The sequence below is a fragment of the Crocodylus siamensis genome, chromosome 8 (assembly GCF_052110815.1).
Source record: "Crocodylus siamensis isolate JL-2025a chromosome 8, ASM5211081v1, whole genome shotgun sequence".
In the NCBI taxonomy this organism is placed as follows: domain Eukaryota; kingdom Metazoa; phylum Chordata; order Crocodylia; family Crocodylidae; genus Crocodylus; species Crocodylus siamensis.
Window position 1 is genome coordinate 25,115,737 of NC_143402.1, and position 137,679 is coordinate 25,253,415.

Sequence of the window (137,679 nt, forward strand, 5' to 3'; positions counted from 1 at the left end):
TGATTTTTAGCTAAATAGCTGTCAAATATTAAGCAGATTCCAGTTTGGCAGCTTTCCTTGTCAAAATTTGACACAATTTTCATTGTACTGTTGCATCAAACACCTGTTCCCTCTAGATGGTGCTCCACAACCAAGAATTGTGTTTAATGCCGTCTCTTTCGAAAGACTAGTGAGAAATAGTCAAGAAGACACTCTCCTTTGTCTCTGAATTCTGTCTTATATTTGTTAATCTGTGCAGCAGTTTATAGACTGCTTGTTCTGTACAATGTAAATACATTATTTCCTACTCTTGCAAATTTTAAAACCTGTGCACAAGAGCATAAAATGCAACCTGCATGGAATAATATCATCTGTTACTCTGAGGACTGATCCATATCTCATATCTCTTATGGCAGCCATTAACTGGTGTTAGCTGTTGATCTGCTAGACGGTATGTACATCATCACTACAATTTGATAACTTTTCTTTACAAAGGTCTATAATTTTCAATATTTTTATACACATGGTATATAGACACAAGCAGTAGAATATATATAGATGCAAATTTTCAAATATGGATAACGTATAAGAAAGCAAGCAACATTAATGACTATGCTAAGTATGTACATATATTTATATCTAATTAGATTAAATTAGAGATTGAGTAAATACATTTATTTAAATGGTAAAATTGTACCATAACATTTCTGACAACCAACATTGATACAGGAAAACAGGCAAGCTATAAGGTTCCTTCCAAAGGAGGTGCTGAGTGACAGTCTAGTTTTCATTATTCTGTATATCAATACATCCATATTTAATTGCCTGGCCCAGACCCTGCTGAAGTCATAAGGGGTCTTCTTTTTTCACTGGGTTTTGGATCAGGCCCTAAATCTCCACCTATCCTTCAGTTATGATAAAATATTCCTTCTCAGGCAAGCAGCTACCAGTGTAGGTGGTGCTCTCATTCCAGGGCATAAACAATACACAAAAGGGCTCTGACCCCTAGAAAAGTGCATAATATCACTAAGCTATTTCAGCAACTTACATCTAAAAATGGAGTTCCTTTAAGTCCTGATTCTGCATGCCGTCAACTTCAGTAGTTAGGAAATGAAGGCAGAATTAGTCCTGTAGTTTTTGTATACATGACTCAGGATTTATCAAGCATCTCTGTAGCTAAGTCACTGGATATACAAATATTACTGTTATTTTAATATAATTATGGATCTAGTTAATAGTTATCTTTTGTGCTAAATATTTCATGTACATTTTTCTTTTCCTTTTAAAAATGGGGTTTTTCTGTATCAACTCTACCAGAATGGTATAATTAGCTACTATTGTTTCAACCTTCATGTCTAAATGTGTTATATTGGACAACTACAAATGATGCTAGTTTTATTTATTGAAGTAAATTCAAGTACCAAGTCAGATTATAGGCATTTCTGATATTTACTGCCACCCATATCGTGAGATTGTCTTGTGAAACGTGTACTAGTTTTGAAAGATGCTTTACCCATATTTATAATTAGTTTGCTTACTAAATCATAGTTTGTTTCATTGTTATGTATGGAACATAATGTCCTCTGAGTTGCACAATGATGCTAAAACATAAGAACAAATGTATAATATATTTTTTGGTTTCCTGACATTCCTGAAGTTTTTTGGTCCTTAAATACCAAAAGAGTGGGGCTTTTTAAATCTAGATTTTCCTAAAACACCCTCAGTGTCAAATGTGAATATAATGATGGATCTGTGCCCTAATCTTGTAATATTAGCACCACATTCTTGGCTCCTTCATACTTTTTGCAAATCATTGGGTTATGTCAAGAAGTAGGCCCGCTGCCTTCTTAAATATTTGTTTTAAAATTATGGGATTATTAGAATGAGACCGATATTTATGTTACACACATAATGATCTCTGTCTTAGTTCCTGTGAAGTCTGTGGATTCTACCCAGTGGGATCATCTACACATGGAATTAATGTGACGCAATAAACCTGGTGCATATCGCTTTGGAGTTTATTGGTCCCAGGCACCACATTTACACATGTGCCTGGGACCGCAGCATGTTGAGCCAGGTTAGAACAGCCCTGGCTGGCAGGGGACCCTGGGTGGGGGTCAGTCCCTCACCGCGCCCCCGCCAGCTCAACAAGCTGCAGAAGAGGGTGACTTGGGCACGAGGATGTTCCAGTGCAGGGCTAGCTAACAGGCAGCGCCCACACTGGAGCACTGTCATGGCTCAGCCAGCCCCATCAGTGACTAAATGTTCACTGCAGCATACTAAATACCACCACCGCAGTGTAGTTCTTGTGTTTACAAGTACTAACCTGCGGCGGAATTGGTTAGTTACAGTCTGGCTCTTGTACCATTTCCTCTCTAGACCACTCAGCAAAATTTCCAACACCCTCTTAGTCAGATCTTCATATCTGTTCCACCTCCTCTTTCTCTTGGACTTCTCTTCTGCTTTCAGCACCACCAATAACTTTTCCTTCTTTCCTCATGTTGTCCTACCTTTCTGGCAGTTCTTTCAGGGTCCTCTTGAAGGACTTTCCTTTCTCCCATTCTTGTGAGGACCCAAGGACAAAGTGTTGTGGGGCCCTTTCATTTTCCCTGTGCATTCCCTTGAGTGATTTCACCCATTCAGAGGATCAGCTATAAACCACTTTGCTCCTCAGTTATCTCCATCCATTCAGTCCTGCATCTCAGATCATCTCTCTGGCATTTGGATGCCCCACTGACAACTTAAGGGCATGTCCAAACGAGTGTGAAAATGTGGTTTGTGCCACAAACACCACACAAGCATGCATCTGCTACACTGCTAATTAGCACTGAGGTGGGGTTTTTTGACACCAAGGTTAAAAAAAAAATGCCAGAAAAACAAGAGGCAGCACATGTCACTACTGCATGTGTTACCTAAAATCAAATACACCCAGTTCTCTCAGCCTCTCTTCTTAAGTTATGTGTCCCAGCTCCCTAAACACTTTCATTGCCCTCTGCTGGACTCGCTCCAATTTGTCCACATCCTTTCTCTAGTGGGGACCCAAATCTCGACACAGTATTCAAGATGTGGCCTCAGCAGTGCCAAATACAGGGGAATAATTACTTCCCTCAATCTGCTGGCAACACTTTTACTAAGACAGCCCAGTATGCTGTTAGGTGCCTTCACAAGGCACTCTGTTGACTCATATTCAGTATATTGTCCACTATAACTTCCAAGTCCTTTTCTGCAGAGCTGCTGCCTAGCCAGTCAGCCCCCAGCCTGTACTGCTGCATGGGACTGTTCTGTCCTAAGTGCAGGACTTTGCACATGTCCTTGTTGAACCTCATGAGATTTATTTTAGTCCAATCTTCCAATATGTCTAGGCCTCTCTGAATCCTAGCCCTACCTTTCAGTGTATCTGCTACTCCCTCCAGCTTGGTGTCATCCGCAAACTTGCTGAGGGTTCACTCCATCCCATTTTCCAAGGCATCGATGAAGATATTGAACAAACCATCCCCAGGACCAACCCCTGGGGCATTCGAGGATGCACTGACCCCAGCCCCGAGAAGTGGAGTGGAGAATCGGAGGCCAGGTAAGGCTGAGGCCACCTGAGCCCTGCAGGGGGGTTTGGGAACCCTAGGAGGAGATTTGGAGCCAGGCACGGCTATGGCCGCCTGAGCCCCAAGGCAGTGGTAACCCTACAGAAAAGGGGCAGTGTAAGAAGCCCCAGAAAGGGGACAGAGATTGAGTGCCAGGGAGCACGGTTGCGAGGCAAACCAGAACTGGTGAGGCGTAGGAGAGTAAAGTAGACAAACAACGTCTGGTACATCTGTGAGGGTTGAGGCGTGGCACGGGTGGTTGCAGCCGCGCGTAGCCCATAAGGCTGGGGTGCCCAGAACCCCATTATAGAACCGAGCTGCAGGGGGAACCAGCAGAACCGTAGCCAAGGGAACGAAGGGCGGCCTCCCTACGTAACTACAGAACATCAAAGACCTGGCGGGTGAGATTGTGAGGGTGCTTTAACACTGACTTGGCATGGTAGGGGGCGCTAGAGGAGATCACGGCCACCCCTAGGACACAACTCCCTCAGTCCCCTCAGGTGCATCACATCTGGCACCATGGACTTGTACATGCCCATCTTTTCTAAATCCCTAACCTGTTGTTTTGCCACTGTTGGCTGCTTACCTTCTTCCCAAACTGTGCTGCCAGGTACAGTACTCTGGGAGCTGACCTTGCCTGCAAAGACTGAAATTAAAAAGGCATTGCGTACTTCAGCCTTTTCAACATTCTCTGTCACTAGGTTGCCTTCCCCATTCAGTAAAGGGCCAACGCTTCCCCGATCATCTTGATGCTTACATACTTGTAGAAACCCATCTTGTCACCCTTCACATCCCTTGCTAGCTGCAACTCCGACTGTACTTTGGCCTTCCCAATTCTATCCCTGCATATCCAAGCAATATTATAATACTCCTCCTTAGTCATTTGTCCAAGTTTCCACCTCTTGTAAGCTTCCATTTTTGTGTTTTAGCTCACTGAAGTATTTCGTTCTAAGCCAAGCTGGTCTTCTGCCATACTTCCTAGTTTTCTGCACATTGAGATGATTTGTTCCTCTGCTCTCAGTAAAGTTTCTTTAAAGTACATCCTGCTCTCCTGGACTCCCTTCCCTCTCAGACTGGTCTCATAGGGGATCTTGCCCATCAGTTCCCTGAACGAGTGTAAGTTGGCTTTCCTGAAGTCCGGGTCCTTACTATGCTACTTTCCTTCCTTTTCTCAGGATCCTGAATTCAGTCATCTCATGGTCGTTGCTGGCCATGTTGCCATTCACTTCTACATTCCCCACCAAGTCTTCCTGGTTTGTGAGCAGCTGGTCAAGAAGTGCATGGTCCCTAGTTGGACTCATCAACATGTGTACCAGGAAGTTGTCCCCAACACTCTCCAAAAATTTCCTGGATTGCCTGTGCAGCATGTGTCAGGGTCAGTGAAGTCCCCCATGAGAACCAGAGCCTGTCATCTGAAAACTTCTGCTAGCTATTTAAAGAAAGCCTCATCCTCCTGTTCTGGTGGTCTATAGCAGACAAGTACCATGACATCACCTTTGTTGCTGTCCCCTCTAACCCTAACCCAGAGACTTTCAACAGGCCTGTCTCCAGCTTCATACTGGAGCTCTGAGCAACCATATGGCTCTTACATAAAGTGCAACTCATCTCCCTTTTCTCTTCTGCCTGTTCTTTCTGAATAGTTTATACCCATCCATGACAGTGCTCCAGTCATGTGAGCTATCCCACCAAATTTCTGTTATTCCAATCACATAATAGTGCTGGAAATGTGCAGGAACTTCCTTTTTTTTTCTGGCTTGTTTCCCAGGCTCCATACGTTTGTCTACAGACACCTGAGGTAACTAGCCAATTACCCTACTTTCTCAGGAAGAATGAGAAGGCTTCCTCTGCCCCTTCCCACCTGTGCCTCCTCTAGGTCATCTGCTTCCCTGCTTACCTCAGAGTTTTGGTCTGGTGAACCTAATTTAAAGCCCTCCTCACTAAGTTAGTGAGCTTGTCTGCAAAGATGCTCTTACCTTTCTTTGTCAAGTGGATCCTGTCTCTTCCTAGCAATTCTTGCAACAACATCCCAAAGCCCTGCTAGCAACACCACCTGTGCAGCCATGCACTGATCTGCAGGATGCAGCCACTCTTGCCCAGGCCCTTCCCCTTGACTGAAAAGCCTATCCCCTTCACCCTTGCACCGAGAGCCCTGTAATCACTTGTGATCTGCTTAGGTCATCCCTGGCAGTATCATTATTGACCACGTGGATGAGTAGCATGGGATAGTACTCAGAAGGCTGGATGAGTCTTAGTAATCCTTCTGTGACATCTTGGATCCAGGCTTCAGGCAAGCAGCAGAGCTTCCAAGACAACAGGTCAGGCCAGAAGATGGATGCCTCCATCCCCCATGAAAGGGAGTTTCCAACTGCCACCACCCATCTTTTCCTTTTGGTGGCAGTGGTCTCGATCCTCCCAACCACGGGGATGCCTATCTATTCCACTGACTGAATGCCCTCCTCTGTTACTTAGGGCTCCATATCTGTTCTCCAAGAAAACCACTGCAGATGGGGATAGAAGACTTCTGTTTGCTGCCTGAAATCACAAGCTTCCAGCTTCCTGGGAGTCCATATCCTCTTCCTGCTGTGCTGCTGCCTCTGGCAGTCCTTCCTCCACAGTCCTAGAGGTCTTCTCCAGCATTGAAACAATGAAGCCCTCATAGCAGAGGATGCTTTGGAGCCTTACCACCCCCTGTAGCTCAGCCTGCTTCCTGAGGGCCACCACCAGGAGGCACTGTTCACATTGCAGGCACATACCCACCCCTTGTCACTAGAAGGAACCTGCAAGCCACAGTTTCCACAGCACCAAACCAAAACCTGAGTGGGAGCCTCAACAGTGAGTGGTTCTGCCTGGACAGACATCTCACAGGTGCAAGCAATGGAAAAGCTCTCTGTGGCAGTGACTCTGGCATTATGACATCCCAGCCACCTCTGGTCTCAAATCTGCCACCTCTCTTTTCCTGCCCCTCTCCAAGTAGACCTTCCCTAGCAAACTCCCCTATAAACTGGCCTGTTCACTGTTTTTTGTTTTGTGTTTTGTTGGTTTTTGTTTGTTTTTTTTCAGTCATATTTTATGACCTTAAAAGGTCCTCCCTGGCAAAGGCAGTTCAGCAACACTTGCAGATGCTGAACTCCACCAGGGACAGGGAATTCCCTCAATTGGGTAATTCTGTTTTAACAGTTTGCTCCCATCCTTCTCACTGCACAGCTACAATCGAAGATGTCTGTTCCCCACACGGAGACATTCTCCTGTCTAATCTATTATTGTTGTGATGACTTGCATGTAGAGTAGGAGCTTTTCATCCATAAACAGTTCCTGCAGTGAGAAGACCTAACCACAATTGTGGTGGGGGTGTTGTGTGGTTTGTTGATATGATTTTTATGAATAGGGTGCTTAGAACTGTAAACAGTTTGCCTTGAATGGCTACAAAAAAGATGATGGGACCTTTCCAGTAAAATGCTGCAACCCCCTGAGTGCCATTATGAAATTCACAGCACAAGACACAGTGACTGTATTAAGTCAGGCTGCAGAGGATTATGGAATTAAATTGGTTGCCCCTTCCACCTTTCCCCAAATCAAAGATATTAGAAATCTAAATACAAAGAGAGGTGTTAAAATAATACAAAGGGTTCAACTAAAACCTATAAAAGCAAAGAAACTCATTGTTCAGACACTAGCTGTTTTATTTTGGACTGCTGTTGTGCTCAGGCACAGCAATTTTACATTATATAATTTTCTATTTGGGAACCCAAGAACTGTGGGTAATTTTATGTACTATAAACACTGTGATGTTTGTAATGCTATTTTAATAGCTATGTGCATGTAATTCCTCTAGTTTTTTGTTTTTTTTTAATATTGCAAGGTAACTGTTTACGGTCTAGTACTGTTGCCTTGTTGCTTCAACCACCAAATTATTCTTTTTTCTGTATTAGTTTTCTGCTCGGTAGTACAACCCATTATTCATAACTATATAATTTCACACTGACAGCAACATTGCAAGCATCCTGTTTATTTCAGTGAGAGTTTGTGTAATGAAAGCTTTGCAGTCAGACTTGGTTAATCTATGCTGGATTTATCCAGATGTCTGAATATCTGAAAGGTTTAAATGGATATCATGTCTTCTGCTACATGCACATACCCTTTATTTGTTCATCTGAAAATGCTTTGCCTTGTATACTAACAAAAAGACTTTCCAAACTGCTTTACAACAACCAGGTTTGATTATGAAGAAAAACACTTTTACAGTGCACAGTGGTTTTGATCATATAACAAAACATATATGCAGTAGTATGAGAGACGTAATTGAGCTAGTATATTGCAATCAGTGATACAATACCATGGTCATCAAAATTAAATAGTACATAAAAGGTATTTAATTAAATTTGTTTGATCAAATATTTAGTTTAATTAAAATATTAAAAAATAATGATAACTTTTAATTAAACATTTAAACCTTTAATATTTACATATGTATTCTAATATTTAATTTAATTAACTTTTTAAATTATCACCTTTTATCTCAGTGTCTATAAAAATGTTTTTTAATCGGTAGGTTTTTTTTATGCATCTTTATTAACACTGTTACTATGTCCCTCTGCTGAAATTACAGGCAAAGTGTGGTAAACACTTTATTTTAGTACAGCTTTCTCAGTATGAAAGTATACTTATCACATTGCCTGGGGACAACCCAGGGACAGGGAACAAAAGGACAGCACTCCTTCAATAGGATTTGTTTGGTTTGTAAAGTCTTTGGGGCAGGAACTCCCTTTCTGTTTTATGTATGTGCCATGCCTTGCATAATGATGCACTGAGCAAGACTTCTTGGTTTAATTACAGTCCAAACATAGCAACATATTTATTGTGCTTTATTTGACCCTGATGCAATTTCACTGAAGTCAACCAGATTAATCTCCAACATAGAGAAACTTTGAGGAAAAGAACAATATACAAAATTAAAACTTGCAGAACTGTGAAAGGATAATCTGTCTGGAGAACATGGGCGACAGCAGGTAGGGGTCATGGCCTCACAACAGGTAGGCCTCAAGTATTTTAAATCGCCAGAGATGCAGGGAGCTCATAAGGCATGCAAAACAGATCAGGTCAGGGGAGGACTTCCTCCCCTTTTTCTCCCAGTCCCTACCAACCACCAAGAGTTCTGGTGTTTTGTATTTTTTGTAACTAGCACATTTTCCTCTGATTTGAGATTTAACAAAAGTATTTATGGCTCCACATACACACTGAAACCTCAACTTCAAGATACTTGCAACACTTAAACAGCCGTCCAGGAAGCGTCCTGGGATGCTGGCCATTTCTGACAGGTGCAAAGTAAAAGATAACTTGTAAGATAACATTTGAGGAAAGCATTACTATGGTAACAAAATAACTCACTGTAAAGTAAAACATATGTCATAAAGCAAGAAAAACTGCTCTGGACTTGCATGATAGAGGGAAAAGATACTACCAGTTCTTTAAATAAGTCCTGATTTTTTTTTGTTATGTTATAGTCAATAGGCTAAAAATTCTAATCTCCAGCACAAATGAACTGTAAACTAAATTCAACTGGAATATCACTGCTAGAAAAAAGACTTAAAATACTGCAATTGGTGTTCCAAAAAGGTTGGTTTCACCAATACATTAACTAGAACACATGATTTTAAAGAATTAAAGTATTTTCTTTCAGGAGTAGCAATGCAACAGGTAGTTCTTAATGTGCTTTTCTATATATATTCCACTGCCAGTGTGCATGCGCTGTCTGCGCTCGGGGAGAATTTTGTGCCCAGCAGTCTCCGCTGAGACCATACTTGCACCCTGAGTCTCTTAATTGCTGCTCATTACTCCCGGCTGTGAGTTGGAGTTTGAGGTGCCTGAGCTACTTATACTAACTTCTTGAGGTACGTGCACCAGATGTATGTGCCACTTGTAAATTGTACTCAAACAGATCAAAATCTAGAATAATTTTTTCTCTATGAAGGTGTATTGCAAGGCTCCCTCAGGATAGGGTTGCCATATTTCCAGTTCCAACAAAGGGGACACCTGTTGCATGTTGGTTAAGGGGTAGATGATTGTACGGGGCAGTGATATGTTGGGCCCCTGCCCATTTTTTTGGCCCTCACTCCCATACCACAGCCCCCATCCCCCCCAGCCCTGCTCCTTCCCCTCACTCCTGACCCACAGACTGCTGTCCCTGCCAGTGCCCCTCACTCCCAACCTGCAGTACCCTGCCCCCTGGGCCATGCTAGTGTCCCTCACTCCCAACCTGCAATCCTCTGGCCATGCTGGTGCCCCTTACTCATAACCTGCAGCCCCCTGGCACTGCCAATGCCCCACACTCCCAATCCGCAGCCCCCTGCTCCATCCAGCCCTGCAGTGTCTCCTGGCTGCCCTGCAAACACAGAAACTGGCTCCAGTGCTGCCAGCTGGCCACACAGCTCCTTGCTACCCCCGAAAGTCCCCCCCGCCCCTTTCCCCACTGGATGGGCAGGCGCATCCCCCTTGCCCTGCTACAGCCCCAGTGCCCAGACCACTTCCTCCAGTGCTGGCAGGCACCCACCCCACTCATACACCCTTCCTCTCCACACACCCTTGCCCCACACACACACATATGCACTCATGTGCCATCCCCCAAGTCCCGTCCCTGGCCCTCCAATTCACACCCTCCCCCCCACCCCCCCAGACTTACCTGTATCCAGCTGCAGGGACTGCTCCCACCACCCTGCTGGCCATGTGTGTGCGCCCTACTTCCAATCACCTTCCCCCTACTTCCCACAGCCCTAAGCAGCTCCTTGCTAGGGCAAGCCTGAAAGTGCCAGGAAAAATCGAAGCTGAGCTGGCCAAAATTCTGGACATCTGATCCTATTTAAAAAAACCAAACATCTGGACGGAGATCGGAGGATCCAAAAAAAGGACATGTCAGGGAAAAATAACATGGTAACCCTACCTGGGGGTGCTGCAGTGGTAGCAGACAAGTAAAACTACCCCATGCATCCTTCCTGCATTAGGGCTCGCTAATCAAACTAAAGCAGGCAGCAAAATCTGCCCTGTGCTGTGCAGCTGTTTCCCCTACACTTTTCCCAGAAGCAGTTATGGGTAGAATTGTCCTGTTTCTCTTTCAAGGAGGAAGGGTGGGGGTGCCAGATCAGAAAGAGTTGCACAGCATGAAACGGCTCCTGACTGCTTTAAGCTAATCAAAGCCCTAATGCAGGAGAAGTTCATGCATGTGGCACAGCCCTTCCTGGGTTGGCTTTGAATGTGGCAGTTTCACTACAGTTACACAGTCCTTGCCAGCAGCAGAACCCAACTGAGAAGCACTCAGGTAAGCCAAGGCAATATTCCTCAATCTTCCTACTGAAGGAAAATGGTCCCTGGAAAATGCTAACTCTTATCTTTCACTCATTTCCTGGCTACACTAAACTAAAAAAGCAATTCATCTGTTGCAAAGACCTCAGAAAGACCACAACAGGTCAGAATATTTTTGACACTTTGGATTCCTATTTGAAATCTGGGTTTATTTTGTGAGTGTTTGCATACAGATTAACAGAAGTTTAGGGCTGGAAGGTACCTTGTGAGATCATTGGGTCCAGCCCCCCCCCCTGCTCTGGGCAGGAAAGACTGCTCAGGTCAACTAATCCCAGCAAAGTGTGCGTCCAGTCTCCTTTTGAAGAGCTCCAGGGTATGTGCCTGCACTACCTCTACTGGGAGTCTGTTCCAGAGTCTGGTCACATGAACTGTGAAGAAGTTTTTCCTATATCCTGTCTGAAACTTTCTTCTAGAAATTTATGATCCTTGCTCCTGCTTTTCCCCTGGGGCGCTCTGGTGGATAGTTGTTTGCCTAGCTCCTGATGCTTTCCCCTGATACATTTGTAAGCTGCCACCAAATCCCCCTGAAGTCTTCTCTTTTCTAAGCTGAACAGTCACATATCTGTCAGCCTTTCCTTGTATGGCCTGCTCTTCAGCAGAGGTGAGCAAAGAATAGCCTGTGGGCTGGATTTGGCCCCACCAGGCCATTATATCCAGGCCACAGGGCCCCTAAAAATTTTAGAATATTAATACTAATCTGCCCTGGCAGCCTGTCAAAGCTGACAAGAGCCAGGGTCAGTAGGACTGAAAAGCAGGATTGAAAAGCCCAGCCCCACCCACTCCCAGTCATTTCACTCCCTTCCTGCCCCTCCTGCTCCAGCACCATGTGGATGCCAGCTGCATCGTCGGACCAGGGAGCACGGAGCCATGCCAGTATGGGTGCGTGTATGCAGGCATGGACAGTGTGTGCAGGGAGGGGGCAGGCAGAGACAGTGTGTGTACGCGTGTAGGCAGAGTGTGCATGTGTGTGTTCATAGGCTGAGTCCCACACCCCCCCATACACATGCACCCACACCCCCCTTGCACTGCCAAACATGCAGACTCCACACATCCCCTCACACAACCCTGGCACCCAGCCCCGCACAAACCCCGTACCCACCCACATATCCACACACCCACATATCCACAGCCCCCCACAAACCTATACCCACCCCCCACAACATACTTCATAAGATTTCATTTTAAGCTATCGTGCAATCACCTCTATATACACTACACAAACGCATGTAAATCAGGACAAAAGTATTTTTTTAAACCAAATAATGAATGCTGTAAGTGTTTACTTTTTAGAATATAATTTGGTATTTTTCTGGTTCTAAGATGGCAAAACCTCTTGCTGAAAGAAGTACTTCTGGAGGCAAGGGGAGGGACTTCTCATGGCAAAGGTCAGGGGTTAGGGGGTGGGATTTCCGGTCACAAAATGGTGACCATGAGCAGGGCATCTGTCAAGGGGCAGGGCTACCAATGCAGCCCTTGACAGCTTGCCGAAACTTGGTAAGTGGCCCTCCTCCTGAAATAATTGCCCACCCCTACTCTTCAGGTATCTAATCATATAAGTGGCTCTTCTCTGGACTCTCTCAAACTTCTTCACATCCTTCTTGAAGCATGGCACCCGGAACTAGACACAGTACTCCAGCTGTGGCCTCGCCAATGCAGAGTAGAGAGGGAAAATAACTTCCTTAGTTTTGCTTGAGAGGCATCAGTTTATGCATGCCAGTGTATTGTTTGCTCTACTAACTGTAGTCACACTGGTGCCTCATATTCATTTTATGGTCAATTATGACCCCCAGGTCCCTTTCGGATGTGGTGCTTGCTAGTGTAGCACTACCGAGTCTGTAAGTTCATTGTGGATTTTTCCTCCCCAGAAGGAGCACTTTACACTTCTCAGTGTTGAACAGCATCTGGTTCTGGTCCACTCATCTAACTAATCTGTCTAGGTCCATCTGAATCGTCAGCCTACCCTGAGGCGTGGCCACACTTCCCCACAGTTTAGTGTCATCGGTGAGCTTTGCCAATGTATGGGCAGTTATATGAGAGCCACTGTATCTACATTTCTAGTCAGATGCAAAAGTGTAAGGGAAAAATCACTAATTTCTCTCTTGAGGATACTTTAGACTTTTTTTTTCTTTAATATGAAATAAAGACATCCCTTTTTGTATGACAAATGTAAACTCCTTCTCTTTAGTATGAGTGACGGAATAAGGCCATGAAAAACCACCACACTTTTCACACTTAAGGTTCAAATAAAAGGCAGCACCTCACTGATGCATGGAAGAAGTTGTCATTCTCCAGCCAAGGAGATTTTCATGTTGAGTAGTATGCATGGCCTCAGGGTGTCTGTGTGGCCTCACAGTTCAGTTATATTGAGATACTGCTGTCTTTGCAATCAACAGGAAAGGCAACCACCAGCACTTTCCTCAGACCTCTCTATTCTAGAGTGGAACCCGGGGGTGCAGGCCACCTCAGATGCATCAAGCTGTATTCTCCTGTTGATAATCTCCAGGAAATATCTGGTTTAGAAGAGTTTCAGGTGGACAAAGCAAACTTAGACATTGCTATAAACTACTTCAATTAGAAAGTGGACAAAAATCAAGTAGTTGCCAGTGATTCATATTTATTTTGGATTAAACATAGCATATGGAAGTTCATGAGGCAACATTACTTCAAGGATATTTTTAATGACAGATGTATAGGGCACCTAGGCCCTGTTCTGTTTCAAGGTGACTAAACTGAACTGAAAACCTCTCCATGGAAGTCTCACAATCATATCCACCAATGTGTTGTCACCAAGCAACAAACAAGGTGGGTATGTGGTTGGGGGAAAAGAGAAGCAGATTTAACACAGATCCTCTCCTCTCATAGAATCATAGAAAATGAGGGTTGGAAGGGACCTCAGGGGGTCATCTAGTCCAACCCCCTGCTCAAAGCAGGACCAGCCCCAACTAGATCATCCCAGCCAAAGCTTTGTCTAGGCAGGCCTTAAAAACTTCCAAGTATAGAGATTCCACCACCTCTCTGGGTAACTTGTTCCAGTGCTTTACTACCCTTCTAGGGAGAATTTTTTTCTTAATATCTAACCTAAGCTTCCCTTGCTGCAACTTGAGACTGTTGCTCCTTGTTGTCACCTGTAACCACTGATAACAACCGAGCTCCATCCTCTTTTGAACCTTCTTTCAGGTAGCTAAAGGCTGCTATTAAATCCCCTCTCAGTCTCTTCTTCCCTAGACTAAAAAAGCCCAGTTCCCTCAGTCTTTCCTCATATATCATGTCCCCCAACCCCCTCCCCATTTTTGTCTCCCCCCGCTAGACCCTCTCCAATTTGTCCACATCTTTTCTGTAGTGGAGGGCCCAAAACTGAAACCAGTACTCCAGGTGTGGCCTCACCAGTGCTGAATAGAGGGAAATAATCACTTCCCTTGACCTACTGGCAACACTCCTACCAATGCAGCCCAGGATGCCGGTAGCCTTCTTGGCAACAAGGCCCCACTGCTGGCTCATATTCAGCTTATTGTCCACTGTAATCCCCAGGTCTTTTTCAGCAGAGCTGCTGCCCAGCCAGTTAGCCCCCATCCCGTACTGATGCATAGGATTATTCTGTCCTAAGGACTTTGTTTTTGTTGAACCTCAAGCGATTTCTTTTGCCCAATCCTCCAATTTGTCAAGGTCACTCTGAATCCTAGCCCTACCCTCCAGCATATCTACTAGCTTGGGGTCATCTGCAAACTTGCTGTGGGTATACTCTATGCCATTGTCCAGGTTGTTGATGAAGATATTGAACAAAACTGGCCCTAGGACAAACCCCTGAGGCACTCCACTTGATACTGGCTGTCAAGTAGACATTGAACCATTGATTACTACTCTCTGAGCATTATGATCCAACCAGTAAGGCTTCTTTCAAGTACAGGCAGCTCTCTTGGATGGACTCCTATCTCTCTCCCTCCCCTCCCTACCCCCGCTCTCAGAGTGGCTTCCAAGGGGATCCTGCCCATGAGTTCCCTGACTGAATTGAAGTCTTCTTTTCTGATGTTCAGGGTTCTTCTGCTCTCTCTTTCCTTTCCTCAGGATCTTGAACTCAATCATCTCATGGTCACCGCTGCCCAAGTTGCCATCCACTACTATCTTCCCCACCAATTCTTCCCTGTTTGTGAGCAGCAGGTCAAGAAGAACATGTTTCCTGGTTGGCTGCTCCAGCACTCGCACCAGATTATCCAAAGGTGTTTCAAGTCTAAAAAGATTGAGAATCACTGGCCTACATGAAAAACAAAATATGTGGCCCTCTAGTTTAGACCATTGTCTTTCGAATTTCATATCCCCAAGTGATGCTTCCCTATCTAGTCACTCTTAAGGCTTGTAGCACTGAGTAGTGCTAGCCACAAGATTGCTAAGTACAGACAGCCAAAAAGCCCAAGGCTGAATCAACTCCATCTTCTCAGGTTAGTTTAAGCCACATAGATTGAACCAATAAGAAAGTAAACAGACATTCACTTTTGATTCCAGAAATGCAGCCACATGCCTGAAGTTACCCAGGCCAGAAGCCAGTGGGCACTAAAGTACACCTCCCTGAACAGCTGGAACAGACAGTTTAGACCAAGGCTAGCCTGTCCACTCTGCAAAGGGTTTGCAGGGAAGGTGCAAGGCATCCTGGGATTCTGGGGGACTGTGAATCTGGAGGGGATCAGGGACAGACGTTTAATAAACTAATTTAACCTAAATCAGTTAAGTCTGATACTATATCCATACAAGTTTATCTTAAACCAGTTTAGGCAATTTTCAAAGCAGTCTCTGTGCACTGAACTTCTGGTGTGTTACAGATTTGAACCAGTTTCCTATCACTTATACCAGTTTATATGTAATTTCTGTCCATAGCCTAACTCCACAATCCATTTTTAGGCCAAGGGCAACCTCCTTTCAAACTTATTGAAATTTTTCCTTTTTTAAACAAAGCATGGGTTTAGTCACTGTTTGCCTTTGAGAGCTCCATTTTGGCCTCGGTTTCTTGAGCTAGTTGGCCACATTAGGCACACACAGAGAAATACACTAAAACAGCCTGGCTTTTTATTATAGACTGTGCCATGACAGGTGCTGCATAGAGGGAGTATATCTAAGTCAAGAAATACCTGGCCATCAGGTAAAAGGGCTGCATACGGGGAATAGAGAAGGCCAGCAGAAATAAGGGAAAGAGTATAGAAAGAAATTACAGTTCTAATGTTCCAGCTTCAGTTCCTGAAAACAGTACCTCAGAAACAGAAAGTATCGTAGGGTTGGCCTGTATCTGTATCACCCTAGCTGTGTACACATGCTGCTCCCAAACCAGAAGCAGCAAAGCCAGCTTAGCACAATTCTGGGTGGTGTATGGTCTTATTGGAGTACATTCAGTGCTACCATTTGTGCTAGGTGTACTAGGGGGACATTCAGTGCTGCTCTAAGATGGCTTCCCTACTTCTCATTTGGGTGGTGCTGAACAAAATCTCATTATAGCACCCTGTTCTGGCAAGGTGTAGACCTTTCTTTATGGTACTTGTTATAAATGGCATTTGGTTTAAATAAGTAGAGAAGAAGCTGTATACATAATTTTTAAAAAGCATAAGAATGAAAAATGGGAATCCAGCACAGAGGAAAAAGTTTTTCCTCCATTTAGGGGATACAATGCTAGTGAAGTGAGTACGGTGAGATCTCTGCTTATTCTACTGCCTCATAAAATTGCTTCAGACCTGAACTAGAAGGGGATGTTTCCAAAGATGAAGTAGTCTAATCTCTTTGTCTCCCTTGTTCTTGGTCTCTGCTGAGCAGTCCTACAGAGGTGAGAGAGATAGGTGCAGGCTGTGGAGACACTTGTCTACTGATAACTACTTTGAGGACGCCACAAAGACCACTAAGCAGCCATCATCTGACAATAAATGCAAACGCAAATGATAGGGGATGCTTGAAGTTGTTTTTTTCCTAAATAAAAACAATTTTGCATATATAGGGCCAGATATTCATTCAGCATAAACTGGCAGTGCACCAGTGAGGGCAATAGAGCAGTGTTATTATTGCCATCCCGAGGATCTGGTCCATAACTGAAATCTCTGAGTCCGCTCTAATCCCCTTCATTGTATTCAGAGCACTGGTGTTTTTCTTCTGCATTTTCTTTCCCCCAGCTTCAGCTTTACCTTCTCCACAAGGGATGATTTAACAAGTCAAGGATTATGTATTCTTACAGTACATCAGTTCCGACAGCTCTGCATATTTTATCATTAATTACATGCACATTGAGGGTCAGACTTACCAGTTTTGAGGCCCTGCTTGCTCTAGAGAGCAGGGCCCCTGAGCAGCATCTTGCTTGCTTGTTTCCAAAGACAAGCCTCCTTTAGTCACTGACATACCTTGTTGTCTTCACACGAGGAGACATCTTGCTTTCTGACATCAGACTGCAGATGCTCAACAAAATTTAAGGAGGAAGAAGCACGTTTTGCATTCTTGCATGTTACAGTCTCCAACACACGGTAATAATTCAGTTTCTTCATAATGTAAATAGCTTAGCACAGGCTGTTCCTTATGCTTTATGCAAGCAGAATCAAAGTCAAGGTGGCAAACGTATGTGATAAGCAAGAGAATACAGAAGAACTGTACCAAGTACACCACAAAGACTAAATCCTTTAGAGCCAGAATAAAACTTAAGGACCAATTTTTTCACTTGTATTGCTGTTCACACCAAGTTAGGATTTGACTAGACTCCAGAGTGAGATTACAAGCTGATTTCATGAAGAGAAAGCTGTATCATTGAATTCACCCCCTGCATGGAGACAAGACCCCCTTCCTGTTAGATATTTTTTCTTAAAAGCCTTCAGTGAAGGAGATATTACAGCCTCTCTAGGCAGCCTGGTCCAGTATTATGATTACTATCATAGTTAGAAATCATTTCTCAATATCCAATCAAAATCTTTCTCGTTGCAAATTTTTTTTGTCCAACCCTCAGAAAAAGAGAACAACTAATCACCTTCCTCTTTATAAAACCCCATTGCATATTGTAAGAACTTATGTGCCCCTTCTGTGTTCTTTTTTCTAAAGGAAAAGGAGCCCTATTCCTTCTCAATTTCTTCATCATTTATATAGTCCAATCCTCTTATTCTTGGTACTGTTCTCTGGGCTCTCCCAGTTTGTCTCCATCTTTCTTAACCTGTAAGGGCTCAGAACTGGACAGATGAGGCCTCATCAGAGCTGAGCAGAGCTAATAATTCCTTCCCTGTCTCATTGGACACTCCTTTCACTAGATCCCAGTGGGGATCCTCACTTCATCCCTTTTTTACAACAATATCACATTGGTGATACACCGACAGTCCCGATACTTTGTTGCAGCACTGCTTCATAGGCAATTATTCCACCATTTTGCATTTGATTTCTCCCCCCTCCCCAAGTACTACTTTGCATTTGTCTTTATTGACTTAAATAGTGTTGATTTTTAATGACTTCTCCAATTTACCTATTTCCCTTTGAATTCTTGTGCTCTCCTCCTAACAGTGCGAGTTCATCCACAAACCTTTATAAGTGTGCTCCCTAATTCACCAGTCATTAATGAAAATATTGGCAAGAATGAGGCCCATGTCCAACTGCAGGGATCCCATCTGAGGTGTCCAAGTTGGATATTGAGCCTTTGGTAACTATTCTTTGAATGCATTTTTAAAGTAGTTGCAAAACCACCACTTCATGGCAATTTCAGCAAATTTCCTAGTTTAAAGAGGCTATGATGAAGGACAGTGTCAAAAGCCTTCTTAGTGCTTTCTCTTTATCCACTAAACTGGTTGCCCTTTCAAAAGAAAAAAAAATTGGTTTGACATAGTTTCTCTTGACAAATCTGTGTTGTATGTTACTTATCCTTCAGGTTCTGATAAAACTGGTTGCTTAATAATTTAGTATTATAAGGCATTTATACACATACATTTTGGTCCCATGATGTGCCAGAGATCCGCTACTTTGGAGCAAACTCAATTAATCATGAGTGCTCCATGTGCAAGCTGATGTGCACTGCACCATGTCGCGTGCAAATGTATAAGTGGCAAAATGCGCATCAAAGCAGAGAAAATGGCAGCAGTGCACCTGTGGGTGGTCCACGATCCCTGCTGGCCGCTGCCAACACTGCAGGTCATTGCCGAACTTTGGTCAGCACTTGCCACCCCCGCAATGCCACCGATAGCACCGGCAGTGGATGCAGGAGCTCCACCACTTACCGGCACCACGCTCATGCTGCTCCCACCACCACCATGCTCCTGCTGCCACTGGGGGCACGCATCGTTCATGTGTAAAAATGCCTCAAAATACTAATAATTTAGTGGTATCTTTCTAGGAATCAATCAGTTTGGCAATGACTATTAATTATCAAAGCCCTTCTTTTTAGAAGACAGATGCTATATTTCTCCCTCTTCTATCCTTTAGGAACTCCTCAGCCTTCTACAAGTCTCAAACAGAGTAGTTCCTTGTTTCAGAGATGAATTTTTTGCACAGTCTGCCTATGTATCACACTTTGGGACTTTGTGGTATGTCCATAAGTAGTGTGTTTCTTAAACACAATGAGAGAACAAGAATAAGTAAATACAGTAGAGCAGGTGATGTCAACCAGGAGGTATCCCTGGGGGTACCTGGGAAGGTCCTAGGGGTACACATGGGTGGGTGGGAATGGAGCTCCGCCACCCACCACCCCATACCATCATCTCCCAGGAGCTCCCAGAAGCAGGGCCAGGGGGGAGTGGGGAGTCACTTATTAAAAAAGGTTGTAAACCCCTGCAACAGGGCACTGGGAACAAAGAGTCTTGGATTCTAATCCAGTTTGCCACTGACATATTGTTCTAGATTGAACTACTCGTCCTTTTACATGCTCAGGTGGGATGGGCGGGAGTGTGTGTAAACTATGCCTACACACTGCACAAACCCTAAGCAGAGTCAGATTGGATAGGTGACTCTGCTTAGATGCCTGTCTGATAAGTACATGAACTGCTTAACTGCAAAACCCCACTTGGACCCCAATTTTTTGGTTGTTTTACAATGATGGTAGTTCCAATTAGCTGCATACCAGTTAAGTGCATGAGAGCTCTTTGGCTACACAGTCTCCTTTGTAACTTACTAGTGCTCCATTTTATTTCGTAGCTCAAGAAACCAATTAGAAGCTATCAATTCCAGGCAACTAACTAGGTCCCCTGGATTTCTAGGTCAGTACTGGAGGCATAAAGTCTCTCTGAGAAAAAAGGTAACAACCTTTAATGAGACGCAAAAGCTTAGCAGAGGTTGTGGTTAATTAGCATTGTTTACAGTGAGCTGGTATAAGCTTTTTTCAGATCCGAAGCTCTGCACTTAAGTGATGCACACGGTACAAAATACAGAGTTTAACCTATGACACTGCTACCCCTTTTTTGACCCAGGCAATTCACTATTTGGGGTTCCTGCAAGTTGTTTCACTGGCGGGAAGACACTGAATATGGAATCAGGTGTTTATGCATTATTGTTTGTTTACAAAGCCTGCAAAGAGCAAACACAAATACCATTTCCCTGGACAGAGCAGGGATCAAAAGGAGACAGGTTTTTTTTTCCCTTCATAAGCACATGGAGCAGAGCAAGGTGGGGGCATGGTGTTGTGGTTGCGCCCTGCTTTGCCAATGTAGCACCCATGCAGTGTGCTGCCACTGTGTGTTCTGATCTCCACTGCTGGTCACACCTCCCGATGCTCTCTGCCACACTTCCCTTCACAACACCCTACGTCTGCTCCTGAACTTTTGCCTTTTTCTCAGGTTAGCAACTTGATGGTGTAAAGCTGAACCGACACAAATGTGCCTCCCAGGGAGCTTCTTTCTAACTAGACAATGGGCTTTTGAATTATTACAGCTGAGACAATCCTATCCATTCCCTTTTGGCCTTTGTGTGTTATTAACAGAGAAGACTGTTGTACGGTCTGGTCCTACCAAACTCCTCAAACATCCAAGTAGCTGGCTTCTTGTGCTTCCCATGGACCTTTGATTTACTTCTCAAGATGGAACCACAGCTCCATTTCTGTAGCCTGTTTCTGTTAGCAAGTTCCAAACTGGCCAAAGGTTTCCTGGCCACCCTTACTTCATGGAAAACCTTTAGTCTCTAGCATTTAGGGTCTCGGTTACCATATTGGACTGTTGCAGCTGGGCTTCCCAGTTGACCTTGATCCTTTGTAATTGCTTCTCTGAGAGGTTAGCTCTGCAGTTAGCTAATTTTCAGTGGTGTGAGGGTTGTTCATGTAGGAAAAAAATTGTTGATGGAATCAGACTTTTTCTTTGTAAGGAAAAGCACTGCATCAGAGTGCTATTCTCCTGAACTCAGTAGAACAGAGCCAGTCAAACCCCAGGAGACAGCTTCTTTGCTCACAATTCTAAGTCACTTTCTGGCCAGCACCTAGCCCAGATTCTCACTTTCTCTCAAGATCAAAATACCAGTGCTTCTCTGACTCTACTTTCTGACCTTCTAGTGTTTATTTCTACTTCTCTTACATAGATTCACTAAATACCACCTTCCTCCCTGTGTTTACTATATCACTCCTTAGGGAAATCTCACAGGCCACATAGTTCAGCTTCTACGTAAGCCTTACAACGTGGTTGCATTTTCCAATAACACTCCAATTACTTCAGTTCTCTGCTTCTAGAAAGAAGCCCAACTGCCTTTCATGTTTCTCATGACTGAAAGGCAGGTGTTACAGATCAGCTTCAAAGAGATTTAGCCCATCCCAGAAACATATTTATTGGGGATTTGAGGTTTCTTGTCTTTCTTTATTTAAAATTCATTATAAACACTAGGCCCAAGAAAAGGAAGAGTGAAATTGGCTATACAATATGACAAAATCAGAGAATTTTGCTTAAGTGGTGCAAGGTCAAAAAAGCGGGGAACGGTAGCAAGAAAGGTGCCATTAACAAATCAGCTCACCTGTCTGCGGGACTGTTGCACTCTTCGTTTTTTATTGATGGATGTCTCCTGTAATAGACTCTGCCCATGTCTGTCCTATAGTACACCTAATATTATCAGCTCATTACTCTGCATCTTGTAGGATAATACTGAACGTAAGATTCACATTGCCAACTGCAGCTGTATGTTAGTCTTCTGATTTTTCTTGTTTGGTTGTTATAAAATAATTAAAGCTTTTGAAATCCTCAACAGCCTGGATTTCTGATGTATCTTTCACCCATTCCTTCCTCAAATAACACTGGCACGATTTTTACGGTTTTATATTTTGCATTAGCCTCAAAATCCCTTTTGTACACTAAATGGGCTTATCACTGCACTGCCAATCAGCTTTTTTTCCCCTCCCCCCCATTTTTTTCATCCTATTTAACTGGAAAAGAAAGAGCCCACTCATCTGACATAATTTACTAAGATTTTCTACTTTACCAACTGAAATAAATCAGACTATTAAATCATTAGTAGCAGATGCAGGCTGCTTTATAGATCCAAAGATTTGCCTACACACTACCCTTCCATCTGCTGTATTAAATTAATTTCATACACTTATTACTAGTATAGTCTCCTTTTTATTTCATTTTCAATTTTCTCTTTATTCTCCTATAAGAAGACCTTAGAAACACTGTTCAAGGCAGAATTTAAAGTGCATTAATTATGGAATGATGTAACTACTATACAATAGACACATGTGACTTGCAACTAGAAATAAAATCATAACACTTCTGACCTAGAAGAGATCAAGAGCAACAATAACTGCAATTACATCCAATAATATATAAGAAATGAATAATTGTCGTTGACTCTTAAGTAGGGGGAGCTTGCAACTCCTTCAAGTGGCCCTGAAACACTTCTTCTATCTACTCTTTCCAACTAAGTTTACTCTCTATATTAGCCAGATTATTTAGCAACACTGAGGAAATAAATTAGAAGAGTGCATATAGACAAATCTGTGCTATAACTTGGGTGACCTGTAGTCCTGTGAGATGCTGAATGTCCTCCACTTCCAATCAGTTCAGTGAGGGGTGGGGGTGTGAAGGGCTGGGTTCTTACTGATGTAACCAAAGAATTGGCCACTAGGATCCCCTGCATTTTTAGCACAATCCAGATCCTCTTTAACTCAGGTGAAGTCTCTTTAGAGTGGACAATTCTGACTTTCCAACCACCTCTTAGCTCCTTTTGCAAGCCTGAAACACACCATTCAGTCACCTACAAAAACAACATTGCACAGGTTCTGCCATTTCATTCACAACCATTTGAATTATGCTACTTCCAACCAGGGCTGAAGATCAAGCAGCACTTGACTTAATCAGAACTCTTAATATTAATATTGATGATAATAATGGCCACATCCAGACATGTGTGGATGTTTGGTTCACCTTGTGCTGCTGCTAGTTGTCCCCAGGGGATGCCCATGCCATGCACACTCTGGCATGTGGCAAGTTACTGAGTTGTCCCCAGCAGCCTTACCTGGGATCCTAGGGGGTTAAAAAACCCCTCCGTTCAGCTCCCTTGCAGCACAGAGAACAACTGAATGTGCGGTATATGGTGCCACAGACGTGTCCGCCGCCCCACATAGCTCGCGGCCGCGCTTGTCTGGACATGGCCAATAAGGCTTTTCCGTATGTGCTTTTCTGGAACACTACAGAGGACTCAGCACCGCACAGGATCAACCTCTTGGAGGAGATAATTTTATCCCATATCCCTGTACTTACATTTTACAAAGGTAGAGTATAGCTGTGGGTAAAATGTGAAAATGGTATATGGCACATAAATAGAAAAGCCTTCTTATTTTGTTATTGGTACCTCTTCTAAATAAATCTGGAGTAATCCAGCCACTAAGGGAATCCATGCTTTAAATAAAATTTGCCAGATATTCCCATGGGGAAGCAGAGACATGGGCAGGTTTGATTTTGTGACCTTTCTGATATACCTTGGCATACACTGAAATATATCCTTAGAGGTTTTGTTATCCTCAGAGGTTTTGATAAAGATTAAGATAGAGACAGGGTAGTCTCACTATTATGCAAAAGCCAACCATTTTGTGTTTGGTGGGTACAAAATACTGAGTAATACAGGTATAAATATGTGTTGAAGGCTCGTCTCTCCAAAGAAGCAAGATTTTTTCAGTGTTATGAGAAAGTCCAGGCTGTTTATATCCTCATGAAAGTGCATAGTCATTCTAGCTAAACAGCTGTAAACCCCAGCAGGAATTTCCAGCACTGCAGAAGCAATTATGTAAGTCTAGACTTTATATATAAAAATACACTCACATCTGCAGCAATGTACTGGGAAAAACAAAAAGGCCTCAAGGGCCTTCCTCAAAATGTTACTGATTTGGTTTGCAATTCCCTAGGGAAAACAGATACATGCACTCCCCAAGACATTCCTCAATCCCATATTCTTTCCTCCCTCTTAAAAATTACTCTCTCTCTCTTGCATCCAGATCTATTGATCCGTTTAATCCAGCTCAACTATCTGCGTGCCTTCTTTACCCAGACCCATTGACATTTTGTCTGTGTGGCTCTTCTGCCTGGCAGTTACTCTGCACAGCTGCCGCAGTGCTAGGAGCAGAGGGTGGGTGAGGCATCTGCTGGTAATAGCTATGGCAGATGGGTTGTCCTGCAGTCCCTGGGCAGATGTGGTGTACAGTGCAGCAACACTCACTGATTAATCATGAGCAGGGATCCAGGTTTTTCATTCAACTTGGAAAAACGTGGCAAAATGTGGATTTTTTCATTTTCATAGTTTCATAGTAGCTAGGGTCAGGAGGGACCTGAACAGATCATCTAGCCTGACCCCTGCCATAGGCCGGAATGAATGCTGGGTTCACAAGACCCCAGGCAGGTGATCATCCAACCTCCTCTTGAATTTGCCCAAGGTAGGGCGAGGACCACTTCCCTGGGAAGTTGGTTCCAGATGTTGGCCACCCTAACTGTAAAATATTGCCTTCTGATCTCTAAGAAGATCTCTGATTTTAAGGAGAAAAACCTGGATTTTCTCTTTTTAAGGAGAAAAACATGGAAAACAGCAGGTTTCCCCTTGCAGAGTTCCAGCTTGCAAGGGTCTGGGAGGAGTGGGAGGAGGGCGATCAGGCAGGGGGTGCCATGTGCATGTGCAAACGCATACATTCCCATGGCAGCCAGGCAACACGAGAGCAGCTCCTGCAGCTCTCTGCAGGGAAGACGTGGGGTGAAGGAACTGAGGCCCCTATAGTGAGGGAGGGAGTTGCGCAGGGCTGGGGCTGCTGCCCAGTGAGGGTGTTGCATGAGGCGTAAGGCTGGAATGTGCACCTGCATGTCCCAGGCAGATCAACCAGGGGACGGCGTGGGGGCTGGCTCCCTACCACTGCACGCACTCCGAGGGAGAGTATGGGAAGCATGTGCCCCCCAGATTTGTGCACGGGGTGGGGGTGGATGTTAGCTGGTGGCTGCAGGCTCGCAGCTCCCTGACCAGCTGCCCTTCCTCCAGAGCCTCCACAGCCCAGCCGGCGCAACCCAGCATGTCAGGGCAGAGCAGGGTAGGGAGATTTGGTGCCGCCACCGGGAGCTCCATGCTGCCATGGTGAGGTTCCTCCTGCCCACCCAGCAGCAACAGAGGGCACAACCCCATGCAGCCACCCCAGGTGGGGTGTGGAGGCCCTGCAGGGAGGACAGCAGGGCAGGGAGTCCCAAGACCACATCCACCAGCCCACAGCTGTACCACCCATGGGGGAAAGGGACTCAGCTCTATGGTCCAATGCTCCACTCTACTGCAGCAACTGCCACCTCCCAGGGGTGGGAGCTGGGACTTGGGGGAACTGCTGGGGGGCAAGGGGCTGTGGACCCAGGTCCCTGGCCCTGTAGTCCTGGCAGCTGAGGGCCCCCTCCAGCAGGGCTGGGAGTATGGGGGGCTGTGGGTGGGGAGTGAGGGAGACTAGTGGGGCTGAGGAGTGAGGGGCAATGGCATGGGCAGGGCACTGGCATATCAGGGCTGCTCAGCACCACAAAATAGTGGCAAAGAGACAGCTACAGCTGGACCTGTGCCCTGGTGAACAAAGGGTCTGGGGGGAGCTCTGATTTTCCATGATAAAAAACCCAAAATCAAATGCCAAAATGTATAGGTATTTATAATTTATTTTATTGTATTAGGTTTCCAAATTGCTTTAATGTTGTAAATATATCAATAAAACATTGTGTTCAACTGATAACTTTATATATAGTGGTGTTTCATTTTAATCATGGAAAAATGTGGCTTTAGGGGTTTTAAATCAGAGAATTTGGGATTTTTTTAAACAGAGGAAACCAGGATACCTGATTATGAGTTGTGTGATACCTGGCACTATTCTTAAAGCCCCAGTTCCTGGAGTCAACATGAGATTCTGGAGATGTCCATCCCATGGTATTTATCCTGGCAAAAAAAATAACTTGTTGCATCAGGAGGTGGGTCAGTCAAATGACCAAGGCTTGTCTGCTTTACCTGTAGAAGAATGACCGCTCCTCTGTAGCAACAGTTCCCAAACTCTGACAGATTGCACACCACCAATTTAAAACAATACAACCTTAAGTATCACCAGCAAATTTTTGTCATATAAAGTAATTTTAATAAATCTTTTAACACGTAACACTGACAGGTTGTCTGCGTACCACTGGCAGTATGCATACCACAGACTGGGTACCGCTGCTCTATAATTATTCTAATGTAACTCCACCCTCTTCTACATGGGTCCTCTATTCCAGAATAAAATGACTTTATTCTACAATAATTATCCCACTGCCAAGTAATTCCTACATAAAGTCAAACTTTTTTTATACAGGCAGTCCGTGGACTTACAACACAAGTGGTTCCTAAAACCCACGTCTTAAGCAGAAATATTGTAACTCGGAACCAATTTTCCCATAGGAAACATTGTTATAAATAGGGGATAAATTGGTTCCTGAACTAAGGCCCGATACCCTATTTTCACCCCAAAATAACCCAGAATTTTGTACAGTACTCCATCCATTATATAAAATAAATAAATGTAGCTGTATTACTTGCTTATATGTGTTTGTTTATGTATTTATATTGTAAATAGCAATCATATTTATTTGGAAGGACTTCTTTGAGGTGACTGCTGGACTTTCTGAAGGACTCTTGGTTGGATTTTTTGAAGGGCTTTTGGCTGGAGTCTTCTCAGGAGTCTTGGCTGCAGGTTTTCCTGGAGACTTGTCTGCTTTCTTAAAGGAAGTGTCCAAGGAAGTTTGGACAGATGTTCTGTTCTTTTGGTTGTAAAGTTCTTTGTAGCAACTGTACATGTTGGATATGCCCCTATTCACTGATGCACTCCATTCAATGTCAGGGTCATGTTCCTCAAACAGGGACATGGCAGCTTCCAAATGTTGAAATGCCTCAGCCAACACTTTTGTTGTCAAGACTTTATGAGGAGGAGTCTCTTCAGTGGTGGGTGCATCTTCTTCCTCTGCCACTTTTTGCTGTTTAATTCAATGAGGTCCTCATTGGTTAATTCTTCAGAATGTGATGCCAGCAACTCATCAACATCTTCTGGTGTAATGTCTAAGTTGAGTTCTTTGCCCATTTCCACAACATTTTTGGTCACCTCTTCAACAGTGTCTGTAAAGCCTTGGAAGTCAGATACAAACTTAAGACAATTTTCTTCAAACGCCATTCAAATTTGATTGTTTGACTTCATTCCCTGCCTCACCTATGTTCTTAACTGCATGGGAAATGTTGAAGCCCTTCCAGAATTCCTTCAGAGTTGGTCAACCTTTCTTCTCAATTGCCCTGATGGCCTGGGCAAATGTGCGCCCAAGATAGTAGGCCTTGAAGGATGCAATTGCCCTCTGGTTCCTGGGTTGCAACAATGAGGTGGTGTTGGGGGGCAAAAACATGACTTTGATGTCAGGATGCATGTCATCAAGGATGGCTGGATGACCAGGGGCATTGTCAAAGATTAACAATGCTTTAAATGCAAGATTGTTTTTGCTGCAATAATTCCTGACACTTGGCACAAAATGACGATTAAACCAACCTTCAAAAATGTTCTTATTCACCCATGCCTTAGGATTGGCTTTCCATAACACTGGGAGAAATGCTTTGGAATGTCCTTTGAAAGCTCTGGGGTCTTTTGAATGGTACACAAGTAAAGGTTTAAGTTTAAAGTCACCTACAGCATTGGCACGGAGCAAAAGAGCGAACCTGTCTATAGCAGCTTTGTACCCTGGCATGGATTTCTTCTCTTTGGCAAAGTAGGCTCTCAACAGCATTTTTCCCAAAAGAGCCCAATTTTATCTGTGTTAAAAACTTGCTGGGCACAATAGCTACCCTTTTCAATGATTTCAGCCAATGTCTCAAGAAAAGCATAAGCTGCTTCCTCATCAGTACTGGCAGCTTCGTCTGAGAACTTGATGTTATGCAAATTGTCCTTGGCTTTAAAACACATAAACCACCCCTTACTTGCAGTAAAAGGCTCAGCATTAGAAATCTCCCCCTGTTGTTGCTTTAGATCATCATAAAGACTCCTAGCCTTTTCCTGAATGATGCCTAAACTCACAGGAGCACAGCATTTATTTTGATCCTCCAGCCAAATGATTAACAGTTTCTCAACCTGATCAGTAAGTCCAACATGCTGCTTAGTTATCACAGTTGAGTGCATAGGAGCTAAGTCCTTAACATATTCCTGAAGTCTTGCCATGTCTTTCAGGATGGTCAAAATAGTCGTTCAGGGGATACCCAAAGCTCTACCCATTTCAGTTGAGGTCTCACCTTTTTCAGACCTCTTAATTATTTTCATTTTTGTTTCCATAGTAATTGTTCTATGTTTCTTACAAGAAGAAACATCACTTTCACCAGATTTATGCTTTTCTTCCATTATTATGGGGCAGTTTAGAAAAAATTTGGAAAGAGAACAGCTCATGAGCAGCGCAGTGAACTTGTTGTAAAGTACTGTATCGTACAGTACTGGGACTTATTCTTTATTCAGTACAGGTACGGTACCGTAGTGCTGTAGTGGTAGCAGCAGCGAAGATTGAGCACCGCAGGAGCAGCCTGGCAAAAGACTCCCAGACAAGCGGCCTGCTGCTGCTCTGGCCACGTGTCCAGTATGGCATGGGGGAAGAGGGGGGGCCATGTGCCCCCAGATCTTCCCTGAGTGCAGTCCGCCCCGCCCAGATCTGGGGTCACATGCCCGCCCTCCCCTCCCTGCACCATGCCCTCCTGGACAAGCAGCGGGAGCCATTCAATGAGCTATGCTTTTTCTCCAGCTGCCAGGCTCCGCCCTGGTGCTGCCTGTCTCACCCTGGTGGGACCAGCTAGATGAGCTGTGGCTTCTCCTGTGATGACCCAGTGAAGCCCTGGCATTTCCTGCCTTGCCCCAGTGGGGGCAGCTGGGGAAGCAACTGGATGAGCTGCAGCTTCTCCCACCACCCATAGCCCCCACTCCCAGAGCCCGATGCAGCCCCAGCTGGCCAGCAGTTGCCCCAGCCCCTGTCCCAGCCCCTGACTCACTGTAGAGGCTCTGATCTGCCCCACCCAGAGCCCTTCCCTTCCTTCTTTCCTTCCACTTACAAACCTGTATCCAGCATCCAGCATCATAAAGTTGAAACCCAGGTCAGAACTTCAAAACCCAGGAGTCAGTTTACAAATGTTGTAACTGCGATTAGTCATAACTTGAACCATTGTAAGTTGAGAACTGCCTGTATTAAAGTGCCTACACAGATTAGTTATGTTGCACTACTGTAGACCAGGGTGTTGCACATAGAAAGTGTGTTTTTAAACCTAGTGCTCTGGGAATTGACACAACACTCAGTTGATGAATAGCAGAAAGGCTTGTTTTAATAACTACCAACAAGCTACAAAACGAAATAACAGAAAAAGACTCTTTCCTAATATAAAACAAGATATTAGTCCTTGTATTGTTTTAGCTGCAAGGAGATCTTTACCCAATGCAAGAAGGATCTCTGTACCCCCTGCAATTATAGGTCAATTACAGATGGTGAGTCTTGAGTGGTCAAACAGGATGCTTAGAGCCATTGTTTACCAGACCTGTCTTTAGGTATTTGTTTATCAATGGGGCAAATTTGCAATAGCTTATACCGGTGATGATCTATTTACAAAACTCCAACATTGATTGGTTGAGATATTTGTAGCATCTTAGACATTGGATGCCTGTTTTATGTGCAAGGCATCCTTCCTGTACCTTTTACAGATTTCTCTTGAGATAAATATTTAGGTTTTTGTTTTCTTTAGCTGCTAGGTCAAATGAAATGAATGTGTAGTTTCCTTGCCTTCACTGGCTGCGCTGACCCAGCCTTTTCTTTCGCTTTCTTAGCTTGGAAGTACACATGAGATGAGTGCATCAGGCCTCTGCCAACAATTTTAACCATCACTTTTATTATTTTATGGCAAGGGTCTGATATTGGGTACTGCAAGCACTCCACTGTCTCGACTCCTAATGGATTGCAAGCCATTAGTGGAGTTTGATTTTCTTGTGGCAGTCTTGGTACCACAATCCAGTCTTGCCCCAGCCATTGTCTTTGATTTTTATGCACTGTCCGAGCTTTCACAGTTTTCATATGCAGCACAGGGGTGCTGGGGTCTCCACAGGTCTGAAAAAATTGTGAGAAGGAAAGCAATGGCAACAATTTTTGACCCTCTGCTGCCAGTTTTCTGGATCCATGGCAAATTCTACCACCCAGGTAGCAAGCTAGATAAGGACACATAGGAGCCATCTGGGGTTGGTGTGTGGCCAGAACCTGCAGCATGGGGCTAAGCAAAGGCAGCACAGGGTCCCAATCTGACAGTGCATGGCCCAAGTTAGGCAGCTTCAGGCTCAGTTCAGTAGCACAGGGCTGAGAGAGGCAGCATGGGGCCCTAATCCCCACTGGCAGTAGCTTGGCCATTGACCCATCCCCAGTATACAGAACATCCCCTTGGTGATGGGCAGGCCCCCTCAGGCAAACAGCAGTGAGGGATGGAGCCACCACCTCTTCAGCCGATCAACACTGAGGGGTGGGGCCATCACAAAAAGGCCATCTTTTTACGGTATCTATGGTGCTAAAGGATCACTAAAGCATAATCAACCCAGAGTAAATCCAAAATATGCAACACACCCTGTCAACTTAATTAAAATCTACCAGTCTTTTTGGCTGTTGGTCAGCCCAGATGTTGTTGGACAATGACACACACTTAACTTTCTTGTTGCCTCCCTTTTATGCTTTTTCTTTAACTTTACTCCTCTGATGACACTTCATTTCCAGGTACTGTTGACTGGTTTCCCTGTGACCATCATACTGTTCAAGTTTTTATCCTGTCAGTATATTCCTTTGTTCCAACAAACCCATCACATGCACATATCTTAATTTGGTCTTTTACCAGTGGCTTAATTTAGGCATGCCCCAGACTCCTAATTTGGTCTGTCCATCAACTCCAGAAATTCCAAGGGCTCTGCAGTTGGGCACTGTCCAACTGGTCCCTTCTTATCACCTTTCATTAACATATCCAATCATTTCATTTCTCTGATTCAGTTGGTTAGTGCCAAGTTCAATTAATTTAGCTAGTAACAAGGCTTACATTTTGATTACACTAGGACATAAGCATCCTGTGAAAGCAAATTCAAGGCTACAGCTGACAGTACAGATACAAAATGCAAAAGAAAAGTTCAAATAATAATGAGGCTTTACAAAAACTTAAGCAATGGTTAAATTAGGCTGAATATAAAATAAAAGTTCACATAATACAATAATTCACCATTCAAGCAGGTGCAACTAAAGCTAAATGTGGCAAGCTACCCTAAAAACCTCCTTCCTTTATTCCAGCCCTCCCTGCCTGGGAACCATGCTCCTCCTGGCTATACATTGCCCTACCTCTAGGGAAAGCCAATGGAATCATGAGGACAAATGATTGATGTGTATTTCCACCAATACACTGAAAAACAGGACTTTTTGCAGTCCATTCCTCATTTAGAAACAGACAGGGGACAAAGGTTTTAAAAACAGGATGGTGCAGTATAAAACTGGATCCCAAGCTGGCAGTGTGGAGCCAAGGGAAGCAGCATGAGGCCCAATCCTGGCACACTGGGCCCAAACAGGCCTGTGAACCAGTTCCTGTATCACTCATCCTGCCCACAGCACCAGAAGGTTGAGAACCACTCCTGTAGTGAAACATTTTACCATTGTGGCACTGGTCAGTTTCCCCAGTAGACAAGCTAGAGGTGTACCACTTTGTGTCGCAGGGAAGAAGTAGCTTGTCTCTTCCTCCTCTATCCTGCCTTTTCCTGGCCTCACCCACATCAGGTAGCATTCTATAGTATTTTCTCCTACACAGGTACTAAGCCTTGCCCTGATGCCAGAAATCAATCCCCAGCAACATGCTGAGGAATATATAGAGTGAGACTTACTAGCCTTTCTTTCCCCACAAGGTTCACAAAGAAAGCAGAAGCAAGATAGTTCCTTATAGAAGACCACAAAGTGTAACTGACAGTTCTGGTCTTTATGGAGCCACCTGTGGGTAGTGCAGTATAAATAATATGTGGTATTGCCGTATCTTTCATGACAATATTACCTGTTTTGATTAGCAATGGGTGATGCTAGAAACTTCCTCAACTGGTACCTTTTAAGATAACCGTGGCAGATCTTGAAGCTGAGGCATATTCTCAGTATTACAACTTCTGCATAATCCAGCAACTTGGGCAACCTGCTTGGCACACACTGATATGGCTGTGATCAGAACTAGCCAGATACCAATATTTTTGAAGTATACATTGGTAGTGGGTAAGTCTTAAAGCCAGCTCAAGTGGTAGATGGCCACTCAAGTGACAAGGCTCTTTTTGCAATCAAACCTACATAGAACAAAATAGAATTAGATCAGTAGAGAATTGTTATTCTAAACCAACAAAATCTTTTATCTCTGTTTTTACCCATAAGCCCAGATGAGAACAAAACTAATGTGTTTACACTGAATGCTAAATAATTTAATAATGTTAGGATCATTAACCCTGTAAGCAGTGTACTGGTAAAAGTCAGGCCTCAAGAGGATCTACTCAGGAATAATTACATGTGGATAAAATACACCAGTATATCACTTTAACCCCATTATTTTGGCATCTGCTGTTATGTCTTGATGCAGTTGCACTGGTATAACAGAGAGAGCAGTTGCCTGAATACGTTTTTGAGTATGGCTGAAGAAAGTGACCCAATCATTTTTTTACTGAAGTATCCTATTACATCACTACAGTGCCTGAGACACAGTTCAGCAATTTAAAATAAACTAAGTGGAAACTGGAACATCCCAAAATATCAAATGAATCATTCAAATAAGAAACTAAACATGGATCTGGGTACACAGCATCAAGTAGAATGGGTCACGTAAGCAGGATAGGTGTACCTTCATCAGGGATCAAGCATCCATTGCATTAGCAAAATCTCATCATAGCATATAGAAATAAGTATGTACACACACAAAATGGGTCATATCAAACACAGGCAAAAGATGTCCTATTTCAGTTGTCCCAGTACAGATATACTAGATATATTTCCTCCAGAGTTTTTGCAGATAATACCTAAAATACTGATGTGTAATTAGTCATAATAGACTTAAGAGTAGACACTGATTTTTGTTTACATAATATATAATATATACATAATATGTGATGCATAATATATACCTGCATGTAGCAGAGGGGTAAAATAAAGTAAGAAGCCATCCAGCTAACCCCTCATCCCCTCAGAAAAAAACACTAATTACAGAAATGGGACTTGGCTGCCAAGCCAGGAAAAGGAGGGGGGTGGGTAGAAAAAACTAGTTTCTATCTATATCTCATACTAATGCTGGCATGAGAAGGATGACAGACAGAAATGATATTATATTATGATAGCAAGCGAGTAATATCTCCTAGAGCTAAGATTTCCTGATACTTCCCTTTGTAAGATTCTGTTTTCTTCTGGTTATAACTTAGTCCATCTTTAACCCTTTTGGGCTGCAATGCCCCATATTGGACATCTGTTGTGGGCTGAGTTTATATTTTGGTTTCCTTTGGGTTGGGGGGTTCTGTTTTGTTTTCTTTCCTTGAAAACTATAGCAAAATCATTTGCCATTTCCAAGAACAATATTAGGGAAAAAATTGCTGTTTGCTGCATGCAAAAAAAGGGAGCTTAGAACCACTTCCCTGAGAGGTGTAAGCACTGCCAGATTTTGGAAATTTGGTAAGGAGGCCGCCTTGGTGACATGGATGTGGTTTGTGCTTCTCAGGATACGAAGAAGGGGAAAGCCCAAGCAATCTTCTTAGACATCCTTCTGGACCCATGGGCAAGAGAAAGGTGAAAGCAGAAAATGCAGGAGGTAAATCATTGTTTATGCAACTTGAGTGATGCAAAAGGTTTTGGTTTTGTGGAATATTGGGCCATGTGCCAGTAGGAAAGAGAACTGTGAATGGGAGAGCCTGCATTGCACAGGTAGGAGCTAAACTTGGCTGGAGACAAACTGGAGCTGCCAAAAGGGAATTCAAGACCCACACAAAGGGAAGGTGCTAAGAAGACTGATGTGTTACAAACTCAGACATAGTATGTCACAAACAAATTGAACCAGTCTGATAAAGAGAAGGACCTTTTCAAATGCTTGTATGCTGGTGCTCAGGGTAAAATTTAAGAAAAATGGAAAACTCCCATTGAGAAGAATTTTGATATAACCAACATGACTGAAACCTTGCAGGATAATGCAGATGATTAGAATGTTACAAGCACTACTAGTTTCATTCTGAGGAAGGAGAGAAGGAGTAAAAGAGGTGTATGTGGGGGAAGGAGGGGCAGGGACTTGATATTAAAGAAACAATTATTTGTTTTTGAGTTATGAATGACTTATAAGCAGGAATCTGAGTTTTCCATTTCCCACGGAAAAACGGAGTAAATCACAGATTTTAACTTTTACCAGAGGTAACCGTGGACTTTTTGTTTTACAAGAGAAACCCATGGATTTTGCCATTTTGCAATGAGCTCCCTGCAGGCTGGCAGAGTTCCAGCCTGCAGGGACCTGGGAGGGAGCAGGAAGAAGGCAGAGAGACAGGGGGTGCCATGCATGGACATGCACATGGCCCCAGGCAGCCTGCAGAGCAGCTCCAGCAGATAAGTGGTGGGGAAAGACAGATGGGCAGTGTTGACTCTGTTGCCCAGCCAGACAGGGCTTGGGGCCTGGGGCTGCAATGTGCGGCTGCAGGGCCCCAGCGGGGAGCAGGACAGGGCCTCAGGTGACTCGTCCAGGGGAGGTGGGGGGAAGGCCAGCTCCCCACTGCCATGCACACTTCTGGGGGACAGGGGGGAACTGCACCCCCAAGATCTGTACCCAGGGCAGGTGCAGACACAGGCTGCGGGCTTGGGCTCCCACCCTGCTTCCCTCCCCCGGGACCTCCAGAGCCCAGCAGGCACAGCCCAGTGCATCTGGGAACAGTGGGGCTGTGCAGGGATCTCCTTGCTGGAGCCGGCCCACTCAAGCCTGCAACAGGGGGGAGAGAGGACAAGGGGCTGTGGGCCCAGGTCTGTAGCCCTGGCAGCTGGGGGTCCCCTCTGGCAGGGCTGGGGGAGCAAGGGCTGTGGGTGGGGAGCAAGCTGCACCAGCAAGGTTATGGGGGCTGTGGGCAGGGAGTGAGGGGCACCAGCAGAGCTGGGGCTGTGGGGAGGGCTTTAATTTTAATCACGGATTTTGATGTTTTGTGCAGAGAATTTGATTTTTTTAGCAGAGAATTCAGAATTTTTTTATCAGGGAAAACAAGGATCCCTGCTTATAAGTGCAAGATTTTAAACCACAGATGGATTGACATGGACTGGGTACAGACATTAAAAAAGCCCAAGGTGGAATCAGTCTAAATTACACACTTTTTCTGTAACCTGTGTAGTTTAGATTGGTAACAAACAAAATGTCCTTTGGCGGGTGGGAGAGGGGGAGCAAATCTTAGACCAGATTCCACCATTTTAAACCAGTCTATGTGTGTGGAATCCGTTCTGTTATAGGTAAGACCAGTTTCCGATCACCTATACTGGTAACCATGTAATGTCTGTACCTGTCCATGGTGAATTAACAAAGTTCAGTGAAGGAAGCAGGCAATTGCAGAAAGAGAAATGATGATCTGATAGTTAAGACCAGTAGTGCCCAACCTTTTTTGTCCCGTGGGCCAGATGGGCAGTGCCTGGTCCAGCTGAGGGCCAGATCCCACCAGTGAGCTCCATCTGGCCTCATGGGACAGGTGCAACAGAGCCCCAGTCTGGGCACATGAGGGGAGAAGGCATGGTTTGGCTTTGATCCAGTCATGTGGGGCTTGGGAATTTGGCAGCAGTGGAGGAGTGACCGTATTAATTGCTACTGCTTCCCTGCCACCAGATTTCCTAACCTGTGGCAAGCCCTGCAGACCAGATGCTATGGCTTGAGGGACTGGATTTGGCCCTCAGGCCAGAGACTAAGCATCCCTGGTTAAAACAATTGCATGCTCATCTAGAGAGCTGGATTCTATCCTTCCCTCTGCAGCAGAGTTCCTTCACAACCTGTGGTCAAGGATTGAAACTAAACTTTCCATAGGCATCTGTTATTGTGCCTTTCCTGTTACAGATTCCTAAACTAAGTGTCCTCAGCTGTGACAGAAGTCAACAGGAGCTGTTCTTTGAAGATTAAAAGTGCTATCTCATGTCAAGTGCTGTCTCTGAAAAATGAGATCTTAAGTATCTTAGATTGGGTATCCAAAATTCGTGGACCTTTTGACATTGATCTTTCTGTACCTCAGTTCCCCAGCTGCAAAATGGGGATAATATTATAGATGTGGTGTGAAGGTAAATTACTGTTTGTAAGCTCTCTGGTGCCGCAGCAATACATGATGTGGAAAATCCCATGAGGAACAAAGAGGAACACTAAACAATGAAAATAAAACAAAACAGTGAATAGTTGCTACTTATGTGAATACCGTCCCCCCTGTGCACCAAATGATGAGGGACTCCTGTGGAAAAAAATAGTAGATGCAAGGGAAATTAAAGACTTACCATATTGCATATGCACAAGGAATGACATTTAGGTTGTACAACCAACTTTAATTTGGCATTGCAAACTTCTTCTGAGTGTTTTACTTTGCAAATTTAATAATCATATAACATAGCCGATGTGAAGTATGATACGATATATTTAAATGCTGTGTTTTTCTGTTCATTGCAAATGTACATAGTGAACTCCTAGCATATGTGAATTATGGGAACATTTGGCTAAATTTTGCTTATTTTATAAAAGAGCTATTTTATTCAGGGCCAGATTAACCCTTTAGTGGGCAAACAAACTCATGGGTCCTGGGCTGGTCAGGACCTCCCTCCCCATCCTGGGGTTGCCACCCACGGGAAGCAGGGCTTAGAACTGCTGCTAGGGAGCAGCCATCGCTGTGGCAAGACCAGCGGAGGGAGGGAAGGGAAGAGAAGGGAAGAGAGGCAGATGGGGCCATTTGCACTGTTGCCCACGGAGGGAAGTACCAGGGCCCCATGCAGCTCAGGGCCCTAGGCAAATGCCTAGCTTGCCTATATGTTAATCCAGCCCTGATTTTATTTAAAAAGGAAAAGGCCAGATGGAGGCCCTTTTTCCAAGATACTGTGCCCTGACATGGGATATCCAGGTTCAGAAATGGAACTGAAATACTCTGACTTGTGAGAGATAAAAATCATTATCAAGAGGCTGACTGTATTGTCTCTGGGAGGATAGAAGCAGTATGTGCAGTTACAAGAACACCTCTACAGAAGAAAACAGCAATGATTTTCCCTAATTTCCTTCTGACAAAAATGAAGGAAGGTATTGCAGAGCTAGCCAAGCCAGGAGGAGAGGTCAAGGCAGGCTGAAAGCTGCAGTGGTTTCTAGTAGACAAGGTGAGATGAGATACGGCTATAACTTTCCCTTTACATACTATACAAGCTTGCTGTTTAGCACAGGTATATGAGCAGATAAATAATTTGACTTTACTACCTGGATCAGGTACTATTAAAATGTCTTCTTTTTAGAGGTTAAATATTAGATGTATGTAGACTTCAGGTATAAGAAGCTCTTAGGGGCAAATCCTCAGCTGGAATAAGTTGCCATAGATCCACAACGGAGCTAGGACAATTTATATCCCATGTCTTCCTGTACGCTTGTACCATGTTCAGCGTTGATTCTGAGTAGAGTCTGTGGGGTTTGCTGTTGTTGTAGTTGATGATGATGATGATGATACTACTGTGAACTCAAAACATTGGGGCATTATTTTTTTCTAAATATCAGAGTTTCAATTTACTTTCTCCCTATGAATTTAATGTTTGCTTCTGTGGTGTCTAACCCTTTTAGCAGTAATAAAAGCCATTTCAATTTCATACCCAAAACAGGGGAACTGTTTCTGAAAGATGAAACTTACTAATATGACTGAAAACCAAGGAAAGCTGATAGGGAGAAAACATGGTTAACACAGAAGGCTAAATTAAACATATCAATTAAGTGAGATACAGTAGCAATGTTCAATGATTTAAGCTTGTGAAAGATTTTAATATCACAACTGCAGAATCTGGATGCTGCCTGTTTTCATTTTACCACAACGTCCTTCTACAATTACATTTCATTTCATGATATGCAGGCTGTAGTCATTTATAGAACAGCAACAACTATCTGGCATAATTTTTTTTCCCTGAGAGTGTGGGAGTTCTTGACTGAAATTAAAATGATTTCTCAGAATTAAATGTGTGGCTGTATCACCCACGTGGTATTAAAAGCATTTAGTCTGCCTGACACATTAAAAACAGCCTCTGCTTTAAGTGCAGACCATTCATGTGCACAAAGCCATAGACTTTCAAGTGAAGGAAACAGGATTTGAGGCACTGGCACTTCAGTCTTCCGTGGCTTTTATCTGTAAAAATTGATAGTGCCTGTGCCTTTGCTCATCGAAGAAAAGTAATAATTTTCCTTACCTCCAAGTGTAATCACTCTGTGCTACTGAACCAATTAATATTGTGGTCCATTCTGAGGTCAGAAATTGAACAAATGTTTCTAAGCCTGACCCCTCCCCACTTTCTTTGTGCCATCTGCCATTGCCATGACACTGTGCTTTGCTTTTCATGCTTCACTAGATTCACTGGATATGCAGGGTAATGGGGCTATTTTTCCCCCTAGGTCTTTGGAAGGAAAATAAAAAAATGAATGACTAAAACTGCTGTGTGCTGCCCTTTTCCTTTTCACTTTTTAAGCCTTTTAGTGTGCAGTTTTTAGCAATTTAAAGGAAAATTGCCCTGAAAGAAAGAAACAAAAATCTGTCTTATTTTTTAAACAAAACCCATCACACTCCACAAGCAGCTGCAGAGAATTTCTGTTCCAAATGGGTGATGTAATGGGCTTTGTCAGCCAGTGCTATAATGAATAAAAATCTAGACCCTAAAATCATTCAAACTTTTGATGAATCTCATAAGGTTGCTGGTGCAAATAATCACTAAAATGAATATGAGCTGGAAGTGTAGTACTGCAGATCTTGGCTTAAGTGAAATTAAAATGCTCTAATTAGGTAACCATTTAAGCTGCTAGATCTTCCTCTGTTCAGCCAGTCTCAACCAAGAGAAGGAGAAACCATGCATATTATGCCAACTAACTGAAAAGCTGCTACTGTTAATGTTTGGCATTAATCATTTCTTCCCATCCCACATGTCTTCATATGGCAAAACTTAGTACTATGCTTTTTGCAGCATTGTCACATTACCAAGACGAAGGGGAACAGAGAGAGATTATGGTATGCAAATAAGAAGGGCAAGGAAATCCAGAATGAAAAAAGTAGCAAATGCATAACAGTAGAAGTGTCAAGGTTCAGGGTAAATGACATGGAGGGTACAAAGATAATAGATTTTTATGCATATTTATACAGAGTGGAGGCATGGTGCAAATAGCAAGTATGGATGATTTGTACATGAAGTTGCACTTCCAATACTATGAGTTAGTGTAATTTTCAAACATATTAAGCATAAGCATGTTATTCAGGCAGGGTAGCCACTTACTGCAAAGTAAGAAATGTGGGTTTATATATCTTTTATATGTATTTACTCATTTAAATGGTGTCTTTATACAAAAGTATTGTGAGCTTCAGCAGCATGATGATCCTGGGGTCTCCAGCAGATTGGTTAGGTGCCCAGGCATTTTTGCATTGAAAATAAGGTTGTGGCTGCTGTTTTTTTATAATCATTCAGGAATTAAAAGCAAAGTGCTGGACTAGCCCAGTAGCCAGGTGGAATTACACTGTTCCCATAGCCCCAGCATTTCATTTCCAAAGCCACCAGGGGTTAGTGTTACTTGGAGGCAGCTACTCATACTTGGAGATAAGAAAGGCATCAGACTGCTTAATGGTAAACTGTCCAGCTAATTAATGGAGTTTCAAAGGAAGTCTTCTACCATTGGAAAGATGGTGGCTGCGGGCTTGAAGAATGAGAGGTTGGGAAGAGGAACAATGGGGCCTTGAGATGAATGGCTCAAACAGGGAACAGTGAGGCTGTGTCCTCAGGGAAAGGGAAAGCTTCCTCATAGGAAAAGGATCCTTTTAAACATTCAAATGTATGTAAGGGGACATTACACACTGATCAGTGAACATCCAGGATTAGTGAGGGTGAGAGCTGGTCTCACTGTTTCATACAGTACGTTTAAATGCCTCAGGAAATCAATGCCTTTCAAAACAGTATTTCAAGGAGTTTGGGGTTGTCACGGAGTCACGTAGGCAGAGCTGCCAATCACCCAGGCAGCTCAGGTGCTGGTTACCAGGGCGACCAGGCGGGTCACATGGCCAGAAGGGGGCAGGGCCAGGCCTTTATAAACAGCTTAGGCCGGAGCCTGACTCACAATTCCCTTCTGGCTGCTGCAGGAACAGGAGCAGGAGCTCTGCGGCTCGAGCTGAGTGGCCTGAGTTGGTGGTCGCAGCCTTACCACACTAACCGGCTGCGATGATGCGGGGAACCAGATCACCCTGAAGGGAGGTAGGACTGAGAGCCCTGGCAGGGCTTGGAGTTATGGTTAGGTGTACGGAGCCTCTGTGTTTATGTTGCAGCCAGAGGGCTTGAGTTTACGTTATAGTTTGCACCGGAGGACCGGGTGAGGCTGTAGGGGAGCGAGGAGGCCTCATGGGGGCTCCCCAACAGGTTGGGGGGTTCCCAGTGCCCAGTAGGGGCACAGTGCCAGCTGGGCACTACTGTCGGTGTCAGGGAGGCACTGTATTGTGCCAGGGAGGCACGGTGTACAAGGTTGCGGACCCCAGCCCATAAGGGTGGGGTGTTGCCCGGTGGGGCAACTTGACCCTGAGAAGGGTCAAGGGGACAGGCACGGCGGCGAGCGCCTGTGCCCTAGCGCGAGGTGCGGGGTGTCAGCCCTAGAGAGGGCAAGGCCCCAGAGCGGGGCAGAGACAGGGTGCGAGGCGCGAGGTGTCAGCCCTAGAGAGGGCAAGGCCCCAGAGCGGGGCAGAGACAAGGCGCGGGGTGTCAGCCCTAGAGAGGGCAAGGCCCCAGAGCGGGGCAGAGACAGGGTGCGAGGTGCGAGGTGTCAGCCCTAGAGAGGGCAAGGCCCAGAGCGGGGCAGAGACAGGGTGCGAGGCGCGAGGTGTCAGCCCTAGAGAGGGCAAGGCCCAGAGCGGGGCAGAGACAGGGCGCAGAGAGCGCAGTACAGGCCCCAGAGTGGGCAAGGCCCCAGAGGGGGTGAAGCGCAGAAGGCGCGGTACAGGCCCCAAAGGGGGTGAGGACCCAGGGCAGGGCAGAATATCCCGTGGTAGCGAGCCGGCCCAAGGGCGCCGAGAGGAGGGCGGCGAGAGCGAGCCGGCCCAAGGGCGCCGAGAGGAGGGCGGCGAGAGCGCTCTAGGCCCAGTGAGACAGGCCCAGGGTGCAGGGAGCGAGCTGGAGATAAGAGCCCGACCCAAGGGGGCGCCAGGTGGGCGAGGAGCCCAGGGGCCCGAGAGAGAGAGCGAGGGCACCCGAGGGGCGAGGGACCATACAAACGTCCCCCAGAACAGCTGCAAGGCTTGGGGCATGCTGAGGGGGAGGTTTGGAGGCACGCATAGCCCTTAAGGCGGGACGCATACAGATACCCCATTCTGGATTAGGGACAGGAACACCAGTACCATCCACTAGGGAAACAGGCAGCCTCCACATTATATATTAGTCATCAAAGTTGTGGCGGGCGAGATTCTGAGGGTGCTACGTTCACCCCAACGTGACGGTAGGGGGTGCTAGGGAGTTCACGGCCGCCCCTAGGCTCCGCGCCCTCACAGGGGTGTTTATTGCAGAATTCCTGTTGTAAATAAAAAGCCCGCAAACATTTAAGCTATAAGGTCCATTTTTTTTTTTAATGCTTTGGGTGGAAGAGTTGATTAGTGTCTCTAGTTCTGGCGCACTTCTGAGTAGGAAGAAGTAGACACAGAATTGTGACCAGTGTCTTTATTATAATTATCCAAAAAAATCTCTCCTGCATGTATATCAGTAGTAGCATGGTCAAATTCCTCAACTCCAAGCCAATGACACAGTAGCTCTTGAGTTGTATTAATATAAATATTCCCCCTAACAGAAAAGTTTACCTCAGAGCCCAAGTATACCTTCCTCCACTGTAGGCAAATGGGTGAAAAGTGAGTGGCCTTGCCAAGACAGCCGTCATCGGATCCACAGAACTTCCACCAAGAGCTATCTATTGAAAATGATCTCCACAGTTTTAGAGCTGTGCCTGATCCCAATCCCTTATGCTAATCACAGAGAAGAGAAGAAAAATGGACCAGTGGTTAGAAACCTGCTAAGGACTTGGGAGACTTCTGTTCTGTTCCTTGATCTGCCACAAACTTCCTTTGTGATCTTGGGCAAATCCAACTGAATCCATGTGAATTAGATTCTTAAATACCTTTGGGAATGGGACTGTAGCCTCGTTGTGCCTCAGTATTCTCTGTAAAACAAGAATAATAGCAGTGCTATAACTCATAGGCATGATGCATAAATAAATGCATTATGAGATGTTCACATATGGTAATGGTGAAGGTAAGAGCAAGGAGACATAGTAATAAAGGCCATATAAATGGACAAATCTGCATCTTAGACCTTAGTCTAGTAATATGCTTAAGCTTGTGTCTACCTTTTAAGCACATATATGGCTCTATTGACTCCAGTACCTAAACCTTTGCATGCATTCCAATGTTTTGCTGAATTAAAGGCTGACTTTTCTGAAATTCTAGTAAAAGAGACGTCCAAGGGATAGCAGCTAGGGATTCCTCCATGCTACCAAGAGTCTCACCAGAATAGAGAGGTAGAAGATGCACAGGGAACAGAGGGCTGAAGAAGTTACACAACTGTTCTCAGACTGTACAGAACTTCAGAGTTCTGCTAGTTTTGAAGGCCAAAACTTCTACTATTACAGACAAATCAAAGGGGACGAACTATAGCATGGGCGACTGGTGCCGTCTTAGTCGGGGGGGCACGTGCCCCCCTGTGATCAGTCCCACTATTGGGAGGTCCTCCACAGCTGATCCTGCCAACTGGGGGGCCCCAATCTCGCTTCTCGGGGGGGAATCCCCCCATGGCTGATCTTGCAGCCGGGGGGGGAGTTCCCCCCGCAGCTGATTTTCCTGCCTGGGGGACCCCCACAGCCACTTCTCGGAGTGGCTGCAGCAATTGGCTGGCACTTCCTGAGGGGCACCAGCACTCCCACCTGCCCCCAGCCAATCACCTAAGTGGTGGGCACAGCCATTCAGGGGATGCATCAGTGCTCTCAGAGGGTGTACATGCACCCTGTGCACCCCTATACTTTGCCACTGAACTACAGCTCTCATGAAAGATTGTGAGGAAAGCAAAGTCATTGTGATTCTTGTCTCCTGCATGAAAGCAGGCCTCACAAAGAAGGTTATGGTTCTTAATAATTGTTAAAGTACGGTGTATAATTAGGTTCCCAAAGCTTGAGTCACACACAATGAAAATTAGTCAAAGGAAATTTTTAACACTTTATTACTATTAGTGCCCAAACCAGGTTCTAATTGTTCTCACAACTGATTATCTACACAGACTTATATAATTATTGCTTACTGGCATGGTAAAAGGCAGGTAATAATCACAGTGTTTTTCCCTGGATGAAGCTAGGAGACAGGCCTGGGCCTTATGTTTTTCAGAGTGCACCAAAGATCTGTAGTTTACATTTCCATATCTATGCTCTTAAATCGCAAGGGAACTAATTAATCAGCCCTTTGCTACTATTTTCCCTTCTGAGCAGGCCCAGAGGTCTCCAGATTGCTCTTATTTCAGTAAGTCTAAGCTTCAACCAAATACAAAGCAACAGTGAATTGAGTCCAGTGTCTCAATATTTCCTTAACTTTCTGCCACAGAAGAACAGCAGAGTGAACAGCTTCGAAGTAGTCATCAAAGCTAGGTTCCTGTGAATCTCTGCACCTTTTCCCTTAACAGTGTAATAAAGCAAAGCACATCCAGCTCATATTGCTTATTTAGTTCATAACTGTGGTGTACCATTTGCATACTCTGTTTAACCAATATACAAGCTGCCAAATGAACATTATCCCCATCTAGCGGTACCAAGCAGCAACAAACATGAATCTGAAGGAAGCAAAATACTGCTGCACTTTTCCTTTCCTTTCCTTTGCCCTGCCTTTTTGTTCTGCTCCCATCAAATATAAAGAGAGAGAGACCAGAGTGTGTGGACTTAGAGCAAAGAGCAGGTAAGATTACTGCAAAGGTGGTAGAAGACAGGCTTCTTGGATGCTCGCCTCACATGATCTCTGACATGACATCATATTTCCTCAGGGCCTGATTTTCCACCACCTTCAACAGACCATTGTAAATACTGTCAATCTATGAGAGAGTGATATAGGTTTGGGATGTGACATCATGGAAGAAGTAAGATTAAAGTGCTTAGAGGCAAGAAAGCTCAGAGATGTTTAGATTTTAGGTTGTGGCTAAGACCATTATAAAGAGAGAGGCTAGCTGTGAAGTACATCTCTGAACCTGAATTTCCATACAATTATAGATATTAGGTTCTGGGTTTTTGGCACAGATCTATATTTAGAGCTTATACCTGATATAAATTCTTTTACCGGCAATGCAAGTTTGTGGATTACGGTATGAAATTGTTTTCAGACTTTAATAAAATAACATTTATTATGCCATTTTTAAATGGGTTGGAGGTAAACTTCATTTCAGAAATAAAAAGGTATATTTATACCAATTGCTCCCAAGACCAAAAGCTGATGAAAGCTAAAAGGCTATTTTGAAATGTAAAAACAACATGAATATACTATGGGTCCATTCAATACAGAGATGTTATAAAATATTCTATGAAGATTGTGATTATTAGGCATCTCTAATTCAAAGCAAGTAATGTGTTCTTTTTATCCTGATAAAGTGTATTGTGATTGCTGTTCAGTGGATGCTTGCAGTGAATTTTCTTCATTATGTTAAGTGAAACTCGGGTATTATTCTTTTCATATTGCCTTCAAGCCTATTGTTACATGTGCAACATGCAGTTTTGTATGTAAAAATAAACCTTGCTCTTGATACTTGTATATTAAGTTCCCAATTGCCACTGCGGAAGCAGCAGTAGGTCATTTGAAGGTGTCTGTAATTTAGCTACAAATGTTATACCTAATGGCACTAGCCTAGTCAGAGAACTGAGTAAGACATGAAAATGTGAGACAGTATTTGCATGCCTTGATTTTTCTCTTCCAACACAGTGCAATGAAAGGCCATAGGCCATCCTACTACTTTGCTAGCTACAAGAGAATAAGTGACTGCTGTCAAAACTATAGGAGTAAATTAATTCTTCTGAATTGTTGAAAACTAACCTCCTTCAAGTGGAACTCAGCTACCTTGTCCAGAACGAGGTCTGACACATGCCGAGGTAGGTAGTAACCTTTAGGGGGTTTTTTAGATGTTGCTATTGACATTTATCATAAGGAAGATACATAGAGTGAAAATTTTACTACTCCTCTATAAGGCTGCAAGTAACTGTAGGGTGAATAGTCTTATTGCTCATACTCGCTTGCAAGGGGAAAGTACAGTGGCTGTCCTTGCAGTGTCCTGAGCCTAAGACTTGCTACAGGCTTGGACAACTACTGAGGCTAGCCCCCTTGCTGCGATAAACTCTATTGCCTTTCTCATTGAGGCACCATACTTAATGAGAGCTTTTTTATATTGGAAAAATGTATTTTATAGAAAGTAACAGAAACACCAGCACAGTGTGGGATTGGGATGCCTGCAGGCTGAAACAGGGAAAAAAAGTTAAAGAGAAGAAAAAGTGAACAATAAAGGAAATCTTGCACAAAATTATTGGTGGCCAACAAACATAGCAGCATCAAATGAAGGAGGCCTCTGCAAGGCAGAACTCTCAAACTAGTCGGGGGCAAGTTGCTAACAGAAATTACAGCGATTACTAAAGTAATGAACTGAATGTTCTACTTCAGTAGACACAGCGGCGATGGGGATCAGATGCTGAAAATGAACAGTTTCTGAAGGAAAGAGCAGGATAAAAAGACCCAGGAAATCAAAGAGATCAGCAATAACCAGGGATCCTGGTTTTCTCTGTTTAAAATTTCAAATTTCTCTGATTAACCCCCCCAAATCTGTGTTTTTCTGCGACTAAAATGAAACACTGAGATATATATCAGTTGAGCACGATGTTTCATTGATATATTTACAACATTAAAGCAATTTGGAAGCCTACCAGTGCTCAATCATTATAATAAATTCTACATGCCTATATATTTTGGTGTTTGATTTTGTATTTTCTACCACAGACAATCAGAGCTCCCCCATGTCTCATTGCTCACCAGGACACAGGTCCAGCTGCAGCTGTCCCCCACACTGCTTTGTGGTGCTGAGCATCCCTGGTATGCCATTGCCCCGCCTCTGACAATGCCATTGCCCCTCACTCCCAACCCACAGCTGCCCACCCCCCTAGCTCTGCTGGTGTCTCTCTCTCTTGACCCACAGCACCCTGGCCCTGCCAGTGTCCCTTGACCCACCCCCCCGTCCTGTTGGTACCCCTCATTCCCACTTACACCTCCTGGCTCTTCTAGTGCCCCTCACTCTCGACCCACAGTCCCCAACCCTCCCATCCCTCCTGGTGTCACTCCTGACTTGCTGTCCTTCACACCAAGCCACACACCCCTAGTATGTGAAGAAAGAGGTAGGTGTGTGGGGAACAAGGTAGCTGTGTAGGTAAGGGGAGGGCATGGGCATAGGCAATATGTGGAGGGGGTGAGGGACATAACCAATGCATTGGGGGGCATGTGCCCTCCCAGATTTCTGCACCCACAGTAGGATGCCAGGCTGCAGCTTGGCAGAACCAGCTCTGGGAAGAAGCCATCTCCACGGCCTAGTGGGTGGGACTTGGTGTGGGAGAGAGCACCATGCCATTGCCACCAAAATGAGGTACCCCCTTCCCACCCAACAACAGGGAGGGGCACAACTTTGTGCTGCCACCACCACCACACCTCACTTTGATGGCGATGACACCATCCTCTGCTGAGTTCTGTCGACTGGGCCATGAAACCAGCACCTGCCCAGAGCCTGTCTGGCCAGGCTGTAGCCCTGAGCCCCACTGTGTAAGCATAAATCTGGAGGGCACATGCTCCCCTGCCTCCCCAATGCCTTGCCTGTGCCCTGCCTGCCCTCCCATGCCTTGCCTATGACCCCACCCCAGCCCTCATAGACTTATCTAGAGGGAGCCGTGGGAGTTGCTCTCCACCCTACTGCCTGGCTGCCATGTGCATGTGTGCGCGCACACATGCACATGGCGCCCTCTGCCCCCTGCGTTCTGCTCCCTGTCACTCCCAAGCAGTCCCTTGGGACTCTGCCAGCCTGCAAGGGGAAACCTATAGCTTCTTGTATTTTTTTCTTTTAAAGGAGGAAAATCCATGTTTTGCTGCAGTTTTCTACAGCAAACAGAAAACCCAGATCCCTGGTGATCACTGACAAAATACCATCACAACAGAAGTAAAAGTTGAGGGAGAGGAAGATAAAATGATTTTTATTGCTTATAATTAAAAAAAAGAAAAACCCAGTGGAAACTGGTCAAAAAATGTAGGCTAAAGAAATATTTGGTGTAACTGAAAAGGAGTCATATGACAGTAGCTACTAGTCCAACATGTCTGACCTTATATCCCCTAGTCAAGTACTAATGATATTGAGGTGAGCACAAATAAAGGCTGTGTGAGCCAACAGACTCATGACAACATACCTGCCTGTCAACTGGGTAGGTATGAGTGATGCTGTGACTCCTGAAAATACAAGTAACCAGTACTTGTAGTAGTACATGTTGAAATAGAAGACTCTTATACCATGAAATAAAAAACTCATCCTAATCCCTGTCTAATTCTCATCTGTGAGCAGTTCCTTGCTTACTCTTTGTGCAGGAAACTTAATATTGGTTTATTAATCTTAAATAATTAGAACTAGATGTTTACCATGGAAAATAGATTTAACAGCAAGCAGCAAACCATGTACCATTGAGCTTTCCCTGGGCAAATGAACCCTTCTTCAGTTATTTCTCGGGCACCTGAAAATCTCCAGAATTTTCCTTATTACTCAAAATGGGGCTCAAGTCACAAAATTCAGATCCAGCAAGTTGCCGGTGTCAACACAGGATTAAGTTCCCGGTTCTTTTCCACTGAACCACACCTCAGTGTTACACAACTTTCCCCATTGCTGCTCATGGTCCTTAGTTCCAGTGTTCTGGAGGCTGCACTGTTGCCCTGGCTGAGTAATTCACTAGAGAAGATGCTACAGAACCAAGCTCTGTTCCTTGCTCTACATTTGGCCCTATCTCATTGCTTATGGAAGCTGTCTAACCTCTTTTTTGCTTTAGGTTCTATTTATAAAAAATAGGGATAATAAAGCAAACTCATTTCTATAAAGCACTTCAAGATTATGGATGAAAAATGCTGCAGAAGTGATATGCATTATTAATTTAAACAAAATTAAAGGTTTGTAACATTAAACAAGAACCAGGGTTAATGCATTGTTAGTTTATTCGTAACATAAAACATGGATCTAAAAGCAGAGTAGTTCACAGTGAGACACATTAACCCTGTAACTATAACTGGCCACACTAACAAATATGAGCACTAATTGTGTAGCTGCTAAAACATATATATTCGTTTAGTATCTGGTAATAGCTCAAAGGGAAATTATACCACTTGCTGTCTAAACACATAGTTAAATCATTTTTAAAATGTGCATAATTTATCCCATGGGTTGTAAAGCCAGGTATGAGGCAATTACTGTCTGCTGTGTAAAGTATATTCGGTTTTTACAAAATGTATTGGTCAAATGCATTTTAGATCCATCCTGGAATATCAAACAAATAGTCACTTAAGGCCCTGACCAACCCCATTAAAATCAATGGAAAGCTTTCTTAGGAACCAAGGAAGGTTCTGAAACTTCTTTCACTGATTTCTTTGGAAACATTGTGGTCCCCTGTGCAAATATAAAGGCAGTTTTTTGACACTATGTGTAGAAAACCTCCCTATAAAAAAGTAGTTACTTCTAAGTACTTCAGCCATTGTACACATTTTTTTAAATACCAGAAGGGCCAAATCACTTAAGTTTAATTGCCTGACAAAAGCTAGCAGGATGTAATCCATCTAGAATAAATGTAACTAGGGTATAATGAAATGCAAAGTTATAGCTTTTAAAAAAAAAATAAAAACAGTTGGGTTTTTTTCTCCCCAGGCTTCTGAGCAGTAAAATTTCCAACTCTTTCTGCTTTGTATTTGGTTAGATATACCACAAGAACAGCTGTTCTCATGGTATTTCATTGCAGTATATCCATTTCCAGACCCATTTTACATCAAGATGAACCTGCTGCTATATAAAACTGCATTTCCAGCATTTAGTTAATGTAAATACTGTTATTCAGATATCTGGCTAGTGTGCCAGAACACCCAGTGAAATTTCGCACTGCCCTAATAAGTAGGTTGCCTAGCTTGCTGGCTTCTGCAGGTGGGTTTTACTCCCTAAGGAGCTCCTCAGTCAGTCCTCCCAAATAATACAGTCTTTAAACAACAAACAAGGAAACAAATAAAACTAAATCCTTCTGCCCTGTCCCAGGCACTAGGAGAAGAGCCCTGTGGCTTTGGCTCCAGCACAGCAAGCTGGCCCCTACTTGAAGCAAACTGTTCTGCTCACAGTTTGCTTCCACCTCCCTCAGCTAACTCTTCTGGGAACTTTTTAATGCTCCTAGTGGGACACTGCTTGCTTATCCAGGCTTATTCAACTATGCTTTCTCAAAAAAACTGATTGTTCCCTCTTAGAGAGACAGTTTGTCCTGTTAGAAGGACCTTTAAAATTATTAAGCCCTTAAAAAGTAAAATATCCTAACTATCCTCTTCTTAAAACAAACTGTCTCATATTCTTCTTCTGTAGGTAAGAATAATAATTATTATTTTGCTCAAGTAATTCTTAGGAGGTTTCATTACTTAGGTAAACACTAAGTTGTCTTAAATACTTGGAAGGTATAAACCAGCATGCATTACTGTTAAGAGGAACTGTAGAAGTCTTCATAGAAACATAGAAAAATAGGACTCTGTGGGATCCCAAGAGGCCGTCTCATCCAAAACCCTTTTCAAGGCAGATCATCTCTGTTTAAACCATTTTAGTCAAGTATTAGTTTTTAAAAACTTCCAAAAAAGGAGATTCTACAGCCTCTCTAGCTCAGGGGCCAGCAATGTTTTGCAGTAGAGGGCTGCTTTAACAGAGTGTAGTTCCAACCATGGGCCTCTTCCAACCCAGCCTCCACCACTGGAGTCAGCATTACAGCCACATTCATTGCTCCTCCCCACAATGCCACCACAGCTGCTTCTCTATACTGTCATTTCTCCACGTCACTCCGGCGAAACCCTTCACTGCTGAAATGCTGCAGAACACCACCCCACCCCAAAATACCCCAGAAGCCACTTCCCCCACCCAATCCAACCTACAAGCTATAGGTTGAAGATCTCTCTAGGGAATCTATTCCTATGCTTTACCATCCTCCTAGTTAAGTAGTTCTTCCTAATAACCAAACTACATTTCTCTTGTTTCAGTGTAACATTCATCTTGTCCTGTCCTGTCCTGTTACAGCAACAGAAAATATTTTATCACAACTCTTTATAACAGGGGTGGGCAATTCTTTTGGGCAGAGGACCGAGTTTTGGCAAGCCGTCAAGGGCTACATGACAGGCAGCCCAGGGCAGTTAAATATTAATTTTCTAAATTTTTTAGGGGCCCCGCAGGCCAGATAGAATGGCCTGGCTGGCCGCATCTGGCCCCCAGGCCTTATTTTGCCCACCCTTGCTTTATAACCACCCTTCAGGTATTTGGAGACTGCTAAGAAGTCAATCCTCAATTTTCTTTTCTCCAGACTAAATAATCCCTCTTCTTATAACCTTCATATATGTGTATACATATCCATATCATGCCATCCATATTAAAGAATAGCTTCCCAATGAAGCCAAAAGGAAAATATTTAAAATCAATACTGTAGCATGGCCCATAGATGTATCTTTCTGGTAGGGCATAAAACAAGTGCATGGCTAAAAATACATATATACAAGGCAGCCACAAGTTATTCTACTTCCAGAATTCAAAGTGTACCAAGTGTAGTGAAGCATTAATTAAGGGATGATTGAGGGATGAGAAGGAATATTAAGGGAATAGAGAACCTATCTTATGAGAGAGGCTAAAAGAACTTGCCTTGTTTTTCACAGCAAAGTCAGGACTGAGAGGGGATATGATTTCTATCTATAAATACATCAGAGAAGAACAATTTAAGTTAAATGACTATGTTGGCACAAGTACTGGCTGCAAATAAATTGAGCCTGTAAATTAAAAGAAGGTTCCTAGCCATTAGAATGCTCAGGGTCTGGAATAGCCTGCCAATGGGAGAGGAAGAGGCAAAACCCTACGTTTTTCTAAGATGGAGCACAAGTTAACACAGGGATTCTATGACATGCTACTTAAAACATTAGGGGACTGGACTTGATGGCCCAGGAAGTCACTTCTAGTCCTATGTGCCTAGAATAGGCACAAAAGACTTTATACACTATAAAGTCATTGGCTGACTTTACAGCAGGCAGTAGAACAAATGAGTCAGGAAAAAAGAAAAACACCTCTCCACAACAATTTGAGGGTTTTTGCTGTTGTTTTAACCTTATGGCCTTTATTTAAAGGGAAGGGAAATCATAAATGATGAAGTGCATGACCATGAAATAGGAGTCAGTACTGAAGCAAAATTCCTGTGCAGACCATCCTGCCCTGGAGAACAAGGAAAGGAATGTGTCCACAACCACAGTCCACACTATAGAGGCAGAAACCCTGGCTCATGGGGTAGTACCACATATAAATGTGATCATATGACATGTTACCCTGTGGGGTCAGGCCAACTCTCAGGATCTCAATATTGCACTGTTAGACAGGAGGGGGTGACACAATTGCACATATACAAACACACAAATCAATTAGGTGCATACACACACACACTACCACCTCAGGCACATACACATCCAAACCAGCCTGGGCACATGCATACCTATCACTAATTCAAGCACATACACACTACACACTAAAAATTAGGCAAAAATCAATTGTCAATACCCACACACTCAGTACACATACACAGATCACTAATTCGTATATCATGCACACAATGAGATATATACACACACACACACCAGTTCACACACATACAACCCACCTACACATAGGTAAGTTCCTAACTTGGATGCTACAGTGTGTATGTGTGTGCTTGGGGTACCTGGGACACTTGAGGGAAGGTTAAGGTGAGAGAGAGAATGTTAAAGTGTAGGGAGTGAAAGTTGCCAGAACCAGGATTAGAACCAATGAACTAGATAGAAGCTTTCTGAGGAACTGAGGCTTGGAGTTACTTAAAATCAAGTGGCCCTAGGGTTACTCATGGTCACTGGTGCATGGTAAGGGAAAAAAAAGAAGCCTGGTGGCAAGAAGGAGACAGCCAGGAAAGAAACTGAGGCAGAAACCTGGTTGCTCAGGGGAAAAGGCAGTGGGGATAAGACAGTGGCAAAGAAACAGGTGGTTTGGAGGCAGAGAGGAGCTTGGGACAGGTGTTGGAGGTGGCACTGAGCCAGAAGCAGGAGAGGAAGAAATGAGACAGAAGTTAGAGGGGCGAGGAGCAGAGATTGGAGCAGGGCTGAACCATAGTAAAGGACAACCCAACTCAGGGGTCCAAATAACAAGTTTATTAAACAGACAACACACTATACAGCCCCATGAAGTTATTGTTTCACACACACACACACACAGAAGCACTCACAATGGCAGCAAGAGAAAGAGACTCAGTGGAAGGGCTTGAGTCCAGGTAGGGAAGAGAAACAGAGTCCAAGTCCTTGGTTGATAGTTCCCAGTCCAGGCTAGAAAGGGGTCTTTATCCAGCAGCTGTTGTCCAGAGGGGGGTGGCAGGGCCTTTTGGTGGATAGGTGGTGTGGCATGGTGATGGTCCAGATGGAGAAGGCATCCCAACGAGTCAGTCTTCACTGCCCCTTTTATAGGGCAGACTACCTCTGATCTCCTATGGGGAGGGGCTGTCCAGGCAATGTCAGTCCTGTTCCAGAGGGCTCCAGGTGTTCTTACTGAGCATGTGCAGCCTGGCACAATGGTGGGTTGCCTCATCTTTTGTTTCTTGAATGCTGAGGGTGGTTCCAAGGGCTGGGTCACTGGTCTACATATTAGTGTGTTGACGGTTTGGTCATTCAGAGGAGCTATTTTTAGACCTACTGCCATTGTCTCTCAAGCCCCGTTCACTCAGGAACCAAGTTACATAGGAGGGGTAGGTGTGAGTCATGGGTTACACAACTGGGCCTGGGGACAGGATGGAGACTTGACAAACAAAATGGAGGCTTGACATGACTTATGCTAACTTACGTACGTATGCCTAAATCATATAGTGTCAGTAAAACAGTAATATAGAACAGTAAAAATCAAAATATACATAATAATTATACAATATAAAGAAGGAGAAAAAACAAAAGAAATACAACTGGCTACCAAAATAAAATGCTAAAGCTTATCCTATGTCTTAGCTCACTTATACTTATCTATAAGGAATAGAGAGGGAGAGACAAAGTCAGAAATGGTTGGGAAAGAGGAGGGAATGAATTTAAAAAAAAAAAGGAAAAGAAAAACTAGCAGCTTTGCTACAGTACAGTGACAGGACAAAGAAAGAAATCAGCCCATTGTATTTACACATGAAAACTGTGTGTCTTCACTAATAATAACTGGATAATACCAAAGCAATTAGACAGCAGCCTGATGGGCAGTTCATCCAATTTATGCTGCAGGAATGTTAGCCTAGCATAGCATAAAAATAGATCTTCAGCATTACTTACAGACAGCTAAAAATATTCTAGTATGAATGCCATACTGCAGCATACTTGAGCAAGAAACAAACAGTTAAACCCTGGCCCCACTAGCTACATCTAGACCACCAGTGCTCTGGGAAGGGGACATTCCCAAGCACATCTAATCTACCTGCTCAAGCTAGTGCCAAGCCCAGATATGCAGCAAAGCTGCTCTGAGACATCTTACCCCCAGCTGTATTCAAGACTTTAATTTCTGGTATGTTTGAGAGCAGCCACAGGAGACGTCTCAAGAGGACTTCACAAACATATGCCTGGATTTGGCATGTATGAATGGGCGCAGGTGAGTGGACGAGCTCAGGAGCACTCTTCTCAAAAGCCCCAGGAAAGCGGTGTAGACATATGCATTTAAATCAATGGGAGTTTTGGCATTGATTTCAATGGAGTGAGTTAGTAGTATGAACACCCCAAACTATGAATTCAGTTATACTAAAATTACTAAATTACTCTGTAGGAAATTCACCTCTTTGGCTGAATTCAGCAAAGGCTATCTGAGTAATTTCTATCATGCAGATGCTCCAACAGTCTCTGGACAATGGGTGACATTCTTTATCCAAGAGACTCAAGGATAGAGGGCTAGCTTAAATTAGGACATTTCTTGCCTTTCTGGGTTTGGTATAGAGTTTTGGCTAATTGCTCAAATAAAAGAAACTGTTTCATGCATCCAAGTAGAAATCTCACTGTTATTAGTCTTTATGCAGTCTGTAAAATCTGTTTTCCTTTGGGGAGAATGCTTGACTTTTTTATTTATTGTTTTAAATGAAGTCATTTCTCCTTGTTGATGCTAAAATGATAGTCCTGGAGACTGAAAGCCTCTTTTTATCCAATAACTATTGCTTAATAAACAACGATAAAAAGAGCTCTCTCAACCCCTGCCAGTTACCACTACCCCATATTCCCCAGCTAAGGTACTTCAGCCTTGAGCTGGAAGGACTCCTTTATGTAATGGGAAAGTAGTTTACACTTCATGCTAATAATTCCTTCACCTTTGTGCTAAGACTGGCAAGGATTCCAATGTAGGTAAATTGCTGTGTTGATTTTTGTCATATGGATACCTGGACTGAAATCAACTGGTTTTTTTGGAGAAAGGATACCAAGTAATCATTAAGGAGTAAAAACACTGGCAGCCTATACACATGCCTGGGGTAGGGAGTAGGGGGAACATTTGAATTAGAGTGGTTCAGGGACAGCCACTCTAATTAAAACAGCTCACCATCACCTGTATTAAGCCTCTGCACATTTCAAAATGGCCATAGGATGCTTTATCTAAAGCTCATTTGATGAGATTTAGATAAAATGCCCTTGCAGCCATTTTGAAATGCACGGGGGCTTAATGCACATGACAGTGAGGCAATGCTAGAGCATTCTAATTAGAATGCAGAGCAGACTTGATTAATTGAGTCTGCTCTGATGCATTCTAATTAGAACATGAATGAGCACATCTATAGGCAGCCACTAAGTCACTACTAACCTGAACAAGATGCTAACCAATAACATAAGACATCTCTCAGTGTGATTTTTCTGAAGCACCTAGTTCCCTGTTTCTTTTTTTAAATGGAACTTTTAATAAATCCCCAGATGCCAGAATGTGCACCATAGTTTTTAGGTTGTAGCAAACAATAAAAGCTGAATTACAAACCTCTAGAAGAACAAAATAAGAGTGGAAGTGTTTTACTATCCTTTAACCTGTAACATTACTACCAGATGACACTTATTAATAAAACTGTTCTACTTTAGGCAGAATGATAGACCACAGTTAGTAGAACTTCCAAAAGTGTAGTACAGAGTGTGAAAAAAAAATCTATGCTAAATGAATGGTCCTAATGAATTCCTAATTTGACTATCATTAATAGAGTACTTCAAATAAATGTGTATATTAATGTATTTATTGTGATTTTATGAGTAATCATCATTACTGTTACAGCATACTCAATTTACACATACTCAAGTCAATAGCAAAATTTTCCTGGAGTTCAATGGAACAACAACTCTAGGTATTTATTAGGATTTCTAAAAAGTCCTTTTTGCCTTAACATTCATGTAAAATATAAACTGATCATACAAAATGCCAACCTCTCTTCACTCTTTTCCCTCGGGTTTAATAAGTATTAGGCCTGTGCAACTAGGGAATTATTCAATTCGGATTCAGCTGATTTGAAGTACAGTGATTCCATTCAGAGATTTGGATCACTGTCCTGAAATGATTTGGCCAAATCAGCTTCAGAAGATTCGGCACTGATTTGGAGAGATTTGGAGATTCGGCCATAGTCTATAATAGGGAATAACTGAAATGCCTATAGCTTTGCCATTTTGGGGCAGATTTGGATGAAAACAATAGGGATGGTAGCCCCTTCTGAGGGCATGAGGCTTGCCAAGTTTCAAGGGATTGGTGTAGGGGTTTCTGGGAAACTGCACCTCAAGGAGATGACAAGCAAAACTCATGACGTGTGTCTGTGTGTGTGTTAAGGTGCAGCGGGATAAAAATTGCAGGGATGGTAACCCCTGTTCTCACCCTCACAACTCCACTGCAACCAATAAGCCTCAAGCCTCTCAAAGATTTTACAGGTCTGGGCTTTCCCCAGCCAGGACTGTGCAATGGCTGGAGGTTACCAGGTGCCTCCTGCTCCTAGCCGCCTTTCACCAGGAAAGTTTGTGGTCCTGGAATTCCCTGGGGTTGCTGCACCACCCGCAGTTCCACCCAGGCCTCCTGACCCTGGCAGGGTGAAGTTTTAGGTCATGCCCAGGATGATGTGGAACCTCCTCCTCCCCATATAGTCCCAGCCATTATACGTCCAAATTCTTCCTGGCACGGGAGCTCAGCAGGGAGATGTTCTTCCCCTGCTGGCTGGTGAGAAAATCAACTGCCGCCTCCAGCTCTGACAGCAGGGCATTAAATGGCCACCCTGTCCTATCACATACATCACTCCTCATGTAGGCATGAGGGTGGCCTGCCAGGTTTCAGGCAGAATGGTGCAGGGGTTTCTGTGAAACTGCACCTCAAACTGTTGAAAGCAAAACTTGTGTCACTTGTGTGTTTTAAGGAGTGTAGGTTGTACATGTGTTGGTCTAAGGACACAGCCCCAACAAGGTTCTCAGGGTCAGTCTAGTATCTTTTATTAGACCAACGGAATAGTTGGAGAAATTCTTTTTTGCAAACTTTCGATTTTAAAAACTGTTTGTCAGGCTGAGGAAGCATTTAGTTGGTGTGTGTGCTCTTCCTGGATAGAAGCAATAGTAAAGAATCCAGAGGCTGGCATGCAATGCAGGCGAAAAAGCCAGATAGTGAAAATGTAAATGGAGGCATTATGGGGTGAGAGAAGCGCGACAGAAGCGGGAAGGGGGAAGTAACAAGTAAAAGTGGAGAGGTCCCTGCTGCTACCTGGGGGGTCAAATGTCAGGCAGGTTGTAGTGTGTCATAAATCCAATGTCTATATTGAGTCCATGAGTTTCTGTATCTAGGAGGTTGATTAAGCAAAGTTCATAGACCTGTCTGTGAAAAGTGGTTTGTAAATTCAAACAAGCACCAAACCTCGTTAACCTGATCACCAGAAGCCAACTTCCTACAGCCCAAAACACACCGAATGGATCCAGACCATGCCATGGCAAGACATGCAAAACCTGCCAACATATCTCCAGTATCCTGAAAAACTGCACCAGAATCTATTATAGACAAGAATACCCAACTACCTGTGGGAGCACATTTCTCACAAGAAAACCATTCTGTCTCCAGTCTCTCAGTCCTGATCCTCAAAGGGAAGTTACAAACCACTTTTCACAGATGGGCCTATGAACTTCACTTAATCAACCTCCTAGATACAGAAACTCATGGACTCAATATAGACATTGGATTTTATGACACACTACAACCTGTCTGACATCTGACTTCTCAGGTACAGCTCCACTTTTACCTGTTACTTCCCCTTTCCCAATCCTGCAAGCTTGTCTCTCACCCCCTAATGCCTCCATTTACATTTTCACTGTCTTTCTTGCCTGCATTGCATGCCAGCCTCTGGCTTCTTTACTATTCCTTCCACCCAGGAAGAGCATGCACACACATACTCACACATACACACACCCCAACTGCAGGTGCTTCCTCAGCCTGACAAAGTGTTTTAAAACTGAGCTCACCTGGAACCTCACAACTCCACTACAACCAGCAAGCCTCAGGCCTCTTAAAGATCTTAGCGATTTGGGCTTTTCCCGGCCAGAACTGTGCAGGTGTGTGGTAGCTGGAGGTTATAAGGCACGTAGCTGGAGGTTATAAGGCACCTCCTACCTGCCTTTAACCAGGGACATTCTCAGTTCCGGCACTTCCTGGGGCTGCTGCGCCACTGGCAGGTCCCACCAGGCCTCCCAGCCTTGGCAGGGTGCAGTTTTAGTGGTCGTACCCAGGAAATGGGGCCTTCTCCTTCCCCATAGCCCCAACCCATACCTCCAAGTTTGTTCTGGCATGGGAGCACAGCAGGGAGATGTTCTTCCCCTGCTGGCTAGTGATGCAGTGAGTGCCACCTGTAGCTCAAAATGATTTTAAAAAAACCTCATGGAAATAGGTGTGGATGGAATGAGGAGGGTGGCATCTGCTCCTTGGGGATAGGGGCTTTGGAGTGAGAGGAGGACTTCCCTTTGGGCATCCTCCCATTGGTTCCATGCTGAGGAGGAACAAGGGCAAGGGTGTGCTGCCTCCTGAGATGAGGCAGCATTGCCACGGTGGTGCTGTGTTTCACCTTCTTGCTCCAATGTGATCTGCCTTTGGCAGTGCTGGCGGATAGCATACTTGAGATCATCTGGCACCTCAAAATGATCCCACAATACACTACCCCCCACCCCTGCTTCTGGGTTGAGTGTGGGTATCCTGCCTTATCCCCTTCCTCAGCAGGCAGAGGCACAACAACAAGGGGAGCTGACTCAGCTCAGCCACTTGCCTCCACAACCTCAACCTCAACCTCAACCTCAGCCTCTTCTGAACTTCCTTTTGGGGAAGGAGACCTGTCTCTAGGGGAACTTTGAGAGGTGTGGAGAACAAACTCAGATTTCCCCTCGTTCCCCAGAATTTCTTTTGCTAGGGTGCTCAGGTCCCTTGCTTCCAGATCCAGCTGCTCCTCTGCAACTGGGAGGCTCACGCTGGCAACTGAAATTGGAGTGGAGAATGTTATGCTGCTGGTGGTTGTGGGTACTGGTGTTACTGGTGGTGCTGCAGATGCAGACACAGCTCCCACCTCCTTTCTCCCACTGGCAGCAGAAAACTTCTCACTGCCAGGAAAGAGGGTGTGTCTATGTTGGGGGGGGGTGGAACTTGCAGCTCTCCCTTTGCCTCCTCTCTCTCCCCTGCCAGAAGACCTGGCACCTGCCTTTCCAGTGCACTTCATGATGTTTGGTGTGCTGCAAAATGTGTGTGAAATGAAATTGGGGTGGAAGAGACAGGAGACTGTCATTCTGCTGGTGGTGGCTATTTCTGGTGTTATTCTGGTGTCATTCTGCTGCTGGTGGCTATTTCTGGGAGTTGTTGCAGATGCAGGGACAGGTACTGCTCCCACCTCCATGCTCCTACTGGCAGCAGAAGACTCAATGGTGCCAGGAAAGAGGATGCATCTATGTTTGGCAGGGAGGTAGGGGTGGGGAACATGGACTTGCAGCTTTTTCCCTACCTCCTCTAGACCCTCTCCCTCCCCTGCTAGAAGACCTGGCACTGGCTTTCCAGCATCATATCAATATTTCCTATGCTGGAAAATGTGTCTGTGTATATACAGCTGTAATATTTTCATAGATTTCATAGACATTAGGGCTGGAAGGGACCTCGGGAGATCATCGAGTGCAGCCCCCTGCCCAAAGAGCAGGAAGTCAGCTGGGGTCATAGGATCCCAGCAAGATAAGCATCCAATTTACTCTTGAAGGTGTTCAATGTAGGTGCTTGAACCACCTCCTCTGGCAGACTGTTCCAGACCTTGGGGGCTCGGACAGTAAAGAAATTCTTCCTTATGTCCAGCCTGAAACGGTCTTGCAGGAGTTTGTGACCGTTCGACCTTGTCATCCCTTGAGGCGCTCTGGTGAACAGACGTTCCCCCAGATCCTGGTGGTTACCCCTGATAAACTTATAGGTGGCCATCAGATCACCCCTGAGCCTGCGCTTTTCCAGGCTAAAGAGTCCCATGGCTCTCAGCCTGTCATCGTAAGATCTGTTTTCCTGACCTCTGATCATGCGCGTGGCTCTCCTCTGGACTCTCTCAAGCTTCTCCACATCCTTTTTGAATTGTGGAGCCCAAAACTGGACGCAGTACTCCAGCTTCGTCCTCACCAAGGCCGAGTACAAGGGGAGAATGACGTCCCAGGATTTGCTCGAGAAGCATCTATGGATGCACGCCAGCATTTTGGTCGCTTTACTAGCCGCAAAATCGCATTGCAGGCTCATGTTCATCTTGTGGTCAATGATGACCCCCAAGTCTCTTTCTTCTGTAGTGCTAACCAACGTAGCACTGTCGAGCCTATAAGTGTGCTGCAGGTTTTTCCTCCCAAGGTGGAGAACCTTGCATTTTTCGGTGTTAAACACCATGAGGTTCTCGTCTGCCCATTTGCTGAGCTTGTCCAGGTCAGCCTGGATCACCCGCCTATCTTCTGGCGTGGATGCTTTGCCCCAAAGTTTGGTGTCATCGGCGAATTTGGCCAGTCCACTCCTGACTCCAATGTCCACATCATTAATGAAGATGTTGAACAGTATGGGTCCCAGGACAGAGCCTTGAGGGACCCCACTGGTCACAGGGCACCATGATGAGTGACTGCCATCAATCACAACCTTCTGGGTCCGACCCAATATCTCTTCTTCCCTGTGTGTGTGTAGCTAACTAATAATATCTCTTCTTCTCTGATAACTGTATGTGTCTGACTACTTCTCTGTTGTGTTTACTGTATGTGTGTATAATTAATAATATTAATATCTCTTCTCCTTCTCTGTGTGTGTGTGTGAGTGTGCGAAATGTATGTGCTTTCCTGCACAGCGATGGATCACACTGCCAAGAAAACACAGCTTTCTTTTAATGTGTGGGGGGGAAAAATATAACAAGAACAAATAAGAGGTTTGCGGGGGAAGAATAAATTGAAAGAAATGGATTGGATAGGGATAAGTAGAGGGAGTCTAGTCAAGGGTAATTAGTAAGCTGTATCCAATCCTTTTCAAGAACAGAAAGTGGCAGGAGACCTGAAGCCAAGCCAGTCCAGTAGTACCTTACAGATGCTGTTGCTCAGGCAGAAACAGCTCATAAAAGGGACAGAAAGGCTGCAGACAGAGACTTATATGCTGTTTCTACGTCCCTCCACCAGAGCACTGTGATTGGAAGGGGACTCAGGGAAAGATCACAGTCACTGGCCAGCTACAGATGTCAGTCTTTCCCCACCTGCACACCCTCCCTCTTCTCAGTGTCTGTTCCCCTGAAAGACTGCCTTCTGAATCTTTTTCCGAATCTTTTCCAAATTGCAAGGAAGGGTTTTTTTCTTCCTGATTCGATTCAGATTTGGTGATTCAGCCTCCGAATCAGGCTGAATCTTCTCCAAATCAAATCAGTAACCAAAGTTTCATACACCTATAATAAGTATCACTACTCCTTTATAATGCCTACAGCCTGCTAGCCTACTCCTTCCTTGGAAACCTAAGAAATAGATAAGGTTTGCAGGGTGCTGTGCTAATCAACAGTTTCAGGCTCTATAGGATCCAGGGAATTCAAACAAATTTCAGCAGTGAAGATACCTCAGTGAAAATGCCTTGCCTACAGCCCCTTCCTAGTTATAGTGGGAAGGAGATGGTTAGTGCCAGACAGATCGTAGACTATTTGAAAAGGGCTGAAAGTGCAAGCAAGTTACAAGCAAAACAAGTAAACATATTGCCAACTATATACAGAATGTGGTATAGACATTTGCAGACAAAACTCTTGGGGCAGAGGTGATCTCTTTTATTAGACCAACTAAATAGTTGTAAAAACATTTTTTTTTCTTTGCAAGCCTTTGGGCTCAGATGCCCTTCATCAGGCAAAGGAGACATTTTTGCATTTTGTACTGTACTTTGGTGTAGCTTGTCTGGAGCAGCTTTCCCCTGGAGTGTTAAGATTCTGCAGGAATGTGGGTATTTCTGAATGACTCTCTGGGATGTGGAGAAGAACCTGAGCTTTGTTTTGTTCCACTCACCAATACCAGCCAATAGTCCTGTATGTAGGGAACCCTTTATGGTTGTTCAGATCTACACAGGTGCCCATGCTACTATGGACAGAATGTTGGGATTTTTACTACCATAACATCTGATCCCTCTCATCAGCAGATGACATAACATGGTAATAAATATATATGCCCAGTCTACATTTACTAGGAGTGGCAGAGCTTTACTAGTGCTTGGAAAAGGCAAGCTTCTGTGACTTATGTTGAAAGAGTCAGTGTAGGAAGAGCTAAGCTGTTAGCTTGCAATGCTTGAAGATTAAATTTTACTCCCAACGTCCTGCGTGATTATAAAATAAATTCGCAATGCAGTTTTTACAGGAATACTCAGACATGAACACCACCTAGAGGCAAGACACTAAATTAAACTATAAAGATTTATAGTCACGACGGTCAAAAATGTTTTAGAGCATTTTGGTTACCTCCAGAGAGTGCCAAGTTCACAGACGCCAGTTGAATATTTTGACAACCTTGCTCCACATCAGTGATAGCCACCATCTTAAATTAAATCATTTTAGGAATGCTACAACATCAACCAATGACAACTGAAGGCTAATGTGTCACACATATGGTGTCCTTGCCTTTTTGTATACTCCTCACTCAGAGAGATTTGGCAGGGTACCCACAGATAACTAGCTGGGTCACACAACTTAATTTTAATCCACTACTACACTTCCCTTCTCTAATTTTATGGACATCAGATGCTCTTACACATCAAAAAGCTTTGCTAGTCAAAGGTTTATTGAATGTGACCTCTGCAACCTGTGAACTTTGACATTGAGCCAATCAAAGGAATGTACAACATAAACACTTTCTAAATTTTCCCTGCTTAAATTACGATTATACAATGCATTATTACTCTCCTTTTCTCTTTAACTAGTAGTAACAGGAGCAGCAACAGAAACAGTAGTATTGTCACAGCTCTTAGGAGCCCTAGTCATGAACCAGGACCCCAGTGTCCTGCACAGCAAGACAGTTCCTACTCCACAGAGCCTATTGAGGTAGTTTACCAAATAATAATCTTTCTTCTGCTTCTGTGAACACAAGGACAGTGAAATATAAGAACTATACAAACTTGTCTTAGGTCTGCCTCTCCTTCCCTATGGAAATATGTATGGGAAAAGGCCTTGGAGAACAATTCCTGACATTTTTCATGGATTGTTTGATATATAAACATAACATGGCTTACACTTCTACTCTCATGCATTTCAAATGCTACGAGTGCTGTAGCATTTTGAAGTAATACTAAAATACAGCTTTATGAGGGGTGGACAAACACACAGACATGCCTCCCCTTTCTCCCCTGCCCCCCACCCTAGCTGAAGCACTACAAAGTCTCTATGAAACTATTCAGTGCCATGCTTTCCAGCCAGGAAATAAAAAGGAGTTGCTTGGCCCTGTTGCTGTGCTAGGGGAGGGGAGCCTATCATTTACCCCACTCACTGACAGCCTTCCACCTCCACAGTGGAGCAGTGGGCTGTCACTTAGTGCACTCAGCACCCAGGCAACACTGGTGACTGTCCTCCCCCATCTCCTTCCCTCCTCCCTTGGAGAGTGAGGGGTAGAGCAGAGCACTGTGGGATGCTGGGGGACCAGGAACCCCGAAAGCACTACAGTACACTGTACACATTACATGTGGTGCTACAAAATGTTGCAACACAGAAAAATTCTTGTTTCATTCAGAAATGTTTTATAGAGCTTCTAGCATTTTTGTAACACTACAGAAGACTTGCACTTCTGTCGTTTTAACTTTTGTAGCCCTACAAAGGCATTTCTTGCACTACAAAGTAACATCTGTCCACAGCCTCAGAAACCATGAACACAGGAGGAAGGGAGAGCAGAAGAAATGGTGCATTTCATTCCTCAGCATAAGCACCAGACCCATATGTCTTGTGCAGATTGTCTATTTTGATAGCTTAAGACAGATTTAATGATATATAGACCTTGTGCTGGGCCTGGGGTGAGATCTACCATTGTGACTGGCTCAAAAACTCTGTTTTCTCTCTACCCAGAGTGAAACTGACGGAGAGGACTGACACAGGATCAAAAGTTAACATTCAAAAATAATTCAAGACAAAACTACATTGAGGTGGAGGTAAGATTAAGAGTGTGGGTTGCTAATGTAGGAGACAAAATGCTACAGGGCCATTCTAATTCCAAATTTAGGTATTACAAAATTAAGTGTGTTAAAGTCACACTTTAAAATATCCAAACATGGTAGAATATGGAAATGCATTGTGAGGGCAACCAAAAAACACAAACTCCTTCTTGATGTGAAACCAGGCAATTATGACCCAATCATTTAAGTGTTTATCACCCCAGATTAGACTGAACTAATCTTTACAGCCATATACATTTTTTTTTCTGGATTTTTGCCCCTCATTTAATATACATCATATGCACAAGATTTCACTGATTGAAGACGCTGATTTATTCTATTAAGATAATTTGGTCTAAAAACCGATAAAGCTAATACATATTTTTAAGTTTTTCATTCATTTTAATTCAGAAACCAATTAAGAAATTTTCTTGTGAATTCTCAAAAAATAAGAGTAAGGTGTATAAATCTTGGGGAGGATATGCTACAATTTTCTTAACTAACAGAAGATAAATCCATTTAAGGGCAAAAATAGAATTCAGTTGCACTGGTGAGGCTATGATTAGTACATTCATAATATTAGATAAAATTAATTAGATTAGAGTTCAAGCCACAACATTCAGACCCAGCTGGGGGAGGGGTGAAGCCCAGATTTTGGTTGATATCCCTCTGTACAAATGTACCAGGCATATGATTAAGAGAAGAGCAATAGCACTTCAATTGAATAGTAAATTGTTTCAAGACTGTAGTATGGTCCCCCAGAAAGATCAGGTGTTATAATGTCATAACACAGATCATAAGGTTCTGATGGTCATTCTAATCTAATAACACTTGTCATTGTTCATAACTTTCTAAAAAAACCAAAAGAAACCTACAAACTTTCTGGCTAAAATTTCCCACTTGATTTTTGTTTAGAGATGTACATTGGTGTTTGTTGTTGTTTTTAGTTAGAGCCAAACAAATAAGCAAACAAAAAACCTTGAGATTTTAATAATTGTTTAATTATTGGATAATTCATAAATTGTTTCCCTTCAGACACCCGGACTTGCCAAAACCAGAGTCTCCATGAAAACAGTATACTTCAGAGGAATTTTATTTTGAAATAAGATATGAGAAAGCCATGCACTCAAAAATATGCAGTACTTTACTGTTGTGCTTTAAGTACATGCCTATGTCGGTAGGTGTTCAGCCGTAAGCAGGAAGATGCAATTTGCACTTCTGCATCTGGCAATGTTTCAAACTTGGTGTTCATTCTAAGAATTAGGCATATAGACTCTTTAAAGAACTTAGAAATTTTACTCAGTGATCCTTACTTAAAACCCAACAGCTTTCACCTGTAATAGCACTCACCCTTAACTTTTCAACTGCTTGCCTGCGCAATGGAATATAAAATTTAAAGGTTTGATAATCTAAAATGATGGTATTTTTAAGATACATAGGTGCTTTGTGAAATGGCTGGATTACACGTCACAGAAAGTCGCATATGAAGGACAGCAGCTCCATGCTTGAAAACAGATGGTATTTGTGGTATGAATAGTCCTGATATTGTCTTTGAAAGTTGAGCAGATTTGAGTCTGGGAATCTTTTAGGCTTGCTGTTTCTCTGTGATAGTAATGGCTGACCATTTATATTAATCTGTATACATCTGTCTATACACACAGATATTGTAGATAAGCACGCATGTGGTGTAAATGCAATATGATCAATTGCCATTTTGTCACAGTCCTTCTCTACTCACTCTGTATGTAGTTTTCCAAACTTCTGGTCAGCTATCATATAATTGTGAATTGAAAAAGTAAAGCAAAACTTGTGTAGGGATATTCCTTTCTTTCCTCACCTCATATGGATTTTCTCCCTCCCAAAATTATATTGGCACAAATGGACAATAGCTAATCCTGGACAGATGACACAATAAAGGTCTAATTAACCTGTACCTTTGGGGACAAAAACAAAAACATTGTACTGTTAGAAGGTGAAGCCTACCTCCTCCCTTTCTGGTAGATAAGACGTTTGCTTCTGACCCAGAAAGATTACAGAATACTGGGTAATATTTAGAATTTTCTAAAATGTATTAGTTCTCAATATTTTCTCCTTCTAAAGCCTTCCATGGAGTGGTGTGATCCACTTTATTGCCACAAAGTCTTCTTCATGGACATATACAACTTGAGGCCTGTAGCAGAAGGCCACCTCTGGTTCTCCCCAAAAACTCTGCTCTGTGACAATTTGGTTAGTATGGGCCCTGCAAAGGGTACACACCTTACCCTATTTCTTTAGGTAACCTGAGCTGGATACATTCCTGAAGGAGGGGGAAAACGTGACTGGCATCATATACCTGGGTGAGGGGCATGGGCGCCCTGGTCGACTAGAGACTGTGTCACAGCACGGGGTCCTGCAGGAGGGCCGTGATCTCCCCAAGGCCCCCTTCCCATGCAAAGTTGGCCCAAAGGACACCCTTGATTCTCGTCCGCCACGTCTTCGATGGAATATATAGATGGGAGGCTGCCTTTACGCCCTCTTGGTCATGACTCGCTGTACACTCTGGCCTCATGGACTCCTGGACCCCTGGTGGGTCCTGCTTCAAGATAACTAACACAACGGGTGTTTCAGGGCACCCTAGCCTTATGGGCTATGTGTGGCTCCAGCCACCCCTTTACTACACCCCAAGCCTCGCAGATGGAACTGACGTTGTTTGGTCTGGGCCTGTTTACATTTTAGCCCTCCTGTTCTCACTGGGTTCTCCTCAGCCCCTATTGTCTCACTGCCCTCTCTGGCGCTCGGGTTCTCTATGACCTTGTCTCACTCTGCCTTACTGAGCGCTCGAGGTTGGTGCGCTCCCAATACTGCTTCCTTCTGGCTTTCTTTGGTCACTGCCCCCTTCTCTGGGGCTGGGGTCTCCACGCTGCCATAAGTCCCCTATGAGGCCTCCTCCATCCCTTTATAGCCTCACCCAAGCCACCAGTGAAAACAGCAACCAAAACACAAGGCCTTGGGCTATAATATAAACTCAAGCTGTTTGGCTAAAACATCTTTCAAGCCACCCCAAGGGTGCTCCATCTCTCACTAGTATCTGGCTGATGGTGCAGTCAGGCCTCTCCCCTTTGTCTGCTCCAGCAGAGCTGCTTCCCCCTTGGCTGCTGGCAGGGAACTGCCCTCCTGGCCTCAGCCCTAGGGTTTATATGGGAGCCAGGCCCTGCCCCTTTCAGTCAGCTGACCGCTGGCAGGTATGGGTCACTATCTAACTCCAGTTGCCCTAGTGACCAACAGCTGGGCTCCTTACTTACTGCTACGGTTCTTTCCCTAGCAGTTTCCCCTTGCAATAGGAGCAGGGCACCTAAGTGCTCTGCGACAGGCTGCCCGTCTACTCAGCAACCAGTGATACATTTCAAATTGGCTGGCTGGCAGCCAACAGATGCTGGCCTCCATTGGACCAGGTAAATGAGGTCATAAGTTTAGGACTGCCCAGGAGGAGGGGCAGTAGCCATGATGAAAACTCAGAGAAAGAGAAGAGCTAGACCATCTGAAACTTGCTCTCTCTCTCTCAAAACTCATGATTAATGAGCTGCCTGCCTCCAGAGGGAATCTCCACCTGCCTCTGGATACTTGTGAGTAAGCTACCTGAGATCTAACTAGATATATAGCTTGCAGTAACTCAGATGTGTGATCAAAGGCTACTCCAGCCACCTTGTTTGCTCTGTGGGTTTTCTCTGATACTACTCAACTCTGTGCCCTATTCCAACCCTACTCTTTGTAACCAATAAAGTTCTCCTTTGTACCTAGTGTGGGAGACTTATTGGGAGTGGATCTAGATTATGCCTTGGGGTCCCCTTGGTTTGGCTGACTAAGGGAGACCACTACTTGTGCTTCCAACTGAGGGAAGTATCCCAAGTTCTTGAAGTGAGTCAAGTACCCTTGAGGGCTACTAGGCCTGTGTTTCCTGGGGGACATCATGCCAGAATCAAGCCCATCCTTGGGTGGTGGCAGGTGTACCCCCAGGCTAGTGGATGTGCTCCAGAAAGGGGATCCCCCAGGCTAGTGGATGTGCTCCAGAAAGGGGATCGGCCAGACGTGAGGTGCCCCCAGGGTGGCACTCAGAGCCTGGAAGGTGGTTGGGCACAGTGAGGTACATGGCTCAGTGCAAGAGCACCCCCTACTGGCCTGCCACAAGGCCAATGGAAAAACTAACACAAAAAAATCACATCTTTGTATTTGCAGTTTCATAGTTTCAAGGAAAGATGCTGGCCTGCATCATCTACAGAATTCTAGGGATTGAGTCTAAGCCCACACATCACAAAAGGCCTGCCCATTGGCAAGTGAGCTTATGGAGCCCAGGGGTCAAATGAATGCATAAAAAAGAATGAAAAACAGGAACCACAGCATCTGAAAACAAAGAACCTATATGAGAACACTGAGCACAGGGAGAGGTGCTATTGACAGCTGTCATGACTGATGTTTTTTATTTGAGCGCTTCATCTCAAAGAGCCCTGGTTACAGCAAGATAAATCACAGCTCTCTTCTCCAAGTTCTTGTCCACACTAATACCATTTTCGGTGATGATTATGTAGCTATCTCTAGCTAGAAGGTAGATAGGAATCTCTTTTGAGTCAATGGGCCATGAAAAAGAAATAGTTCTAATGCTAAAAATAGAGGTTGAGTTAAGCTCTCACAGAAGAGACCTCAACACTGCTGGTGTTCTATCTTACACCTACCCTGGAAGGAAGAACCTGAGGTGGTAGTAATTGTGGTTGTCATGTCCTATCTTCCCTCAGCTATGGCAAAGAGGAATCAGAACCAAATACTGATACTCAAAAAGAATCTGATCTTGCATGAAGGAGGACATATGCACACCAAGAGCAGAATCCATGTGGAAAGCAACTTAAAGCAACCTTGCAGTCTCTACTACTTTGTGTCACGATACTGTTTCAACCTAGAATAACTGTTACTTTTACCAGTGAGATGAACATGATTTAATCTTACTTCAGTTTCTTAGTTTTATGTTTCAATACTCTATTTTGCCTCTGTCTTATTTGTATTGTTTTCCAGATTGTCTGGAAATGTTTAAGATGTGCTCACATTTAACTGAAGGTATCTATGACATTTTTTTTTCACTTTGATTTCCATTTTTTTCTTAAACAGAATTGTCAATATTGTTGGAGATTGTTTGTTTGTTTATTTTACTTTATAGAAACACATTTCATGTGTCAAGATTTTTCTAAATCATAAACACATAATAATGCTTGGGAATTTTATTTTACAAAATCCCATGAGGCACAAACTTATTCAGCTATAGCATGTAAGAGGTAATGGAGTTTCAATGACTAACATCTGCCTTAGAAGCTATCTTTCATATGTGTTTACTATCAGAAAGGATTTAAATGCAGAAGTCATGATTGTGGTGAACAGCATATACTCCTATTCTCTTATTCACCACCTTCCCAAACTTGTGGTCTGCTGTCCTGTCAAATTGAAGAAATGTTGAAACTGCAGCTTGCAGCGATGTCAAGTTGGCATGGATCTCTTATGAAGTGTGTGAGGCTCTTGAGTCCTACAGAAATAGTAGGCTTCTGGGGCTATCCCAGGATTTATGGAATATATCTGTTGTTTCTAGGGGTCCAAGTATCAAATTTTAAGGGTCAAGTTCCCAAGCAACTACATAAGGAGACTATTATAAAGAAACTCCACCAATGAGACTCCACCAATGAGACTATTAGAAAGAAACTCCCTCAAAAGTGGAGATTCAGGGGATGTAATACTCTGACTCCCTTGCAGTCTTATTCCACACTGGGAACCATGTAGTCAATAGGATGAAGCTATAGCATGAACTCTTCCTTGTTTTTTTTTTCCTTTTTTAAAAATAAATTCCTTATTTACCCACCTTTCTTTTCATGGGTCCTTCATTGTGATCAAAACAACCATACCTCTCATAGGCCTTCAGCAAAAATTTGCTGAAGCACCAACTTACTCCTTTGTGTATTGTTACACTTCATTTTTACAGCAAAAAAGGAAAGAGGTTGGTTAAGCAGAATCTGCTTCTAAATTCATGGTCCTTCACTCCTATTTGGTGGAGAATGAAGCTAAGGATGAAGAAGAGTTTGTCTTGTACTAATACTCTGCCACTTACAGACACCAAGATCAGTCAGTGGTTCCTTCCTTCTGTTGTAAAACAACATTTTTCAGAACTGTAAGCAATGCTGAGATGTTTCTTCCAGTCCATGTGGCAAGGTGAAAAAGGAAGCTATTGTTTCCCCAGATGAACTATATAGTTGAAAATCTGTCAAGAAAACTTCTATAGGGTTGCAACATGAAAATTCTCAGCTAATTTAATCACCCTGAAGTAAAGTCAAGGTTTCCACAGAGTTACATTGAAATTGTTTTGTCATTATCTTGATACATTTTTTTTCTATAGGTTTGTGCTGACAAAATTTTATTTTGACATGGTTATATAGTCTCCCACACTGCTTCACACCAGAATCATTTTGTTACTGTCTTCACAATCTTTTATCATCTGCCTTGACTTGAACTAACATTCTTTCCTTTTGACACTATTATCACCTTCATAACCTTGCATTGACAATACAAACGTGATTCACTAGCTAGGCACAACAGAATGGGCCAAGTATATTGTGCCAGACATCTTCTTTAAAATTCAGTCTTAATGTTTTATAAGTGTTATGTTAATTTAAAAAAAAGCCAATAGCACCTCTAGTTTTGTCATTCAAAAGACACTGAGTTTTGATGAGAAGTATGTGGCAGGCAGCTTGCCTCAGGCTGCAGCTCAGATACAGGTGGCAAGAAAATGATTGCAGGCCCACCTAGGAGGACTGGGCCAGATGATGAGGATACTTGGCTGGTCCAGAGGAAGTTAAAAGTTTCCAGGAAAGACAGGTGAGAGGGAGAAAAAAGGCTGCATGGCATCAAGCTGCAGCACTGGGCCAGAGCACTCTCTCAGGGTATGGGAAAACACTGAGGAGTGTAAGCTAACCCTTTATTGCTTATGTATTTGTTGATTGCTGATTGATGGTTTATGTTGTATCCTGTGGGGCAAGTTTCCCAGGAAAATAAGAACTTTATTATATGAACTGACAATATACTACAAGGTACCTCAAGCAACATCAACCAAAACATGATTAATAGCTAAAATATTACATTCCACCATTCTGCTTTTACTGGGTTTCATTGTAAACTCCGAGTCCATACTTCTTTACATATCTAGCCCTATACTTCAAGCTGTGTAATGGCACTTTATCATTGTAAATTGCTGCCAGCGTGCCTTAAAATCTTTCTTGCTGGCTAAAAAACATTACCACAACACCTCAGAACTGTCACTATTTTTAGACTTGTACAGCCATTCATTACATCATATATTTTTCTAGGATCTTTTATTATTAATAACAGTAACTGAATTCCCACATGTTCAATTATTACTGGCAACACAGTGAATATTTCATAGTAGACATTAAAGAGGGAAATATCTATTTCGTTTTAGTTTTTACTCATGCTGCCACGTTCTGGGTACTAGAAAACTAACTTTGTGTTTTTGACACATCCAGATGTCTAATATTAAAGACATAATTTTATTTCAAGTGTTCCAGGGGGACGACAAGAGAGGGGCAGAATACTCCTCCTGCAGAATGGGTCGTGGTGGGCACAACCCGCTGCGATGCCAAGGGAAAAACCCCCAGTAACGGGGCAAGCTCACCCCAACAGGGACAGCCAGACCAGATGAGTTATGAAGGGAAGAAAACCCCATGCATTTTGTCAGTTGCTTTTCTAAGCTGCTGGAGCTGGCGCAGAAGATTGACGTCATCAGTGAATGCTGCCCAGCTGGGATAAAAGCCAGCAGCAAGGAAACAGCTGGGGGAAGGTAGCAAGGAAGGAGCTGTGGGATCCCTCCCTGTGCCAACCAGGGCCTCCTGACCACTGCAGGGTGAGGCCAGCAAGAGACCCAGCAGAGCTCTAACTATAGCCCTTGAGAAGAAAGCAGTGTGCAGAGTTGACGTGCCAACAGGACACTGAGGGCCAGAGAGAGTAGGAGATTGGGATGTCATGCTGAAGCAGGGTCGGACACTCATCATCCAGCCGTCCCAACAGGCTGGTTCATGGCTGGGGTGTAGAGGAGGTGGAGCCCCGGAGCACCCACTAGTGACAACACCCAGTGAATTCTCCCCTGCAGAAGGGAACTCCACTACTAAACACAACACCCAAGATGTGGCAGGCAAGTATCGGGGCATCCCTTGGGGAGAATGCAGTCCAACAGCGTGGCAACCAGGGCCACCTCCATGGCAGACTCAAGCTCCAGCTCCAGGGCCGCATGAGAGAGGCTCCATGAAGCCAGGCAGGTGCATCAAGTATCACATTTAAAAGTAGCACAGGCATTCTTTTTGACATTTTAGTGGTATTGTCTGTAGGACAATGAATATCCAACTGACTATCCATTTAGACTTTTCCCCCTGAATGTACCATAAAACAATTGAAAAATCACAAGCTATAGATTGTGTCAAAGGTCTTTGCTTTTGAAAGTATACAACTGCTATCCAAATGGCAAGACCAGCTGGTAAGGAGGATTTGACAAGGTGAATACCTGAGTACCGGTTTGCTTAGCCAAACCATGAATAAGGCACAAGTGGATTTACTCGGAAAAAATTCTCATGCAATTTCCTTTATTTATTAGAAATATGGAATCTAATTTTTGCAATTACTGTAGAGCTAGGATTTAAACTCATACTGGCACTCAAGAGGAAGAAAAGTATAAAATCAAACATACAAATGAGCTATAAGTCTGGATACTGAAATGCAGAAATATGACTCAACATATAGAATGGCCATGCTGCTACATGATGTACTGATTACACCCTAGATAAGCCAGACAGAAAATATTAGTCATATTCATTAGGCCTACAATTATTTATATCACAACACTTGAAAGCACTTCAAAGGAATAGAGGTTAAAACTGTAGGAAAATGTTTCCTTCCCAGTAAAGCTAAACGAGCTATTTTAAGTCCTTTTAAAAGAAATCATTTTTATGGGTATATTGCACACTTGGCAATTATTATTTTCATTCTAATATGAAAAAGAAACAACGCATTTTGCTCTTAAACTTCTAAAACGTGAAAGCAATGGGGGTCTACTGACTTCAGTAAGCTTTGCACCCTATATTATAATGGCTATACATAATGAGCTAAATAATATATGACTATGGGCATATCTACCCATGCTTTTACCTGCACCTAAACTTAATGCAAATGTTCCTAATGCACATTAAGGCAATTTAGGCACATGTCTACCTGTGCATGTGCTAAGGCACACTAATGCAGTGTGTGGACCAACTTGGGACTACAATTAGTCCCAAGTCAATCAAAATACACAGCATTAACGCATCTTAGTGCATCTACACGTGTTAAGGTGCTTTAGCTATTCATGCCTAAATTTAATACCTGTTTTTACAGGTATCAAATTTAGGTGTGAATAGCTTAAAATTGCCATTTTTAAGGCGCATTAAAGGCTCACAAGTGTAGACCCATACCCTTAAACCACCTTAAAAATGGCGAATGTGCCTTAAATCAGAACATGTAGACATGCTCTACGTGACAGAAATTCATACATATAAAAGTAGGATAAATTTAAAAGTATTTTTCATGTATAGAACTGTAATTAATTATCTTCCTGATAATTATCAAGGTTTGAATTTAAACACAGTTAATGACAAATATAGACTATAATATTTATTGTCTGTCTATTCACACTTCGGTAGCTATTTCTAACACACCTAATATTTTGTTATATTATTCTGCAATAAACTGTTAAGTTAAAAATTGGTAGTTTATACTAGAACCATTCCTTGAAATCTGAGAAAGGATAACTTATTCTTAGTATTTAACCTGCAAAGAAAAAGTCTACAGCTATTAGAACTTCTGTGATCCCACCCAAATGTCTGAAGAATAGGAAAGCAACATTTTAGGGCAATGAACAAGCTGCATGCTTTTACATTTCTCATTTTAAATGTAAAAGAAAGCCTTAAAACAATTCTGAACCAAAAGCCCACAGAAAATTGTATAACATCGGGCATTCATACACATACATTTGTCCACTCTGACGTGCCTGAAATCTTGTGAATTGGAGCAGACTTAACTAATCGAGTCGGGGGCAGCAGGGCAGGCCTGACGAGGAGAGGCTACGGGACCTGAACCTGTTCAGCCTTCACAAGAGAAGGCTGAGGGGGGATCTACTGACTGTTTACAAACTAGTCAGGGGGGACCAGCAGGCATTGGGGGAGTCCCTGTTCCCCCCGAGCACTACCAGGAGTGACCAGGAATAATGGTCACAAGCTGGCAGAGGGTAGATTCAGGCTAGATATCAGGAGGCGCTACTTCACTGTCAGGGCGGCTAGGATCTGGAACCAACTTCCAAGAGAAGTGGTGCTGGCTCCTATCCTGGGGGGTCTTTAAAAGGAGGTTGGACAAACACCTTGCCAGGGTTGTTTGACCCCAGTACTCTTTCCTGCCACGGCAGGGGGTCGGACTTGATGATCTGCTCAGGTCCTTTCCGACCCTACTATGAAACTATGAGTCTACTCCGCATGCAAGCTGATGCACCGAGTGATGTGCTGTGTGCATTTGTATAAATGGCAAAATGCACGTTAGCTTTGAGAAAATGGTGGCATTGTGGTTTTGAAATAAAACACCTTTGATGTGTTTTAGTTCAAGTGTGCCACTGACATTTTTTCAGCGCTGATGTGCATTTTGCCATTTATACAAATGCATGTGCCACAGCACCAGGTGCTTTTAAAAGTGCCTGGTGCTGCGGTGCAAACATGTATACAAATGGTAGTGCCCAGTGTCAGTGCTGGAAGATTCACCTGCCCACTCCCCACTGCCCTTCTCCCTCCCCACCCCCACTCACCTACCTGAGTGAAAATCAGAGCAGAAAGTTGGTCCTTAGGATTTGATGGAGACAAAAGAGTCCTTTCATTGTGAACACCTACCTCTAGCCTCCAAAGTGATATGTCACTAAAACTGTCACAAAAAATGTTCTTAGTTGCTGTGTTCACACACACACACACACACACACACACACACACAGAGCTGTCCCATTTGTTTCTTCCAAAGTAGAGACAAATGCTTTTCCCAGTGTCTGGGTGTAACTGGGGTATGAATATGAAAATAAGCTCACAAAAACTTGATCCTGAGATGGAGGATGGTGCAGTTTGTGGGAAGTAGGCAGTATGCTCAGTTGCGGTTCTTGCAACCCTTGAAATTCAGGGTGCTTTTGATCAGTTAGCACTGGAGGTTAGGAAAAAGGCCTATCTGATCCAGAACGATCAAACCACTGACAAAGGTTGCTCTTTTTTATTTGCATTTGATCAGAAACTTGCAGCTATTCCTCTCATATGTGATCTTTTTTTACAATGATGCACACCTTTGTCATCACTGGACTCAAATACAGTGTGCTCTAAGTAAAGCTGTATCTTTACTCCTTCAGGAAATGGCAGCCAGTACAGAATGTGGAAACCAGATCAATTCCAAACATCTTACCATAAGTATAATTTAGTACTCAGGATCAGTATTGCCTAGCTACTAGCTACTAGACGCAGTTTAATGTGTTGTGTCTGATCTCTAAAGTCCTAAAGGGCTTGACATCTTTGTTTCTGAAAGATCACATCTCGCCCATGCCATACTACTGCAATTTGAGATAGGATAGGGGACAAGAGGAGGAGGAGTTGTACTTTATGTAAAAAAGCCATATGATTGCTCAGAGCTCCAATACAGAACTGCAGATAGGACTGTTGAGAGTCTCTGGGTTAGGGTTAGGGTCAGAGGGGACAGCAATAAGGGTGATATCGTGGTGGGGGGTCTGCTATAGACCACAAGACCAGGAGGAAGTGATGAATGAGGCTTTTTTCAAACAGCTAGCAGAAGTTTCCTGATCACAAGCCCTGGTTTTCATGAGGGTCTTCAATCACCCTGACATCTGCTGAGAGGGCAATACAGCAGTGCACAGGCAACCTAGGAAGTTTTTGGAGAGTGCTGGGGACTTCCTGGTGCAAGTGCTGGAGCAGCCAACTAGGGGCTGTGCTCTTCTTGACCTGCAGCTCACAAGCAGGGTAGAATTGATGGGATGTAGTAGTGGATGGCAACTTGGGCAGCAGTGACCACAAGATGATTGAGTTCAAGATCCTGAGGAAAGAAAGGATGAAGAGCAGGAGAGTATGAACCCTGGACTTCAGAAAAGCAGCCTTTGACTCACTCAGGGAACTCATGGGCAGGATCCCCTGGGAAGCCAATCTAAGGGGAAGAGGAGTCCAAGAGAGCTGGCTGTAATTTAAGGAAGTCTTACTGAGAGTGCAGAAACAAATCATCCTGATGCACAGGAAAACTAGCAAGTATGACAGAAAACCAGCTTGGCTTAGCAGGGATGTCTTTGCTAAAGTAAAACACAAAAAGTCAGCTTATAGGAAGTGGAAACTTGAAGAAATAACTAGGGAACAATACAAGAGCATTGCTCGAGCATGCAAAGATGAAGTCAGGAAGGCCAAAGTGCAACTGGAGTTGCAGCTAGATGTGAAGAGTAACAAGAAGGGTTTCTACAAGAATATCAATAGCAAGAGGAGGATCAGGGAAATTGTGGGTCCCTTACTGAATGTGGGAGGCAACCTTGTGACAGAGGCTGCAGAAAAGGCTGAAGTGCTCAATGCCTTTTTTGCCTCTGTCTTTATGGGCAAGAGCAACTCGGAGAATATTGCACCGGTCAGCAGTTTGGAGAGGAAGGGACTACTTAGAAAAGCTGGACATATAAGTCCTTGGGGCTGGATGGGATGTACCAGAGGGTGCTGAGGGAGTTGGCTGATATGATTGCAGAGCCACTGGCCATCACCTTTGAAAACTCATGGTGACCAGGAGAGGTCCTGGATGATTGGAAAAGGGCAACCATAGTTCCCGTATTTAAGAAAGGGAAAAAGGAGGATCCAGGGAACTGCAGACTAGCCACCCTCACCTCAGTCCCTGGATTCCTTGAGGATGGGGCATATCCTCAGGGAATCTATTTGTGAGCATTTGGAGGAAAAAAGGGTGATTGGGAACAGTCAGCATGGATTCACCATGGGCAAGTCATGCCTGACCAACCTGATTGCCTTCTACGACGAGGTGACTGCCTTTGTGGGTGCAGGGAGACCAATGGATATGGTGTAACTTGATTTTAGCAAGGCATTTGATATGGTCTCCCACAATATTCTTGTAGGCAAGCTAAGGAAGAATGGACTGTAAGGTGGACAGAAAACTGGCTAGAACATCAGGCTCAGAGAGAACTAATCAATTACTCAATGTCTAGTTGTCAGCTGGTATCAAGTGGAGTGCCTCAGGAGTAAGTTCTGGAACCAGTTTTGTTCAATGTCTTCATCGATGACCTGAAAGATGGCAGAGTGCACCCTCAGCAAGTTTGCAGATGACCCCAAGCTGCAGGGGTAGGGGGAGGAGGAATAGATACACTGGAGGGTGGGGCTAGGATTCAGTGACCTAGACAAATTGGGGGACAGGACAATCCCATGCACTGGTACAGGCTGGGGACTGACTGGCTGGGCAGCAGCTCTGCAGAAAAGGACCTGGGGGTTACGGTGGATAATAAGCTGAATATGAGCCAGCACTGTGTCCCTGTTGCCAAGAAGCCTAACAGCATACTGGGCTGTGTTGGTAGGTGTTTCCAGTAGGTCAAGGGAAGTAATTATTCCCCTCTGGAGTACTGTGCTCAGTTTTGGTCCCCCCCCACTACAAAAAGGATGTGGACAAATTGGAGAGTCCAGTGAAGGGTGATAAAAATGGTGAGGGGGCTGAGGGACATGACTTATGAGGAAAGACTGGGGGAACTGTGTTTATTTAGTCTAGAGAAGGGGAGACTGAAAGGTGACTTAATAGGAGTCTTCAAATATCTGAAGTGGGGTTTGAAGGAAGATGAAGCTAGGCTATTCTCAGTGGTAGATGACAGAACAAGGAGCATTGGTTTCAAGTGCAGCAAGGGAAGTTTAGGTTAGATATTAGGAAGAATTTTCTCACTAGGAGGGTAGTAAAACACAGGAACAGGTTATCCAAAAAGGTGGTGAAAGCTCCATTGTTGAGGGTTTTCAAAACCTGGTTAGACAAAACTTTGGCTGGGATGATTGAGTTGGGATGGTCAAGCTTTGAGCAGGGGGTTGAATTAAATGACCTCCTTGAGGTCCCTTTCAACCCTAACTTTCTATGATTCTATGACTAACTGAACTAAGCAAGCAAGCAAGCTCTAAGGGGTATTTTCTTTACAATACTTCTCTATCCACTCGTTCCAAAACAGCCCAAACACATTGTTTTTTAGGCACTCTACAAAGCCAATGTTTTTGAGTAGGCAGTGATAGAAAGGTAAGAAAATAGCTGCTAATTTTTGTCAAGTGAAAAAGAATGGTAGGAAGCAAGTGTTTTATACCGCGTAGGCCTGAGTACTGGTGATGATGCTGCTTCTTTTGTTGAGGGATGTTTGATAACTCTGAGATATCATGTTTTTAAATGCTATGCACTACCAAACCTTTGGATGTGCTTCCATGGATATAGGTTGTAAGCATACACCTAGAGACAATGTTGGACCAGCTGTAGCAAGAGGTACATTTTTAGAATATTCTTGCTCCTGTGAGTTTTTCCATGGCAAGGGAAGATCAGGTCTTAAGACATTTGAATGATTTACTAAATGATTCTAATAGTATAATTTAGAGAGATAGTAACTTGCTAGTAAAGGAAACGGACCTGGGAATATTTCAAATACCCCTTTTGAAACTCAGTGGCCCTTTTAGGAACTGGGCACTTCCTTTTAAGTCACCTCTACAATACAACTGCATAGCTCCCTGAGGAAAAGTTAACTTCTTAATTACTTACCAAGCTCTTTTGAGCAATGCTATCCCATTAACAATAAATAAGTTAAAATACTGATTATTCTAAAGTTTTAATGGACTTACAGAGGTACAATTTCAGTTTTGCTTGTGGTGTGGACCAGTGATTTTCAAAATTCCTTAAGTTATGTAAACCTTTCATGTCACTTCTTCTGCTGGGGAACCCCTATCCCTATCGTAAAGACTGTTGTGGATTCAGGCTTGGCAATGGTGGCATACTGTCTGCCAACACACTGTATTACCCTGCAATTGCAGAATCCCTAATGACCCATCATGGAACCCAAGGATTCTGGACAGTTTGAAAACCATTGATCTATACCACTGATTTTTTTTAAAAACAACCTGATAGCAAAAATAAATAGGGGGAGGCTATTTGTCTTGGTTGACTGCATTAGAAAGTAACCAAAAAGCATTATTATTTATTTTAAAATAGGTTTTATTCCTTTTTATCCTTTACAAATATTAGAAATTCCCAATATCAAAATCTCACTTGTTCTTTGATGATTCAAGGTCTTACTAGGCTGAATGAAATATATAAAGCACAAAAGACAAAGATCTTTAAAAAAAAAACCCAAACAAAATTATTCTTCAAACCATTGCCAAATTCTTTATACATCATTAAAAGACAAGGACACAAGCACAATTTCTTGCAGTTCCTCTCCCTGCCCGTACCAATTTGAATTGCTTACATTTTGGTGGGAGTGCCAAAAAGTTCTACAACCGCACATAACATAACAAATAGATTTTTTTAAATAAGTGCCAGGTAAAGATACCATTTAGAATTTGGCAACTTACTTGCACAAACCTACAAAGAAAAAAATACGTTTACATGTCCTGGTTTTTTTTGCTTATAAATCAAACCTGCATGTAAGTCAACTCTATGTTGTCAAATTCAATTTTAGTAAAAATAGCTTTTTACAAATGTAAGTCAATAACTATAAATCACAGAATCAAATCAATGTTGAAAGAGACATTAAGTAAGTTATCTAGTGCAAACCCTTACTTAAAGCAGGACAACCCCAAGTACACCATCCAAGCCAAGGCTGTGCGGAGCTGGGTCTTAAAAACCTCCAAGGATGGAGACTCCACAGCCTTTTTGAATAACCTGTTCTAGTGCTTTATTACTACCCTCCCAGTGGGAAAGGTTTTCCTAATATCCAATCTAAACTTTCCTTGCTGCAACTTGAGACCACTGCTCCTTGTTCTGTCATCTGCCTCCACTGAGAACTGCCTAGCTCCATCCTCTTTGGAACCACCCTTCAGGTATTTGAAGGCTGTTATTAAATCCTCAGTCTTCTCTCTTCTCCAGGCTAAATAAGTCCAGTTCCCTCAGCCTTTCCTCAAAAATACTGTTCACTGCCCCCCTAACCATTTTTGTTGCCCTCCACTGAATTCTCTCCAATTTGTCCAAATCCTTTCTGTAGTAGAAGGCTCAAAACTGGACACAGGACTCTAGATGTGGCTCACCACTGCCAAATAGAGGGGAATCACTTCCCTCAATCTGCTGGTAACACTCCTACTAATACAGCCCAGTATGCTGTTAGTCTTCTTCACAACAAGGGCACAGTTGGCTCATAATTTTAAAGTCTGATGAAGTCCTTGACCTGCTGTTGTCTATGCAAAATCTTGGAGGAGAATCAAATAACCAAGGAGAGGACCCAAAGGGTTAAATGCACTAAAAACAAAAAAAAGCATCCTCTGTAGCAAAGATAATTTCGCCCAAGACTTACCATGTGGTCTTTGGTGTAAAACTCCATGTCAGTACAAATATTGACACATCAAAACTACTATTTTTAGTTAAATTGAAGCTTCTTACCAGTTTAAAAAAAAAGATGGGCCCTGCCAAAGCTGAATTGTAGGCTGAATTCCAACTTCACATGACCGGTGGAGCCAAAACTGTGAATCCAAACAGCCCTTGTTGTGGGGGGATCAAATCCACATTTTTGTTAATTCTTGAGGGATGTAGGTAAGGAGAAAATGGGTGGTTGTGTTTATATTTGGTTATAGGCAGGTATTGGCTCAGATTCGACATCTCCTACAGGTGTATGCAAAGTACATTCAGGGACTTTGTGGTCTGGCATAAAATGTAATATTCTACATGTAATGTTAGACTTTTTTCACTTAGTGCTAGAAACTGTCAGATGGCTGCGTTTTCCAAATAATGAATGCACAAAGCAGAACAGCCTTATGTACATTTAATGCACCTCCCCCCACACTTTTTTTTGTATTTCTGCACTTATGAAGTATATCCAGCTCTTACTTGTTTCCTGACAGCTTACCATGGTGAATGTGTCCTGGTTGGGGGACTCCGGTGGTACCTCCCTCACGGCTAGGGGCCCAAGGATTCCTAGTTCCCTTCAACAGAACTGGGGGTCTGGAAGATTCAGCTTGACACTAAACTCTACGAACTCCTGGCTTCCCTAGCCTGCCTGCCTCTTAGTCCAGTGCAGCAGACTAGGGACATTCCCTGGAACTACAGTGGTGGTCATCTGGCTTGCCCCAGCCAGTGTGGGCTTTCCTGCATGAACTGAACCAGCTGCCATCATTCCAGGCAGGGTCATCTGCTCCATATAATACTACCATATTCTTCCAATTATAATTTGGCCCTAAGAATAGGTTGACCATCATTTTTATGGTTCTTTTCAAGGGAAAAAGTTTGACACATTATTGGAACAATACAGTAGTTCTCACATTTGACAATAAAAACCAAGTTCTCCCCACTTCTCAACCCTTACAAAAATAAGCCTAGGTGGAGGGTACAGAACACCATGAATGGCAAGATGAATGCTTTAAGGGCTCAGATGCACCTTCTTACCCAGAACCTTAATGCAAAACTGAAACTTTTTCAGGCTTGTGCTAAAAAAGCTCACTTGATATGGGTGTGTTTTATCTGACAGCATATATGTACACTGTATTCTAGGGTTGCCAGATAGTCGTGTACAAAAAGGTAATGTTTAAATGCTGCACCACAAACATTTTTCTTCTTGGTAAACGTCTGATCTATCAGGCCATGAATGTGAATGACTTTTGGATAAAAAGAATACTTTAAGATGAAGATGTAGAATATTCTTGATATTCTATTTGAATGTATAATTGTAATAACAGGAATAAAATTAGGTAGAAAACTATTATTACTCCATTTAAACCCTGGCCTGGAGCCTAGTTACCATCTCCCAAATTAATCAGGAAGAGTACTGCATTAATGGGAAACACTTGTGTATACCTGTGCACCTCCTACTAGAAAACAGTAAATGGGCTCCTGAAATTCTTTTTAAAGTAATAAATTCTTAAGTAAGTGAAATATAAACAAGAATTATTTAACCAATGCTATAGAACATTCCCTTAATGACAGAAAGCCATTTCATATTATCAAAGCGTAATAGCCTTTAAACCTCTATGCATAAAAAAGTATGCAACGGTCTTAGGGCAAGAGGAAACTAAGAAACTATACTGAAGTGACTAGCAAATCTAACATAAATAGGTTACCCTAACATTTTGGGAGGTTAATCCTACTAATTTCTATTATGGTTATGCCATATATTTTAAACACATCATCTTTGCTTAAATAGTAACATAAATAAGCCTTAAGCATTACAATCTGTGAAAGAGGGCTTAAGGCCTTACAATGAAGATGTAGGACCAGACTCCCAAATGGTGTAAATCAGTATATGTACACTGAAACCAATTTAGCCATGCCAATTTCACCTGCTTGGGTCTGGCCCATATTGGTATTTGTGTATGCTGCCGAAGAAAATGGCTTACAGACCCAACTGTTGATCCTGTTGTGAACTCAAAGGCCTGCTGGCTGCATGGTTTATTTCAACATGATGCATTGTGCTACTAACCACCGTTAGGTGGTTTATTATATTCCAATAATACAAGTTTACAGCACAAGCAACAAACCACAATCAACTTTTGAGGAGTCTTTTTTATTAAGATAAATCCAGCAAAATTCCTAACAGTGGGTACATACAACCAACCTGCCCTTTTAAAAGAAATTTTGTATTTCATTTAAAAACAAGATTACGCTTTTATTTTTTTTCAAAACTGACAAAATAAAATTACATTTGGGAAACAGCAGATTTTCAGCTCTTAAGATTTTCATGAAAATATCTCACCTTCTTTATAAAAGCAACCCACAGAACCACTGGAATGTTTAACAGTTATTTGTTTTGAGACCTCCCCACTTTAAGAAACCATACAACACATACAAGGGTAAAATTAAAATCTGAAGTCTGTAAGCATGACTTACACAAAAAGGGACACACTGACAGAAGTCAAAAGCTACCACCACTTATTCTTTCCATGTACCATACAAACTATTACAATCACAAAATTTAAAAACAATGATTTTTTTTTGTTTTGTTAGGGATTTAATTCCCAAGTAACCGAGATGAAGATGTTCCATAATTAAATTCATGCTAAAAAAACCTGCATTTATAAAATAGTTGATAAAAATATTCCTCTCTGTTAACAATACAGCATGGAGGTACGGATACCAAATGATGGAGATATAGGGCAGGGTTAACATTACTCGGACTTGGCTTCCTTATCATCAGATGCTTCAGCAGCTGGTGCCTATGAAAGCATTTGGGAAGAACAGAAATATTACATTTTAACTAATAATACCCCATCTAAACTGCATCATGGAAAGGTTAGTTGGCAAATACACAAACATAAACCCTTGTAAGTGACTAGACAACAATACAAAATTAATAAGGAAGACATGAGCATGCTAGAATTTTTGTAAACAAATTAAAAAAACCAAGAGAACTGATGAAGTCAACACTTGACTAAGGTAAATTTAGAGAAGTGGAGGTTTAGAATATTTCACATAAATTAGAACATAAAAGTCTTCATATACACACGGGCTAGAAGGAAACTCAAAGAATTTTGTGCATAAAATATGGTAATCCTGTATAGTTTCATCTTCTGAAAAACAGATCTTAGCAACATTTTTCTAATGTTCTTATGATTGGAACAAGTGTAGCTACAAAGAGATCCCACTTGCCTTCTACAAAGTTACTCAATGCCTACAGTCTCTAGCACAGTGCTTCCCAAACTTTTCCTCAGTGTGACCCCATTTATGGCCCCATTTCCTCAGCATGGCCCCTCACTCCCAACCCCCAGTCCCTAACCCCCACGACTCCATTTGCTGACATTGTGACCCCATTTGGGGTCACAACCCAGTTTGGGAACCACTGCTCTAGCAGATGCATCCATTAATGCAATATTCAATATTCAACAAGCAAACTTTGAGTCACGGAGAGTTCCCATCCCCAGACCTCCCCCACCATTGAACTCCCACCCACAAAAAACCCACAGAAATCTAACACCAGAAGCAAGACTTTTCTGAGCTCAAAACTTGCTTATTGCAACCTGCATACCACAATAATAAAATCCCAACACTTATCAAATCTATCCCCTATCCCTCCTTCTTCTCTACTCAAAGCACTACGTTAAAATATTTCCTTCACAGATACAAGCATGCCCCTTCCTATGTAACAGGCCCAAAATAGTGTGACAGAAACGGCACACTGTCACAAAATGATTTCCCCTTCAAGGATACATGTGGGGCCAAGGCTAGACACAACTGTTCAATTATCAGACCCAGCTGGAATGGTAGTGACAAAGATGTTTCAGGTGGTTCTTACAAAAGGTTGGGAGAGCTCCTAGGAAAAGTCTACAGGAAACAAATCAGTGTCTAGCAAATCCTGGTGTAGGCCGATTCTTAGGTAAATGGCTGCTGGAGTAGAAACACACAGGGAACAGAAGACGCTCAGTCAAGGGATGAGGCTAGGTTTGCATGCAGAATGCATGCTGGATTTTTTTTTATTAGTATGAACCAAATTGTGTGCCCTGAAAAAGAAGATCTGAATCAGACTGTGTGCTTGTGTGTGGTGTCAGCCCTCCCTGGGCTGTGGAAGCAAACCACCAGCCTACAGATGGTGGACAAGGCTGAGTTCAGGGTAAAACAGGAAGCATGTCATGGGGGTCTGTGGCTACCTAGGCTTTCTGGTCCTTCCGTATGCCAATGCAGGGAGGAGTGCTATGAAACCAGCTGAGAGTTTTACTACCCACCATAGAAAGAGAAAGATGGAGGCCTTCCTCTGCTTCCTCAGAAGCCCCAACTTTCAGCATGGCTGCTTCAGCTGGCCCTCATAGAAGTATCAGAACTGGGCTGCCCTCAAAAAGGTAAGGTGGAATATTTGTCCCTACAGTGGCTTTAAATATTGAATAGTTTAAGACTCCACTTCCTCATGTACGCACTGTTGTTAAGTACCTCATTAGTTTTGGTATCTCCATTTTCAGAGTGGTTTTCTTCTTTAGTGTCCTCTTGCTTAGCTTCATCTTTGCCTTTGGCTCCCTTCTTCCCTTTTGTTGCTGCTTTTTTGTCCTCCTTCTTATCATTTGCTGCTTTCTCTTTCTGATAAATTACATGAACAAGAATGCATGATAAATACAATCCCCAGTTTAAACATACATCTGTATGTCAGTATTCTGACATATTCTGACAAAGGTTTTGTCTAAACCCCCCCCCAAAAAACAAAAACAAAAAAATCTTGCTGCTACTTATTGGAAATAAAATTAACACAAGTGGGTGCATGTCATGGAAGTTTCTATCACAAAGTTCTTTGTTCTCTAGTCTACTATCACAACATACGGACAAAGTTAAAAGCATGTTCTTTACTTGGGGTTAAAAAAAAATCCTATTTTAAATATACATTTAATTAAATTAGCTACAATGTTTGATTAGGACTAACTGGCAATTTTGCTGTGCAGCCACCCATCAAGGCATGTGAAAGAAATGAATAACCCGAGTATGTGCATCCAATAGAAACAGAAATTCTTTAGCTATTATAAGATGAGGCCTTTTGGCTCAGATCAAGTGTATTTCCTATTTAGAGAATTATAAAAAACTGAAGTCAAAGACCATTTTCAGAAGTAGTCCTTGCAATGACAGCAGTATATATTATCTGTAACTCAATACCACTGCAGTTAAAAAGAAAAAAAAAATCTTAAGTTTAAAGTGTGGAGGCGTAAAACTTCCTTAAACAAGAATCAGTAACTAAGTAGGAAACCATACCTGACACTAATTTCACAGTAACAGCTTTTTGCACTTTGGAATCAAATGCTGGCTATGCTACATAAATAGTAAGATTATTAACTTTGATTCTGAGGATCTACATCTTAGTTCCAAAAACTCCAATTATACTAAACTGAATATTCTCAACCACTCAGAGATAGAAATATGCATACTTGAAAAATGTATTACTCCCAAGTACACAGATGTAAACAGGTAATTATGAAGAAATTGTGCATAACATGGAATGAACACCTTGGCTAGAAATCAAGAAAATTTTGCTAGCACAGTGACCAAAAAAGACTTTGGGGTCTTGACTGACCACAAGATTAACATGAGCCACCAATGTGAAGCCATGGCCGGCAAAGCAAACCAAATTCTGGCACGCATCTGAAGCAAAACCAGGGATGTCATCCTTCTACTTTACTCAGTTTTAGTGAAGCCGCAGCTGGAGTACTGCAACCAGCTTTGGGCCCCCCCGCTTCAAGAGGGATGTGGATAAGCTCAAGAGTCCAGAAGAGAGCCACCCATATGATCAAAGGCCAAGAACAAGCCTTACAAAGAGAGGCTGAGGGACATGGGACTCTTCAGCCTGGCAAAGAGAAGGCTCAGGGGGGACTTGGCGGCTGCCTATAAATATATAAGAGGGGTGCATTGGGATCTGGGAGAACAGTTGTTCACCAGAGCTCCCCAAGGGATAACTAGGTCCAACAGCCACAAACTTTTAGAAGGCCAATTCAGACTCAGTATAAGGAAAAACTTTACAGTCTGAGTGCCCAAGGTCTAGAACAGACTTCCCACAGAGGTGGTGCATGCACCCACCCTGGACTCATTCAAAAGGCATTTGGATGTTTAACTTGCTAGGATCATTTGATTCCTTCAGATCTTCTGCCTCTGGCAGGGGGCTGGACTTGATCTCACAAGGTCCCTTCCAGCCCCCAATGTCTATAAAAAAAAAAAAAAATGTACCTGTTTCTTTAAACACTTGGCTTAATAGCATATGGCAATTACTTCATACTAAAACTATGCAACTCACAAATGGAAATATTTGTAAAAGGCCTAAAACGCAGCTTCAAAAGACAATACCTAAAGTTAATGGATCAGGCTATTTGTCCATTTACAAAGGGTAGGAAGATTTCCTTTTGGGTAACCTTTCTAATCAGTAGAGTGGTAGTTATCTGCCTTAGAGGTAGCACTCCAGTTGAGGTCTGGGGACTGGAGAAAGGCATCCTATCCTCTACTCTATAGAAATTCCAAGACAGAGCTAACAAAACAATATTAACTCTTCTGTTGCTCACTTTTCATGGATGGTATCACCAAACCAATACTGTTTTTTTTTTACTAATTTTTCTTGTATTGTTAATAACAAAATAAGGTGTGTCTGTGTAGCAATTTTTGTCAGCCCTAATATTTAATTTATGGATAATTTTTAAGGTTAGGAAATATTCTTCTTGTTTTTTCCCTCCAAATAAAAATGCTGTTCAGAAGGACATAAAAGTTGTAAAGTTAAGCACTGTGGGGAAAAGGCCAAACTTAGCGTAACTGGTTACAAATTTTTATTCCATTCCAGTCGTGTATACATTCTGATAACCTTGCTTAGCATCACATAGGAACCTCCGATGAAACCAAGAATAAAATTCAGTTTTCCTCACTTGAAATCCAGTGCCTTAAATGCAAGAAAAGTATTTTTCTTCCTGCAGCCCACTGGGCAAACACTAAGGCACTGCTCCTACATAACAAACAATATGTGAACAAATCATTAGAGTTCTTCATAATGCAAATGCACTAGAGGACCAAATTAAGTTTGGATTGTATTTTGCAACGTTAACCACCTATTAAACAGCTTTTACACGTGGTGTCTGTGTGTGTCTGCAAAAGCTACTAAAAGAGCAAGGTGCATCATGTGGGACTGTACTGACCTCTGCAAGGTCATCAGCGGAGGATGAACCCAAGACCTCTAGATCCCCCAAGCACATCTGTACCACTTGCCCTAAAAGAAGAATCACTACCAGCCACTAGAGGGAGATACAATACACACTTTGCCAAAAGCTTACACAACAGAAGAATATTGAGTACAGGGACTTCCAGGTTCTTCTATTGGCCCTGGAATGTTTTTGGATGGTTAAACTGCACAATCCAGACCACAGATATGAAACACTTGCTCTGAAAGATGTAAGCCCGCATGGATAAAACATGGGTCTACCATAAGAGACAGCTAGCTTCTACAACCTGCTGGCTCTGGAAACCTTGAGCTATCTTTTAGATCATTCATGGGTAAATCAGAGAAATAGAAGACAATGGGTCCTCTTGGGGCAACGATGCCATCTTCAAGCAGAAGGACCACTAAATATATACAACTGTTTGATACCAACCAAAAAAAACTGGAACTCCTGTTTTTCTAGGGCTCAGGCACGTACTACTTCTCTCCTTTGCCAGGGCCACCAAGGGACTTCAAGCAGGCTCAGGGCAGCTGAAATATTCAGCTACTGTAGCAGCAAACAACTAGCAAAGCCTGCTGCATGCATGTAATCAAGCACCTGAAAACCCCCCACTCTAATTGGATATAATCTAAGTGAATTTTTAGAGGGGCAACAAAACATTCTTGTCTCAAGAGCCTTCTAAATTTCAAGTTTTTGTGCCAAGGGGCTTTAAATGGTTGGATTAAAAAAACCAAACAAACAACAAACCTACTTTAACTATGGTCTCAGAAATGGACAAACTACTCTGGCTAACCTTTCCAACAAACATCCAGCCTTAGTTTATTGAATGAGCTTTAGTTTAAAGTGCCCCGCCACCATTTTTCAGTGCAGGAATGGAGATGCATATGATGCTGGAGTCGGCTAGAGCACAGTAACTCCCACACTTAAATCGAGTCTGCTGACACACTGGAATTGGAGCAGCTTCCCCTGCATGTGTATAGAACCCCTAAGACACTAAGTATAGAAATGTTTTAGCTCTAATAGTTAGTCTGACAACTGAAGACAGGGCTTTAAAATCAAAAAAGTCAGAGGTAACTGGAATGATAGGCCACCTATAACTCTAGTTTTCTGATTTCTATTCAAAGTATAAATGCCCTAAGTTCTATCCAATTGTGGGACAGTCTCCTGAGGCAAGTAGCGTAAACCTCATTACAAACGACTTAAAATTGAATACAGATAAATCACTCAAGAATTTACCACAGGAAATGTTCCTGCACTTGCAGTGGGATGAAAAAGCTCACCTTTTTAGGATTCTGTCAAGAGATGCCTCTAAATAAGCAGAAAAACCTTAATACAACACTGATATGTTTAAAAAGATAAATAAACAAGCCCATTACCTGCAAACTTTTCTATTACATTTTGGAAAGAAAACCCCTCTTTCAATTGAAGATGTCTTGATACTTACCTTAGGTGCTGCCTTTTTGGGCTTTGGCTCCGGTTTCGGTGGAGCAGGTTTCTGTACCAAAAGGAAATAAAGATAAAGTGTCAGATGAGCGCCAGAACTTCAGCATGCTTATTTCTTATGCTAGATTTAAAACATAAGCAGAGACTTTGAGCCACATGTTCCCCTTTTTGTGGTACAAAAAACTGGTAGACTTAAAACATTGACTGAAAGACCGAATTGTTCAATGTGTTTATCCGCCCAGATGCTTGTTTAAAGTAATATATAAAGTACTCTGCATGGTGCAGAGTCCTTTGTACTACTATAATTGTTCATTAAAGGACAGCAAATTTATCTAAGCAGTCTAGGATGAAGCTTACCTGTCATTAGCAGACTGCTCTCTGTATGCATAGGGAGCTTATGTTTTAATATGAGCATTTCTTTGAAACAATGTACCTTCAACTTCCATTCTAACATCAGCTGGACCCAACCTTTTAAGTGTTGAGGACTCCCAAACATGAAACACTTACAGGACTCTGAAAGTGTTCCATGTTTGGGAGTGCTTTGCCTTTGCTCTGAACCTTCCTGTAAACCATCAGATTGCAAACACACTCTTTGGGGTGTACAGCAGCTCTTGGTTCCTCGGTTTTGTGACTTATGTGCCTAGGAGCCACTTGTAAAAATGACTGGACTTATTGTGCGAGTAAAGACGGCCAAGTCAGGCTCCTTCTGTATACAAGTGACCAAGAGTCTTTAAACTAGCATAGTGGTTTCATCTTGTGTGCATGAAATGTAGGATCTGTCTCTGGAGTCCACTGATATGCAAGCCTTGGGATCACGTGGTACAAAACTTGTTTCTAAGTATTAAATTATAACCCTATGCAATTATATTATAGCCATCAAAACGTTGCCTGAGAGCTACTTACAAAACTTTTTTTTTTTTGGTCACTGGCCTGAATTTTTAATATACAAATGTAATGTGTTTTGCTTTTAGAAAAAGATGATGATACTCACAGCAGATAATCTAGCTGACCTCCTCTTTGGCTGCATAAAAGAAAGATGAATAAATACAATTCAGGAAGCACATGCAGCTGTAAATTCTGAATTATAAAATCAGAAATTACAGCTATTACTGAATGAAGCATTAAACAAATGCTAAGAATAACCAGTCATTTCCTCCTGGGTATGTATTTCTTTCACTGCTTGCTCTCCTTCTAAACATACTCTGGGAAAGTAACAAGACCCCAGTCTGTCAGCTGCTGTGCAGTGGGGAATCTCCACTGCTATGAATGGAGCACCGTCTTACAGAAGACTAAGACATGTTTACCCTGAAACTGATGTTCCTCAGCCCTGAAACTGGAAATTTTCAGAGAAGCTGTTTCTGTTTCAGTGTGCTAGTCCAGTAAAGCTCACAGTTGCACAAAGTTTAGCAGCTGGGAGACCAGTGAATTCTCCCACCAGTCTTGTGCTACAGCCCCACACACTGGACCCCAGCACTGCAGAGGGGTTCTTATGCCATCCTTTTAAGGCCTGAGCCTGCCTCAAACACCTGTCTCAACTCCTGTATGGTACCAAGGGCCCTGCTTAGTGCTTTTGAGAACTTCTGAAAACCCGCTGCATTTTATTAATGACTCAGAAACAAGCCTACCTCCTCCTTTGCCTCGCCTTCAGCTGCAGCCTACAAAAGAAAGGGAAAAAAAAAGAGCAAAGAAGGTTTGCTATCTTGCACTACACTGGGTAAAGAGGCCAAACGCTGTTGAGATGGATGATCTCAGCAGTGACTGGATAAGAGAGGCTGTGAAAAAGCCTCCCAGAATTCATGCTGGGGGAATTATTTTATTCCCCCCCAGTGTGAGGCGGGAGCAAGTAACCAGCACACAACATGCATGCATCTTTAAAGCCCCTTCCAAAACTTTAGGCAGCTCCTGGCCAGCTTTGGAGAGGACAGTCCTGGTTCCACAGTGGAAATGCATCCCCCCTCAGGTTGCAGATCTGCTCCCAGCTCTACCCTGACTACTGCTCACTCCCTCTGACCCCCTCAACACTCTTCCAGTCGCTGGAAGCCTGCTCTGCCCCTGCCAGGCCTTCGCGTTACTCCCAGCCCCACAACTACAACTCCCACAATGCCTCGGGACCTCCCCCCTCGATTTTTTCTCCCCCTTCGGGTGCTCGACGTCATGACGTCACAGCGTCCCAACATTTAAAAAGTTCCCGCCAAATCACCTGCACCGACAAGGTCGCCGCCCGCCCTCGCAAGGACAAGCCCCGAGCGCGGGGGCGCCCCCTCCCCCTCCCCCTCCCCGCCGCGCCTGCGAGCTACGGCCGGGCCCCGCCTCAACGCGGCACCCCCTGCCCGGCGGGCGCGCGACCGGACTTTGCTGCGCGCCGGGGGTCGCTGAGTGCCCCTACGTGGCCCGCCCCCTCCCACCCCCCGGCAGCCGCTCGACGCTGGGAATAGCTCCCACGGCGGCCCCGGGGAAGGAGCAGGAAAGTTCCTCATGATGGTCGCCGACCGCCCCCCCCGCTCCTCCTCAAGGACAGTTTCAAACTCTGCGCCGCCTAACGGCCCGGGCTCTCACTGCACAGCCATCTGCTCGCCGCCGCGCGGAGCGGGGGGAGGAAGGGAAGGGAAGGGAGGGGGGGAGGAAAAAAAAAAAAAAAGAAAAAGGAGAACAAAGGCAAACGCGGGAGCAAGAGGCACCGCTCGGACCCCGACCGCCCCCAGGGGGTGGGGGAGGGCAGAGCCGCGCCCAGCGCTCCCCCGGGTCGGGCGGCAGGGCCCGGGGCCGCACGGGCGAGCGCCGCCGGCCGGCCTGCCTTCCCGGCCGGGCAGCGCGATGGCTGTTTGCAATCCAGCATGGAGACGCGGCTCCGTCGCCTCCTCGCCCGCCAAACGGCCCGAAGTGAACTCCGAGGCGCCCTCCCCGCCGCACGCCGGGACGCACCGGGGAGCGGGGAAGAAAACGCAAAAAAACTCCGCACACGCTCACGCGCCACCCGGAGCCGGGCACACGCTCCTCCAGCGCCCCGCGCCCCCTCCTCCTCCTCCCTCCCCCCGCTCCAGCTCTCCGCTTACCTTTCTTTTGGGCATAGTTGCACCTTAATAGTTGATTGCAAAAGCTACAGGGAGAGAGAGATTTAAAAAACAAAAAACCACCCCCCAAAATTAAAGACAAGCCTTCCCCCTCCTCCCGGGAAAAAAAAACCCAAACTGTTTCAACCGTTCTGCAAGAATAATACAAATAAAAAGAAGAAGTGCCAAGGGACCAAGAGTTAATTGCAGCAGAAACTGAACAAAAAAAAAAAATCCCCCCCCCCTCTTTATTGCAAACAGTAAAATACACCAACACGCAACCAAACTGCATGAATGGGGAGCGCGAGACGGGTCCGAGCGGAGAGTGATGCGCGCGCCGGCCAATGGGAGGCTCGGGCGAGAGTGCGGGGGGCGGGGTGGGGCGGGGCGGCGCGGTAGAGACGCTGGCTTTACGCTGTCTGCGCAGGGGACCGGCCTAGGGCGCGCGGTGGATACGGCTCCGCTGCTGAGCGGGGGGGAGAGCGCGATGGTGCCCTCCCTGCCTGTGCTGCTGTGGAGCCCGCCCGACACCCCTTTCGCTGCGAGGCTCCCTGGGGGGGGGCGGGTTGCCAGGCTGGGCCTCCAGCCCCGAAAGCCCCGGCGTACACGCAGCTGCTCAGTCCCTGCAGCTGCAGAGCCCTTCTCCTCGACATCCCCCCAGAGGCTGGGAAAGAAACTTCCTTGAAAGTTACCACAGGCAGCAGGACTGTCTGCTCTTCCCTGAGCCCGACAACATGGCTGCCTCGCCAGCTGCGCCTTCTCTCCCACAGCCGCAGCAGGGGCTGGAGCCCGGCAAGGGGCAGGGGCCCCGCTGCGGCCTGTGCGAGCCGTGGGAGTGCAGGGCCGCGCAGCGCGGGGTAGCCTGGGCCTGTCATTTCTACACCGGGCTCGGCTGCCCCTGGCTCCCACGGGGGCTTCTGCTCCAGAGCTCCCGGGACAACGCAGCAGGGCTCCTCTGTGGGGCTGAAAAGCTGACGGCCTGGCTGTACCACAGGCGGCTCCTATTTAATATTACTATTTATGGCAACAGAGCCCGCGATAATGGCCTTTGCACATGGGATGTAGGAACCATAATGCCAGCTGTGGCAACCGAATCATGTCATCTTGTCCTACCTGTTGGAGAGCATCACTGGGCATGGCTGTTATGCAGTATGTCCTCTCCCCCAGATATACTGCATATTTTTCAGGCTTGGTACCGGTCATGTTAGGAAGCTGGGAAGAAGGTAGTTGTTCTAGTTTTGTTTGTTTGTTTTTAAATTGCATGTTAAATAGGCTTTCTGGATAGGAAAAAATTGCATATTAGGTTATTATGCACACTTGGAGCGGTGTTAGGTCTTTACACACTTCTCCACTCCTAAGAAAAGGGGTTGTTTGCTTTAAGAAAAATAAAATGTTTCCTAAATGCTGTAGTAGGCAGTGTCATCGCTTATCAGATATTCTGTCTGGTTTTTGTTTAAGAAATAGTTTGAGCAGTCAGAACTCAGGTCTCCTTGCCGGGTGAATGGCCTAACCACTAACTTATAGAGTCATGCTGCCTCCTATGTACTGTCCTGCTTTCAGGCCCTATAAATCTTTTAATAGTTTTTGCACAGTAGCAGAGCTTCAACAAGTTGGAATTGCCCTAATCACAAGGGTAGAGACTAAGATTGTGGGCAACTGAAGATGTGGGTTTGAATCCTGTCAGCCAGAGAAAGGACTTGAACTAAAAGAGAGTGGCCTGTGTCAGCTACAACTGTTTTGCAAGGATCCAGTCCTGTTGGTATATGTGAACCATGATTTTAGATTCTCTACTAGACAGGCAGAGGAATACCTTGTTTTTGGCTTCTGTAGGGGCTTGGGTATAAGCAGTCAAGACTGAGGCAGTTCTAGATTCATGCTGTGGCATAGCTAGGTGTGGATTTTAAATGTAAAAAAAGTAAGGTGTCTCTGAAGGTTGGGTGCATCCAGGATTAGGTAGCAAATGAGCAATGGTTTTCTGGATTGCAGTTTTAGACCTATGTGCCTATGTTTTGCCTAAACCTAAGTCCTTTATTAGATCTGGCCCTGAATGTTTAAGGATGTTTAAGGTCCTGGGGTTACATATCTAATATAGGCCAGTGCTATGATTAAATAGGATTAACTGTTGATTGCAGCATCATTCAGTTCATGAATTATGCACCGTTTCTCTACCTTGCATCTTTCCTTCAATAGTAGAAGCACATAATTAGGACCTCAGGATCAATGGAGAATTCTTGTCAGTTGTGAACACTACAACAGAGGCCTAAAATATATGAGGTCCTCTGAATATCAAAACCAACACTGAAACTACCCTGTACACATTATAATAGTCAAACTGAGACCTGAGGCCCTGTGAATGTTGTGGAATGGACAAAATACTGTAGCTAGTGGGAGAACTGCTACCCCTCACGTAAATAGGGAAAAAGCAGTTAATGTTCTTTTGTGAAACTACAGTAGCCTCCAAGTCAAGTCACATGTCACCACCCAAGGAATAGGAAAGGCCACTCAGGAATTTGACCTTTGTGAGTAAAGAGGCATTGCCAATTGTTATTTTTTGGTACTGACGTGGGTGAGGACAGAGAGTCAGGAGAACTGCAGAAACATACACAGGAAAAAATTAAGGGAGCACCTGATGTAGGAGCATGCACTTGGGAGAAAAAGCCTAAACAAAAGAGGATTTGGGGTATAGTGCAATCTGAAAATGGCTTTGAAATTAAACCAGAAAGGTACCTTTTGGTCACAGAATAATAGATGTACAACCAAGATGGACTTCAAGAAATCAGCCAATTCATTCCCTGCTCTGAGGTAGAATTGGTGTATGTGGACTGCCTTTGGCAGATACTTGTCTAACTTGTTGTTAGTCTGTAGTTCCCTGGGTCTTCCAATTTTCTTTTTTCAATAAAGGTGTTATGTTTGGCTTTCTCCAGGCCTCTGGGATCTCTTGCCTCCTCCATGAGTTCTTGAAGATAACTGATAATATTTCAGAGATTACTTTGACTGGTTCCTTAAGTGTTCTAAGGCAAATTCCATCATGCCCTGCCAACTTGAATAATTCTCATTTATGTAAATATTAACCTGCTTCCTGCCCCATTCTGGTCTGCACTTCTGTCTTTGCTAAAATTAATTGCATTAACTGCCTACTCATCATTTTTTTAAAAGACTGAAGCAAAGAATTTAACATTCCAGGCTTCCTTTTGTCATTCAATATTTGTTCTTCTTCTCCATTAAGTAATGGAATTAGGCATTCCTTTGTCTTCCTCTTTCTTTGATTTAGTCATAGAACATGGTGCATGTCCCGTTCTAATTGTAACTCATTTTGTACAGTATCTAACCTTTTCTAATTTTATCCCTGCATGGTTGTGCTATTCCTTTATACTTTAATTATGTATCCTTGTTTCCACTTTCTGCACAATTTATTTTTTTATTTTCAGGTTCTAGAAGAGCTCATGGTGCAGCCATATTTGTCTCCTATGCTTTAAATCTTTTCCTCGTTGGGATAATTTGCTGTTGTGCCTTTCATATAATCTCTTTAAGTAACTGCCTGTTGTTCTACATTTGTTTATCCCGTATCTTATCTTCTCAAGGGATCCTACCTACCAGTTGCCAGAACTGAAGCCCATCATTCATTTTCTGATGCTCTGAATTTTCTTGAAATGGTGAACTCATTTTTGATCACATTCCTCCAAATTGCCTTCCATCAAATTATCTTCAACAAGTTCATCTCTCTTGAAAGCAATCACATCTAAAATAGCTGCTCTTCCAGTAACTTTCTTTACCTTCTGAAACAATGTATTTTTTAAAGAGTTGGATCAATAGTCTATCATATAGTATTGCTTTTCCAACAGATATTCAAGTAATTAAAGTCCCCCGTTACCAAAGGTCCTGTTACCAGATTTGCCCATTACTTTCGGGTGTGCTCATTTATTATGGATACATTTCTAGGGTCTTGGTAATTCTGTTAATGTGCTGCTTGTGTTACTTGTGTTTCTATACGGAGCTGTATGTCCCCCTTCTGCAAGCCCTCGCCCCCAATGGAGCTATCTTGCAGGATTCAGTTTCAGTGGGGCTGGGTTCCTCTAGTCACCAAATCAGTCATACACACGAACACACACAGATTAAAGTGACACGCCTGACCCGGCCGGGTTGATCAGCGTGGACGGGCTGACACCCTCATATGCCAAGAATCAGTTAATCAGAGCAACAATAAACTGCAGTCAGACACAAGCACACATTGAAACAGAATACCTCTGAAGCCGGCTGGGTGTCCAGCTGACATCCTCATGGGCCAGCATTCAGTTCATTAGGGCACGTCTGAGTCAAACTGGGTCAATCAACCTGTACAAGCTGATCCCTTATGTGTTTCAAACTCAGCACATCCCAATCTTTAGCCTCTTGGTGAGCAGACCCCACAGTATTTTTGGGCTTCACAGGGATCTTTAGCTTAGGTAAAAGAAGCATTGCTGCAGAGCAAGTGGGGAAGGAGAAGTAGCGAAGGAAAAATATACCCAGTTACCACCAGTTTGACTATAAAAGTTATTTATTGCTAAGTATATGAAATATATAAAGGGCACTAGTAGTAATAGACATGCAAAGGGAAAACAAACACAAATAATTACGGTATTACCCTGGTTTCACTAAGTATTTGGGGAAACTTAGCTCAAGCTTAACTAATGCAATTCAGGTTCAGAAATATATGCCTAGAGAGAAAAGAGAGAGAGAGCTGGGATCTCACCAGTCAAGGCACTCAGGTTGCAAAGCTGACAAGTGAAGTTCTCAGCACAGTCCTTGAAGGGAGATGATCTGTCTTTTCCAACGTCCCAAGAAGAAAGCAGATGGTGTCAGAGAGACTTCTCCTCTTGAAGTGCACACACTGCTGCTTTTTACAGATTTTTATACCCTCAGTTCAACTTCTTTCAAGCATTCTCAATAGTGTAAATCAAATTGTCTTTTCTATTAACAAGGGGTTATCTGGTTTGGAACATCTCAGGAAACTGATTGATACTCAGGAAACACATAAGGATAGGGAATAACCAGATACTTAGGAGCCAGCTTGAAATTCCTATGGATAGCAGATATACTGATGGGATATCTCCTGGTTTCTTCAGAAACAATAGATAGCTTGCAGCATCAGGGTTTGGGATTTTTACTTGTTGTGAGCAAACCTCAGCTTAGTATGACTTTTCCAGATCTTACTATAGTCTTTTAACAGACTTAAGGCAATTATTGGAGTGTTCATAACCTTTGGGAGGGGAGGACTTCCACCAGTCGTCCCGGGAAAAGTATGACAACACTTGTGGTCAGGGCTCCAACGGGCTGGACGCTTGTGATGAACCCTTTACCATTGTTCAAATGTTGCCCATACCCCCTCTGACTCGGTGTGTTGCCTCAGCATTCCCTAACCCGGCCACCAAGTTTTAGCCAATTAAATTTAAATAGGCCTCCCATAGTGGGACCGGGGAATGTATGGCCCAAGATCCCTATTAAAGTTAATTCTGCTTAGAGGTGTGTGTGTGGGGTGGGGGGAGTCCTTTGTACATCCAGATTAGAACTGGTCTGATAAATGCTGAGCTGGGTGTGTGGGTTGATTAGCATTTGGAGCACAGATTCCCCATCATGCAGTGCTCCCCTGTTTCTCTGATCCCAGAATTCACTGTCGTCTCTGCTTCAGGCTTTCTATTCTCCATCTCTCATGTAAAGGAATGGTCATCTGGTTCCATCTCGGATGCAAATGAGACCTAGGGCAGTTGTTTCACTCTTGTCACCCTTATCTGGAGGGTTTTAGGTGCATCTCTCACTGCATCTTAATCAGTTTCTGTTTAGGTAGAGGGGGGTGGGGATTCTCTGTGAGTCAGGCTGCGTCCTGTGTCAGGGTTCCCCAAGAACATAGAGCTGAGAGGTAACAGGTCCCCCCGTTGATGGGGTGCTTGCGTTGAGCGAGTATCCCCATCACATCTTTGCTCCATGGTACTGGTTCTGATCTTCTATCCATTGCAATCGTCGCATCAGTCTCTGGATCCAGCAAACTAGTAGCATCAGACCAATTTGAAAACTATTAATTACTACAGTGGGGTGAAGCATGATATTTAAAAGACCTGCTGCATTGGGACTCCACCCGAACAAAACTTCTCACCAGGAGTGATGGCCTGCATTCTTAACAGTAGCTGCTAGCTTAGAGATCTTCTGATTGTGGTGTTGAATCTCAAGTTTGCCATTCTCTCCCAAAGTTTTGAGTCTTTGCAGTTCAGCTTGTAAAAAGGGATGAGTTAATAGTTTCTTAACGGCGATGAGACCCATTCCTAGTAAAATGGGTGGCACCTCTTTGTAGAGCTCAGGGTAGGCATTCAAATATTGTATGGTCCATATAGGTACAGTAAACTTAAGATCACAAGTAACAATGGTGGTTACATTACAGAAACAGCGATTAATATAAGGCACCATAGGTTGAATCCAATATACATTAATTAATACAATATCACATCTTGTTCTCATGTACACACATGCTTTACTCACACAAACAATAGCAGATTCCCTTTCTTGGATAACATCGAAGGAACAGTGAGACTTGTTCCCAGGTTGTGGGAAAAAACATTCATCATGCTTCTCCAGTGCTTGGTCTTCACAGATATATAACCCAAACCTTTTCTCCTACAACCTTTTACATTTACTGTTTTCCATGCATTATCTTTCTGCCAGGCCCAAGTGTTATGATCTCTGGAGTATATCACTGGGCTATCATCAATTTGTAATCCTAATGGGACTACTGGGTGGATTGTTCTAATTTCCTTCCCTGCCACAGTTACAAGGAATAACTGCAATCTTTGCTGGTGGTGATTGTACGAAGCGTTAACTAATCTCCACTAGGGCTGGAGGGCTAATTCTTCCTCTGTTACATGGGGCTGAAGCGGGTTGATTGCCTCCATGGGAATTTGTCCCATCATGGCTTGCCGAATCATTCCCATGATGACATTTTGGGTGAGAGCCTGAGCTTGCTCACACGCTAGAGCCAATGATGCATTATTTTGGAGAGACTGTACACCAGACATCATTAACTTTTCATCCCCTTCTATGAGAGGTAACAGTCCTGTCCTTTGGAGGCTTTTGTTAGTTGCTCCAAAAAGGCTCCTGCTCCTCCTGGTTACTGTTTGATGTTTCCTTTGTTCAGAGGAAGAGAACTTTGTAAATAAAAGGACTGCATAAAAGGAGCAATGGATTTCATCCCCACTTTCTCCTGGCTGGAACAACCTGCAAGATCATTTTTTGGCTAACTACTCAAATCAAAAGGAAGTACAATATCTTCATGTAGCTGACTCTTTAAACAATATATTAAAGTATAATACCACAGCTAAATTTTACATTATGTTTGCTTTCCCTTTCTTTGATGCCTTTGTATTTTTACAAAATCTTCTAACCCCTCTAAAAATGTTCATTAAACAAGAATTTTCCCCTAATAATCATTAGATTACCCTATTGAAAGAGAAGTGAACTTTTGTATTATTATGCTGAGAAGTGTTAGTGGCTACCATTAAGCAGGTCCTTGATCTATAGATGATTACAGACCTCATTAAAGCTAAGATATGCTAAGTACCCTTCCTTCAGGCTAAATGGAGGGGGCAATTAAAATCCTCCTTTATACAGGGATGGCTAGGAACAGTAGGAAGCTACTGTCTAAGGATATTGGCCATATGACAAGGCCAATAAGTTAAATCATGTGGGATGAACAGTTTCCCGATGGTTACAAATGCTGGACTAGTTGCAGCTGTGTGTGTTAAAGACAGAAAACTAACAGAAAACGAGAGAAGTAGTCATGAATATAGCTGTGGGAGAGAGACTTTCTTTTGGCAACGAACTTGCTGGAAAGGCAGCTTTGGATTTCTGAGTAAGGAAATTGACTGTTGTTATTTGGGTTTAGGGAAAAGGAATTTTGTATACACAAATTTAAATAAACAGGATTGCATATGAGCACCCCCCCCACCACACACACAAATTGTCATTCCTGTCATCAATTTTTTTCTGATAAAGGAAATAACTCAGAAAGATGCCAAATCACTTGGGCCAAAAGTGAACAAGGATATAACTATGCATGTATTCTGTCCCAGGCATTGAACAAAAACGATTTCAGATTAATGAGGTTTGGCGCTGAGGCTGTCTCTTTAGCTATGAACATCATTTTTCCCCCCCCAAGACAAGGGTGTCTCCCAGGCCAAAGCACGAGTGTTCAGATGTCTTTGTCAGTTGTTGCAGGACAAAGCCCCAGAATGGTTTGTGGGTTAAGAGTTTGTCCCATGCTATCACTAAGGATACCTGAACAGTTGTCCTGCAGTATCACTGTGGGACAAGCAGGCTAGTTGGTCCTCCGGGCATCCTATAGTGCACCATTTTGGCCCCACTCCCTGCCTCTCTTGAACTCTGTGGGTGTCACCCCACAAGCAGGAAGGAAGCGCACATGCGTGTTTCCCTTGGGACAACAAGTAGCAGCCCTAGGGAATATCTGCACGCGCACTCTGGCACAGCCTGTTGACCCGGGTGGGGTAGGGTAGGCTGGGAGCAGCCGTACCCGGGATCCTGGAGGCTTCCTGGGGGTTCAGCAGCAGTGATCTGGTGCACACAGCCTGGCTAGCAGCCTGTGCGTGGCTCTAGCCAGCCAAGCTCTGGATTTGGGTACTGCATGCTACTGCCATATGTGCTGCATTTCTTGGGCATGTATTTTTGACACCAGGTTCTCCTGGTGTCAACTCCCATCCCCCATGCTGCAACTTAGCAGCACAGGGAACACCTGCATGTGTAGCATATATCATGTGTGGCACCACAGACAAGCACAGCAGCAACTGAAGCAGGGAGAAGGTAGTAACTGCCCATCACCATCTGGGATGAGATACAGAACCAGCAGGCACTCTAGTCCAGCCACAGAAACAAGGCAGTCTGCAAGTGGATCGCAAAGGAAATGGTGGCCTAGGGAGACGAGATGACCATGATCAGACCCAGTCCTGGACCAAATGCAAAGTACTGAGGTAATTACCCATGTAACCCAGGTGTCCTAGTGAGTGCCCCCCTCTCACCAATAGAAAGGGAAAACTGGTGGGGCATCTGTCTTGGGGGGTGGGGGGGCGGGCAGGAACTGCAGTCTACTCAGTTCCCTCCCCCCTATTGTGTCTCAATAGAGGAAGAACAGAAACAAAGTCTTAACCTGGTACAAGTTTAATATATAAGAAACAAGGTGTATATTCACAGGTTACATGTATATAGAACTATAACTATGTACATACCCATATACAAGCAGGTAAAAATAATGATCCAACTGATATGAATAGGTCAGTACAACAATAAGTGACACTCTAAAAGACAAAGGCATATAGTTAATAAACACTGCAAAGATGCACGTGCATTTCAAACAATCAATAAAACACTGCAAAATATGAGGCAAAAGAGTTCTCTAGGGGTCCCTCCCTCCTGCCTCTCCTAGTTAGGCTATCTCCCCATGAGTGTCACTTCCCAGTGGGAGACCTGTTGCCCACTAACTCACAGACGTTGTCCATAAGCTGCCCTGGCCTGGCTAATGTTTCTCCAGGGGAGGGCTCAGTTCCAGGCCTCAGGGGAGCAGCGTAACTTACACACATGTCCCAGTGCCTCAACCCTTGTAAGGGGATGTTGTGGGCCTGAGACGCCTTGTGCATGCCCAGGGCTATGGCACTCTGAATAGTGCTCTCCATGCTCAGGGACTGCTCTATATCCAGGGCCCTTGTAGACCCACTGCAGACAATAGGTCCCAGACTGCCTGGCCCCTCCTCCAGGGTGTTATGCCCCGTAATGACTCACCGCGCAGTAGCGCTGGCTCCCATGCCCAGCCTCACTCCATGGTTGGAGACCCAAGCCACCTCGCCGTGGGTCTCAGGGTCCTGGTCCCTCAGGGTCCCTCTGTGCAGTGATGCCTGCACCACAACCCGGTCTTGTGCCAGGGTTGGAGACCTGAGCCACCTTGCTGCAGCTCCCAGGGTCCTAGTCCCTCGCAGACCCTCTGTGTAGCGACGCCTGCATCCCCCGCCACTCCATCCAGCAGTGGAATCTTTCGGGTTCTTCTGGGCAGCCAGATACGCCTGCTGGGCAGCTCTCCCAGCTCTACTTGGCCCCAGGACCTCTTGCTTCTTCTTTGTCCCTCACCGACTGTGCCACCTGCTTAGCACACAGCTGCTTATATCCCCTTCCGTGTCTCCACCCCCAGATTGAAAATGAACCAATCAGGGGGCTGCAACTGCAGTTCCCAATTAAGTTCACTCCTGCCCCCCCACCCCTTTGGAGTAGAGGTGGAGCAGACTCTCTTCTTGGCTCCTCCCCTCACTGTCTCTGATTGGTGGGTTTTGTTCCACCAATCACATTTTTGGTTTCCTAAGCCCACCTATGCCCACTTAACATCTCATCTACCCCCCTACCAAAAACACAATAGCACAGCTACAAGGACCCTGCCTGCTTCCCCTAATAAGGCACTATTCCTGGCTTCAGGCCCAGATGTTAGGACAATACACCACTTTTGCCAGCCCTTGGCTTTTTGCCTTAAATCCGGCACTTAGAAAGTAGCTGTGATGACTTTCACTCCCATGCAAACAACTCATTAGTAGATAAAGAAACTTTGTTACAAGCAGTGCATTGCAAGCCAGCCAACTAGGAAGGGAGAAAGCAAGCAGCTTTCAAAGCATCAGGTTAGCCACTTGGCCTACTGGTGCAGACTACCATGGCAGTTCAGGTTTCTCTCCAAGCAGCCACAGCATTGCTTGTCCTGTTCCAGACTTCTAAAAATGCTGATGTCTGCCCCAAAAGTCAGTCCAGGCTCCCTCTGGTCCTCCATTTTAGTGAACTCAATAAAATCATAGAAAATTAGGGCTGGAAGGGACCTCAGGAGGTTACCTAGTCCAACCTCCTGCTCAAAGCAGGACCATCCCCAGCTAGATCAATCCTACCCAAGGCTTTGTGTAACCGAGTCTTAAAAACCTCCAAGGATGGAGAGTCCACAACTTCTCTGGATAACCTGTTCCAGTGTTTTACTACTGTCCTAGTGAGAACATTTTTCCTAATATCTAACTCAGGTCTGAGCAAAATATGGCCTGTGGGCCAGATGCAGCCCACCAGACTATTCTGTCTGGCCCCTGTAGCCCCTCTACAATTTAAACAATTATTAACTGACAGGGCGCTTGTAGCAGGAGCCACTGGCTGTAGCACCAAGCAGCTTGGGATCTGGTTGTGACATGACCAAGCCCAATCTTGACCTGACCCACCCAGCCTCACCCTATCCTGCCACACACCCCACCTCTGCCTAGCAGAGGCTTCTGCCCTGGCACCCCTGTGGCTGTTCTCCAGCCCTCCCTGTGTCTGAGGGTGGAAATTCAGGTAAGAATGGGCCAGGAGGGAAGGGGGTGGACCACAAGTGATTGCCCCACTCCATGGGGTTCACAGGACTCTGGTTCTGTGCCTCCATGTGCCACCCCTGGCTAGAGTGCCAGGAGCACCATGTGGAGGCATGGAGCTGGCCCAGCCTGATGACACGGGACTTCCCGTGGCTCCTGGCACTCTAGCACACTACCGGACCAGGTTGACCCTGTGCCATGCAGTGTGGGTCCTGGCCATGTAGCCTGAACTGTGTTCTGCTGGGATGGGCCGGGCTGGTCCTATGCCATGTCATGTGGGTCCCAGCCTTGTAGCTGAGAAATGCGCACCACAGCCAGGACGGGATAGGCAGGACTGGCTCCATGCTATGCTGTGCAGATCCCAGCCTTGCAGCTGGAACCATATTCTCCAGGGCCGAGCCAGGCTGGCTTCATGCTGCACTGTGCAGGTTCCAGCCTTGAACCTAGTAACCATGTGCTGTCAGGCTGGGCCAGGCCAAGCCAAGCTGGCTTTGTGCCACACCATGTGAGCTCTGGCCTTGCAGTCAGGAATTGTGCACTGCAGCCAGGATGGAATGGGCAGCACTGGTTCTGTGACTGTGCCGTGCAGGTCCTAGTTTTGCAGTGGGGAACTGCATGCTGCCAGGACGGGCCTGGCCAGGCTGGGCTGGCTTCATGCCCTACCATGTGGGTCCCAGCTTTGCAGCCAGGAACTGCATGCTGCAACTGGGATTGGGCAAGCTGGGCCAGCTCTTTGCTGTGCTGTGTGGGTCCCAGCCCTGCAGCAGGAACCACATGGTGGCAGGACAAGCTGGGCTGGCCCCATGCCTTGCCATAAGGGTCCCAGCCTTGCAGCTGGGAACTGCGCACTGCAGCTGGGACAGGACAGGCAGGGTTGGCTGTCCACCTCCCACCATATCCCCAAACACACACCCACAGTTTCCCATGACCCTATATACACTCCCAATGCCCCACCATAACCCCACACAAAGCCACACATACTCCCATACCCTCCACCATATCCACACACACACTGATACTCTCCCACACACACCTATACTCCACCATACCCCCAAATACACCCACACCCTTACAAAGCCCCCACACACACTCCCAACCCCCACTCCTACCATACTCACACCCACATCCTCCCACACACCTCAACACTAACCACATGTCCCACATTCACACCCCTCCACACCCACCCCTACACTCACCCACACACTGCACCCACCATACCCCCACACACCCCCAACACCCCACTACACCTTTACACCCATTTTCCAACCACACAGCCCCCACATACAACCCTTTACCTCCCCACACAATATACAAAAGTAAGGCTCTTAAGTAATTGCCTCCAGATACACTATGGAAACACACATAAATCAGGCCAAAAACATTTTTAAAATAAAATTAAAATAAGTTATAGTAGATTTTTGATTTTTTTATTATATGATATGTTTTTTTTTTTCCAGTTTCAGGATGGCAATCCCCCAACCCCCACAAAGGAGTACTTCCAGGGCAAGGGGAGGCACCTTAGGTGGCAAAGGTGAGGAGTTAGGGACAGGACTGCCTGTCCTAAGATGGCAACCAGGGGACAGTGCACCTGTCAAGGAGTGGAGCTACCCAAGTGGCCCTCAACAGCTCACCAAAATCAAGCCCTCCAGCCAAAATAATTGCCCACTGCTGATCTAACCCAGTGGTCACCAGCCGGTCAACTGGGATCAACCGGTGGATCCCAGAGCCTCTTGCAGTTGATCCTGGGCTGGGAAGGCAGAGCACGCATGTATGTGCATGTGCACTCCCACCCCCAGCCCAGCAGGTCAGTTGGTGGTGGGGAAGGGGCAGGGGCCTGATCAAGGCCCCCACAGTGAGGGACAGAGTGCAGGAACAGCCCTGTGAGTGGGGCCCCGGCCAGGCATGTGGTGCAAGGATTGACCAGGCGGCTCATCCAGTGGCAGGAGGTATGGAGGGGCCTCTTGCCATGGTGTGTACCCCAGTGGAAGCCCCAGGGGGCACTTGCCCCCCAGTCTGTGCCTGGTGGAGGTGGCTCCCTCTGTGGGCTGGGCTTTGCACTGCGAGTCCCACTGCAGCTGGCCCAGGAGTGGCCTGACACCATGTGCGTTCTTCCCTGGGCTGAGTCTTGTCCCCTCCCTGCCTGCACCACAACGCACATGGCCAAAGCAGGACAGAGCTGCAAGCAGCTTGTCCAGGGACATGGGGTAGGGGGATAGGAATGCAGCCCACAAGGGCAAGCGGGGGGCACATGCCCTTCTTGTTACCTTTCACATCCCTTGCTAGCTGCAATTCAATTGCACTTTGGTCTTTCTGTCAATTCATATATTCCAGGGTTGTTTTACAGCAGAAGATGATGGGGTATAGAATTGATGCAGGGAGGAGGTAGTGTGACTTGTACACAATGGCAGCCCCCCCCCCCAAAGGGGGGGGTTGGGCCCCCCAGCATGATTCTCTAGCACACCATGTACAGCTTGTAAAGTTGTGGGCTCTTTCAAAGTACAATACTGGCTGGCTGACCCCCTCAAGACAGAAGAGGTAGGGGAAGGATGCTTGTTCCCTTTGCATTTTTGGTGGTGCAGTGGTCACCTCTCTGCAGCATTTAGAAGTTTGTCTGACTATTGTCAATCGCACCCCTTATAGCGTCCCAGTTGAACTGTGCAAGGTGGTTGTAGCAGGTTGTGAGGTACACCATTACATGTTCCTTGACATTCTAGGGAAGAGCCACATGCACTGTTGAGCCATTGTAGTATGCCTGCCCTCTCCATGAAACAGAGTCATCAGGAACCATCATCTCTTGCTGTAAGAGGCAAGCAAACACCACTGGACTGCCTTGCACAGCAATAAACAGGCACCACCTCCACTTTGGGATCAGGTGGATCAGGGTGACATTGCTTAGGTGCCAATGCAATTATAAGCAAGGATCACCAGGGTGTCTCAAGGCAACAGACCATGCTCAATGCTAGCCTAAAGCAGCAGCATGTACCCAAAGCCATCTGCCTCAACTGGCCTGCTGCGTTTCAAGGCCTCCATGGGAGTTAAGGGCTCTGGCCCCTTCCTGTATCCAATGACCTGTGGTTGCCCGAGCATGCCCCCATTTCTCCAGGTACCTAGGAGCAAAGGGTAAACCAAAATTATGTTCAGAGTCAGCAGAGAGAATGAGTCTGCCCACTGGCCAGATGGCTTTGTAAGCTGCAACTTTTTTAGGGAGTTATTCATGGTATCGGGGCTCTGGTACGGAAACCAATGAAGACATGTTCATCTTCCTCTGCTTTCAGGCCTGACACCTTTAAATGTCAGTGATGGCACCTCAGGGCCAAATAATGGGCCAAGGATGCAATCAGAGCCCAGTGTCAAAAAAGCTTCCAGAAAAAAATCTAAAAAGCGTCCAAAAAACCCATGCCCACACAAAAATGGACCTGATTGTATTTCTGGTGGAGTCTACATAATCCTGGGTCACAGGCAAGGGTTAACCATGGCCAGGCAAAGGATTAAGATGTCATGGTCCTCTGTTATGAGGTGTGTCAGGCAGCATGTAGAGACCTCAGTGGTTCCTTAGCTTGTTGCTTTATAGTCAGGTCACAGCACCAGGATTGCTGTTGCTTCCAAGAGCCATTTAGGTCTCATTGCATGGTGATTCAAATAAGCATGCAGCTATTCAGGGTTAGGGTTAGGATTTAGGTAGTGTAACCTTTATTCTTACTATCAGTCAGATTATCTGACTAGTTGACAGCAGGGATATTGCAGAGTTAAACACACATCTAAAGTGTGTTTTTATTTTACCGTATCTATTTTACTTGCTTTTACAGGTGCTTACATAAAGCTCACATCACTGGTCACATACAACCAATCTTGTATGATGTCATGCACCTTACAATTCGCTTCTGATGATGACTTATTTAATTACAACATTCCTACATACCTTTTGTATGTATTCTTCTGCGCTTGTTTGTATTATCTTCCATGCTTTCCTTATCTGTGATATCAGTTTGTACGGATGCTGCCCATCTCAGGATGTTCCAAATGTCTTGGCACTTTTCACCAAACTTCTGCCCTGTAGGCTTTTAACTCCTACTGGTGCAGGCCTGCCCTGTGACATGCAAGGATGAACAGACTCTACTGGGAACCATTCTGGATCTGCAAAGTTACAGCAAGCTGCCAGTGTTGGGTTGCATATTTACTCCTTGAGAAGGTGGTCATGGGAATGTGCCCTGCCCTTTACTTTGCTGGACAGCATCTTCTTCTCTAGTTTGTTGTTTAAGTCAAACACAATATTCTAGTGCAATGATAGTTAATTGTCAGTTAGTGCTGTCTACATGACATATAGGGGTATACCCAACTTGAACAGGCAGCTGGCAATTTGCGGGGCTGCCATTTTCAAGGCATTATCTTGGGGCCCTCCCACACCTCTGATTGGCTGAGGGGACCCAGTGGCATCACCCCGCCACTGATTGGTGGAAAGGAGTGCCTGTTGTATGGTCCCACCCCTTGCCACTGATTGGCTGAGAAGGCTGTCTGTTATGTGCCTTCTCACCTCTGATTGGTGGAGAGGGAAAGAGCTGCACAACAGACAGCCCTCTCAGCCAGTCAGTGGTGGTGGGCTGCAGCCATCTTCCTTGCTTTTATGCCAGCAGCCTCCTTTGTGTCAGGCTGCATGACTAGGAGGACTACACTTTATTTTTAGTAAGTTTTTTTCCCTGCAGATTTTGCAGCGATTGTCTGATTTCATGATTTCTGTAAAATCCATGGAATCACGATTTGGGCAGGTCCCTAATGATATACAATGATATTTAAGTATTTGTCAGTTCATTATACCAAGTAACCAGGACAAAGACATATCTCAATTTCTGCTCAAGATACCTCAGGAAATCTGGAAACAATCATTGGTTCCAGCTCTGATAGTGCCTGATGCCACTCTTGAAACAATTACAGTGGTGTGCATAGAAATACTGAGAAGCTGGATTCTCACTTGCATTGCAGTTTTTACTATTGGCTGGTCTTATCAGGAAAATGAAGTGATTGCTACAGTGTTTAGATCTGGTGTTATGCTAAATAACAGCACCAGCTTATTGTGATAAGAGATGAATCTACTGTAGGGCCGTTCAGATGCCACAATTCCTATATAGCTACCAAGCTGGATAATTTCAGGTCTGTGATTTTAATATTCAGTAAAAAAATGGCTAAGATTATGAAGACTATACATAACTTATACATAAGACCATACAACTGGAACTTATACATTTTTCTTCTGTATTTTCATTCTTTCTAACACATTGTCTAGGTAGAAGAAAACAAAACCTATGTTTTTCTCAATTCCGTATTTCAAAACCACTGCTTTGGAGCTTCAGGTAAGAAGTGTAGAGTTTGTCCACCTGAGAAAACTAGATCTCTAGCATAGTAACTTCTCCAGGAACAGCTTTCTATTTGCAAAAAGTGTCAGGAATTCAATAATCATATCTGACACAATCTGAGGAAAATTGCTTTTTTGAGGCCTTGATATACAGATGTTACCAATTCAGTTCCTTCTTAGTTTTTAATGAAGGGTAAATTTAATTCAGATAGTGTGATTTGCTCCAGGTTTCAGTTTCCATTAGATGAACCAAAATCATGTTCAGATTAGCTAGTTGAACCTTTTAGGTAAGGCACTCAGTGGTGCACAGCTTGGGCTACTTTCCCAAAAAGAAGACGCTTCCTCTACTTGTTATGCTTAAAAGAATTCAGTTGATTGTAAACTATAAAGAAGGGAGTATTCCAGGCCAGCATGGCACACCTGGCTTCCAGCTGTTTATTTTTTTTTTCAGATTTAAATTATTGAGCTCCAGGCTAATTGCAAAAAAAGCCTCACACTTAATAATGCATTCAAGGTATGCACCATCAGTTTATTGATTCATGCCAGGACCTGTTCAGCAAATATCTCTAAACATATTCCTGCAAAGAAAATCAACATTACAAAAAAAGGCAAGACATGTCAAACTTGGGGAAAAAACCCATTATTAAAGTATTGTCTCATGTACAACACAGTAACATCCACTTTTTGACTAATGTAAAAGCTGTCATCAAATTAGTGCAGTAAGGTAATAGTGTTGTTGGTACACAGCCACGATGGTACAAGGAATATGCAAGAAACAAAGTTTATTTGGTAGTAACTTTTATTGTACCAATTGTATAGTTGGGAGAGATATTAAACAAGCTTTCAGGCACAAATGGCCTTCCTCAAGTCTGGGGAAAAAAGCAGGTACTTTATCTGGTATTCAGCTTAGGCTGTATCCAAGATAATTTAGCTTCTCTCCTAACTATGCAGTTAGTCCAATAAAATATATTAACAAATAAGCCTTGTTATCAATTTACAGGGTCATTATCAAACAAGGCATTAAACTAATCAAGCAGTGATGATAAAGACAGATTAAAATCTCTGTATCATCTTTAGTGAACAAAAAGATGTACGCTAAAACTGGGAAAAAAATCTTGCTACAATTTTTATGTACTCTGATAATTATTCTTGAATCTAGTCTAAAATACAAGTTCTTAATAGAAACAGCTAATATAATGACCATCAGAAAACATGGGCACTGAGTGTAGTGATTATTTGAGACCAAGAAGAAGCACCTGAGATCCAGTTGTTGCTATTTTTTTTAATTCAGTGACAATTACAAATTCATAAGTGTAAGATGGAAAGCTGTCTCTCAAAACACTGGAAAGTGAAATACGTTGCCACTGGTTTGCAAATCTTTCCAGACACGCAGTTGATAGTCTAGGGAAGGTGGCCTAGTCTAACGACTGTGACTCAAAAGGGACACTAGTAGGATAAATGAAGCAGGAACTCTGTCATTGCCTTGTGAAACCTGTACATTTTTTTAAGGAAAATATTTTTATAAGAAATAATAAGGATACTGTGGTGAGTCAGGGAATGAGAAACTGTCATCCCCTTTCCACTAAGTCTGTAACCTGAACCAATCTTAAAAGTTTTATAAATCATAAAAAATAATTAGTTGAATATAATTCACAAGTACTGTAATACTGTTTTTATACATTTATTTTCATATTTGTATATGTGAACATTAATTCTCTGACACCTGTAGAACTGGAAAAACAATTTTTATTCAATTATTAAATTTAAATAATTTTGTCTCGTCATCTCAAATAAGTCTATTTGCTTACAATTTTTGCAAATGTATTCAGCATTTGATCTTTTGCTCAAGGATTCTGACATAAAATGATTGGGCCACAGATTATGTATGAACAGTTTCTTTTGAGTATTTAGAGCTTGAGTGGTTTTTACTGAAGTCACACAACACCATATTTTCTCACATACCACACGCTCCCGAATAAGATGTGCACCTTGTTTTGGGAAGGCAGAATTGAAGAGAAAAAAAAGATTCTTTTCATAATCTTGACTGCCACAGCATGGGCTCACCATGGCTCAATACTAGCCGAAGGCAGAAGGGGCAGAGTTGACTGTCAGTGCCACTCACTCTCTAGCTGCACTTTCAGAGCTACAGGCTTAACTTAGTCACAGCCACTGCCAAATTGGCAGTGGCATTTGCCTGTTCAGCCAAAAGCTGTTGCCAATTTAGTACTGGTTGTGACAGGGTTAAAACCAACTGCGATGTTGTAGTGCAGGCCCACAGGGCTTCCCATGGGTCTGGAAATTTGGCAATGGGGGAACTATGGCACTGTTCTCCTGCTGACAAATCTCTGCACCCATGGGGAGCCCCAAGCCCTATATGCTGGATCCAGTGCCCAATCCCAACACACAGGGCTGGACTAGGGCAGTGCTGGGCCCCAAGGCCCAATCCTGGCACGTGGGGGTAGGAAGAAGCAGTGCCAGACCCCAGGATTCAATCGCAATGTGAGGTGAATGGGAAAGGGCAGTGCTAGCCCCTGGGACCCAATCCCAACACATGGAGGGGAGAAGAAGGCGGTGCTAGGCCCCAGGGCCCAATCCCAGTACACCGGGCAGGGAGGGGGCAGCACTTGGCCTCAGGGCCCAATCCGGCTTGTGGGGCCACAAGGTTGAGCACCATTGCTGTAGTGTACTGTGCCCTTCCTTTCATGTGGCTTGGAAAGGACAGTCCCTGGCAGCTGTATTATAGCATCCCAAAGCTTTAGTTCTGGGGGAAAAAACATCTTTTTTGGTTAAGACAGGGAATTTTGGAGGGCTGATTTTGGGGAGAAAGGCAGCATGGTATGCAAGTAAATATAGTGTGTTTCTTTCCCCAGACTTGGGAAGCACAGAGAGTTTTGTTGAATCCATTGAATTAGACAGACACAAAATACTCCATTCATAGTTCCCTCATCCTGAAAGCTCTAAGAGTTTTAAGTTCATATGGTATCCTAATTTCCTTTGTCTCTGTTGATCCTTAATCTAGGCTTTTCCCCTCCCAACCCTTTTTGTATGTTTGGAGACACCCTGCACAGGCATCAAGTGAGAGGGGTTTATTTGGCCGAAGTCACTAAATGACACAAGAACCACTGACAATTCTGCCTCCTGAGAAGTCCATAAGTGACTGTAGTGTACAGGAGAAGATGGACGAGCAGGGGCTTGAACTGACTGAGTTGCCCGATCAAGACTTGATATTGTAAGAGACATGGACACTCATACTTGTGCCAGAAGCTGTATAGGGCCCTGCGCAGGACACTGCCTAATAGGGGGAAGGCGGGGCAAGGAGTGCTCTCATTATTGGCTGTGTAGCTGGCCAGTGACTGTCATCCTTCCCTGAGGTCCCTTCCACTCCCAGTGATCTGGGAGCGGGATGGAAAAACTGCAAAGTTTGAACTGCCCTGCTTTCTGCCTTGGTGTCAGTTGAGTGAGGGTGCACCTTAACACACACAGAGGGTCACCCACCCACAAGTTTTGCCTGTCAGCAGCTAAAGGTGCAGGCTGCAGAACCCAGACTCCCCCTGCACCTGTCTCCTTGACAGCTGGCAAGCAGGGCCTAGCAGGCCTACAGTTTTCACCCCCCTGTGCCCCAAGACAGACACAGTCCCACAAGCAACCATGTCACAAGTTTTGCCTGTCAGCAGGCAGAGGTGCAGGGCCCCAGAACTCAGAACTCTGCACCGATCTCCTTGACAGCTGGCAGGCTTTGTGGCCTCAGCAGCGGCTAGCAGGTCTGCAGCTTTCACCCTGCTGTGCCTTAACACACACAGTATCACCCAGGTCATGAGTTTTGCTTGTCCACAACTTGCGGTGCAGTTTCCCCCAAGCCCCTCCACTTATCTCCTTGACACTTGGCAGGCTTTGTGGCCTTAGCAGGGCCTAGCAAGCCTGCAGTTTTGACCCTACTGTGAATTAACATGTACATGTGACATGAGTTTTTTGCTTTCAAGACTTTGAGGTGCAGTTTCCCTGAAACTCCTGCACCTACCTCCTTGAAACTTGGAAGGCTTCATACCCTCAGAAGGGGCTACCAGTCCTGCATGTTTCATCCAAATCAGGCCATAAATGACAAAGTTATAGGCTGTTTTGAGCTTCCCCATTAAAGCCCACAGGTGAAATGTCGAAACAGCGTCAAAACAGCAAAACTGTTTTGACAAAACAAAATGGAACAGCAGTTTCGATTTGAAATGAAATTTGAAATGAAACTCTGTTCCGTTGAAACGTGGAAATGCAAGTCGAAACAGAACGGTGTCGTTTCGCACAGCCCCACTGCCTAAGGACCAGCTCTTAAGTCTTCATTGAGTCATGTGACCACCAAGGGACTTGCTGTTGCTCAGCTCTCATTGTGACCATTCTAAACAAGTGCACCATGTGCTTTCACTGCCATTCCCTTTCCGTGGCCTTTCTTACCATTATCTTCTCTAAGATTCTCCGCTCCCATGGTAGCAACAGCTGAATTTCATCTGTGTCTCCCTTTTGCATCTCTGTGACAATGTCGTCCAAAGTACACTTCACTTTTGCCTCTGATTTGGCGTCCATGTGCTCAAGGACCTGGGCAGACTGGCTCACCCTTCTGGTATAGCAGTCCCAGCAAAAAGAGAAGAAAAGAGTGTATTTATTACATGATTTTAAAATATACAAAATTAAATCCTTACACACTGCTGCTTTATCACAAAGCCAGGGTTGTCACTTTCACCCTGTTGTTTCATGTCATCCTTTCACATTTTCAAACATGGCTGTCTTGAAGTTGCAGGTTGAAATTTAGTAAAACGCCTAATCACATCATAGTAATTTTTTTACCTCTCTGTTTTAGTTTTTTCAAAAATAGTCACTAATTTGAAACAGATAGCACAGAGTTGGGGGTGAATGATGAAGAACCTCTTTTGCCCTAAGTTCCCTGCTTATTTTAGGCTGGCTACCCACTGAGAACATAAACACATTGGAAAACAGAGATGACTTTCCAGGCCAATTCCCTCAACCTACGTGCAGGAGCATGATAACTGAAAAGCATGTAAGAGCATGACAATGGCAAGGCATATAAGAAAACAGGGATCTAGGAAGTCAGGGATGTCAAATGTATGACCCATGGGCCAGATCTGGCCTGAGGAGCTGTTCTCGTTGGCCCGAGTGATGGGGCTAGTGGGTGTGGCCTGTCATACAATTTGGGGCCTCTGGGCCCTGATGGACATAGTGGCAGGTGAGGGAGGGGCGAGTGAGGGCTGTGCAGATAGAGCCCTCGCTCATCCTGTAGCTGCCAGACTCCCACTGCTGCCTGTGGATCCCTGCCGCCACCGGACCCCTGTCACCACCATTTGGCCGTGCCACTGTACTTAGACCCCTGCCACCACTGCTAGACCCCCAGCACTGCCCCTGGAGCACTGCCACTGCCACCAGATGCACTATAAATGCCACTGGGTCTGTGGGTCCAGCTCGGGAGTGTTGTGATCACTATGTTTGTTAAGTGGCCACGTTCGCCAATCAGAAAAAGTTACACAGAGTTATGTAACGGTTGCTAGGCAGACCGTAGTTGTTTTTCTGCCATCAATGTAAGAGATAAGCGGTAGCTAGAACTTTCCACAAGGCGGAGTCCAGCGCAAGTCAGTCAGTGCCATGGGCCTATCGAAAGGTTCCTCACGCAATTACACCACCGCACGTCACCTAGGCTATAAAAGGAGTCTTCACCTGAACGTCAGGGTCCTTTCTGCGTCTAACGGACTCGGAACGATTTACGGCAAATTATTACGGACACGGCTCGGCCTTCGGAGTGGCCAACCGAAGGAGGACGCAGAGACCCGCCTGATCCCGGCGACCTGAAACCCCAGAAGCTACTCACCAGCCAGGTTCATCGGTCTCGTGCACCATTAGGGCGCGTGAGGCGTGGTGAGTTCTAGCCACTGCGCGGCTACGTTGATGGTCACTAATAAAAGCTACCAAGCCTGTTCACTGTTCTCACGCTTATTCATGATCTGTAGTAAGCCCAACCAGGGAAAGATCCTGCAGCAGGGAGGAGCCCCAGGATCTGCATCGTTTGATATTCCTATAGTAAGTTATAGAGATTGACCAGCAAAGTCTGCCTTACCAATTCACATAACTGACCAAGTAACATTTCCAGTGCATGGCAAATTTATGTAACAATTACAAATTCATAAATGGAAGACAGAAAGCAAAGCAAAGTTGCAAGCATCATGTCCTAGAAGTGGGGATCCAGAAGAATATTCATAAGCTACTGAAGTGAGTGCTGTTTGAATGAGAGCCTCGTAGCATCCACCATTCCTTCCCTTCCTGAAAAGAGAACCACCAAAGGAGAAGAACAATAAAAACGAATAGTTTTGGCTTTGCCAGTGACAGCATCAGTGATTTAACTGTGCAGAAATGAAAAATGTTCCAAGGACATCTCCAAAACATATTAGTTGTGGCCCTCTTCTCCCGGTGGGATAGCTTCTATAAAAGCAGACAACCAAAGACAAAACAGTCCTCAGATGACCTTGGACACTGACAAATGTCATCCACTGAATATGCAATGTAGCTCAGTGGCAGAGCCACAATTTCAATTTTATGAGTTTCCTTCAATTCTAATCCACGATGTGCTTACCAAGATTGTAACACATCATTAGGAAAATATCTTTAGTCTTTTATAACAAACCCTGAGAGGACTGTGACCAAGTAAGCATAGCTAAAGTTAATATAAGCATAGTATGAAATACGTAGTACTTGGGCTTGTGCATCTACAATTCTTCCTTGCTCCCTATCCTCTCCACTGTCCCTCCACTTCAGCTTTTCAGACACACACGAGTCACCTTGGGGTGTATGAGATACTGGGAGGAGGAAGCTGAGAAAGAAGGACACCAAGCAGGTGCATAAACCCCTTATGTGGTTCCCCCCTTTAACCAAAGCTGATCATACCCTAGGGAACCTACATTCTCCTTAACTGAATTCATTGGTCATTCACCAGGTAATCCTTCCTCTTTTATACAAAATTTCCTTAAAACACAAAAAACATGATAAACTGTACTTTTTGACCTGAGTCTGTAGTTGCTCTGTTCCTTTCTGAGCAGTGATGCATATGACTCCTCTACCAAATAATCAGAGAAGTCTCCTAGGTTGACCAGCAAGAGAAGCTTACTTAGCATACTGTTACAGGTTTTCTGTGGGGTGAGCTGCTGTATTTGTGGTCACATCCTAAAGACTCCTGATGAATCTCATCTCTCTTCTCATCTATGTAAGCAAGGTATCTGTCTTGAAAACTGAGGGCTGAAGAGGTTACAGAACTTGCAGCATATCACTAATATGTGGGTAGAGGGGGTAATGAAGCAGGGACATTTCCAAACCCTTGATTTGCATGTTGGTCTTTTGGTACAGGTGCTTGATATGCTCTTGGCACTGTGATCCAGTCCTGTGAATGCAACTGCTGAGAAAGCTAACTCAAGATGGCATTTTAACAATGAATATTCTTGTTCCTCTGGATAACCAGCTGCATTTTGGGAACACATCATTGGCTTGGCAGAGCATAAGTTAGCCAGCAACCTGGAGCCTGGTAGAGGCTAGTTTGGCAGTCTGCAAGAAATATGAGGGTTTAAATACTGAACAAAGAGTTATAAAGTGCCATCCAGCCTCCAGGATGCAAAATGCAAAGGAGATGTCCAGAAGTGTTCGAACATAGAGAGACAGGGAACTGGAGGAATGCCAGCGGAGGACTGTGTTTATTCAATCCCTCTATCTTACAGTTATGCTGCTACTAGGCTGCAGATTGGCCAGGTAGAAAGATACATGTGGAACTTGAGCAAAACCTGTGGGCTGAGGACATAGTAGCACAGGGAAATGACTCGATGGACTTTCAGTGTGGATGATTAGGTGGTTCATCAAGAACATGAATTCTAGAGCATGTTTACCTATCTTTGTGATATAGCAATTGAGTAACTCTATTAGACATAGTAGCATTACACCAGGTAACATATTGGCTCTACAAGTGCTTAGTTATGACTATTATAATTTTGAGAAAAATGAAAACAATTTATGTTTTACTTACCTGCCTTTAAGTGAGATCCAGATCTTGTGTATATCCTTCAGGCAGTCATGGCATCAGAATCTCCTCACATAGCATTTCCTGGACTCTTTGGTAGTGGTGATGTAACTAACTGTTCTCTGTTCCAAAGTTTTTATAAGTACTTTTTAATTTGACAAGTATATTTTGGGTGCATCTACTGGCTCCATTAATGCGACACAATAAACTCCAGAGCTGTTTGCACCAGAGTCAACTGTTCCCAGGCACAGCATCTGCACATGTGCCTGGGACAGCAGCAGTTTCATCCAGTACAGAGTAATCCCATGCTGGCAGCAGGCTCAGGGAGGTCAGTCCCAAGCTCTGTGTGGCAGTGTCAGGTGGCAGAGGGACTGGCTGGGGCATGCATGCGCTAAAGTACAGAGCTGTGCAACAGGCAGCCCCTGCACTTTAGTACCCTTGTGCCCCAGTCAGCCTGTCCCCGACAGTACTATCTTATGGCAGAGTTAATTAATTTACTGCACCCTAATACCAGTGCACATGTAGACGGTGATGCTTTACTGTGGAGCCAATTAGTCGACTGCAGTAAAGCGCACATGTAGATGCACCCTCTGCTAACTTCATTGGATTCCTTCCCCCCGCCACTGTCCCCACAGTTGTTGTACTTTTCCTTTATAGGCCTTTGTGGCCCATTCACACTTGGAATTCTTTGGCTGAAACCCTGTGCAGCATGCTGAAAATATTTTCATATGCATTCGTATTTCATTCCAATGGACATCCAGGTTTAGACAATGATAGTTCGATGTTGATTAATTCTACTGTTAAGTTTCAATGGAGACAGCTATGTTTTTAAGTTACACTACTTAGTGTAATTTTGAATTACAGTGTAATTAAACTTCCTTGCTTGGAATCCTTGAAAGTCTCTAGCTATTCCAGTAGGTGTCTCTGTTTAGTTGTAAAGTTATTCTTCAACTGAACCCGTCAATTCACAAATTTCTGACTTCTGTATTCAGAATTTTATTTCATTAGATTATGGTGGCTGATTCAGTTCTTGGATGGCAATGGCCCATTAATCTTTCTCTCTAGACCCAAATCACTTGAAGAAGCAGAGCTACCTTTCCCCAGCTATCAACCAGTAAGCTCAGAAGCTAATAGCTGTTCCTCCTTGTTATAGAAAGGGGATAGAGTGGGCCAGATCTTAAGCTGGTACAATCAGTGTTGCTCCATCATCTTCACTGGAACTATATTGGTATGCACAAGATTTCTAGCCAGTTTCCCATGCTAACTTCTTACACTAGTGACTCTGGTGAAATCACTTTTCTATAACATTTTAAAATACTTTTCAACAGCTTTCGAATTCACCTTTATTCAAAGGCTCTCTAAATTTTCTGAGTCCTGCTGTACATTAGATTGGGCTTTTGCTCAGAAGTCTGTTGAAGGATCATTAACATTCATAGATATATAAGACCGTGACTAAGATATTTCAAGACTGTTTTGAAAAAATAATTTTAACGCACACTTATCTTTATTTAATAAATACTTTATGTATCCACAATGGGTCACTGAGGTTTTCATGATTTTTAGAATGGACACATTCTGTGAGGAAAACAGAATGGTCACAAAAACAACACAAAACGGTGTTCCTACATTTTTCCTCTTGTGGCCTTCTTATTTTTAGACATTTCACTGTTTCTTTCATTCCTGGATGTAAGCTTTGAGCAAAGGTATCAAATTCTGGTCTTCCTCCAACATTCTTAGAGCAAATTTCTCTGCCTTCAGTGGTTATGCTAGAGACAAACTTAGCAGAATAAATTGTTATATTACTTAATACTAGTTCAAGCTGTACCATAAGTAGGTATTGCTTTAGGATACCTTTGCTTGTTTTAAGTCATATATAAATATAGATTTATATTCTGAGCAACTGAATTCAAATCCATCATCAGTAGATTCAACTCATTTAGCTCTATGACAGTAAAGCAAAATAGCAGGGGCAAGGTCAAGGACATACAAAGTGCATCATACTACTCTATTCTTCATGGTTCTCCTCATATAGACATAGGCTTTCATAAGAAACAGCTAACTACCTCTCTCTCCTCATATAGGGACAGATTATGGCCTGTTTTACAAAATCGGATAAGATTAATTTGCTATTCATTCATTTACTTCAGGAACAGGGGCAGAAGCTTGTTGGGAAGGGATGACCTCCACCTCACCCTGAAAGGGAAGAAGCTCTTCTCAGCCAGAAGGGCTGATCTGTTTGACAGGGCTTTAAACTAGGATTGCTGGGGGATGGGCAATCAATTAACAGTTCTAGCCCAGGTCATGTCAAACATAGTATTAAGAGGTTAGGTAGCCCAAGGGAATGTACTCTGATGACAGCCCAAGGAATGATCATGTCCCAGCCCACAGGGAAGCCCAGGGCTTCCCATGGCAGGCTCAACTGCCTGCACACAAATGCCAGGAGTTTGAGAAACAAGCAAGAGGAATTGGCCCTTCTCCCAACTGTCAAAAATCATGATGTTGTAGGGATAACGTAGAGCTGGTGGGACTCCACCTATGACTGGTCCATAGGTATAGAAGGTGTATAGGAGACACCATGTTGTGGGGTGGGGGTTAGCTTTCTACATGAAGGAGCAGTACACTTCCCTTCAAACTAAGTTTAGCAACCAAGGTGGGCGACTTGAGACCCTCTGGGTTAAAATACAGGGAGAGCATGGGGAAGGAGATCTAATTATAGGAGTCTGTTACAGACTTCCCAAGCAAGAGGAAGAGCTGGATCATGAATTCAATAGGGAACTGGCTGAGGCTGCACACTCCCAATGCATGGTCATCATGGAGGACTACAATCTCCCCAACATCTCATGAAACAAGCACACGGTCAAATCTGACTGGTCACGTAGCTTCCTTGCTTGCATTGATGAGCTCTACCTAACGCAAGAGGTCTATGGGCCAACCAGGGGAGAGGCACTGCTGGATCTGGTTAGCGATCTGAGGATCAAGGGGAAGCTTGGTGACAGCAACCATGAACTGATCACCTTCTCTATCCAATGCAGAATGGGCAAATCTCTCAGTAAAACAGAAATCCTCAACTTTGGGAAGGTTGATTTTCCACAAACTCAGGAGACTGGTCAGTCAGGCACTAAAAGACCATGGCCCCTTAGAAAGGGGAATCCTGAAAGTACAAGGAAAGTCCATTCTGTCTCACAGGAAATGCAGTTAGTGGGTTGGGGTACCCCCTTGGCTCAATAGCGAACTTTTGGACCTCCTGAAACTAAAAAGAGATGCTTACTCTAGATGGAAAATGGGAATCATCATCAAGGAGGACTACATAGCACTAGCCCATATCTGTAGAAAGCAGACCAGAAAAGCCAAGGCAGAAACCAAACTCAGGCTAGCCACAGGAATCAAAGATAACAAAAAATCCTTCTTCAGATATGTGGGAAGTAGGAGAAAGAACAAAGGCAGCATTGGACCCCTGCTAAATCAAATGGGGCAGCTGACATCTGACACTCAAAAAAAGCCAGTCTCCTAAATGATTGCTTTGCGTAGGTCTTCCACTCACCATAGGCGGTCACCCTATCAGACAGGATGCAAAGCATCCAGGGGGTGGGAGATGGGCCCACAATTGATGTAGATCAAGTGAAGGCACATCTTGAAAAGCTTGACATCCATAAGTCTGCAGGCCCGGATGGAATACATCCGAGAGTCCTGAAGGAGCTGGCGGACATCATAGCACACCCCATGGCAAAGATATTTGAGAACTCATGGTGCTTGGGAGAGGTACTGTAAGACTGGAAAAGAGCCAACTTTGTCTCCTTCTATGACCAGGTAACTCATTGCCTGGACAAGAGAGATGGGGTTGATGTCATATAACTGGATTTCAAGAAAGCCTTTGATTTGGTCTCCCACGATGTCCTCATGGTTAAGTTGGAGAACTGTGACCTTGACCATCCCATGGTCCAATGGCTGGGAAACTGGCTCTGGGATCAGACTCAAGGAGTATTAGTCAATGGGAGCAAATCAACATGGCACATGCAACCAGTGGTGTCACTCAGGGCTCAGTCCTCGGGCCAGTACTCTTCAACATTTTCGTTAATCATCTGGATTTGGGCATCAGATGAGGACTGGCAAAGTTCGCGGATGACACTAAACTATGGGAGAAGGTTGTCACACTGGAGGACAGGCTGGGGATACAGGCTGACCTGGCTAGCCTTGCAAGGTGGGCGAGCCAAAACCTGATGGCATTCAGCACAGAGAAGTGCAGGGTGCTCCACCTTGGGAAGAAAAACTAACATCATACTTATAGGCTTGGCTCACTAGCACAATGACCGAAAGAGAATTGAGGGTGACCTGACCGACCACAAGGTGAACATGAGCCACCAATGTGATGCTGTAGCTGGCAAAGCAAATGAAACTCTGGCATGCATCCAATGATCTCAAGCAAAATTAGGCATGCCAGCGGAGGTGGTTCAAGTGCCTACATTGAACACCTTCAAGAGTAAATTGGATGCTTATCTTGCTGGGATCCTATGACCCCAGCTGACTTCCTGCCCTTTGGGCAGGGGGCTGGACTCGATCTCCTGAGGTCCCTTCCAGCCCTAATGTCTATGAAATCTATGAAATCTATGAAATCCTCCTGCTTTACTCTGCCTTAGTGAGGCCACAGTTGGAGTACTGCATCCAGTTTGGGGCCCTCCACTTCAGGTGAAACATGGAAAAGCTTGAGGGAGTCCAAAGGGGAGCCACCCACATGATCAAAGGCCAAGAGAGCAAGTCTTACAAGGAAAGGCTGAGAGATATGGGACTCTTCAGCCTGGAGAAGAGAAGGCTCAGGAGGGACTTGGTGGCAGCCTATAAGTATAGGGCACCAGGATCTGGGAAAACAGTTGTTCACCAGGGCTCCCTAAGGGATAACGAGTTCTAACAGCCACAAACTTCTGGAAGTCTGATTTAGACTGGTGGTGGACGGGTCGATGTTGACCTGGGAGGGTGCAGGCAGCGGAGTCTCCCAGGGCTCGGTCCTTGGGCCGGTGCTGTTCAACATCTTCATTAGCAACCTGGACGAGGGTGTGGAGAGCACCCTGTTCAAGTTCTCTGATGACACCAAGCTGTGGGGTAAAGTGACTGCAGGGACTGCATCCAGGCAGACCTGGATAGGTTAGAGAAGTGGGCAGATCTGAACAGGATGCGGTTCAACAAGGACAAGTGCAGAGTGTTGCACCTGGGGAGAGGGAACCAGCATTATGGTTATAGGTTAGGGGCTTACCCTCTAAGCAGCACAGAGGCAGAGAGGGATCTTGGAGTCAGGATTGACTCCAGGATGAATATGAGTCGCCAATGCGACGAAGCAATAGGCAGAGCCAACCGCACCCTGTCATACATCAACAAGAGCATCACTAACAGGTCCAGAGAAGTCTTGCTCCCACTCTATATGGCGCTGGTCAGGCCTCAGCTGGAGTACTGTGTCCAGTTCTGGGCACCACACGTCAAGAAGGACGTGGAGAACCTGGAGAGGGTCCAGAGGAGGCCACTAGTATGGTTGAGGGCCTCCGTGGCCAGCCCTATGAGGAGAGGCTGAGGGACCTGAATCTCTTCAGTCTCTGGAAGAGGAGACTGAGGGGGGATCTTGTGGCTGCCTACAACTTTATCAGGGGCCACCAGCAGGGACTCAGGGAAGGTTTGTTCACCAGGGCCCCCTTGGAGTCACCAGGAACAATGGCCACAAGCTGAGGGAGGATAGGTTTAGGTTAGATATTAGGAAGAACTACTTCACTGTAAGGGTGGCCAGAGCCTGGAATAGGCTCCCCAGAGAGGTGGTGCTCTCACCTTCCCTGGAAATCTTCAAAAGGAGACTGGATAGGCATCTGGCTGGGGTCTTATGACCCCTGCCACCCCCAGTGCTCCTTCCTGCTCATGGCAGGGGGTCAGACTAGATGATCTGTCTAGGTCTCTTCCGACCCATTGATTCCATGATAAGGAAAAACTCTTTACAGTCCAAGTCCAGGTTCTGGAACAGACTCCCCCCAGTCGGTGCAAGCACCTACTCTAAACTCATTCAAAAAGACATTTGGGTGCTTATCTTGCTGGAATCATTTGACACCAGCAGACTTCCTGCCTATGGCAGGGGGGCTGGACTCAATGATCTTGCATAGTCCCTTCCAGCCCCTAATGTCTATGAAATCTATTTATTCATTTACTATAGCTACCTGAATTGCAAGTGGCAGTCCAGCTAGGAAAGCAGCCTCCATGAGGCTGTTGTGCCCCAGTGTTTTATGTGGGTGGAATGGGATAAGAGATCATGGAGTCCCCACTTGTGCAATCACCAGCTAATGTAGCTGTGCTGGGGGAAACATGTGGCACCAGGTATAAATTGTGTGTACAGTGCCTCTTCCATTGAGCAAAAGGCAACCGAAATGGCAAATTATGATTTACCATCTGCTTTTTGGGTCAAAGAAGAGGCTAACACAACAATTTTGGAATGGATTTTAAGAAGAACAGAGCTTCTCTTCCCAACTGGAATGTTAAGAAGGCATCAAATGTCCCCTGAAGTACTGGGCTGTCCAACTTCCTAGTGATCAGCAGCCATACCAGCATGGACCTCATGCTGCAGGGGGCATTCCAGCAGGATCTATGGCCCTCCTTGCCTTCCCATCTGCACTCTCCTGGAATTACATGGATGGATAGTTCCCCCACAACCACTGTACATGTAGGCAGCTGGTCCCTCCAGCCTTTCCTGTGGGGTCCTCTGCTGCAGGCACCCTTGGCACTATTGGCTGCCCTTCTCCATGCCGTGACATCTGCCCTGCCCTACCCCTTGCCCCTGTCCGAGTGAAAGGGAGCAGCAGCCAGGAGGAGCCTGGGGCTACAGATTAACCCTTTGTGGGCTGCATTAAGCCTGCAGTTTGACAGCCCTACTCAGCACATTTTAACAATTCAGAGAGCTATTGCTATTTTTCTAGTAATATCAAAGACAAAATAGGGGAATGAAACCTGACCTGCTTTTACAATATTTGGCAAAAAATTAAAGATCAAATACTGGAATTATTTTCATTGGCAATTCCAAGAAGTTCTGAAGCACATGGCACACAGGCACTTCCTAATCTTTTGTGTAAGATGGATTCCACTCCTTAGTCAGATATTTTGTTACCATATTTCAGTGTATCTGTTTGTAACCGGGGTGCACCCAAGTAAAGTGCTCCCCTCTCCAGATAGAAGGAATGGGTGACAGGCATGAGTACTGTGATAGGGATCTGCAATATGCAGGCCAGATTCTTCTACTCCCTCTAAAGTTAAGCCAGGAGAAAGAGATGCTTAACTAATATATATACATACACACACACATCAAGGGAATTGATATTAACAATCATATATATATAAAAATATGCCCTACAGATAAAGGCTGAAAGATTATACCCTTCTAGGTAGCCCAAACAATTTGTTAATAATCAGTTTATTTAAAATTGACAAACAACAGGTAGGTACAGGTGAGCACGTATAAACACCGTTAAACACCAGTCAAAACACAAATATATATCGGTAAGTATATATAACTATCAGGGAAGGGGTCCCAGAAGAGTCTCTTTGCAAATTTATACTTAACGCTCTATTGAACTGGAGGCAAAGTGCAGGCTATAATCCAGGATGTGGTCATCATGGGTGACCTGAACTTTCCAGACATCTGCTGGACAGAGCAGTCAGCCAGGTCTGACCGCTCATGTAGGTTCCTAGCCAAAATGCAGGACCTTTTGCTAACCCAGGAGGTGCACAGCCCCACCAGGAGACACGCCTTGTTGGACCTGGCCACAGGTGACGATCTAGTGAGGGGGCTGCAGGTGCTAGACCACCTGGGCGACAGCGATCATCGCTTGCTAGAATTCACCATCCAGCGCAAGGTGGCAAAGGCCTACAGCAAGGCAGCAGCCCTAGATTTCAGGAGGGAGGACTTCCATGAGCTAAGGAGAATAGTCGGGGAAGCACTGAGGTCTCGGAGGGAAGGGGAGCCAGGTGTCCAAGAAGAGTAGTTGCTTCTTAAGGAGACGATCCTCCAAGCCCAAAGGGAGGTAATCCCAACACGGATCAAAGGGAGCAGGAGGGCACACAAGCCCCCATGGCTCACCAAAAGCATCCAGGAATGTCTCCTAGCTAAAAGGGAGGTGCACACCCAATGGAAGGAAGGATTCCACCCAATCACCAGAGAGGATTATACTGCGGTTCCTCAGGGATGCAGGGGGGCAGTCAGGAAGGCCAAGGTGGAGATGGAACTGGGACTAGCTTCCCAGATCAAGGACAACAAGAAGTCCTTTTTTAAATACATAGAGGCAAAAAGAAGGTTCTGGGTAACGTGGGGCCCTTGCAGCACAAGCTGGGAAATTTAGTCATCACACCAGATGACAAAGCTAACCTATTTAACGATTTCTTTGCCTCCATTTTCCTGAGCAGGGACTGGAACAGCCACCCCCCCTCTGAGCCCCCCTTAGACTCCAAGGGAGGCACACCCAGGCTAAGGGTCAATGAGGAACTAGTTAGGGAACTTCTGGAGGGACTAGATGTATTCAAATCAGCTGGTCCGCATGACCTCCACCCTCGAGTACCGAGGGAATTGGCTGAGGTCATTGCAAGACCCCGGCACAGCTTTATGAGCACTCATGGTGCTCTGGTGTAGTGCCAGAGGACTGAAAGAGGGCCAATGTGGTTCCCGTCTTCAAAAAGGGGAGGATGGAGGACCCAGGAAACTATAGGCCAGTTAGTCTTACCTCAGTCCTGGGCAAGCTTTTTGAGAGAATTATTCTGGCACATATCCACAAGGGGCCAGCAGGGGAGATTCTGCTTAGGGGCAACCAACACGGGTTCATTAGCACCAGGTCCTTTCAGACCAACCTGGTGGCCTTCTACGACCAGGTCACCAAATCCTTAGATGCAGGGGTAGCAGTGGACATAGTCTTCCTGGACTTTCGGAAGGCCTTCGACACTGTCTCTTATCAAGAAACTGAGGGACTGTGGTGTCGACACCCATACAGTCAAATGGGTCGCCAACTGGCTGCAAGGCCGCACCCAGAGAGTGGTGGTGGATGGGTCATTTTCAGCCTGGAGGGATGTGGGCAATGCGGTTCCGCAGGGCTTGGTCCTCAGGCCCGCACTGTTCAACATCTTCATCAGTGACTTGGATGAAGGGATAAATAACACCCTGTTCAAATTTGCTGATGACACTAAGATGTGGGGGGATGTGGGCATGCTAGAAGGGAAGAATAGGCTGAAATCAGACCTAGACAGGATACAGGGGTGGGTGGATGAGAACAGGATGGAATTCAACGCCGACAAGTGCAAGGTGATGCACCTGGGGAGGAACAACCAGCACCATACCTACAGGTTAGGGAACTCCCCTCTTGTCAGCACAGAGGCGGAAAAGGATCTTGGAGTCATCATTGACTCCAAGGTGAACATGGGCCGGCAGTGTGGGGAGGCAGTTAGGAAGGCCAACCGTACCTTGTCATGCATCCACAGATGCATCTCAAGCAGGTCCAAGGAGGTGATCCTCCCCCTCTATGCGGCACTGGTCAGGCCACAGCTGGAGTACTGCGTCCAGTTCTGGGCGCCGCACTTCAAGAGGGATGTGGACAACATGGAGAGGGTCCAGAGGAGGGCCACCTGCATGGTCAGGGGGCAGCAGGGCAGGCCCTATGAGGAGAGGCTACGGGACCTGAACCTGTTCAGCCTCCATAAGAGAAGGCTGAGGGGGGGATCTAGTGGCCTGTTACAAACTAGTCAGAGGGGACCAGCAGGCATTGGGATGTCCCTGTTCCCCTGAGCACTACCAGGAGTGACTAGGAATAACAGTCAGAAGCTGGCAGAGGGTAGATTTAGGCTAGATATCAGGAGGCGCTATTTCACAGTCAGGGCAGCTAGGATCTGGAACCAACTTTCAAGAGAGGTGGTGCTGGCTCCTACTCTGGGGGTCTTTAAGAGGAGGCTAGTTGAACACCTTGCTGGGGTTGTTTGACCCCAGTTCTCTTTCCTGCCATGGCAGGGGGTCAGACTCGATGATCTGCTCAGGTTCCTTCCGACCCTAGAAACTATGAAACTATGAACTATCAAATACACAGATAAAAAATGTTCACAACATATAAAGGCAATCTCTCACAGAATGTAACAGGTCAACCTCAATTCTATAATTGCCCCACAGCCCAGACCGAACATAGGGCATAGGCTGCACTCTGCCCTGCAGGGGGAGGAGAAAACTTATGTGGTCCCCAGGCCTGTGGCAGGCCCCAGGGATGCTTCCCCAAGGCAATTCCAGATTCTGGGAGCTCCCTTCAGCTCAAGTTTCCCCAAGGATAACTGCTTCACAGTCAAGGTACCTCCCTTCCCCTGTGGGAATCCCTTCCTCAACAACTCACGACTCCGTAGGCATGCTTGGGTGGTACTTGTCCCCTCGACCAAGGCGCTTCTCACATGCGGGGCCTCCCAGGCTGTTAGAAATGGAATATTGTTAGAAATGCTCAGCTTGCATCTTGCACCTGATAAGAAAGAAATACTGCCCAAGGCTCCTTTCTCCCCCTCACCCGCCTTAGCCTTTCTCATGCTGATTACAGAAGCTGGAATTCAACTGCCTGTGGCCTTGGGGTATGAACTGTTAGTGAACTGTTGTGGTTTTGAGCATGCTTAATGAACTGTTGCATATTCACCTCTCCGCCCCGCATACTTAAGTAACTAATTATACTATACATGCGATGTATGTAATGATGTAACTACATGTATGCTTGTATGAAACAGAAGTAGCTGTAAGAGTTCCGGTGTCTGCACACGTGCTCAGGAAAGAGAAGATAAATTCCGCTTGGAAACACAATTAGTTTGTCAGAAGCTGATTTGGGCATCAATGCCCCACTCTGACCTTGTTTGCAAACAAATACATCCTTTTGTGTGGGCTGATGTCTGTGTGTCTGTGATCTCTGCGCGCCTCCAAGGAAACGAACCACATTTGTGCAACAATTGGCGAGCCAGGCAGGAGCTCCTTGGACCACCCTGGGACCCAGTGACAAGATCGTCCCTGCCGCCACGGGGAGTGCGCACCGAGCCGCCTTTTTGGGCTCGCCTAGGGGGCTTGAGACGTGAGTCGGGGTATCCAGGAGATTAAAGCCTACCTGTGCAAAATTTTTGGTGTCTGAGGACGCCAGACACACATTCTGGCATTCTGATCGAGATCTCTAGGATACCTGAGTGAGTATACGAATTCCCTTGCCCAATTTGGTTTCTGGATCCGGGGGCAAAGACTTGTTTGATTTGGTTTTGTACCGGGGGATTTTTTGGCCCGGTATTTGGTGTGCGTAAGACGTACTTTTGCGAACGGTCTGTGGCTAGGATCTTTTGGTATTTGGTGTGCGTTGGGCGCACTCTTGTGGGCACTAAAATGGGTACGGGTAGCTCCTGTGTAGAAAGTTCGGGTACTCCTTTGGGTTGTGTTTTACAGAACTTTAGCAAATTTACAAAGCAGGCAGATTATGGGGTGAAGATGAAAAAGGATGATTTAATTAAGTTTTGTCAACTTGAGTGGCCAACATTCGGGGTCCACTGGACCCCGAAAGGATCCTTTGTAGTAAAAGAAGTGATAGCTATCCATGAAATAGTTATGCAGGATGGACATTGGGATCAATTTCCTTATATAGATTGTTGGTTAGGAGTGGTCCAAGATCAGCCACCTTGGATTAGGAAATGCTTAGTAAAGTCTCATGTGATGGTTGTTAAAGAAAAGACCCGAGGAGGACCGCCTGTACTCCCTGAATCTAATGGGGGGGGGCGGGGGGGATTCTGAATTAGCCGAGTACCAGGCTCATTCTCCTGTCACCCTAACGAGTAGCGGGGATGAATCAGGCACCTCCTCAGGATCCAGTCCCTCTGCACCACCGCTCCCTCCCTCAGGGAAACCACCACCGGCGTACCAAAGCATACCTAATGATTCAGAGCGTGTGCCTCAGCCAAGTGCCCCATCTGAATCAGGGAATAAGGGCTATTATTTGCGCAAAACTGTAGAATCACGGCCGGTGCTGAACTGCCCGATGCGAGAGGTTATCCGAGAGAGGGACAATGCAACTTTTGTCTACACCCCATTTAGTACTTCAGATTTATTTAACTGGAAGAATCAGAGCCCCTCTTTTCGTGAAGACCCTGAAAAGATGAGGGACCTGTTTCGATCCATTGGGCAAACCCACATCGACCCACTTGGGCTGATGTCCAGATGATGCTCCAGACCCTCCTGACCCCGGAGGAGAGGAGATTAGTGTTGGGGACAGCAGAGCGCATTGCAGCAGCCAGGGTAGATGCGGAGGGAGCTGCTGGTCGTACCTTGCGTGATACCTGCTCTGTTGAGGAACCGGGATGGGATAATCATACCGCAGAAGGAAGAGAGCTGAGTGCACGGTATCTGGGGATTATAGTGGAAGCAATGGGGAAGGCAGTGCCTCAAGTTACTAATCTGTCTAAATTGTATAAAGTGAGACAGGGAAAAGAAGAGGATCCCTCAGCTTTCCTCGGGAGGCTGTACGAGGCGTTCTGCAGGTTTTCGGACTTAGATCCAGAAGCCCCAGATAATCAACTCATGGTAAATCTTATGTTTATTGGTCAATCCACTGCTGATATTCGTAAGAAGCTACAGAAAACTGAGGGAGGTCCCGGGAAACTGATTTCAGAGATGGTGGAAATTGCATATAAGGTATATGGGAATCGTGAGCAAGTGCAGGAGCGCAAGGAGGATAAAAAAGCTCAGCAACAGATGGCAGCTGCTATAACTGGAGGTAATCCTGGAAAGGCTGGGATACAGAAAGGGAAAGGAGAAAGAGTGGGAGCAGACGTTTGTGCTTACTGCAGGGAGAAAGGACACTGGAAGAGGGAATGCCCAAAGTTGAAGGAGAAGAGAGAGGGTGAACCAAGAGGTCACCTCATGCGGGCAGAGGAAAAGGGTGAGGACACAGAATGAAGGGGACAGGGATCTAAGACCACTACCCTTCGGGTTGGAGCCCGAGAAGATCCCATGGTAACTATTAGGGTTGGTGGCAAAGACTTTGAAGCCTTGGTTGATACTGGGGCTACATTTTCAATGATTCCAGAAAAAAAAACCCTGTACAACAGCTAGTGAACAGCATGTTCTTGTGGAAGGGATTGAGGGAACGCAATCCCGACTCCCCGTTTGTAAGCCACTTCTCACCAAAGTGGGGGACCATTTGCTTGAGCACTCCTTTGTATATTCTCCAAGTTGCCTGGTTGTGTTACTTGGGTGAGACCTACTCACAAAACTGCAAGCTGAGATATTTTTCAGAGACGACCAGATAGTGGTCCAGTTACCTGTCAAGCAGAGCTCGAACTACCAGATGGCTCTCCTGGAGGACCGACGCCCTGTAGTAAGTTCTGAAGATCACATGACTGGAGTAGACCCTTCGGTATGAGCTGATGAAACCCCTGCGCGAGCTAAGTCGGTCTCCCCGGTAAGGATCATACTCAAGGATGGGGAGGGGCCTGTTTGGGTAAAGCAGTATCCACTCAGCCGAGCGGCCAGAGTTGGACTCAAGCCGCTAATAGAGAAATACAAGAAGTACAGATGGCAAGTGGAAGGGTCCTCACCATATAATACCCTCATTCTTGGAGTGCCGAAGGCAGATGGGGTCTCATACAGACTGGTCCAAGACCTGCAAGCAGTAAATAAGAAGGTCCTTTCAGACCACCCTGTAGTCCCAAACCCACACACGATTTTGACACAAGTACTGGGGGAAGCTGAAATATTTTCAGTGCTAGATTTGAAAGATGCTTTCTTCTCCATTCCCCTTCACTGAGAGAGTCAAAAAAATTGTTTGCTTTTGAATGGGAGGTAGACCCTGGGCAGCGTACCCTGGACAAGCATGGCAGATTGATTTTGCCAAGCTCCCACGATCCGGACAAGATAGGTTTTTACTTGTCATGGTAGACCAGCTCTCCGGTTGGGTCGAGGCATGGCCCACCAGAACTGCCACTGCGGCTACAGTAGTGAAGTATCTGTTGCAGGAGATCATTCCCCAGTGCTCTCTACCTGAATCCATTGAGTCGGATCAAGGACAGCACTTTGTGGGAAAAGTAGTTCAAGAGGTCACACAAGCCCTCAAGATCACTTGGAAACTACACACACCATGGAGACCACAGAGTTCAGGACAAGTGAACGCATGAATAGGACCTTAAAAACTCTACTCACCAAGATCTGGACTGAAGCACACCTTAAGTGGCCTCAAGCATTGCCGCTAGCTCTTACTTGCATTCGAAACACTCCCCGACGGGGCATTAAATTAACCCCATATGAAATTATGTTTGTGCAACAAGGCCATGGGGTGTCCTTGGGCTAATTCCCACAGGTGGCCCCATGCACCTGTCGCATGCACTGAGGGCTCTGCCTTCTGCTCACTGTTGGGGGCTAGGGCCACCTTCTGTGGCTCCTAGGCCCAGGTCCCTGCCTGGACCAGCCGTGCACTGAGCATGCCTGGGAGTTCTGGCCGCGTGCCAGGAAAGGGTGGACCTGAGCCACCTCGGGAGGTCAGGGTACTGCTGGACTGTGCCACACCACACTGTGCTGCTGGCTCTGGATTTCCAGCCTCACACTAGGGGGTTGTAGACCCAACCTGCCTCAGATGGCTCCCAGAGTCTGGGCTCTGTGCACCAAGCTGTGCACTGACACCATGTTCCCCACGGTGGAGCTGGGCATGCAGCTGCTTGCTGCTCCCACTCACAAAGAAGCATCTTCAGGCTTCTGATTCCACCTGCTGCCAGCTCACCCCAGCTCTTCTTTGCCCATCCTCTTCTGCCCCTCTATGCATCTGCTGCATGCCGAGCACACTGTTCCTTTTATTCACTCTGGAGGCAAAGTGCAGACTATAATCAGATCTGAGGCTTTTTGTCCTCACCCCCCCGGCAGGGGCAGGCAAGCCCCTTCCTAGCCTTTACCCGATTGGTGGATGGGCTACACCAATCACAACAAAAGTTCTCTGAGCCTAGTGTGCCAGGCTGTATTGGTAAGTCCCTGTGACAAAGGCAAGCCTTCATGCCCGGTATAAGCACCAGCCTGGCCCCTGTCTACAGGTCAGTCATTTGCTTCACTCACCTGCCACACCTTGATGTAATAATATTGATGTGAGAATTATGTGAAAGGCTGCCCATTACACACCCCAATATTGGGGGGGGGCACTATCCGCAGCTCCGTTCCACCCCTGTACCATGGCCCAAGCCTCGCAGTTGGCATCTCAGGCAGCCAGCTCAACCGTCCCCTTCGCCCATTAGCTGTGGCCCCTTCCCTGGCACCTTCAGCTTCCCTTTAAGCCTTGGCCCCATCTCAGGCCAGTCAGGACCCTGAGCTTCTCTGCTCTATATGAGTATCCCTCATAGTGGGCCTCTGGCCCTTATGACCCCTATTTGGTTCCTGGCCCCAGCATTGACCAGTTGGGTCCCTCAGGTTAGGTCTAAGTCTCATGCCTGCACCTAGGAATCAGGGTCCCCCATTCCTGGCTCAGGTGCTTCACAAAGCATGCCTGGCCCCCATGGGGTCACTCCCCCCAGTAGGCTCAGGCACTTCAAGAAACTTACTTGGCCTCCCCTGGATTAGATGGATCATATAACCCACCAAAAGGCAGAGGCTGGGGTTAAGGCGCCCCTACCTGCCTTTCACCAAGGTGGTAACTAGTCTGGCATTTCCCTGGGGTTCCTGCACCACAAGACCACCCACTGCTAGCAGGGTGCAGTTTTACATCATGCCAAGGACTAGAGCCTCCTGCTCCTATCTGCAAGATGTTTCCATGCAGCAACTCAGCCAGGCAGTGTTTCTTGCCTGCCTGCCCACAGGAAAATACTCTCGTTTATAAAGGCGGCCAGAGTTCTAAAATGGCCACAGCAATCAAACACCTGCTGAGTGCTTGATCTAGCCCTTGAAGTGGTAGGCACCATTGGTGCCCTGCCATAGTCCACCATGTTTTACAGGCTGAAAATCAGCTAATTTGTCTGTACTCAAAGACCTTAAGCAGACTTCTGACTTCAGAAATGGGAAGATTTTTTTCTCTCACTAGATATAAAATTGCCATCTTAGATAGTCATGGAATAACACTCAGCCAACAAGTCTAGCAGGACTTCTGGCCTTGTCAAAAAAAGGTCAAATGCCTGCCTGAGCCAGGAGACCACCATGGTAGCATGGTGTGGCTCACCGGTTATCTCCAGCTAACAGCTCATCTAGCTAATAGCACATTTAGCTCTCCAGCCTGACTGACCATGTACCCCTATGCTGTCAGGTTAGCTGACTAGGGAAGCAGTCGACAATCTTTTCAGTCTGTAGGTCTGATTGATCCAGTCTGGGTCAGTTTGGGTAGGTAGGAGGGTGGGCTGTGACCAACTGCCACTGCTGCTTTTCCCTGGAGCCACAAGGGAAAAATGCCAGCAGCCAGTGATTTTTCTTCATACCACCATGGGAAAGTGACTGCTGCTGAAGCCCTCTGCGAACAAATACCACTGAAGCCCTGTGTCAGTGGATCAAATGGGCCCTATCCCACAAGCCATAGGTTGTTGACCCCTGGAGTAGGGGTAGGCTTTAGCACAAGCTTGGAACAAGGTTCAAATTCAAACCTTTGGAACCACAGAAATATACCTTAATCACTCTTTGCTACCACATGCCTCTGCCTACAGGAAGATTAAGTTATTGACGTCAGAATTCACGACATATTTGGGTTACAATTTTGCTTTCCCTTAAAGCAATGGGGGTATTGCTACTAGGTTTAAGAGAGAGTAGCATCAGGCCCTTATTTCAAAATTGTATATATAATATAAACTAAACATCTACTAAATTTTCCTTTACTTGCATCTCCTGGTTACAGTGAAATGAGCTGTATTATAAGACACGGAAGTAGCCTAATCCAATGACCCTATATTATGTATACACATTATATATACACATATGTATACATTACAGTACCAAAGCTGTGGAATCAGGGAGCTGACATACTCTGAATACTTTATACAAATGAAATAAATGTTTGGTGGCAGTAAGAAACATTTAGAAGTATAATGTCAAAATAATATCACTTGACTAGCATAAGACAGGTAATTAAACACTTCAACAACTGTTTAATATGGAAAGCAAAAATAGCATTGGTTTTAGGTGAATAACATGGGACTAGAAAACACATAATATTCTGCCATAACGCAGAAAATTTACTATTATGATTCAGGAGCACCTAGCTACCATAATAGGCAGTTCATTCATTGCTGTTAACTTAATAAATCTTCTTTCATGAAGATAAAATGTCTGTTAAAGTACACTTTGGAGACTGATGATCATAGCAGGTTTCTAGTAGGCAAGAAAGAGAGGGTACATCCCAATTCACTGGCATCTCAGCATAGAAAAACAGTCAATATGAGGGACAGAACTCATTAGAAAATAGTTCTAATTCTGTTCTCACTTCCTCAGTAATGCTACTTTGTAACAATCTCACTATCTCAGACTTTATTTTTTTCCTTTTTTATTAATTAGGACGTCCTTGTGCTAGACAAATATAAAATAAAAGACAATCACTACTGAAAAGAGCTCCCAACTGGTATTTTTATATGGATGCATTATTTCATGGTATTTGTACTCATCCTGTTCCTTCCACTCATATCTGTGAAAATGTACCCTCCAAGTTATTCCATACCATCTGGAATATACTTTATTGTGAGCTTTGGTAGAAACTTCCTAGTTAACGTGAGACAATTACTATTATGAACAACAACATGAGCTAGAATTTTCCTTCTCCTTGAAGAAAGCTCTTATTTCTGCCTGAAATTTTATATATGAGGCATGTCTTTTGGCAAAGAACATTTTTTTAGGGGGTGGGGTGGGGAAAAGCATTTCAGAGTCATGAGAATTTGAAACTGTGATGTTTATTATGTTTGGGAAAGTTTCCTAAGGTTTTTTTTTTTGGAACAGTATACGCGATCTTAAAAACTTTTTGAACTAAAATCTCCATATTCATTTTAATCTTGTCCCCATAATAAGAGTGCATAAAACTATTTAGATAGTTATGTGCTTAATTTTAAGATTACTCATGATGCCTATGTGAACCTTGGAAAGTGCCTTGAGGGCTTATGTAGATTTTAAAATTTCATATATCAAACATCTTATTCAGAATAATAAATCACACAAGAACATTATGTGTAGTCTTAAATTTTATAAGCCAAGAGAACTGGTTCTAGGAATTTAGAAGCTTAACAAAAAACTACTGCAGTAGTTTCTGGCCTCTGTAAAACTATTTAGTTTCAAATTAAAATGTAAATTCTTCAGTGTGTTTTTGTCAGGTGTGTTTGCACCTTTGCAATGGGGCCCTGATGTTAACTGGGGCTTTGATTAGTTCAGAAATACAAATAATAATACATAAGAATTATAATTTGTACATACCTCTGTTTAAGCACCATGGTATTATGAACACGGAATAAGAAGGAATAAGCAATCATAAAAAGATCAGCAGCCATCTCTCAGAAAGACTAAATAAGCACAGGTAGAAAACCTGTGAGATGTGTTTTCTTATCTTGAGCTCTCTGATTGCATAATTGCCTTTAATTCTGCACAAAGCAAATGTTGCCTAAGAGGGTTTAAGGGCTGATATAAAGAAGAGTAAACTTACTATGGTGAAATTGTTTAGACTGATGTTCTATCGTTCTTCAGCTGTGAATTTTCTACTGAACTTTTAAAGTTTGTTTAGGGCATTTTACCAGAGGGCAACTGTTTTAGTGGCACTGTTATGTATTCTGTGGATGTTTTATTTGGATATAAACTGCAACCATGTAACCATGACTAGCCACAGGATGATGCATTTTAACTCTTTATTGAATATGCAGGTAGTTCTGTGTTTTGACTATGGTCAACATTTGCTCTCTGAAAGAGGAACCATTGCATTTAAATAAATTTTAGGAGAAAACACTGAAATCTGAATACTGTTGCTCCTTCTGTGACAGCAGGTGTAAAGTCCATGTCTTTCTTTCTATCCTCATCATCTGTAGCCTCTTGTCTGGCTTCCCAGTTCTTTCCCTTGGTCTAACCAAGAACAGCTTTCTGTGTTTCTGCCCTCCCTGCTGGGTTTTTTTTTTTTTTTAATTCTTCAATGCCCATCATGTTACCTTCTTTCTTCTCTACCCTCCTTTCTTTGAAACTTCACCCTGGTTTCTGCTCTCAATTAATATTAACTTGAAGCATTTTTCTTACCTTGTAGGATCTGCCCCACGCCAGCCCCATTCAGGTTAGAGAATGTGACATGTTAGAGAGAGACCTCTGCCCCTGGCGCCTGATCCTGCCCCAGAGTTTTGCTAGTGATTCATATGGTAATGGAATCCTTTATCTCTGTCATCCCTCCTGACTTTGTGCCTTGTTTCATGCCACCCTTTATGACGGAAAAAATCCCCCCCATTCAGCTTTGCCTAGCTTCCTCAGTCTCCTCCTTCATGAAGTTCTGGAGATCCATCTGTTCTGTGAGAGATTCAGCTGTAGAGGTGAGCTCTCTATTGAGTTTGCTGTGAATTTCATTCTTTTCTCTTTGCACCTGTGCTTTTACAACCCAAGCTGCTTGGAAAAGGGACTCCAGTTTGAATAGCATGTTTAATCATCTGAATAGCACTTTGTAAGCAAATCTCTTCCACAACAGCAAGGGGAAGGCAGAAAATTACAGGCGGTACACAAAAGCAGTGCAATTCAAAAGCAATGGCAACATTGAAAAGCAGTGCAGAGCAGCGTGAGTTCAGCACACAAAAGCACTGCACACTGCCCCCCCCCCCCGTTGTGGAACACAGGGCTCTTGTGCCTGAGGAACAGCCATTGCTGGGGGGTGCTGAGCCTCCTCCAGCCTACCGCCTTCCCTGTGAAGTTAAAGGGAGGGGACTCAGCTTCTGTCACACAGGACCCGGCTGTTGAATGTTTTCGCTCTCACAGCTCATTTTGCAAATGAATGCTGCAATCAA

At 44.5% G+C, this 137,679-nt stretch overlaps 1 protein-coding gene, 1 long non-coding RNA gene and 1 pseudogene across 4 annotated transcripts; 1 reads left to right on the forward strand and 2 right to left on the reverse strand.

The window, feature by feature from the left end:
- The first annotated feature begins 295 nt into the window (after positions 1–295).
- Positions 296–66,125, forward strand: LOC149858227 (uncharacterized). The gene is made up of 4 exons (XR_016443943.1): positions 296–430; positions 34,080–34,169; positions 64,437–64,519; positions 65,954–66,125. It is a non-coding gene; the product is annotated as an uncharacterized LOC149858227 (long non-coding RNA).
- Positions 66,126–83,332: 17,207 nt separating this feature from the next.
- Positions 83,333–93,607, reverse strand: HMGN5 (high mobility group nucleosome binding domain 5). Of its 3 annotated transcripts, none has more exons than XM_090060349.1 (7): positions 93,443–93,607; positions 92,943–92,986; positions 91,515–91,544; positions 90,881–90,910; positions 89,891–89,941; positions 85,706–85,849; positions 83,333–84,000 (listed from the first exon to the last, which is right to left on the reverse strand). In XM_090060349.1, the coding sequence occupies exons 1-7, from the start codon at positions 93,590–93,592 to the stop codon at positions 83,844–83,846; spliced, it is 606 nt and encodes a 201-aa protein (XP_089916475.1). In that variant the 5' UTR covers positions 93,593–93,607; the 3' UTR covers positions 83,333–83,843. The 3 variants fall into 3 exon arrangements, with proteins under 3 accessions (XP_089916475.1, XP_089916476.1, XP_089916477.1); XM_090060350.1 differs by lacking the exon at positions 93,443–93,607 and adding an exon at positions 93,215–93,280; XM_090060351.1 differs by lacking the exon at positions 93,443–93,607 and adding an exon at positions 93,222–93,239.
- Positions 93,608–98,882: 5,275 nt separating this feature from the next.
- On the reverse strand, positions 98,883–114,245 carry LOC149858229 (uncharacterized; annotated as a pseudogene).
- Positions 114,246–137,679: the final 23,434 nt, after the last annotated feature.

What these genes read in the sequence shown, in the direction of transcription:
- HMGN5 (XM_090060349.1), bottom strand. Translation starts at nt 93,592, where the DNA reads ATGTCGAGGAGAAGGGCTCTGCAGCTGCAGGGACTGAGCAGCTGCGTG. An exon ending in GGTCAGCTAGATTATCTGCT is followed by an intron (nt 89,942 to 90,880) that starts GTGAGTATCATC and finishes CTTTTGGTACAG; the next exon opens with AAACCTGCTCCACCGAAACC. An exon ending in GAGATACCAAAACTAATGAG is followed by an intron (nt 84,001 to 85,705) that starts GTACTTAACAAC and finishes ATGCTTTCATAG; the next exon opens with GCACCAGCTGCTGAAGCATC.